This window comes from Mus caroli, unplaced genomic scaffold (genome assembly GCF_978045245.1).
Source record: "Mus caroli unplaced genomic scaffold, Mus_caroli_1 scaffold_10, whole genome shotgun sequence".
Lineage (NCBI taxonomy): Eukaryota > Metazoa > Chordata > Mammalia > Rodentia > Muridae > Mus > Mus caroli.
The window spans coordinates 18,463,788-18,574,283 of record NW_028227265.1 but is presented as its reverse complement, the minus strand read 5'-3'; the positions used below and the strand labels follow the sequence as shown (position 1 = coordinate 18,574,283).

The following is a 110,496-nucleotide window of genomic DNA, read 5'->3' as shown; positions in this document are numbered from 1 at the left end:
ACTCAGAACCTCTGGAAGAACTTAACTGCTGCTCCATCTCTCCAATCCCTTTATTTTAACCTTTTAAAAATGATGAAGGTTTTTGTTTTTTGGGGTTTTTTTTTTTCTATTTTTTGTTTTTTGTTTGGTTTTTCAAGACAGGGTTTCTCTGTGCAGTCCTGGCTGTCCTGGAACTCACTCTGTAGACCAGGCTGGCCTCGAACTCAGAAATCCACCTGCCTCTGCCTCCCAAGTGCTGGGATTAAAAGCATGTGTCACCACCACCACCACCACCCCACCCCCCGCTCAAGAAGGGTTTTTAAAAAGTTATTATTTTAGGGACTGGAGAGATATCTCCACTAGTTAAGAGCACTCACTGCACTTCCAGAGGACCAGGGTTCAATTCCCAGCACACACATGGCAGATCACAACATCCTCACACAGACATAAACCACCAATGCAGGCAACACACCAATGCATATGAAAATAAAAATAAATAATTATGAAAATGACTTTGCTTTTATTATTACCATCAACGCCACCATTTTATGTGCCTGCGTGTTTTGCCTGCATGTGTATTGCACCTCGTGCATTCCAGAAGAGGTTGCCAGCAGGTATTGGATTCCTAGAAGTTAGAATTAAAGACCATTGTGACCACCATGTGGGTGCTGGGAATCAAACCCAAGTCCTCTAGAAGAGCAGCCACCTACTAATCCATCTCTCTACCTGTTTTTTGGTTCTTTGTTTTGTTTTGTTTTTAATTTTTTTAGATAGGATCTTTCTATGTAGCCCAGGCTGGCCCTCATTCAAACTCCTCCTACTTCAGTCTCCAGAGTGCTAGGATTGTACGAACTCACCACCATATCCTTTAGATTTTTTTTTTTCAAAGACAGGGTTTCTCTGTGTAGCCTTGGTTGTCCTGGAACTCACTCCGTAGACCAAGCTGACTTCAAACTCAGAGATTCACCTGCCTCTGCTTCCCCAAGGCTGGGATTAAAGGCGTGTGCCACCATGACCCAATTTCTTCAGATTCTCTTTTCTTTCCCTTCTTCTTTTCTTTTAACATTTGTATTTCTTTCTCCTCAAGAGTTGTGAAGAAGCAGGGGCTGGCTCGCCATTGTTGCTGAGGAGGGAACATAGGCAGCTAGAATTGCATTGACAGGAAACGTCCCTGTTTTTCTCAGGTGGATCCTTCTGGAAGAAACTTCCAACTCTACAGTGGAAAACTTTGCAGCAAAGCTTTGCAAAAGCTGTGCGTGACAGCATCGTCTGCCATAGCCCAGACCTGGAAATCACTTCAGCATCCCTGGTTAGGGTTTTATGTTTGATGGAGGTTTTAATTAGAATATGGTTGATATATTTGCACAGTAATGAACTTCCTTCGTGACCTTCTCTAAGGCTGGATGGGGTAGCACAGGGCTAGAATCCCAGCTCTTGGGTGGTGGGGGGATCGGGAATTCAAAGTTATCCTCCCCTGCATAGCCCAGGTAAAGGTGGGAAAAGAGAACAAACTCAAAAATGCCTCGCTGGCTTTTGGCCTTGCTCTGGCCCAGCACTTCCTCACCATGCTCCCTTTCTTCTCTTTTGGAATGGTAACGTATATTTTGTGCCATTGTATGTTGGAAGTGTGCGATTTGCTCTTTGACTTTGATGTTACAGGGGGTTGTGGTTAAGAGAAGGTCTAGAGGGGCTGGGGAGATGGCTCAGTGGGTAAGAGCTTTGACTGCTCTTCTGAAGGTCTTGATTTCAAATCCCAACAACCACATGGTGGCTCACAACCACCCGTAATGAGATCTAACACCCTCTTCTGGTGTGTCTGAAGTCAGCTACAGTGTGCTTATGTATAATAGTAAATACATAAATCTTTGGGTCGGAATAAGCAGCGACTGAGCGAGTGGGGCCAACCGGGGAGAGCAGGGTTGACCAGAGCGAGTAGAGGTCCTAAAAATTTAATTCCCAACAACCATATGAAGGCTCACAACCATCTATACAGCTACAGTGTACTCACATACATAAAATAAATAAATAAATCTGAGAGAGAGAGGTGGCCTTGACTCTCAGAAAAGATTTGGACTTCAAGCAGTGTTGAGACTGTAAAAGATTACTGGTGGTTTTAAAGTTGGATTTAATGCATCTTGCATTATGATATGGCTACGAGTCTATAGGGCCCAGAAAGTGGAATATGGTGGGCTGAATGGGAATGGCCCCTATAGATTTGATTCATATATGTGAATGCTTAGTCACTAGCTGTTTGGAATGATTAGAAGGATTAGGAGGTGTGGTCTTGTTGGAGGAAGTGTGTCACTGGGGGTGGGCTTAGAGGTTTCAAAAGCCCAAGCCAGGTCTGTTCTTACTCCCTTTGCTTGGAGATCAGAATGTAAAGCTCTCAGCTCCAGGGCCATGCCTGCCTGAGAGCCACCATGCTCCCTGCCATAATGATAGTGAACTAAGCCTCTGAAACAGTCAAGCAAGCTCCCAATTAAATGCTTTCCTTTATCAAAGTTGCCTTTGCACAGCCATAGAACCGTGACTAGAACAGAACACACAGACATGAAATTAAAAATATTTTTGCGTCCTGCATTACGGGAGGTGGAGGCTGAATCAGCAGTTCTAGTGCAGCCATAGTTACAGCCTGGATCTGAGACTCTCCTTCGGAGAGAAGGAAGCAATGTGTCATGGCTTTGCTGGTGTAGCTTAGTACTAGAGCACTTGCTTAGCATGCAAGAGACCCTGGGACCCCAAACATCCCTAAAACATGTAAAGGAGCAAGACTTGCAGTGAACCCATCATGGGGCAGAGCCGGCTATGGGGTACAGATGAGGGTGGACAAGGAGAACATGAGCTTGCCCTATATTTGAGTTCTTACAAGAATGTGCTTTCTGCATTTGCTGTCCTGAACCAAGGAGCCTGGGAGGACACAGAGTCAGTCCCAGCGGGAATGGGGGAGTGTGCTGTAAATTGGCCAGTCCCGTAACTGTGTCTTTCTGTCTCTGTCTGTAAAATGAGTTAACAGTAATTCCCAATGCCTGTGATTTTTATGCAGCTTTGACTCCATAGTAAGCAGTGGTGTTGGCGTCGAGGGAAGATCAGCCATTATTATTGTCAATATATCTTTCTTCTCTCTAAAGCAGGATTTTTGGATTGTTCACTGCTTCAGGTTCTAGGACCGTATCTAGGATGCTGTAAGTGGTTAGAAACCAGGGAAAGAAAGTGTGAAAAGGGGCTGGTGAGATGGCTCAGTGGGTAAGAGCACCCGACTGCTCTTCCAAAGGTCCGGAGTTCAAATCCCAGCAACCACATGGTGGCTCACAACCATCCGTGATGAGATCTGACTCCCTCTTCTGGAATGTCTGAAGACAGCTACAGTGTACTTACATGTAATAAATAAATAAATAAATCTTTAAAAAAAAAAAAGAAAGAAAGAAAGCGTGAAAAGTGTTCCCTGCCCAGCTCTCATGGGAGTCATCCCCTCTCTCCACCTGACCCAAGTCTCCCTCACCCCACCTCCTGTGCCTATGAACCGAGGAAGCCTTATCTCTCACAAGGGATGAGGTTCCTCTTCTTGCTGCTGCTTCAGCAATGCAGATCCTGGGCTCTGCAGTGGCATGAGAAGCAGAGATGCTAGCTGCTGCAGTGTTGGCAGTGGTTCCATGAGACAGAATGTGTCTCCAAAGAGTGCAGGAGCAAAGGCCTTCACTCACATCCTAAGAAGCAGGTGTGGCTGAATGACCTCCATACTGCCAGACCTGCTCTAGTGCAGCAACTCTCCAGCCAGAGAGGCAAAGCCACTCAAGGAAGGCTTCCATAGCTGGAAGCCCATCCCTGGCCAGATGTGAGAGCTCGCTCACACATGGCCTATAATCTTAGCTTTCAGGAGGCAGAAGCAGAGGCTGGAAGATCACCCAAAGTTGAAGCCAGTGTGATCTATACATGTAGAAGAGTAGATGCTGTTTAAAAAGGAAGGATTCCTTGATTTGGGATGGTGGCAGCTCATGGCTGTAATCACAACATTTGAGACACTGGGGTAGGAGGCTATAACAGAGCCTAGGTTGTATTATAAGACCTTACCTCAAAAGCGGGGGTGTGAGCCGGGCATGGTGGCGCACGCCTTTAATCCCAGCACTTGGGAGGCAGAGGCAGGCTTCTGCCAGGAGAAAGAAATACAAATGTTAAAAGAAAAGAAGAAGGGAAAGAAAAGAGAATCTGAAGAAATTGGGTCATGGTGGCACACGCCTTTAATCCCAGCCTTGGGGAAGCAGAGGCAGGTGAATCTCTGAGTTTGAAGTCAGCTTGGTCTACGGAGTGAGTTCCAGGACAACCAAGGCTACACAGAGAAACCCTGTCTTTGAAAAAAAAAATCTAAAGGATATGGTGGTGAGTTCGTACAATCCTAGCACTCTGGAGACTGAAGTAGGAGGAGTTTGTCACTCTGTAGACCAGGCTGGCCTCGAACTCAGAAATCTGCCTGCCTCTGCCTCCCAAGTGCTGGGATTAAAGGTGTGTGCCACCACCGCCCGGTCAACATTTTCTTAATATAGGCTGTGGTAGCACATGCCTGTAATCTCTATGCCTTAGAGAGACCACTGAAAATCAAAGGCCAGTGTGGGTCTACCCAGCGAATTTCAGGTCAGCAGGCACTACACAGCGAGATCCTGCTTAGAAACAGAGCCAGAACTGGAGACTGAGAGCAAGAGAGAGTAAGCAAGCAAGCAAGAGAACATAGACTTTTCTGACAGGCGGCCATGTGGTACGTACGTTCTAGAACCACCTACAAGGGGCTCTCTGAAGCCCCTCTGCCCTGTGCTCAGATTTTCTATATTAGTTCATCCCTAGATGATGGGGTGAGGCAGAGGCCCAGTTTAAATTTTTACTTCTCTCTCTTCTGGCAGTCTTCCTCTTCACTGAGTAGCTGATGATACGCCATGACCCGTTCCATGAGGCCAGCCTGGTCTACAGAGTGAGTTCCAGGACAGCCAAGGCTACACAGAGAAACCCTGTCTCGAAAAACCAAAAACCAAAAAAAAAAAAAAAAATCGGGGGGCAGGGGGGATGAAGAAATTGCTCAGTGGTTAACAGCACTTCCTGCTCTTCTAAGGACTTGAGGTCAGTCCCCAAAATCCACATCTGGCAGTTCAGACTTGCCTATGACTGCAGCTGCAGGGAATCCAGTGCCTTTTCCTGGACTTTGCAGGTACCTACATGTGTGCTCACAAACACATCTACATATAATTAAAAATATATGTGTATATATATATATATATATATATATATATATATATGAGCCGGGCGTGGTGGGACACGCCTTTAATCCCAGCACTTGGGAGGCAGAGGCAGGAGGATTTCTGAGTTCGAGGCCAGCCTGGTCTACAAAGTGAGCTCCAGGACAGCCAGAGCTATACAGAGAAACCCTGTCTCGAAAAACCAAAAAAAAAAAAAAAAAAAAAAAAAATATATATATATATATATATATATATATATATATAAAGCAGAGCTGGAGAGATGGCTCTTCAGAGGACCAAAGTTCAATTCCCAAACCCAAATCATTTGGTCACAATTCCCGCTCCAAGGAATCTGATACCCTCTGCTGGCCTCCTTGGACACCACACACTTGTGACATATGCTCATACCTACCTATGTCCTGGTGTCCTAGCAGAGAGCAGGGAACACACAGGCAGTCATGGTGCTGGAGAAGTAGACGAGAGTTTTACATTCTGGTCTTCAGGTAACAGGTTGAGAGATATACACATAGAGACAGACAGAGAAACAGACACATAGCCTAGCATGGGCTTTTTTTTTTTTTTCCTGAGACAGGGTTTCTCTGTATAGCCCTGGCACTGTAGACCAGGCTGGCCTCGAACTCAGAAATTCACCTGCCTCTGCCTCCCAAGTGCTGGGATGAAAGGCGTGCGCCACCACTGCCTACTTAGCATGGGCTTTTTGAAACCTCAAGGCCCACTCCCAGGGATACACCTCCTTCAGCAAAGCCACACCTCCTGACTCCTCCCAAATAGTCATCAACTGGGGACTAAGAATGCAAATCTATGAACCTATGGGGGCCAATCTCATTCAAACCACCACAACACATATGCATAGATAAAAGTTAAAAATAAGGGGAGCAGGGCAGGGGGAGGATATAGGGAACTTTCGGGATAGCATTTGAAATGTAAATAAAGAAAATATCTAATAAAAAATAAAAATAAAATGCTCTTTATTTTATTTTTTGGGTTTTTGAGACAGGGTTTCTCTGTATAGTCCTGGATGTCCTGGAACTCACTTTGTAGACCAGGCTGGCCTCGAACTCAGAAATCCGCCTGCCTCTGCCTCCAGAGTGCTGGGATTAAAGGCTTGCGCCACCGAGCCCGGCTTATAAAATGCTTTTTAAAGGGAGCAAGGACAGAAGCAGTTGGGTCTAGGGTTGTCTCTGTGGAACAGCTCTTGCCTAGCGTGGACCGGGCCTCAGCTTCTCCAGTACCAATTAAATAAAGAGGGTATGAGAAAGACAAGAAAGCCCTCCCCTCATGATACAGGTCACATTTCCTGCTGGCTGAAGTCAAGAGCTTCAATATGGTTGACAAAATCGGGGCAGAATGCCTACAATGAGAGCAATCCTGAAAGATAGCTTTCAAGACTGCAAGAAAACCAGTGGGGGATGTTGCTGGAGAGATGCTCAGCAGTTAAGAGCCCTGACTGTTCTTGCAGAGGGCCTGGGTCTGATTCCTGGTCCCTGCATAGTGGCTACAACCATCCATAAATCTAGTTCCAAAGCACCTGACATGCACAGCCATAAGGCACATACGTGCTGCACAGACACATATAGGCAAAACACTCAGACATATAAAATAAAAAGAAATGAAAAGAAAAACAAATGGATCTTGACAGCTTAGAGCCAAAATGCAAGTGATTTTTGACTTTTACCTGTACCCCTTTCTAATCTGGAAACCTAAACTGAGCACCTCACAGATCATTTTACTGTTTCTTTAGCAAACAGAGAGTCTTGCTGATTGGCGCCACAGGCCTGTGATCCCAGCATTTAGCAGGTAGAGGCAGAAGGCTCAGGAGATCAGAGCCAGCCTCAGCTACATAGTGAATTTGGGGCTAGCTTGTGCTACACGAAATTCTGTCTCATTTGCTTGTTTGTTTGTTTGTTTGTTTGTTTGTTTGTTTAAGACAGGGTTTCTCTGTGTAGCCTTGGCTGTCCTGGTACTCAACTCTGTAGATCAGGCTGGCCTCAAACTCAAGAGATTTGCCTGTCTCTGCCTCCCGAGTGCTGGAGTAAAGGCATGGGATGCATTGTGAGACTCTGTCTCAAACAAAAACAAAAACACAAAAACAAAACAAGAACAAAAACAAAAAACAAAAGCAGAAGCATCACAATAACAAATAAATAAAATGAGGAATGAGATTGAGGAAGATCCTGGCTATTGACTTCTTACCTCTGCATGTATACCTGGCTGCACATGTGCACACATCACGTTCACTGCACACATGCACAGAAGGAAAGAAGAGGTGGATAGAGTAGTTGATTTATCTGAATCTATGCAAGGACCAGTCTCTAGTGACATCATTGAAAGGATAAGAAAAAGAATCAAAGCTAGGCTTGACGGCTCAAACCAGAAATCCTGAAGCTGGTGACGTACCAGGAGTTCAAGGCCAGCCTAGCTTACGAAGTATTAGGGCAATCAGGGGGCATAGCAGGATCCTGTCTTAAGCTGGGCATGGCAGTGTGTATCTCTAATCCCAGAATTTGGAGGGTAGAGGCAGGATGACCAGTGGTTCAAGATTTGAAGGCCATAGCCCGGCGTGGTGGTACACGCCTTTAATCCCAGCACTTGGGAGGCAGAGGCAGGCAGATTTCTGAGTTCGAGGTCAGCCTGGTCTACAAAGTGAGTTCCAGGACATCCAGGGCTACACAGAGAAACCCTGCCTCAAAAACAACAACAACAAAAACAAACAAAAACAAAAAAAAGGTCAACTTCAAGTACATGACACCCTGAAGCTGGGTCAGAACCCAGCTTTCAGACAGTTTTTTTTAAAAGATTTATTTATTTATTATATGTAAGTACACTGTAGCTGTCTTCAGATACCCCAGAAGAGGGCATCAGACCTCACTCCAGAAGAGGGCATCTGATCTCATTCCAGGTGGTTGTGAGTCACCATGTGGTTGCTGGGATTTGAACTCAGGACCTTCAGAAGAGCAGTCAGTGCTCTTACCCACTGAGCCATCTCTCCAGTCCTCAGACAGTTTTTTTTTTTAAAGAGGGAATTACCCTAGTTTATTTTTCTGTTGCTGTGATAGAACCCCTTGATCAAAAGTAATGGAATTCACTCCGTGGACCAGGCTGGCCTTGAACTCAGAAAACTGCCTGCCTCTGCCTTCCAACTGTTGGGATTAAAGGCGTGCGCCACCACTGCCGGCATGAAAAAAGATTTCTTTGGTTTACACTTCAAGGTTACAATCCTTTGAAGGGACAGGGTAGGAACTGAAGCAGAAGAGAAAGGAATGCCATGTTCTGGCTTGTGCTCTCCGAGTCTACTCAACTAAGTTTTATTTTATTTTATTGGTTTTTTTTTTGGGAGGGAGGGGTGTCAGGGTTTCTCTGTGTAGCCCTGGATGTTCTAGAACTCAACCCGTAGACCAGACTGTCTCAAAATTCAGAGATCTGCCTGCCTCTGCCTCCTGAGTCCTGGAGGACTTAACATCATGCACCACCATGCCCAGATTTAGCCAGAATTCTTACAACCAAGATGCCACCTGCCCAGGGGTGAGACTACCCCACAGTGAGCTGGACCCTCCTATAGTGATGACCAATCAAAATGCCCCACAAAGGGCCACAGGCCAATCTGATGGAGGCAGGTTCTCAGTTGGAGCTTCTCCTCCTTCTGGATGACTAATGTTTGTATAACTAACCAATAAAGGGGTGTGTGCGTGTTTGTGTGCGTGTGCGCATGGTGTGTGTGTGCACGTGCACCTGCACTTATTCATGTTGAGGCCTGAGTGGACATCAGGCATCTTCTTCAATAGTTCTCCACTTCATTTATTGAGGCAGGGTCTCTCTGAGCCAGTGCTGGCTTATTCTGGCTAATCTGGATATCCAGAAAGCCCAGCCCCTGGAATCCTTGTCTCTGGGGTCTGATCAGCTTTTATATGGGTTCTGATCCAAACCCTGGTCCTCAGGTTTTCAGGGAAATTGGTCCCCAACATCTCAGCAAGTAGGTTTCTTTTTTCCCCCTCTAAAGATTTATTTATTATTATACATAAGTACACTGTAGCTGTCTTCAGACACACCAGAAGAGGGCATCAGATCTCAGTACCACGTGGATGCTGGGAGTTGAACTCAGGACCTCTGGAAGAGTAGTCAGCACTCTTACCTGCTGAGCCATTTCGCCAGCCCCTCAGCAAGTAATTTTAAATCAACACATATTTGTACATAATTATTAGGGTTAGTAAAATGATTTGACACATGTATATATTATATAATGATCAAATCAGGATAGGGCCTACCAGTGTAAAGTTCGTGTGAAGTGGAAACTTAAGGGTTCTTTGCAAAGTCGTCTGGATGGCATTTTGCTGCGGCAAACAGGTAAAGGCACATTTAGTTGAACTGGACACAGGTGAAGGACTAAGGCAGGCTCGTGAAGGAACATTTCACTAAAACAGACACATGAGAGAGGATGTTCTGCTAAAACAAGCATGTGAAAGGACCCGTGAGGAACAATTATTTGCCAAGAACACACATGTATTGGCCCACTTTATATTGCGTAGTTGAGCCTTGGACTCAGAAATCCACCTGCTTCTGCCTTCCAAGTGCTGGGATTAAAGGTGTGCACCACCACTACCCAGCTCTTTCCCGAGGTTTTTTAAGTACTTAACCTCAGGCTAACCAAGGCATCTTGGCATTGGTGTTGAAAGGAAGTTCAGGTGTAGCCAGTTTATAGTGAAACAGAAGTGGAGATTTTACTAATGACATTTTATTTTTTATTTTTTTATTTTTTAAAAAATGTTTATTTATTTATTATATGTAAGTACACTGTAGCTATCCCAGATACTCCAGAAGAGGGCATCAGATCTCATTACGAATGGTTGTGAGCCACCATGTGGTTGCTGGGATTCGAACTCAGGACCTTCAGAAGAGCAGTCACTGCTCTATAACCACTGAGCCATCTCTCCAGCCGTAATGACATTTTAATATAGGTTTAAGCACAAGTGTGAAGTCCAAGAGAGGCCCTCAGAGAAAGTCAGCACACCTGAGAGTATGAGGAGGCAGAGAAATAAGACACATCCAAGTGTAGATACAGGCTCCAGGGGAGAGCAAGCGACGAGTTGTCTTAGTATTAGCCATTTGTGCCACTTGGTACCTCTCAAGTTATGTCTCAAAAAGTTGCTAAGAATCTCCACCCTTTTTTTCCTTCCTCTTTTGTGGTAAGTGAGATAAGGTACAGGCTAAAGGCAGAGTAGATGTGGTGGAACTTGGAGACCGGTCCACAGTGTGGCCACACTGCAGGCAGCATTTGGATGAGGTGAGGCCTGATGGATCAAGTGGTTCACACCCGAAATCCTAACACTGTGAGTGTGAAGCAGAGGCGTTGCCCTACATTCAAGCCTTGCCTGGGGGAGGAACTCAAACCTTGTCTCAAAAAGGCAAGGGGACCCAGAAAGCCAAGAAAGCCCACAAAGCTTGAGTTCCGGATATGGTAAAGGTTGCAGCATAGGGTAGGGGTGGGGTGGTTGGAAAATCTCTGGGGCTTGCTGGCCCAGTGTGGCTGGATCAGAGCATTCAAGACTGAGTGAAAAGCTTTGTCTTTTTTTTTTTGGTTTTCCGAGACAGGGTTTCTCTGTGTAGCCCTGGCTGTCCTGGAACTCACTTTGTAGACCAGGCTGGCCTCGAACTCAGAAATCTGCCTGCTTCTGCCTCCTGAGTGCTGGGGTTAAAGGTGTGTGTCACCACCGCCCGGCTGAAAAGCTTTGTTTTAAGAAGTAAGATAGAGGCTTAGGGAGAAATCATTCAGAGGGAAAAGGCAATGACTGTCAACCTGGTGACCTGAGTTCGATTCTCAGGCCCCACATGGTAGAAGGTGGGAACTGAGTCCCATATGTTGTCCTCTGACTTCCAAGTGCATACCATGCACAAGCAAGTAGACACAGAGTACATGTACACACACACACACACACAAATGTAAAAATTAAAACGGAGAGTGACTGGAAGAGACACTCAGCATCCCCCTCTTACACACATGTGGCACACACATATGCACACAATAACTAACCAAAGCGATCATAAATGAATGGAAAGCAAGGACTCAAAGAGATGCTTGTATGCTCGTGTTCATGACAGCATTACTCCCCACAGCCAAGACATGGAAGCAATTCATCCCTGGTGAATGGATAAAGAAGATGTGGTATGTGTCCACAATAGGATATTATTCAGCCTTAAAAATAAAGGAAATGCTGGAATACGTTACAGTATGGATGAACCCTGAGGACGCTATGCTGAGTGAAATAAGCCTTTCACAAAAAGAACCGCAGCAACAGAACACTATGTGTATGGTTCCGCTCAAGTGGGGGAACCACACATTCATTCTCTCCTGATGCAGTCTCCCATTTGCATGTGTCAGATGCAGAGGAACAGAAGGTAGAAGCTGGGCTGTGGCGGAGCACACCTTTAATCCCAGCACTTTGAAGGTGGGAAGCAAGAGGATCTGGGTGAGTTCGAAGCCAGCCTTATCTACAGAACAAGTTCGAGGAGGGCTGGGCCTACATATAAAATCTCTGTCTTGGAAAAAAAAAAAAACACACACACAAAACAACAAAAAAACAAAAGGAAAGAAGAAAGAAAGAAAGGCAGTACAGTGTTGGGGATATAGCTGAGTGCCAAGATCTAGACCAAGGTTCTGTGTTCAACCCTCAGTGCTGGAGTTAAGGGAGGAGGGGACATGGCAGTTGTCAGGGGCTAGGGAGGAGGCAGAGAATCAATGTTTTGTAATATTATGATAAGAATTATAGAGATGGAGGGCAGTGACAATCATACAACAATATAAATAGACTTTATACTGATCACTAAGAAATGGTTATTATGGTTAAGGTGACAAATTCTGTCGTATAATTTATCACAATCAAAAAAGGAAAAGACAGCCGGGCAGTGGTGGCGCACGCCTTTAATCCCAGCACTTGGGAGCCAGAGGCAGGCAGATTTCTGAGTTCGAGGCCAGCCTGGTCTACAAAGTGAGTTCCAGGACAGCCAGGGCTACACAGAGAAACCCTGTCTCAAAAAAACAAAACAAAACAAAACAAAAAAAAAAAAAAAAAAAGGAAAAGGCAGGTGTGTGCAGAGGCAGATATTGAGGTCTTCTTCAAACACTTCAAAGTGATTTTATTTTTAGTCATGCATATGTGTTTGGTGGTGGGAATATATGAGTGTAGGGGTGTTTGGGGAATCCAGAAGAGGGCACTGGATTCTCTGGAATTATAGGCAATTGTGAGAGTGGATCACACTTACAATTCTATTTTGTTTTCCCCTTTAGGGTTTCTCTGTGTAGCACTGGCTGCTAGAACTCACCCTGTAGACCAGGCTGGCCTCGAACTCAGAGATCTGCTTGTCTCTGCCTCCCAAGCCCTGGGAGTTGGGAGTAAAGGCCTGTGCCACCACCATTGCACTTGTTTTTTTTTTTGTTTTTTTTTTTTGTTTTTTTAGGTTTTTCGAGACAGGGTTTATCTGTATAGCCCTGGCTATCCTGGCACTCACTTTGTAGACCAGGCTGGCCTCGAACTCAGAAATCCGCCTGCCTCTGCCTCCCAAGTGCTGGGATTAAAGGCGTGCGCCACCACGCCCGGTTTACCATTGCACTTGTAATCCTAATTTTTGGGAGGTGGAGGCAGAAGATCAGGAGTTTGAGGTAATCCTCAGCAACATAGCCAGTTCCAGCCCCGCCCAGATTCCATGAGAATCTTCTCCAAAAAAGTATTCCCGGGGCTGGTGAGATGCCTCAGCAGTTAAGAGCACTGAGTGCTCTTCCGAAGGTCCTAAGTTCAAATCCCAGCAACCACATGATGTCTCACAACCTCCCGTAATGAGAGCTGATGCCCTCCTCTGGTGTCTCTGAAGACAGCTACAGTGTTCTTACATATAATAATAAATAAAATCTTAAATAAAAAAGTATTCACACAGAACCATTCAATGGCTCAGTGTGTTGCAAGCCTGGCAACCTGAAGTCATTCCACAGAACGCACGTAAAGGTGAGAGTAGGCCGGGCCGTGGTGGCGCACGCCTTTAATCCCAGCACTTGGGAGGCAGAGGCAGGCGGATTTCTGAGTTCGAGGCTAGCCTGGTCTACAAAGTGAGTTCCAGGACAGCCAGGGCTATACAGAGAAACCCTGTCTCGAAAAATCAAAAAAAAAAAAAAAAAAGGTGAGAGTAGAAAAATCAAGTACACAGATGTCTCTTCTGCTCTCCCATCCCCTACTTCACACACACACACACTGCACTCATCTGTCTGTCTAACCATCTATCCATCCACCCATTTATCTATCAATTGATCTACCAGTTCTGAGGCAAGGACTCCCCTGTACAGCTTTGGCTGGCCTTGAACTTATTTTGTAGACCAGAGTGGCCTCAAACTCATAGAGTTCTACCTGCCTCTGCCTCCTGAATTTTGAATAAAGAAACCCACCACCACACTCAGGCTCACATACACATACTGCAAGAAAAGAGGAAGTGTCCTAGTTAGTTCAGTGGTCAACTTGCTACACCTGGGAAGGAGGGGTCTTGGTTAATAAGGGCCTCCACTGGTTGGCATAATGGCATGAGTATGGGGACATTTCCTTTCTTTCTTTCTTTCTTTCTTTTTTTTTTTTTTTTTTTTTTTTTTTGGTTTTTCGAGACAGGGTTTCTCTGTGTAGTCCTGGCTGTCCTGGAACTCACTCTGTAGACCAGGCTGGCCTCGAACTCAGAAATCCGCCTGCCTCTGCCTCCCGAGTGCTGGGATTAAAGGCGTGCGCCACCACGCCCGGCTCTTTCTTTCTTTCTTTCTTTCTTTCTTTCTTTCTTTCTTTCTTTCTTTCTTTCTTTCTTTCTTTCTTTCTTTCTTTCTTCCTTCCTTTTTTTTTTAAATAATTTTTAAGATTTATTTATTTTATGTGTATGAGTACACTGTAGCTGTCTTCAGATATCCCAGAAGAGGGCATCGGATCCCATTACAGATGGTTGTGAGCCACCATGTGGTTGCTGGGAATTGAACTCAGGACCTCTGGAAGAGCAGTCCGTGCTCTTAACCACTGAGTCATCTCTCTAACCCTGGGGACATTTTCTTAATTGTTAATTGATATAAGAGGGTTCAACCTACTATCGGCCATGCAACCCCTGAGCAGGGGTTCTGTGCTCTATAAGAAAGCAGGTTGAGCAAGGTCATAAGCAGTAGAGCTCTATGGCCTCTGCCTCGCTCCTGCCTTGAGAATTTCCATTAGGATGGACTATAAGGTGTAAAATGAAATAAGCCATTTCCTTAAAAAGCCGGGCATGGTGGCGCACGCCTTTAATCCCAGCACTTGGGAGGCAGAGAGAGGTGGATTTCTGGGTTTGAGGCCAGCCTGGTCTACAAAGTGAGTTCCAGGACAGCCAGGGCTACACAGAGAAACCCTGTCTCGGAAAACCAGAAAAAAAAGAAAAAAAAAAAAGGAAATAATCAACAACAAAAAACAAATGATGAGAACATACAGAAAAAAAGAAAGAAAAGAAAACTAACTAAAACAGAAAGTTTTTAAAGAAAAAAAAGCCTGGCCAGGTTTAGTGGCACATGCCTTTAATTCCAAAACTGGGGAGACAGAGTCAGATGGATCTCTGCGAGTTCAAGGCTAGCCTGGTCTACAGAATGAGTTCTAGGACAGCCAGAGCTATATAGTGAGACCCTGTCTCAAAAATAAAAATAAAAAATAATAAAGGTAGGCTGAGACTGCTGGAGAGAAATTTCTCAAGGAAAGAATCCCAAATGGGCCTCGGACACCTAGAATTTACTTAACCCTAGTTGGGAAGTTGTCAGATGATAGGAGCTCTTATTGGAGCCAAATAGGGAGGACACTGGATTCTTCTTCAGTAATCTGCTAACGGAAACGTGGGGCTTGTGAGGATTGTCTTACTTAAAAACAGAGCACATGCCGGGCGGTGGTGGCACACGCCTTTAATCCCAGCACTTGGGAGGCAGAGGCAGGCGGATTTCTGAGTTCGAGGCCAGCCTGGTCTACAAAGTGAGTTCCAGGACAGCCAGGGCTATACAGAGAAACCCTGTCTCGAAAAACCAAACAAAAAAACAAAAAAAAACAAAAAACAGAGCACATGCTGAACACGCACAAGGCTCTCAGTTCAATTCCCAGCATTTTTTTTTTTTTTTTTAAGTAACCGGGCCAGGCGGTGGTGGCGCATGCCTTTAATCCCAGTTCGAGGCCAGCCTGGTCTACAAAGTGAGTTCCAGGACAGTCAGGGTTATACAGAGAAACCCTGTCTCAAAAATCCAAAAAAAAAAAAAGTAACCGGGTGATGGGTGATAAAAGCAAGAAGACACTCAACAGCTGCCAGTGAGAGTTGTTGCCACTGCAAATTACTGCAACGCAGGGACAACAGTTCTGCAAAGAGGTCTTTTTGCGGATGGTTGTGAGCCACCATGTGGTTGCTGGGATTTGAACTCTGGACCTTCGGAAGAGCAGTCGGGTGCTCTTACCCACTGAGCCATCTCACCAACCCTGCAAAGAGGTCTTAGTAGTTAATTTTATGGACAGAGTGAAGTTGAGCTGCATAGGAATAACTTTGTCCCGTCCCATCCACCCAACAACCCTCTCTCCTTATAGCCTGTGATGGAGACACCAGTGTAAACAAAGCAGAAAAAAAAATTCCTGAGTCAGTTTTAGTCAGGTTTCAGTGGTTCTGTTAGTCACTTGGCTGCTTGCCCACAGTGTTGGGAGAACTTACCCTCTGCTGCTGGGTGAATGGGGTGTGTTAGGTTGAAATAGGGGAGGCTAGAGACTGACCTTTCTGACTCAAAGTAGATATTTACCCACTTTTTCAAAAATGCAGTTAGAGGCTAGCTAAAGGGTAAGGATAAGTTTTAGTTAGAAACAAACCCTTGGGATAAGAATTTAGGAAGATGGCTGCCAAGATGGCTCAGCGGTTAAAAGCACTAACTGCTCTTCCAAAGGTCCTGAGTTCAAATCCCAGCCACCACATGGTGGCTCACAACCACCGGTAATGAGATCTGGCACCCTCTTCTGGTGTGTCTGAAGACAGCTACAATGTACTTAGGTATAATAAATCTTTGTGCCTGAGTGAGCGGGGCCAACCGAAGCCAGCAGAACCACATGAAGGCTCACAACCATCTGCACAGCTACAGTGTACTCATATACATAAAACAAACAAATAAATCTCTAAAAAAAAAAAAAGAATTGAGGAAGAGAAGAACCCAGCTTGCATTTGTGCAGCGGTGCTTTAAAAGGAGGGGAAATGCGTAGGTGTCACGCCTGGCTTCTTGGTATCGGTCAGCTGACAACGAAGTTAGAATCTAGCTTCTCATAGAGGCTTGGAGATAGAATGCCTAGGGTTCCTGATGACTGCATCGTAAAGAAGTAGGGTTTTTGTCTGTGAGATTCTCCTGAGCTGTAGTGTTGTGCCAGGAAGCATTCGTGAATCCTGAAAAGACTACCAAGGAGCCAAATCAGATGCAATCGCATTAGGGTCTCTTTGTTTAAGTTTGAGCTCCCCCCCCCCCCCCCCCCCCCCGCTCCCTGTCTCCTACCAACGCTGACACAGTAGGAAAGTGGAGCCCTGAACCTAGTTTCAGGCAAGCATTTTTAGAGGCAAGAAGTGGGTCTCTAGTCTGGTACACATCTGATTGGGGGGCGGGGAGCGGAGAACGACGGGCGGGATTATGGCCTTTAATGCTGGAAGTCAAATCATAAACTTAACTTCTGCTTTCCTCCTGATTGGTGGTTGTTAGAAAGTGAAGTGCCAGGGGGCGGGCTTGTAACCTGGGGGTGCAGATTTGTTGGGGAGTAACCTGGAAACCGGTGCTAGGTACTGGTCTGTTAGTTTACTCGAGTTCAATCTTAGGTCAGGCTCTCTGTGATGGAGTCTGAACCCAAAAGATTGGTCAAACTTCATTGCAGGGTGTGATGGCTCAGTGTCCATGATACCAACTCTCAGGAGGCTAAGGCAAGAGAATCCATCATGGATTCCAGGCAGGCCTGCCTGGCTTACAAAGGGAATTTACGACTACCTTGGGTTACATAATAAGAGAAAGAACGAACACACTTAAAATTCTAGGGTCCCAGAGCTAATGAACCAGAAGTCGTTTGAGTATCATTGGCCAGTTAGAGACATTTGGAGACTGGATGTGTCATCAATTAGGAACTTCCTAATGGTTTTGGAGCTTGGTTTGAAAGTTGAGTTAAGGATTGCCTAACACTGATGTGGATAAATATTTAAAATGTGTGCATGTTACCCTAGAGAATAGGCATCTAAGAGTCAGAAGTCTGAAGTCAAGAGATGCCCTAATGGATAAAGGCTGTAGGGTGCCTACAAGCAAGACAGTTCACAATGTGAGGTGCCCAGTCGCATAGTGGCAAACCCTATTTCCACATCGCTGCTGGTGCCCCTCTTTTCAACAGCCTGGACCTAGCGCTCTCACTGCAGTTGCAGCTTGCTGGGCCAGGGCATGAACCCAGCTGGCTCAGGTCGTGGCTCTTGGCAATAGCAAGTACAAACAGTTCCCTTGAGCTGGGCTTGGCCGCAGTAGATCACAGCCCTGTGTGAAAGGCATCCTCAGCTTACTCGCATCCTTTGATGAACCAGGTACCAAAGCCCGGCTGGGGTACCGCAGAATGCACCTCCCAGGCTTCAGCAGCCCAGAGTCGCATGGCTGTGAAACTGAAGAAGACGCCCCTTAGTGCTGCGCCTTAACCCTCTAAATCCGGATAGAACTACAAAGACCATGAGCCCAGATAAGGGAGTGCATTGCTTTCTGGGAGCAATAGTCCTAAATGCAGAGCTCTGCTGGCGGGTCCTGCCAGGCTGGACTACATATCCCAGCATGCCTGAGCGAGTGGGGGGGGGCAGGAGGGAGGGGAGAGCCCGGGAGGATGTGAATGGGGAGGGGGCACCCGCCCCCTTCCCCCACCCTTCCCTTTAGCTGGGCAGGGGTGGGGGGAGGGGCCGGGCTGAGCTGCAGCCGCGGCGCTCCGGGAGGGCAGGGCCAGGCAAGGGCGGGACTGGCCCGAGGCAGGCGGACTGGAGAGCGGTGAAGCTAACGGGTCCAGGCGCGGGAGGCGGCGGCGGCGGCGGCAGCGGCGGCAGCTCTCTGCACGGGCGGAGGCGGCGGCAGGAGCGGCAAGCATGGCCCGCGCGGCGCCCAGCGCAGACTGAGGTGCGCGGGCGGGATGAGAGAGGGCGGGATGCGGGGCTCCCCGGGCCCCGTGCTGCCCCTACCGTTTTCTGTGCGGGCAGCGGGCTTGGCCCAGATCCAGCGGGTCCAGCCCAGCAACTTCCCTCGGGTCTGGGCGCCGTGTGGGCGGGGGTCCGATTGCCTTGGCCTCGATCGGGATCCCCGTCTTCTGCCTCTGCATATCTAACCGCTCCCAGTCTTTCAGGCGCTCCTGTAACACTCCTTGCTGGCAACCCCCAGCCTCAGCCCTTGAGTTCTCTGTCCTCGTCCACACTTCCACAGCCCAGGTGGTGGTACTTCCAGCCCCAGGGCGCTTGGGAACCTGCTCCATCCGGAATCCCCTGCCCCACTTCTCCTTGTCACAAGCTGTCTGCACCATCCTCACTTCTTTCCTCTACCCTTCGGCCTTTCCCCCACCTGGCACTGACCCCTAGCCACACTCTGTGGCCTAGTTCTCTCTAATAAGACCTGACAGCTTGATCCCCTTCCTACTTTGGAGAAACTGAGGCATGAACCCACCGGAAACTTGGTTATGGTGTGCCCGCCCTCTCTGGATGCCGGCCTGAGCACTGTCCCTTGTCCCTCTTGTTCCTTCCATCCTTTGCCATATAAGACACGTTACTTCCCTCCAGTCATGCCCCTGTGACTGAATCAAACTTCCCAGCCCCATATACAGCTCGAGTGTTCCCTGTTTAGTTCTTCCACTACTTCTGTTGTCCCTGCTTTGCACAGCCCTCCACCTGGAAAGGAGTCTCGGTCCTTTTGCTGCTCGTTCAAGTTAGCCTTTCTGCTTCTCTCTTGCCAACTGCATCCATCTCCTCCCATGTTGCCTCTTGTTTTCCATCTGTGTAGTAAGAAGAATTCAGGGAACCCTGGGGCCCCTGGGAAGTAGTCAGTCATTCCTAGTCAGTAACCCATACTCCTACCCTGTCTACAAATGTCTAGAAACTGTTTGGCCATCCCGCCTCATGCTTGGTGGGCTCAGAAGTCTGGGTTGGAAGGGACCGTTTACCTCTATGAAGATGGTGACATTGAAGGACTCTAGTCATCATTCTAAGCTAATCTGGCTCCTGTTGCTAACTTTGGAGGAGGGTTGCCCCTTCTCGGGGATGGGGTGGGGGATGCCTGCCTGAGCGCTTTGTGGAAGAAGGCACGGTTGCCTGGTTGCCTGTAGGCGGTGATCTCTTGTTTAGTTGTGGTGATTCTGAGTTGGAGAGGGAGGGAGGGTACACAGACTTGCCTGTATAATTCAGTTTTTGTTTGTTTGCTTTCTGTTTTGTCTTCCTTCAGCCGATTTTCCTTTGGGTCACACTTTCTTCCCCTGTCTCCCAGTGGGGAAGGGAGGGAGGGAAACCTGTGAGCCATCCAGGAAGGAGGAGAGTCTCCAGAAGTTTGTAAGGGTCCTGAGTGAGCAGTCTTGATCTGAACCAGATGGTTGTCTGCTTCCACGAGGTCCCTCCCATGCTCCCTGCCCCCCTTGGCTGTGAGTAGGATGCTTTTAACCTTGTAACTTGAGATTGGAGAAGGGAGGCCAGGAGGCCAACTGCGTGAATGTTTATATCCAAATGTGCAAGCTTGCCAGGGGCCTGTGGGAGTGTCGGTGCCCCCAGAGACCACTGCAGAGTTCTGTGGCCTGCTGATAAGCCCTAGTCACTCTGAGAGCCCCAAAAGATAGAACTAGTTTTGAAGAGTCACCCCGAATCAGGCATGGTGGCCACACCTGTTATGCCAGCAGCATTCAGGATAACAAGAGGATTATCATTTCAAGGGACCCTAGGCTATGTAATAAGATCTTGTCACCAAAAGGGGGGTGTCTATGAGATGGATCTTGTCACCAAAAGGGGGGTGTCTATGAGATGTACTCACCAAACAAGACTGGCGACCTGAGTTCAACCCCTGGGACCTGAATAAATTGGAAGGAGAGACTTGACTCCATAAAGGTTGCCCTTTGACCTCAGCACACAGGCCACAGCATGCACAGCTCTGTCTTTCGTGCCCTCATGTGTTTCTGTTTGAGCTCTTCCTTTAAGCCTGGTGTCAGGACAAGGATTACTTACCGCTCTGGTTCAGGGTATGGGGGAAGCAAGGCAGCTTGGTTTTTTCCTTAGGTAGAGTTCTTTTCTCAAAGGCTTGTCTCATTTTTTTTTTTAAGATTTATTTATTTATTATATGTAAGTACACTGTAACTGTTTTCAGACATCCCAGAAGAGGGCGCCAGATCTCATTACGGATGGTTGTGAGCCACCATGTGGTTGCTGGGATTTGAACTCTGGACCTTCGAAAGAGCAGTCGGGTGCTCTTACCCATTGAGCCATCTCACCAGCCCCTTGTCTGATCATGTGGGGGTGGGTGCCAGAAGAGGGTATCACATGCCTAGGAACGGGAGTTTCCGGTGGTTGTAAGGCAACTGATGTGGGTGCTGGGAACTAAAGTTGGTCCTCTGCAAAAGCAGCAGGCGCTCTTAACCACTGAGCCATCTCTCCAGCCCTGAGTTGTTGTTGTTGTTGTTCTTCTTCTTCTCCTTCTCCTCCTCCTCCTCTTCCTCCTCCTCCTCCTCCTTCTTTTTCTCTTCCTCCTCTTCCTCCTACTCCTTCTTCTTAATAGCAAGCAGGAGATAATATAGGAAATTCAGTGTGAGGAAGAGGGTGGGACATGGATTTCTTGGTTATTTTGTAGGATATTTCGTTTGCCTTGTGGTGGTTTTACGTATTTGCATTTTGTTTTGTTTTGAGACAAGGACTTACCTGTGTTTAGGCTGGCTTCAGGTTGGATGTGTGGCTGAAGATGGTCGTGAACATCTGATTCTCTTGCCCCTGCCGCAGGGGTTCTAGGGTCACTGGTGTGCACCCTGATGCCGAGCTGTGCACTTGATCTTGTGGACATTCTTTTTTTTTTTTATTATTATTTATTTATTACATGTAAGTACACTGTAGCTGTCTTCAGACACTCCAGAAGAGGGTGCCAGACCTCGTTACGGATGGTTGTGAGCCACCATGTGGTTGCTGGGATTTGAACTCTGGACCTTCGGAAGAGCAGTCGGGTGCTCTTACCCACTGAGCCATCTCACCAGCCCGTGGACATTCTTTAAATTCATCTTCATTTCTGAAATGCTTTCATCTGCCCAGTCCTTGGCACATAGTAGGTGTTCAGGAAAGTTGAAGCAGAGATTTTGTTGTTGTTTTGTTTGTTTGTTTGTTTTTCTCCAGATAGGGTTTCTCCGTGTAGCCCTGGCTGTCCTAGAACTTGTTCTGTAGACCAGGCTGGCCTCGAACTGGGAGAACCATGTGCTTTTGCCTGGTGGATTAAAGGTGTGAGCCACCACTTTCCAGCTTTGTTTTTATTTTTATTTTTTTAAAAGTAATTAATTGGAGATGTGTGCATGTAGGGTGTGTGTGTGTGTGTGTATGTGTTGATCCATGCGTGGAGGTCAGAGGAGAACTTGCGGGAGTTAGTTTGTCCCTTCTACTACATGAGTTCTGGAAATCATAGTTAGGTGGTCAGGTTTGGTTGCACGCCCCTTTGTCCACCGAGCCTTCTTGCCTGTCTTTGCTTTCATTTCTGAAATGGTATCTTACCATGTAGCCCTGGTTGGCCCTATCGTGTAGTCCGATGCAGCTTGGAACTTTCAGTGATCCTCCTGTATCTATCTCCTGATTGCTGGGGTTACAGGTTTGTACCACTGCGCCTGGCCAAGTAGGGAGGCTCAGGATTAAAGGTCTAGGGTTGGATTCTTTGTGCTTTGCAGATCTTGAAATCACCTGAAGAGTTGGTTAAGACGCATACCTGTTCCATGTTGTCAGGGGTTTTTTGTTTTTTGTTTTTTTTGATTCAGTTGGTCTGAATTTGTATTTCTCATCAGCTCCTCAGGGCTAACATTTTGAAAGACACTATCTTGAGCCATTATAGTTGCGTGGTTAGCTAATCCAGACAGGTGGATTTCCCCACCAAGGCTTGTTATGCCAGCTGTGCCTGTTAGCCTTGTTCTTTCATTCTGAAGCTGCCCAGGGCTAGGTTAAGTGAAGGGCCTGACCTGCAGGACTGGGGTGGAAGGATGTGAAGGGGCTGGGGGGTGAGGTGGGGCTGAGCTGTCAGTCCCACCATAACCACAGTTCCTTTGTTTTTGAAAAGAAGGCCTCATGACCAAACAGGATGTTTAGAAACCAGGACTTGGAAAAGGGTGGCCTCCGTATACAGTAGAGTAGTAACTGAGACAGACCCTCGTCTGTTCCATGTAGATTTTCCAGACTGAGAGGATAAGAGCGTGCCTGCCAGGGAAAGTCCTCTTATGGTTGCACACTGGACATGGTGCCTAGGAATCTGGAGTTTGGCAAATATTTTTAATCTATTTTTTAGGTCAATGAGAAATAGATATATAGGAAAATATATACAGGCAGGGATGGATCCAGGTAGGGTTAGGGAGGGGTGAAAGGACTCCTGATTTTAGCCCGTCTGTAGCGGGCTCACTGCGTGCTTGTTGAGTGTGCTCACTGCAGTAGATGCCTCAGGGTGTAGAGGAATCCTCATGGCAACATTGCAAGGTTGGCATCATTGTCAGCATTTCATATGTGAAATTTAAAGTAAAGCGTCCAGGTTTGGGGAAAGATTGTGATGTGTCAAGAGCTTGCCCTGCAAGCAGAAGGATCTGAGTTAAATTCGTAGCACCTGCATAAAGAAATGTCCAGCATGGCGCTGCGTATCCCAGTGCAGGAGGTATAGAGGCTCACCGGCCGGCCAGACCAGTCTAGTGGGTGAGCTCCAGGCCAATAAGAGACCTGCCTATTTAATCCCAGCACTTGGGAGGCAGAGGCAGGCGGATTTCTGAGTTCGAGGCCAGCCTGGTCTACAAAGTGAGTGCCAGGACAGCCAAGGCTACACAGAGAAACCCTGTCTCGAAAAACCAAAAAAAAAAAAAAAAAAAGAGACCTGTCTAAAAGAGGTGAATGCTCTGCGCATACACATACATTCATATAGACGAATTCATACAAACATAAAAACAGGCAGGGCAGGGCATATCTGCAACCCCAGTGCTTGGGAACTGAAAGTAGGAGGGTCCTGAGTTCATGGTGAGTCTGGGCTATGTTGCAAGACCCCAGTCTGAAGAAACCAAAAATAACAAAATTTAGCAAGAGAAAAGTATTTATTGCAAATTTGTTTTTATTTAATCGTAGTTTTATGTGCCATGGAGACCTAGGTGAACGCTCCATTTTTTGTTTTGTTTTGTTTTGTTTTTCGAGACAGGGTTTCTCTGTGTAGCCCTGGCTGTCCTGGAACTCACTCTGTAGACCAGGCCGGCCTCTGACTCAGAAATCCGCCTGCCTCTGCCTCCTGAGTGCTGGGATTAAAGGCGTGCACCACCACACCGGTGAATGCTCCATTATTATGCTCGGATTGAGGAAGCCTAGTAAACTGTGTAGAAATAAGATTGGACCAATAAACAAGCAAACAAACAAACAAATAAATAGGCTGGCTTGGAGCTCGAGAGATGGTTCGGTGGTTAAGAGCCTTGGTTGTCCTTCTGTAGGACCTATGTTCAATTCCCAACACTCATATGGCAGCTCCCAACTGTCTGTGACACAGGTTCCACTGGATCTGACTCCCTCACACAGACCATACACTAGATGCACATAAAAATAAAACATAAATTATTAAAAAAAAAAACTGGGCTAATGTCTGTTAGCTGCTGCTTAGCCAGTGACAGCATTACTTTTGGGGGATGGGGTGGGGTAGGGGATACACAGCAGAGGGCTTTCTTTATGGATAATGTTCCTGTGTGACAAGGTGGGCCAGAGAGCTACTCTAGGGTTAGGTAGGGGACAAAAAGGGCAAGAAGTAAGAGGAAAGAGCAAGCCAGTAAGAGATGCTGCTTCTGAGAGCTTCACTTCCGAGTATTCCTCTGGTAAGAAAGGGCTCCCCTGCGAGGTGGCAGATGGTTTGGGCCATCCCCTTTAGGGTCTCAGAGGGGATAGAACAGGAGCCAGAAGCTAGTCTCATGAGTGTAGCGTGGTCTCTAGGATACATCTGGGCTGTGCCCAGATTTCCATCCCCGAATTGTTGGGGACAGGTCTGGTGACAGAAGGGGCAGTCCCTCTAAACTGTCTTTTTGTTTTGTTTTGTTTTTGTTTTTTGAGACAGGATTTCTCTGTGTAGCCTTGGCTGTCCTGGCACTCACTTTGTAGACCAGGCTGGCCTCGAACTCAGAAATCTGCCTGCCTCTGCCTCCTGAGTGCTGGGGTTAAAGGCGTGCGCCACCACGCCCGGCTCAGACTGTCTTTTTAGAGAGTGGGTGAAACAGACATTGGAGATGCTATAAGAGACTGAACCAAACCAAAATGTGCCAGGCATGGGCGGGGAGGGGGGGTATGGGGGACTTTTGGGATAGCATTTGAAATGTAAATGAAGAAAATACCAAATTAAAAAAAAAAAAACTGAAAAAAAAAAGTGCCAGGCAAGGACTTGAATTGGTAGGTGGCAAGGGGGTTAGTGTGACAGGTTTCTGAGCCAGCCAAGGGCAGCCTGATAGGCAACCTGGTCTGGCTGGGTCATCAGGGGACAAGGAGAAGGATGATACAGAAAACAAGATAGTGCCCGAGTAAGACGTAGTGAAGGCTGGACTTGGCAGTAGGAACGGAAAAGAGGTGCCTGGGAGGGGCTGTGAAAAGTCAGTATCCTCTTCAAGAAAAATACTCAGACTCCCTGGAGTCTGACATTTTGATGCCTAAGTGATGAAGGTTGGCTCCTTTAGCTGAGGGGGACCACCCGAGAGGACGGTTACCAGGAGGCAATGTGGGCTGTTTTGTAGAAGCCAAGTGTGGCTACCAACAAACAGCAGACCTAGTATCTCCGTCAGTGTTTTACTCCTGATCCCAGGCTGTCTGAGGTTTGGTGCCTCAAGTCGCGCAGGTCCTCCAAAGTAACCTGAGAGCAATGGGGTGGGGGTGGGGGTGGGGGCCTTGTGGCCAGCACTGGAATCTGTCACCTCCTCTCCTTAGCCTAGGAGGGCCTCCTCCTCCCCCTTTGCTCCTCTCAGATTCTGTACCCCCCTCCCTTCCCATCAGCCTTTCTCTCTACCCCGAGTTCCTGCATACCCGAGTCCTTAGCCATTAAAGGGCCTGGCCCATTTCCCTGGGGACTTGTATTTTCTTGCTCTTTTCTCAGAATGCGTGTTAATAAGTCTTTCTTAACTAGTGGGGTTGAATTTGCCAAGTAGTGTTTCTTGAACAAAAGAACTTCAACGTTGTCTGCATCGACAGCATGCGGACTCTTCCTTCCCTGGTGAGCTGTCCCCATGCAGGGCTCACCAGGGACAGCTGCCTGTGTCCCCGGCCAGCCGGTCTCAAGTACTTCTCGTTGCTTATTTATAAATCATTATTGTAATTACAACATATTGTCAATCGAGCGTTCGTGTTGCCATCACAGACCTCATCTAGGGCTCTAGGGCACAGCTGGGCTTTGAGCCACCCTGGATTTCTAGCTAAGCCCCGGGGATGTTCCTTCTGTGGGACTAAGCAGGAGGGCAGGAACAGGGTCCACTCGAGTGGCATGCAGAATATTCCTGAAGATTCCCAGAGCAGAAGGCTATCTTCCTGGAGCAAAATGGTGTGTATCCATCAATTCAGATCTCTGTGATATAGTTCCCTGACTTTTACTACAGAATTGAGAGAGAAGATTGCGGGGAGGGGAGAATCGAAAATGTAGAGGCGGCAGGGGGGGGGAATGTAACTTTTGCTTCTCTTGATATGGCCCCTAAAACTGTTTAAAGATGTATTTTTTTTAATATTTATTTAGTTTATGTATACGAGTACACTGTAGACATACCAGAAGAGGGCATCAAATCCCATTACAGATGGTTGTGAGCCACCATGTGGTTGCTGGTATTTGAACTCAGGACCTCTGGAAGAGCAGTCAGTGCCCTTAACCACTGAGCCATCTCTCCAGCCCAAGATGTATTTTCTTGTTTTTAATTATGTGTCTGCCCGTGGTTGTGTGGCTGTACGTGGGTATGTGCACACAGGTGCCAGTGCCCACAGAGGTCAGTCAGTTCTAAGCTCCCTAATGTGGGTTCTGGAAACGGAACTTGAATCCTGTGTAAAAACCCGAAGGTGTTCTTAACCACTGAGCCGTATCTCCAGCCCGTGGATGCTCACCTTTTATTTGTACGATATCAATATTAATGTTGCACATATCGTTCTGGCCTAGGATATTGAAAAAGCAGCCAGGAGGTGCATTCACACCTTTGATCCCAGCACTTGGGAGTCAGAGGCACGCAAGGTTTTGAGGTCAGCCTGGTCTTCAGTGTGAGCTCCAGGATAGCCAGGGCTACACGGAGAAACCCTGTCTCCAAACAAATACATGAACAAGAAAGATGTTGACAAGCTTAAGGGCGTCCTCAGCCTGGCTTCTTCCTTCAGGTGGCTTGTCATGAGAAAGGTTATTCCTGCTGAGCTGCTGTTGGAGGCTGGTGATCAGCCTCTGTGGTGTTCTTTACCCAGCAGGCTTTGGTTTCTCCTGAGGCATGGTGTATGATGAACTGAGTCCATTTGGCACCCTTTTGTTCGGTTTTGTTTGAGACAGGACCAGTCTCATCTCAACATGTAACCCAGAGCTTTCAAACTCATTGGTTCCCCTGTGTCTGCCCCGTCTGCCGCCGCCATGTCCAGAGACATTTCTTTTCCTTTCCTTCTCTTTTGATTGGGATCAGGATGAGGATATGCCAGAGGCGTACAAAAGGCCGGCCACCTTCTGCTGCGTGGTGAGGGCTGAGGCTATCCTCAGGCAGAGGTCTCTTGGCTTCTGAAAGAGCAGCATTGTGTGGCTCAGGGGACCTGAAGGAGCAGCCCCCCACTGCTGGACCTCTCTTGCGGTGAATCTTTCAGGTGTTGGAGGAGTCCTAGCTCCGAGGAGAGGCCCCAGTCCCTCCTCAGCCTTAGCAGGTCAGCAGCCTTCAGAGGAAGAATATCAGCAACAAATACAAATAGCTAATTGGTCTAGAGGGAACTGCTCTGGCAGGAAAAATCAACAAGTTATTTGTTTCTGTGGTTAAAGGTAATGTGTAGGGGATGTTGCTGGGAGGGAAGAGGGAGAGAGGGGGATTGTGGGAATGAACCAGGCAGGAGAATTGAAGGGGTGAGACGGGGTGGGGGTGGGAGTGACCTCCTTGCTTCTGCCTCCCTAGTAGTCTAGCCCCTCCCCCACAATACCTCCCCACCCTACTCCCTCCTGCCTCTTTCCATAGGGTCCCTTTGCTTTCAAGAGGAACCTTGCAAAAGTAGACCAGTAGAACACTGAGTCTCTTGTCTCTGACCCCCATTCCCACCCATATCACGTTAAAGATGCAGTACCAGCTGTTTGGGGTACCTGGTGACTTGGAGATAAAACGCCAGGGGGAAATTAAAGTTTCCATGAGCCTGTATTGAGTCCTTGGGCTTTGCATAGAAGAGATAGCAGCTGCTCAAGGGGATGTGGTTAAAGAGGCCTGGGAGGTACTTTGCATTCAGCTCTCTTGTTCTTTGAGAAGCCAGGAAGGCCCACTGGGGTTTTCTGTGGTTGGCCATCTCTAGTTTTTCCCTGCCCCAGGGGGCTTGATATTCCTATGAACCTGTTAGCCTCTGGTTTGTTCTTCATTATCACTTAGGGGAATGCCCTGGGTGCCAGGGGTGTGGGGAAAAGATTCTAAAGATATAGTGTGTGTGTGTGTGTGTGTGTGTGTGTGTGTGTGTGTTTGTGTAAGAGCAGCAATGGCTAAGCCATTTCTCCAGTCCCAGACATGATTTTAGACTCAGAAAACTGAAGAGGGTAAGAAAGAACGGTGGACCCTGTTCTAGGGTAAGGAGGTATTTCTCAGACCCCCCTGTGAAATGGGGAGCAGATAGTTTCTGCTAAGGGGAGGTCAGCTCAAGGCCAGCGTTGTAGGCATTTGATGAAGCTATGTCCTCAGCCTCTGAGAAGCAAGACATACTTGTCCATGAAGCCTATGGGGAAACCTCTAGGATGACTGATTAATGTCAAGTGGGATTCCTCATGGCTTACATAGGGGACACCCAGTAGGCTATATTCTGGGGTAGGTGACTCTTCAACCCATACTATAATCTTGGCAACTTTTTTTTACCCCTTCTTTTGGTTTCTCAAGACAGGGTTTCTCTGTGTAGCCCTACCTATCCTGGACCTCGCTCTGTAGAACAGGCTGGCCTCAAACTCAGAGATCCTCCTGCCTCTGCTTCCCAAGTGCGTGTTCCACCACAGGCAACTCTTATCTATCCCTGATCTGTATATCACATCCCTGCCATTCATTTTATGTAGGACAGGGAGGAAAGCCGACTGCAGTCCCTTTGTTACAAACGCCTATCTACCTGGGATAGAATTATTTGGTTCTTGCAAAGAGGAAGCTACTCAATTTTGGGGCAGCAAAACTTTTTTTTAAAGATTTATTTATTATTATATCTAAGTATACTGTAGCTGTCTTCAGACACACCAGGAAAGGGCGTCAAATCTCTTATGGATGGTTGTGAGCCACCAAGTGGTTGCTGGGATTTGAACTCAGGACCTTTGGAAGGACAGTCAGTGCTCTTAACCGCTGAGCCATCTCTCCAGCCCTGCAGCAAAACTTTATACTTCAGGGTTGAGTTTTGTAGGGTGCACACAAAATATAAATACCCTGAACTCCCTACAGTGCTGTGTGGCTCAAGGCAAATCACTGTTCCCTTCTGGAATTCAGAATTGACATGTAAATAAAGATTTCAGGGGGCTACTGAGAAATTCGCTCTCAGGCCATCTGGTCAACCCAACAGAGGCATGCCACATTCTGAGTAGGAAGGTAGAGTGGGAGCCCAGAATGCACTGTGCGGTCCAGAAACGTCTGGGAGTTGGTTCGATCTTTCTCTTTACCTTCATGGCTGCATTAAGCAGCAGACAGGCAGTTCTGGCTTCTGTGGAGAAGATAGACTCCTAAAGCCAGAGGAGCTGCTGCTCTGTTGTGAGTGCCTTACTCCATCCCCAGTCCTTACTGAAGTCTGGGGTTCAGGTAGAAAGGCTCACCCCTCTCTTAGGCTGGCCCTCCATAAGTCTTTTTTTTTTTTTTTTTTTTTTTTTTTTTTTTTTTTTGGTTTTTCGAGACAGGGTTTCTCTGTATAGCCCTGGCTGTCCTGGAACTCACTTTGTAGACCAGGCTTGCCTCGAACTCAGAAATCCGCCTGCCTCTGCCTCCCGAGTGCTGGGATTAAAGGCGTGCGCCACCACGCCCCGCTTCCATAAGTCTTGGAAGCTAATTCTAAATGGTTCTTATTTATTCAAGTTTTCTGTTGTTGTGTTTGGTTTGGTTTATTTGTTTTACAAGACAAGGTTTTCAAGACTGGTGTAGCCCTGGCTGGCCTGGAACTTGCTCTGGAGACGAGGCTGGCCTGAAACTCAGAGATCTGCCTGCCTCTGCCTCCTGAGTGCTGGGATTAAAGACCTGCACCGCCACCAGCACCCGGCTTCTCTCTTCTTCTTTGCACTCAGCTCTGCTCCAGTCAGGTTTTCCTTAAGTCCATGTGGGAGTTGGGAATCACAGATGGATCACAGCAGGTAGACGATCTGCCAGGATTTGAGAACCTGCCTGGCATGGGCATCTCAGAAGAGGAGGAAGGTGTGAGAGGAAGGGCTACGAATATAAAGGTGTAAAGTCCGAACACACATACCCCCCAAAAAAGCATAGAGAAGCACAGCATAAACTTTCTTGGTTCTTTATGCAAAGAGGTGGGACAGATAACTAAAGGCTGTGGCCAGACAGGGCCTCCGTGCCCCACCCCTCCAAGGAGGGGGAGGCAAGCTTTTGTGCTGGACTGGTCACAGAGGATTGTGTCTGCCCGAAAGTGTGGGAGGGCTCATTCGCTGCAGCTTGGCAGCTTGCTTAGGGGTCAGTGTGATAAGGAAGAAACAGCTCGCTTGGTTTTTACAGGCAGACAGCTGCCTGCTCTGGGCAGCCCAACCGTTCCTGACAGTCCATTGTGCGGCTCCTCTGGCTCTTCTGAAATACACAGCCTCTGGCTACAGCCCAGCTGGGTTTCCCTGCCTGGCTGCTAGCTTCCTTTCCCATCTGGGGTCAGCTGAGGTCTTCACTGTGAGGTGACTCAGCCAGTTCTGAGCTTGATCTAGAAGTCTGAAGCCACCCTAGGTGGGAGGTCAGGGCCTTCAGCTTGAATGGCAACTCCCACATCTACCTGCCTCACTTTACATTGTTTAGTGCCTGTCTTGTCTAAATCTGTTATTATTGTTTTATTTAGGTATGATTGGGGGTGGGGAAGGGGTCAGCACTTGTCCCACGGCTTGCATGTGGAAGTTAGAGGATACTAGTGTGGTCAGTTCTCTCCTTCCATCTTTACATGGTTTCAGGGATGGAATTCAGATTGTCAGGCTGGAGCAATAAGTGCCTCTACCCACTGGTTTTGCTTTGATGTTTAAGGTCTCATTCCATAGCTTAGGACCTGGACCCTTCTAATTTTGGACAAGATTGTCCTTAAATGACAATGGCCTGTGTTCTTCTGTCCTCTGTCTCCTAAGTTTGTTTGTTTATTTTGTTTTGTTTCGGTTTTTTTTTTTTTTTTTTTTTTTCTTTTGATTACAGGTGTCTTGGCTTGGCTTGTTTTGGTTTTAAGGTCTCTGCTGTTCAGACCTGAGGACAACTTGCCTTTGGGGATTCCTCCCTCTGCTCTGGAACATTATTAGGAGGTGTGGCTGTTTGTGGGTGGGGTGCGTTTACATTTTAGAGATTACTTGAAATTCCCCGTGGAGGTGAAGTTTGAGAGGATCTCTTTAGTAGATCTGGGATGTCTGTGGTGAGGAATGACAATTGTTTGAATAGAATGGACAGCTGCAGATGTGGAGTGAAGTAGGAAAAGGAGGGAGAGAGGCTTACAGAGTCAAATCAGTTAGACTTTAGATTGGCTAGTCACAGGTGATTCAACATTGCATGGTGAAATGAATGATCGAGCCCCTTTCCCAGAAACTAGGAAGACAGAAAAGGAAAGGGGCCTAGATCATGTGTGAGTTTGTTTGAGGCAGTTGAAGACCAAATAGGGTAGTTTGGGGTGCTATAAAATATATCATTTAAGATGCAGTATCCAGTCAGACATGGTGGTGGATGTATTTAATATCAGCACTCAGGAAACAAAGGCAGGAGGCTCCCGAGTTCGAGGCTAGCCTAATCCACATAGTGGGTTTCAGGCCAGTGAGAGTTATAGTGAAACCCTGTCTCAGAAAGCAAAAGAAACAACAACAACAAAAAAGGCAATATCCAGGAGTTAATGGATGGATGGATGACCCAAAAGTTAGTTAATGAATGTTGGCTCAGGCATTTGGTAGCATTATTTGAAAAACCAGCAATGATTCTTATTGTTTTGGAAAAGACATCCCTCCACATTATAGACTGTATCTAGAATTATATTTCTTTACATTTTTTCCCCTTTTGGTGCTGGAGCTTGAACCCAGGTCCTTATTTATGCATGGGAGGCAAACCTGCTACCAGTGAGCTACATGTCCAGCCAGCCCGAATCATACTCTTTTGTCTTTGACAGCATCATCTGGTTTAGGGTATTATGGTTTGGCTAGATATCAAAGGGCACGGATACTGGGGATGTGACCCAGTGATAAAACCTCCTGCCTTATGTGCTCAGGGTCCTACTTCAGTTCCTAGAAGAAGTGGGGAAGGTGCATTTGGTCTCAGTTCCCAGAAGAGGGGAGGGGACACAAACACATCTTTTCCTGTTGAGTTTTCCCTGTGGTTGGGGCATTCTGGCAGCGGGTACTGCGATCTCAGGCCTCTCTAGAAAGTCACACACACAAGAGCCACCTTTAAGGAGTGCAGGTGTGAGTAGTGGCCCTGGTTGGAAAAGAACTTTGGTCCTAGCCAGAACCAAGATATTACCAGGAATCCCAGAGTGTCAGCTCCCAGACCACTGCTGCTCTTGTGAGCCTCTGAGCTGGACTGACCTATGAAACACATGGTATTGAAGTGTAAGTTCAGGACGTTGTTTTTAGGTAAGATAACAAGTGATACAATTAAGGGGCTTTCTAAAATTGCTTAAGAAATGAAAAATGATTGTGCATGTATATGAGACTGCATCAGTTGGACCTCAATTATAAAAATCTACCTTGCTGCGACTGGAGAGATGGCTCAGTGGTTAAGAGCCCTGGCTGCTCTTCTAGAGATCCTGAATTCAATTCCCAGCAACCACATGGTGGCTCATGACAATTTAAAATGGGATCTGATGCTCTCTTCTGGCACACAGGTATACAGGCAGATAGAGCACTCATATACATTAGATAGATAGATAGATACATACATACATACATACATACATACATAAATACATAGATAAAGGAGTTGGTGATACATGCTTTTGATCTCAGAACTTGGGAGGCAGAGACAGGTAAATCCCTGAGAGTTCCAGGCCAGCCTGGTCTACATAGCGAGTTCCAAGATAGCCAGAGCTACATAATTACATAATAGAGAGACCTTGTCTCAAGCAAAAAAAAAAAAAAAAAAATACCCACCTCACTTACCCAGACTTGATGGCACACAAGTGTAATCCCAGCACTTGGGAGCCAGAGGCAGAGGCATTAGCTGTTCAAGGCCACCTTCAGTCACAGAATCAGTTTGAGACCGATCTGGGATACATGAGACTGTCTCAAGAAGAGAAAGTGCACTTTGATTAAAGGGAAACTGTTGGTTCACATTCCTGATGATTGGCCCCAGCCTCTCAGCAGCCTTCTCGAGCTTGCCAGAGAGAATCCTAAACTGAGACTCATGCTCAGTCCTGGCCTAGCCAAGTACTGGGCTGAGTGCATTTGGTGCTCTACTGGCTGGGCCTGGCTGATTTGCGTGACATCGAGGAATTTGAAGAGCGTTGAGTCTCTAAAGGAAATCTGCTCATTGCTCATTATGAAGACATTGTATATTAAAGTGTCCGGTGTGCATTTGGGTCCATGGAGACCTCATGATAGCTCTGTGACCTAATACATCAGTAACCACTGTAGGTAAATGTCTTGTGTTTGTTACCATTTATTAATTTACCTTTTTAAAAACTGAATGCTAGTGGGTTGGAGAGATGGCTCAGCGGATAAAAGCACCGACTGCTCTTGCAGACGTCATGAGTTCAATTCCCAGCAACCACATGGTGGCTCACAACCATCTGTAATGAGATCTGATGCCCTCTTCTGGGGTATCTGAAGATAGCTACAGTGTATTTATATATAATAAATAAATAGGCTGAGTGAGCGGGGCTGTAGCAGGTTGGAAGAAAAAAAATTGAATGCTAGTGTTAAGCATTGGTAGTGCACACCTTTAATTCCAGCACTTGGAAGGCAGAGGCAGGGGCATCTCTGAGTTCAAAGTCAGCCTGGTCTACAGAGTCAGTTCCAGGCCATCTAGGACTACAAAGAGAAACCCTGACTTCAAACACCAAAACAACAATGACAACAAGAATAATCGAATGCTAGCAAGGACACTTCTGTGATCACAGGACTCGGAAGATGAAGGCTAGAAGATCATGAATTCTAGGCCAGCCTAGACCACATAGGAGTTCAGGTCAGTCTCAACTCTATAGCAATAACCTCTGAAAATAACCAAATGTTAGCAGGGCATGTTAGCACATTCCTGTAGTCTGGGCACTTGGGAGGAGGCAGAGGCAGGAGGATCGAGAGTTAAAAAGCCAGCCAGGGTGGGATTTTGTTGAAAATGAATGGTGGACTTTCTTAAAACAAAGCCCCAAGAAGGTGAAGAACTAAGATAAGAACCAGTGTAGCCCTGGAGGGGTGGCAATTTTTAGGGGAGGAGCCACCTCCCTGTCCTGATGCTCATTCAGCGTCATTATTCCCATGCACTCTACAAGAAGAAGCTAACAGGCCGGTTATAGCAAATGATTCCTTCCTCCTGAGGCGCAGCATAGACTCTGTGGTGGCAGGTGTCACAAAGGAATATGTCTGACATGGGGACCCTTGCTGCTGATGGCTTCAACCAGGTCCCAGGAAATAGGATTTGGCCCAGCTCTGCCTGCATTCTACTCTGAAGCCAGCTCTCTGTCCCAATGCCCCACCCTCTATGTTTATTATTGCAGTATCAGGATGTGGCTGTAGGGATATTGTACTTTCTAGAATTTTCTGGGGATTTCCTACTGGGGACGTTGTGCCCCTCTGGTGTCTTTGAAATAGAACATCCAGGACAGTGGGACAGATTTGAGCAGAGATGATACAAGCGCCCCTTGAGCCTCAGTTCTCTGTTACTTCCAATCAGAGAGATTTTTGAACCAGCTTGCCTCAGCCAGGAAATTCTGAGATCTCAGCAGTGTGCCCTAGGTTTTTAGCTTCAGGCTTGGCAAGAGGAGACCTCAAGCTCAATCTTGAATAGGCTTCTTGCCTTAGCCTGGACCCCAGGCGCAGAAAGAGAACATTCCTGTGAGGGACTTTGGTCTATTTGAGGACACGAAATTTTATATTAATACTGTGCTGGGGGACAGGACCCGGGAACGCCAGAGCAGTTCTCACTAGCTCCTCCATTCTTACACAGTGAGGTAGGCTGTTCTGAGTGTTGTTCTGAATTCCTCGTTCATTATACCCATTTCCCTGGCATGAATCTTTCCTTCTCTCCCAGTGTTGGTTGGCAGCCAGTTCTTTCCACCTGCGCAGCCTGCCAGATCTGCATGTTCATTCTACTTGCCTGCCTCGCTCTGTGCTCAGTGCCTGGCTCAGTCCCTGGTCTCCTTAGGCTTACATGCAGAATCTCTTGCTGGCGGTGCATCGTCCTCTGAAGTTCACAACAGTTACATATTTAATCTTTGATAGGAGTTTGTTAGATTAGCAGAGGGAGGGCAGCCATTGTCGAGCTCACTGCACAGATGAAGGTCCTGAGGCTAAATCGGAAAGGTGTGATTTGCCTAAAGACACACAGCTGTGTAGCAAAGGCAGCCCTGGAGGGCTGGGATGGAGGTCTTTTTTGTTTGTTTGTTTTGCTTCTTTTTGATATGAGGCCTTATGTAGCTTGAGTAGGCTACAAGCTAACTATGTAGCTGAGGAGGACCTTGAACTCCTGACCCTTCTATGTAACTATTGCAGCTGGGTGCTATCACTCTCTGCTAGGTCTTTTGTTTCCTACTGTTGACTATAAAATGTCAGCCCTGGGCTTAGAAGGCTCAGTTGGAAAAGTGCCTGCATGATGACATGAGTTGGGATCCAAGCATCCTGTTTTTATTTTAAAGCCGGGAGTACACAGCACGTATAACGTTAGTCGTGGTGCATGTGTGAGGCAGGTGGATCCTTGCAGCTTGCTGGCTCCCAGTCTTGCCAGTTAGCTGGTATGTGATAGAGTCAGCGAGAGACCCTGTCGTAAAATAAAAGAGAGCAGTAGAGGCAGACACCCACTGTCACCCTTTGGCGTCCTCACACATAATTATTGAGGTGCTCCTGCCTTATGAGGGAAGACAAAGGCCCCCCCCGAAAACACTCAATGGACCCAACTCTGTGATGCTCCCAGGTCACCTGTGTTGGAAGTCCTTGACATAGATGATAAAGCCGTTGTCAGTGAAGCCGTTGTCAGTGGACTGAAGTCTGTGTCCCCAGTCCACACCGGTGTCAGCATTCGTGCCTGTCATTTTGGATGCCATTTTGGCAAGGAGTTCAGAACTTAGGATAGATCCAGGAACATGGGTCATCCTTGAGGGTTGGCAGTGGGGACAGGGAGGACCCCTTTCTTCCTGCAGCCTGGGTTTTTCTCACCTGGAGGTGAGGGTCAGAAATAAGGGGAAGGTCTCCTTTGTGCCTTCTCATAGCAGCGGATGCTGCCACTTTCCACAAGTGGGAAAGTGATATCTTAGCAACCAGGAGCCTCATGGAATGGGTCACGGCATATCATCAGCTACTCAGTGAAGAGGAAGACTGCCAGAAGAGAGAGAAGTAAAAATTTAAACTGGGCCTCTGCCTCACCCCATCATCTAGGGATGAACTAATATAGAAAATCTGAGCACAGGGCAGAGGGGCTTCAGAGAGCCCCTTGTAGGTGGTTCTAGAACGTACGTACCACATGGCCGCCTGTCAGAAAAGTCTATGTTCTCTTGCTTGCTTGCTTACTCTCTCTTGCTCTCAGTCTCCAGTTCTGGCTCTGTTTCTAAGCAGGATCTCGCTGTGTAGTGCCTGCTGACCTGAAATTCGCTGGGTAGACCCACACTGGCCTTTGATTTTCAGTGGTCTCTCTAAGGCATAGAGATTACAGGCATGTGCTACCACACCCTATATTAAGAAAATGTTGACCGGGCGGTGGTGGCACACACCTTTAATCCCAGCACTTGGGAGGCAGAGGCAGGCAGATTTCTGAGTTTGAGGCCAGCCTGGTCTACAGAGTGAGTTCCAGGACAGCCAGAGCTATACAGAGAAACCCTGTCTCAAAAAAACCCAAAAAAAACAACCAAACAAAAAAAAAATGTTGAAGGTCTCTGCTGGCAAAATGGTGACTGAGTAAGGGCCCCAACTTTAGTCTCTCTTTCTCTTTTTTAAAAGCTCTTCACATTTTAATTCTTAGTGCACAAAGACTAGCATGATCTGTTCCACTTGGCAGACAGTCGAATAACCCATTCAAAGTCGCTTGGTCCAACTTAATGACGCCTATGTCCTTTACATACCAATTGGGGCGCTGATGGCACATGTTCAGCCTTATTTGTGGATCAGACCATGGCGGTTAGAGTGAGAACCCTGGCCCGACTTCTGTGGGGGACTCTAGTAGAGCTGCTGGTGACCCATCTTGCCTTCAGATGCCCAACGAGGAAAAAGGCTCTAGTCTCTTCCATTCCTTTCCCTGAGCTGCCTCTACTCCAGAGGGGCATGGATGTAAATCGGGCTGGGGAGGTGGGGGTGGGGTGGGGTGGGGTTAATATTGCTTCTCTTAAAGCATCTGGTCCTAGCCTGAGTGCAGACATCTTTTGAGTTTCTATTAGAATAGCTACCACAGGCTGACCTTTTCAAAAGTCTTTACTAAATATAAAAGGGGAACAAAAGACAGCTAAAGATAGGGTGTTCAGAGAATACTGCAGCCTGGCCCACGGAGTATAAGTTACCAGTCTGTTCCAAGGATTTGGACCCTGTTTTGATTTGTCACTGCCTGGAGACAGCCACCTCTAAGGCCAACGTGCTGGTTGGCTTCACCCTCTGGCCTAGTGACAGTTTGTCTCCTGTCTAGACACCCTCAGTCACCCATACCCTTGCTAACCTTGGCTTCTGCTCTACCTTCCCCTACCTAGCCAGGGCTTGTTTGCTTTGTGTGGGGGAGGTGGGGAGGCGGGGGGCTCCTTCCTTGGTCTGCCAGGAGATTGGCATTTACATGGCTGTGCCTTTTGGCAGTGTCCTCTGCTGAGTAAGCCTTCACTGCTATACTTACTCTTGACACAGTGCTCAAGCCCTGGGTAATCTCACAAGCTGCCAAATGAAAGGGCTGGTGGTTCTTCACCAACCGATGTTGGCAGGAACTGCAGCAGCCTCCCCACCAGGTTCCTTCCTCCCACTGTGCCACAAGAATAGAAACTGATAAGAAGTTGGCTTGGTTGGTAGGTGGGTTGGGTTGGCAGAAGGATTTTTTTTTTTTTTTAGATTTAGAGGGGTGGGGGAAACGTGCTTTGAAGTCATACGGTCTTGATGAAGGAAGTAGATAGGAGCCTGACCACAAAGCTAAATTTCCAGCCTACAGTGCTGTTTCCTGCCTTTGATTGGATGGGGCCCAAGAGCCAGATATGTTTCTAGAGTCCAGACCGTTGCTCAAAGGATACAATACCTTCTACAAGCCAGACTTTCATACAGAGTCACAAGAAACCCAGAGAAACTCTGGCTCAGGGGATGTCAAAACAGGATGCTTTTTCCTTTTTTTTTTTTTTAAACAAGAGGGATTAAATATTGTGTATAGATATACACATTTGTAATCTAGCACTTGGAAGTATGAGGCAGGAGGATCACAAATTTGAGGATACTCAGACTATACCAGCAAAATCCTGAGTCAAAAAGAGGGGAGAAGTTAGCTTGTCAGAGGCAGAATGTTCTTCTTATCCCAAAGCTAGTATTAGAACTCTTCAAAGTGGGGCTTCCCCCCACCCCTCCCTCCTCCCTCCTCCCTCCTCCCACCTCCCTCCTCCCTCCTTTAAGACAGGATCGTACCATGCCCCTTTGGCTGGCTTGGAACACACTATATAGACTAGAATGGTTTTGAACTCCTAGATTTTTTAGCTGTGGAAATTGTTCTGGAGCATTTCGAGAGCATCGGTTCTCCTTCCCTAGATACATATTGCCTGGAGTTGTTGGTATATGAGCCCACTGCCATGTGCCACCAGCCCTGGATGGGTTCCGGCAGGCCTAAGCCTTTTCCAGTACTTGCTTGTAGTATACACCTGTCATACTAGCACATAGGAAATAGAGGCAGGAGAATCAGGAGTTCAGGATTATCTTTGGCTGCATAGTGAATTAGAGGCCAGCCTATGCCATAGATGACTGTTTCAAAAAACAAAACCAGAAGGTGGAGAGATGGCTCAGCAGTTAACCTAGCTGGGCAGCACTTAGGAGGCAGAGGCAGACAGATTTCTGAGTTCGAGACCAGCCTGGTCTACAAAGTGAGTTCCAGGACAGCCAGGGCTATACAGAGAAACCCTGTCTCAAAAAAACAAAAACAAAACAAAACAAACAAACAAAAGATGTCAACTTAACAACTACTTATAACTCCAGGGATATGACAGCCCTCCCTTTGACCTCCTCAGATAGTATCATAAAGTTGCTCTCTCTCTTTCTCTGTCTGTCTGTCTCTCTCTCTCTAATACACACTCACACACACACACACACACACACATATCTTTTTTAAAAAGCCCACCCAAGCCGGGCGTGGTGGCGCATGCCTTTAATCCCAGCACTCAGGAGGCAGAGGCAGGCGGATTTCTGAGTTCGAGGCCACCCTGGTCTACAGAGCGAGTTCCAGGACAGCCAGGGCTACACAGAGAAACCCTGTCTCGAAAAACCAAAAAAAAAAAAAAAAAAAAAAGCCCACCCAAACAAAAAAGATTTAGCAATTTTTTTTTTTTTTTGAGACAGGGTTTCTCTGTGTATCCCTTGGCTGCCCTGGAACTCTCTGTGTAGACCAGGCTGGCCTTGAATTCACAGAGATCCGCCTCCCTCTGCCTCTGCCTCTGCATTCACCTCCATTCCTGATTTAGGAATTCCTTAGTGTTGAAATCCAGGAAGAGCTCTACCTGTCCCACCTACCGTTTTTTATGAATCATCATGGCTGGATTGGGTAATTTAGATGAACAATTGCCTGTGGCCCTACCTGCTGGCTCTTCTTTCCTCGGTTGTACATCCTTGCTGAGAATTGTGGTGTGGTAAGGCCTGTGACCGTCGGATTCCTGACCAGTGGGCACATGGACACATGGCCGGGTAAGCAGCGGAGCGACAATCTGCCCTGCCTGCTTTGATCCCCTTTCTCCCAGAGTGAGTGTTGGGATGTGATCAGGTTTCATTTTCTGTGTGTCTGTCTCTATCTAAAGCGCCTCACCGCATCATCAGTGCCGGCCAACAATCCTCTTGCCTCTAGCTCCTGAGGGATTTGGGGTTTATATCACCACACCTAACTCATTCTTTGACCTTTTAATCTTCCCAAACCAGCAGAAAGAATCTTTGTGGATTTGGGAAGGGAGGGGTTAGGGAACATCGGCCTCACGAGTTTCTACTCTAATGGAGATAAAGCACGGTCCTTCCCTTCAAGGAGAACCGTCACTTGTTCATGAAGGCCTGGCTCTGCGCTCAGTGTTAATGTTCCACAAGTGTTTATGTGTCTGGGAAAAGGCCTGGAAACACATCACCAGCTCCATAAAGAGAGTGAGAACTGGAGCGCCAGTCTTGAAGACGGGTTGTTCCTTGCCCTTCCTGGAGGAAGCCTGGCTAATAAGAGTTAAGGACTCCTCAGAACAGAGCAAACTCCTGCTCTGTTGCTTTGCTCCTGGACCAAGGAAGCTGATATCGTTGCTGTTCGAGAGGAGCCACAAGGCTTGGTGGAGGGAAGAGTGATACGGCTTAACAGGGAAGGACGTGCTAGGGCAGGCTGGCTGCCAGCCTTGGTGTGGAACCAAATAAATACTTCTTGAATGATCTCACACTCCGCTGCTTTCCCCCCATGAGTCAGAGCAGTCCCTGGGAGGTGGGAAAGCATGGGAACGAGGACTGGAGCTTTTCTGTGGCTCTTCACTGGGCTGCGGTCAGTCCTGAAGTGACCAACAGCTGTAGCCCCTAATGCTTCAAACCCCGTCAAAAATGAAAACCAGAAAGTACCCTAGTTTCTTTATCTTTTTTTTTTAAAGGTTTATTTATTTAATGTATGTGAGTACATTGTAACTGTCTTCAGCCACACCAGAAGGGGACATTTGATCCCATTACAGATGGTTGTGAGCCACCATGTGGTTGCTGGGAATTGAACTCAGGACCTCTGGAAGAGCAGTCAGTGCTCTTAACCACTGAGCCATCTCTCCAGCCCTAGTTACTTCATCTTGAAGAGGCTGTAGCCAGGTGTTACTGCTCAATGAAGGTGTTCAGAAAGCTCAGGTGGGCCGGGCGTGGTGTCGCACGCCTTTAATCCCAGCACTTGGGAGGCAGAGGCAGGCGGATTTCTGAGTTCGAGGCCAGCCTGGTCTATAGAGTGAGTTCCAGGACAGCCAGGGCTACACAGAGAAACCCTGTCTCGAAAAACCAAAAAAAAAAAAAAAAAGAAAGAAAGCTCAGGTGGCAGATGAAAACCTCAAGTCTGGGCCACGCAAGCTTCTGTCTGGCTTTTCTTCAGCTAGCATTTCTTCAACTTAATTTCTACTTCTTCTAAAAACCCTTGGATTTCTCTCCTTCAGTCTACAGCCATACTCTGATTGTGTCCTGTCTCATGTGATTTCTCCCCCTCTCCTGCCTTTAAAGTGTCTATGCATCTTCTGGTTCTCCTCACATCTCCTCATGACCTCAAGGGGAACCCTCCTGGCTTTCCTAGAATCCTACTGTTGACTTAATGACTAGAGAGCTACAGGCGTGAGATGGGTCTCGGGGGAACTATGTAGAATCTCTGTGGCGGCTGGGCTAAGAGCTGACAATCTGCCCCACAGGGAGCATATGGCTTCTGTTCTATGTAGGAATAAGGGTCCACCAAGGCATATCTGCCTCTGAGATCTCTGTGTTCCTGGAAGCCCGTACCTATCACCATGGGGTAACAGTGCCTGTGATTGGTCAGAGCAAGACTGCTTCCCCTGGGGGAGATTGTTCTCAGGGTTGGAGAGCTGATTGACCTGGCGTGGGGTCAACTAGTGGGTTATGTGCAGGGCTTCTGCCTCAGGATGCTCTCCAGGGTCGTGGGGATGTAGGCTAGGAATTCCCCACATTGAGTTGAAGCTAGGTGAACTGTGGTCCTCAGTTTGCTCCACCCAGGATGGCAGTTGGTGTACTGGGAGCCTTAGGCTTCTGATATTTTCAGGACATCCTTTGAAAGGATGACAGTCTCACCTTATAGACAAGGGTCTAGATCAGAGAGGTCAAATGGTTACATGGGGGACCAGTGGCAATGTCAGAATGTGGATTCAGATGTTGCTAGGTAGGAAGGCTTTGAGCTTAAGTGGATAGAGGAGCCATCTCTTTTTAATGCCAGCTCCTCAAGAGACTGAGGCAGAAGGACCTGAGTTTGAAGCATTCCTGGGCAACTTAGTCTTAATTGTTGGGGGAAAAAGCTGCTGCCGATAGCTAGATGCTATGGTTAGCATGTGTATCTCCCTACTACCAAGTGATTAAAAACAATTAGAGAAAACTCTTCCTTCTGTATTCTGGGGACACACAAGTGCGAGGCAGAGTGTAATTATCCATTCGTATCTTCCTATTTACAAGAATATTTCAGATGGACCTGCCAGCACACGCCTGTGATCCTGGGATTTCAGGGTTATCCTCAACTACATAGTGAGTTCTAGGCCACCATGAGACTTTGTTTCAACAACTAAAAATGGGGTGTAATTGGGGTGTCCGTAGGTTGATAGAGGACTTGTTTGGCATATATAAAGCCCCAAGTGTCTTAGCCCTCCTTGTAGTCCCAGCACTTGGGAAGGAGAAGCAGGAGGCTGAGCAATTCAGGAGCGTCCTTGGTGACAAAGCTAGTTCGAGGTTAGCCTGAGGTACATGAAAGAAACCCTATCTCCAAATAAGGTTTCAAAACTATTTTTGTAGTCAGTGTTTTTCTGATTCTTGTAGTGTAAGGTTATTTATACAGAGATGATAGACAGTTGGGCAAACATTTACTAATACCTACTCTAATAGTTTTTTTTATCTGTATGGGTATTTTGCCTGTGTGTCTGCCTCTGTATCACATGTGTGCTGTGCTGAGACCACTAGATCCCTGGAACTGGAGTTACGGAGGGTTGTGAACTGGGTGTCGGAAACTGAAATCTAAGTACTCTGGAAGAGCAGCCAGTGCTCTTAACAGCTACCTCTCTCTCTCTCTCTAGCTGCCTTAATGCCTGATCTGTCTAAGACTATACTGGGTCAGACAGTAGGAAGAGATGATGGATTGTAATACAGTTACTATGCCTTTAAGTTAATATATTTAATTTTGAGATGGAGTCTCACTGTAGCCCAGACTGGCCTGAGACTGACTATAGTTCAGGCCATAGATTTTATATTTTAAGTGAGAGAGGTATAACTAACTCTCTCTCTCTCTCTTCTTGTAGTTCTAGTTTAGACTCAATAAATGTGGGCTAGATATCACTTGTGATTCGAATGAGTTCATATCCCAAGAGGGTAAGGTATGATTGGACAAAAGCCTGGTTTTGAGATCTCTGGATGCTGTTTATGATCACGAGTGCGACCTTGGCCTCATGCAAGAGGTGATGGCTAAAGTCTGAAGTGTTGTGTAGGCATGCCACAGGAATGCAGGCTCTCGGCCTGGAAAAGACAGGGTGCGCAGAAAGAAGAAGCACCGAGGCCAGACCCTTCAGAACGCAAGGAGAGACTCCGTAAAAAGCAGAAGGAAAGAGAGAGGTCCGGAGAGACGAGAGACTGTGTTTATAGTTACTTGGAAGTTAAGTGTGGTCAGCAGTAACACACGGAAGTTACCTGAGCAAAGGCAGTGTCTCGGAGCTGGGTGTTGTCGGCACCAGCACCAGTACCTGGCAGCCCTAATGAGCCAGGCTCAGCGTGGCATCCTCTTTAGCCAGTTAAAAGCAGGAAGAGGAGATTTATTCAGTATGGCCGCACTGGGAAGAAGACAAAGAGATCCAGTGACCACTCCTCCCCAAATTTGTCTTGGTTCCCGTTGTTTACATGTGAGTAGAGGGCCAAAGTTAGGATGCACAGCTGTGGAACCCAGTCAAGTTACCCTGCTGTCACTGAGTGGTCTCTCTGCCAGGTAGCCTGACCAGCTGTCAGCATGGCGGGACATCTCTTTCTGGGAGACAGGTTCCTACTCTGGCTAGTGCCAAGCTTGAAGCCTTCCCAGTCTTTCTCCCTGTAGGAGCTTCCTGGGGGGTGGGGGGATAACTCCAACCCCTCGGGGTGTCTTATTTCAATAATTTGATCACCAAAGTAAGGGACACAAGTGTTTCTCCCCTTTTAAAAAAGACTTAGCAGCCGGGCGTGGTGGCGCATGCCTTTAACCCCAGCACTCGGGAAGCAGAGGCAGGCAGATTTCTGAGTTCGAGGCCAGCCTAGGCTACAGAGTGAGTTCCAGGACAGCCACGACTACACAGAGAAACCCTGTCTCGAAAAACCAAAAAAAAAAAAAAAAGACTTAGCTGGGCATGGTAGCACACACATTTAATTCCAGCACTCAGGAGGCAGAGGCAGGTGCAGGCAGATCTCAGTGAATTCGAGGTCCACAAAGTGAATCCAGGACAGCCAGGGCTCTGTTACACAGAGAAAAACCCTGTCTGAAACAAACAAACAGACATACTTTACTTTAAAAATTGTAGGTGTGCCTGGGCGGGGTGTGTGCATGTGCATGTGCCTGTGCGGGAGGGTGCATAATCGGAAGAGAATGTCACATCCCTGGAAGCTGAAGTTACAGTTGATTGTGAGCTACCAGGCATAGAGCATATGAAAAGAAAGTTTTCTTTTCTCCCCTGACTTTTTTTTTCTGCAGCGAAGATACAGGGTACATTTTGATACATTTTGATACATTTTGATACATTTTGATACATCATGACCCTAATTTATGTTTCCATGTTTCTCATCGTCAACTAATTCAAGCCTATGGGTATCCAGGCTCAGGATTGAACTCAGGACATCAGACACACTAAAGTCTTTTGCCACAAGCCACAACCCCGGCCACAACTATAGCTATGTGATCACTATCTAAATCTCAGTCTCCCTCTGTCCCACATCCTCCCTGAATTGCCCAAGACAGCCTCAAATGCCTGGGAACAAGCAGTCCCCTCACTTCAGCCTCCCCCACAGGTGGGACTGTGACACTGCCCTAATGGATGGCACACTAAGTGCCAGTGGAAAAGAATGGCTTTTCACATATATATTTATTTATTGGAGGGAGAGGTCGGGCACGTCACAGTGGCTGTGTAGAGATCAGAGGCCACCTTTTGGGAGTTGATTCTTTCCTTCCACCGTGTAGGTTCTGGTTGTCAGACTTGGCAGCAAACACCTTTACCCACAGTGCCATCTAATCAGCCCAGTGTGTCGATTTTTAACTGTAGGTAGGCATTGGCAGTCTGTTCCTTCCTCGACAGATTCCTCTCTCTCTCTCCTCTCCTCTCCTCTCCTCTCCTCTCCTCTCCTCTCCTCTCCTCTCCTCTCCTCTCCTCTCCTCTCCTCTCCTCTCCTCTCCTCTCCTCTCCTCTCCTCTCCTCTCCTCTCCTCCTCTCCCCTCCCCTCCCCTCCCTTCTCTCTCTCTCTCTCTCTCTCTCTCTCTCGCTTGCTCCCTTTTTGTTTTTTTTTCTGAGACAGGGTTTCCCTGGCTAGAACTCACTCTGTAGACCAGACTGGCCGCCTGTCTCTGCCTCAAGTGCTGGGATTAAAGGTGTGCACCACCACTCCTGCCAAGGGGCAACTTCTCTTCAACTTGCTTTTCCAGGCCCTGAGTTTGTATAGTTGTCCAAGAGTCTGTTTCCAGGCTCAGCCCAGCAGGCCTGTGAGCTTCAGCCCGGTTTTGTCCTCTGTGTTTCTGGTCAGTTCTTACCCATGCAATGCTTAGTGATTGTGGTTGTGAGGGTTTAGGGGTGGGGTTGGGTTGGGTTACTGTTTTTAGAGTTTTATCCTTTTTGTATGACTGCTGTGTTTAGAGTATAGATTTACAGTGCCATCTTGATGGGATGCACTGGAGAGACTGTTCATATCAGGGAACCGGGCCTCCCTGCCAATACCTGTCTCTTGGGAAGGAATATCAAACCATCTCTAACAAGATTGATAGAAGTCTAGCCAACACGCTGGTGGACGCACACTGACACACCCTGGGGCGAGCTGACAAGCACCAGTTAAACACCGCTCTCCTGTTCCCACCCTCCCTTGGTCCAGTTCACAGCAGACAGGGGCAGGACAAATGGGATCTTTCAGAGAAGACCTGAACAAGATAAGAACTCACTGCCAGCCAGGGGAGGCGTCGCACACCTTGAGTCCCTGTACTCCGAAGACAGAGCAGGTTTATCTCTGTGACTTCGAAGCCAGCTTGTCTGCAGAGTGAGTTTCAGGACAGCTAGGGCTATGCAGAGAAACCCTGTTTTGAACTCCCTCCCCCCTCAAAATAAAAACACCTCATGGCCAGGAGGAGCCTCCATACTTCCATGGCACACAATTCCAGCCTTTTACCTGGCCAGTGAGAATGCTTACTGGCGGCCATATGGATGCTCTTGCGGAAAGGCCCGTTTGGCTCTTCTCAAGTCCTTTGGTCATCTATCGAGCCCAGTCTTACTTTGTAATGTTCCCAAGAAGAGCAGCAGATCCCGGTGTGAATGTTCATGTTAGCTCTTGGAGACTGAACAGGAGAGTACTGAGTCCAAAGCCAGCCTGGATACATAGGAAGACCCCGCCCCCACCCTAGATAAATAAAGGCAAGAAGGCAATCCTGCTGTCACCAGCATGCCTGAAAGAGATGCTTGTGGGGAGCTGAAGAGATGCCTCACGATTCAGAGTGTGAGAGCCAGAGCTCAGTTTCCAGGCAGCCCCAAGAGATAGCTCCTTCATTCTTTAAGTTATATTGGTCTACATTTTATACCAGTGCCTTGTTTAAGGGAAAAAAAAGAGAGACTGGCTACGGTTGGCTTTGGTCGGTCTTGCTTCATTTCTTGGGTCTAGGTCTCAGCTTTCTAAACAGGTCAGGATTCTGTTGGCAGGGAAGGAAGGGGGGCACAGTTAATGGGGATTAATGGGTAATCAGTAGTGTGTGCCACAGATGGTCAATACACAACGGGGGTGTGGGTGAGGATGAGGTGGAATGGGAATGAATTTGTGTGGAGGCCAGGGGAGAGCCTCACGGAATGTTCTTCGGGAACCATCTTCTATGTTTTGGAGACAAGGTCTCTCATACACTAAGGCTCTGGATCTGTCTTCCCCAGCACTGGAATTTCAAGTGTTTGCTACTGCGCCAGGGTTTTTTAATATATGGTTTCTGGAACTCAAGCTCAGGGCCTTATCCTTGCATGGGAAAGAACTCACTGATTGAGCTGCCTTCCTATTCAAATTAAATTTATAATTTCAAAGAGAGAGAGAGACAGAGATAGAGAGACACACAGAGAGAGAGAGAGAGAGAGCCAGAGAGAGAGAGAGAGAGAGAGAGAGAGAGCGCCAAAATTGTTAAGTGCATCAACCAGAGAGACGAGGAGTGAAAAAAGACAGGGAATTTAATTATTAAGTTACACCAGGTTTCTGTCATTTTCAAACCCAGGTTTCAATAGGAAAATGCAGGTATGCTAGCAATTTAAGATACTTATTATAAGAAGAGGAATTTAATCTTTAAACCAGAAAGGAAAAAGTGGATAAGGGTAGAGGATAATATGCCCAGTTTACTGAAAACCGAGAAAAGAAGAAAAGAAAAAAACAAAACTAAACTAAAAACAGTAGAGAAAACGCAAAGTAAGATAATAACATATGAACAAATACATGCGGGCAAAACCCTCACACAGACGAAATAAACAGAACAGGTAGAGTGAGATGGGTCAGCAGGTACAAGTGTTTCCTGCCAAATCTGGATGACCTACTTGGATTTCATCTTCAGGACCCACATAGTGGAAGAAGAAATCAAACTCTTCATAAGGTCTCTGATCTTGACACCTGTGTGCTGCAGCACACAGATCCTTAAGTAAATGTAAGTTACAACCAAATGTGGACCAGCAAGATGGCTCAGTGGGTTAAAGCACTTGCCCTTAATCCTATGGATCTGAGTTCGATCCCTAGGACCCACATCTTCTAAAAGAATGGATGCCTAAAAAAGTTGTCCTTGTTTCCTGTGTGTGTTTGCCTGCATGTGTGTCTGTGTGAGCCATATGTGAACTGTGCTGCAGGGAGACCAGAAGAGGACTTCAGATTGTCTGGAACTGGAGTTATAGACAGTTATAAGCCTCCATTAAGATGCTGGGAGTAGAACCTAGGTCCTTTGGAAGAGAAGCCAGTGCTCTTAATGGCTGAGCTATCTCTCTAGCTCCAAGAAAACAAAAACAAAAAAACCTTTTAAAGACCTCTTAAGTAGAAGCCAGAGGACAACTTTGTGGAGTTGATTCTTCCACTTTTCATGGGTTATAGTGATCATTTTTACCATCAAACACTGAACCGTCTTCGGAGGGCTCTGGGTCTCTTACTCAAGATAATGATGGAGTCCCTAGGCTATCTTTGGTCCAAGTTTTGGCTGTTGCCTCACCCGGAAGGCAGGAGTTGGCCCTAACAGTGTGTTGGCAGGCATCGACAGAAAAGAGAGCTTTTGGTGGGATACCCCAGTTGGTAGAAAAAGCCTGTTTGAAAGGTTTATGAAAGAAGCAGTGGTTTTTGTTTTTGTTTTTGTTTTTGTTTTTGTTTTTGTTTTGTTTTTGAGACAGGGTTTCTCTGGGTTCCCTAGCTGTCCTGGAACTCACTCTGTAGACCAGGCTGTCCTTGAATTCAGAAATTCGCCTCCCAAGTGCTGGGATTAAAGGCGTGTGCCACTCTTTTTTTTTTTTTTTTTTTTTTTTTTTTTGTTAATTAGATATTTTCTTCATTTACATTTCAAATGCTATCAGGAAGGTCCCCTATACCCACCCCTCCACCCCACCCCCCTGCTCCCCTCCCCACAGAAGCAGTGGTCTTAAAGGATTCACGTTTGTCTGGCTGACCTGGTCAGCTAGTCCTGGGGTTCTTGATCAGGGATATTAAATAAGAAGCCCGAGATGTGCTTGGGGTTCATAAGGCATCCTGACGGTTCAGCCATAGCCTGTGATTGGCTGTCTTCGGGAGGAAGCTTTAGGATACACAGTCTTAGGCAGTGCGGGAATGGACAGAGGGAGAGAGCTCTGCTCGGCGCCCCCCCCACCCCCCATCCTTCATGCCTTCCTTTGACTTTCCTTTGCCTGCCAAATAGCTGTGCCGATCTGAGGCTCTACCGGCCCACGTTTCATTAGGGTTATTTCCGTGCCTGGTCTCCTGGGATCTGGCCGAGATGGGCTCTGAAGACACTACACTGTAGCCTACGGTACATTCCCCTTCCCAGCATCCTTTGCTGCGTTTACCACTGTGCTGCTGCGAGCCTCCCCTGGGCGTTCATTTTTAATTTGTTCCGTGGGAGCTTCCTCTAGCCGTGGGTTTCCTGACTATAAAAAGCTGGGGCAAGAGAGGAAGCAGGTCCATCCAACTCTTCGAAGCCTGACCTCCTGCCGCAGCCTCCTGGGTGCTACTTTCTCTGAGATTGGTTAGGTCGCATGGAAATGGTTATTATCCCATGGTGCCCTCTCCACTCCAGTCTCGAACCTCTTATAAAGCCACAGCAGTGAAACAGTTGGGCACGGAGGTGCATGCGTACCTCCAGCGTTTGAGGTGCTGAAGCAAGAGGGTTGCTACAAGTTTCAGGCTAGCCAGAGCTGCAGAGTGAGACGCCGTCTCTGGTTGGGAGGTTGGGTACTCCTCCCCGCCCCCAAATGTAATTCACCCATTTGAAGTTTACAGTTAAAACTTCCCCCCTCCCTTGTCTATTTGTATGTGGGATGGGGTGCACACACACTGGTGGAGGTCTGAGAACAACTTGTGGTGGGAAGTTGGTTCTTTTTTTTTTTTTTTTAAGATTTATTTATTTATTATATGTAAGTACACTGTAGCTGTCTTCAGACACTCCAGAAGAGGGCGCCAGATCTCATTACGGATGGTTGTGAGCCACCATGTGGTTGCTGGGATTTGAACTCTGGACCTTCGGAAGAGCAGTCGGGTGCTCTTACCCACTGAGCCATCTCACCAGCCCGGGAAGTTGGTTCTTAAAGTCTGCCGTGTGGTCTGGTCCTTCAACTCCAATGACCAGGCTTGGTATGAGCATCTTTACCTGTTCAGCCATTTTCTGGCCCAGTGTGCTTAATGTCTTGTAGCCCTGTCTGGCCTTGAACTCTTTCACTGTTGGGGTCACAGGTATGAACCACCACACTACCTCCAAAGGAATTTCTAAAACCCGGAAAGCTGTCTAAAATAAAACACTCACCGTATCAGTTGTTACTGTCGAGTGGGAAAGAAGAAGACTGCATCCAAGTCCCCTCCATTCTCCCTGCACCTTCGGAGCTCCTATTCTGAGGAAGCAGGATGTCCCAGACAGCCCATTTTGTGCCCAGCAACAATGAAAGTCATTTGTGAAACACTTAGCTAAACCACCTGTGAAGAGGTGCAGCCGGGTCTGTACTCACGGTTCAGCAGGCATCATGGGCAGAGCATTCTCCTGGATCTTGGATGGTCGATTGAAGCCCATGGCGTAGACTCCTTGGAGAAGCTGTGGTTTCCTAAGGGGAAGGGTAGACACAGAGTGGATTTTAGAGATTACTTTTTTTAGACAGGATCTAGCAGTGACCTCAAACTCAGAGAGATCCTGCCTCCTATAATGCTGGGATAAAAAGTGTACGCCATCACACCTGGCTTCTTTGTTTTTAGTCTTTCTCTGTGTCTGTCTTGTCTGTCTGTCTCTGCGTCTCTCTCTCTCTGTCTGCCTCTGTCTCTCTCTCTCTCTCTCTCTCTCTCTGTCTCTCTCTCTCTCTCTCTGTTTGTTGAGACAGGGTTTCTCTGTATAGCTTTGGGGATGTCCTGGAACTCACTCTGTAGACAAACCTGGCTTCACAGTCAGAGATCCGCCTGCCTCTGCCTCCCAAGTGCTGGGATTAAAGGCCACCACCGCCCAGCGAGGCCCTATCTCTTTATGGAGTCCAGGCTAAATGGATATTGTCCTAGGAGTCCATGGTGGCCTTGAACTCGTGATTCTCCTCTCTTTGCTTTACAAGTTCTGGGACTATAGGCATGAGCCACCACACCTCAAACCCCCATTTCTTACATTTTATATGAGGATATTCATGGACGTTTTGTGGGTGATTGGGTAGCTGTGAAGGAGAGGGGTCTCATTTAGAATACCCAGGATAGCATGAGACATTCGCAACTGGAAATGAGACCAGTTGGGGCCAGCACTGGATGACCTCGGGGTGAGAGTTCGTGTCTGGAGGCTTCTGGTTCCTTCCATTGCTCCCTTTGCTCAGTCTGTCTACTGTCCCAGCTTAAGTCCCCAGGATCGGGGCGGACACTGGGGTTCCAAAGCAGGACCTTATGCCCATATCCACTCTGCTCTTCCTAGACACATTGCTGAACTGGGGCTTTTATCAAGGCAGTCCAATGATATCAGGTGACCTGGCACTGATTTGAGTCCCTAGGAGGCAGTGACATCTCTACCAGCCTCTGCCCAGCACCCACTTTCATGGTCACACAGGAGTTCCTGCAAAAAAACCCAAAACAACAACAACAAAAAACCAACCCTCATTTCTTCAGCTGAAGCTCCTCATTCCTTCAGCCACCAGCCTACAGTCACTGCCCCCCCACCAGCCTACAGTCACTGCCCCCCCACCAGCCTACAGTCACTGCCCCCCCCCACCAGCCTACAGTCACCGCCCCCCCCAGGGCTGCCTGCCCCATGAATGGCTCTGTTCAGATCACAGAGGCTAGAGTGAAGAGACACAATGACTACGGCAGCTCATATAAAGGAACATTTGGTTGGGCCTCTCTTACAGCTTCACAGGTTTAGTCCACTATTGACATGGTGGGAAGCATGGTTGTGAAAGAAGTAAACCGTAAAAACAAAATTTTAGGCCTTTAGGCCCAGGCTTGGGAATGTGGCCTCTGTGGCCCAGTGCTCCGAGGTGTGCTGGTCATAAAACAGATAGCGACATTCCTCCACCCACCTGCTTCCTGGGTTCAATTCAAAGAAAGTCACCCTGACCATTACTGGAACCTGCAATGCAAATGTGCTATTGTTAGGGGCTCTTAGAAACTGTCTTGAGAATTACCAGGTATTCCTTGTGACACTTGTGACTTTGCACTTCCTTGTGACTCTTAACTGGTATTTTTGGTATTTTCCAACAACGCCCTCCCCACCTCCTTGAGTTATGGTTTCTTCCTTTAAATACCCCCTTATCCAGCTACTCGGGGCACCACGGTCCTCTACCCCTGCGTGGTGTATGACGGTGGGCCCGAGAGCGCTCTTGAATAAAAATCCTCTTGCAGTTTGCAGCAAGACCGTTTCTTGTGGGTGATTTTGGGGTGTCGCCTCTCCTGAGTCAGAACGTGGGGGAGGCCTCACGTTGTGGGTCTTTCAGTTGCATGCAGGCAGACTTGGTGCTGGAGAAGCCGAGAGTACGACATCTTGATCTGAAGGCAGCAAGAACTACTTCTACACTGGGAAGAGATTGAGATTTTACACACACACCTCTCAAAGTCTACCTCCACAGTGGCACACTTCTTCTAACAAGACCCTACCTACTCCAACAAATCCACACTTACTAAAAATAATGCCACCTGGGCCAAGCGTTTGAACACATGAGTCTATGAAGGCCATACCTATTTAAGCCACCACAGCCGGGAACAGGACTCTGCAGACTTAAGTTATTTCCTTACACGTTGGGTGTAGATAGGGGAAAAGGGAGACCTTAAAGATATAGTGGGTTGGTTTCCTGTTTTCAGCCTGTTCAGAGTCTTTAATGTGTAATCTGCATAAGGATCTCGGAGGAGCATTTGAAGAAGCTCATTGAAGCCAGTGTTACTGGGGCTCCTTGGAGTCAGTTCCAGGGCCTTGGATGAGGCATGTGAGGGAGGCGTTGGGTTTTGTTGTTGTTGTTTGAGGTTGTCTCCTGTATCCCAGGCTGGCATCCATCTTACTGTCTAGTTGAGAATGACCATGAAGTTCTAATCCTCCTGATTCTTAAGTGTTGGGACTCTAATGTAAAAGTATTTCTTGGGGGCGGGGGGGGGTTCTTACACCCCTTTTGCTCCCAGATAAATGCAGGGCATTTCTATGTCTGCTCTAGCTCATCTTAGCTCCTGAATAAAGACACAGAGACCTGGTATTTTTATTTTTTTTAAAGATTTATTTATTTATTATATGTAAGTACATTATAGCTGTCTTCAGACACTCCAGAAGAGGGCACCAGATCTCGTTACGGATGGTTGTTAGCCACCATGTGGTTGCTGGGATTTGAACTCTGGACCTTCGGAAGAGCAGTCGGGCGCTCTTACCCACTGAGCCATCTCACCAGCCCGAGACCTGGTATTTTAATTAGCAAGCTGCAAGCACTAATAGCTGGGCAGGTTCTGATCTATTCTAACCTGACTAGGCTGCGACTACCCAGACAAATGCCCCATTACTTGCCATTCGGTCTTTCCTTGGTTCACTCTGGTCCGTGTATGTCCTCGTGGCTGCTCTCTCATCATGCAACATGGTGGTTGGTGGTGTTTCCAGTTTCAGGGGTAGTCAATTATCATCATGGTGGGAAGTATAGCTGGGAGCATAGCAGTATGCATGGCACCGGGGTAGTAACTGAGAGTTCTATCATGACCCACAGGCCAAGAGAGAGACCCTGAGCATGGCATGGACTTTTGAAACCTCAAAGTCCATCTCCAGTGACACATGTCTCCACCAAGGCAACTCTTAATCCTTCTGTGATGGTTTGTAGATGCTTGCCCGAGGGAATGGCATTTTAGAAGGGGTGGCCTTGTTGGAGTAGGTGTGTCACTGTGGATGTGGGCTTTAAGACCCACATCCTAGTTGCCTGGAAGCCAGTACTCTGCTAGCAGCCTTCAGATGAAGATGTAGAACTCTCTGCTCTGCTTGCATCATGTCTACCTAGATGCTGCTGTGCTCCCACCTGGGTGATAATGGACTGAATCTCTGAACCTGTAAGCCAGCCCCAATTAAATGTTGTCCTTTATAAGACTTGCTTTGGTCATGGTGTCTGTTCACAGCAGTGAAACCCTAACTAAGACACCTTCTAATCCTTTCAAATTGTGCTACTCCCTGGTGACTAAGCATTCATCTCTATGATGTGTTGGCCATTCTTACTCAAGCTACTGCAATGGCTTTAAACTCAAATGATTCACTTGCCTTTATGTTCCGAGTGCTAGGATTATAGGCATGTACCTGCCTGGCTTGAAGCTTCAAAAAATGGTACTTATTTAATTATTTGTGTATGTATATTTTGGACATCAGAGAAAAACTTAAGGGAGCCAGTTTGTTTTGTTTTGTGAGGCAGGGTTTCTCTTTGTAACAGAGCCCTGACTCTCTTGGAACTTGCTTTGTAGACCAGGCTGGCCTCCGACTCACAAAGATCTACCTTCCTCTGCCTCCTGAGTGCTGGGATTAAAGGTCTAAGCCAACACACCAGGCAAGGGAGTCGGTTCTTTTCTCCTCCTATGTGGGTCCCAGGGATTGAATTTGGGTCAGTAGGTGTGGCAGGAAGAACCTCTTCCTTCTAGGCTATCTCAGCACCTCTGCCGTTCTTTCACTTCCTCTCTGAGCCTTATGCAGCTGCAGTGACTCACAGGTTTCTTCTAGCACTCTGTCTCGTCTCAGGCATTGAACGAGGTCAGGTCTCAAAGCTCACTGCCACTCATAAGGCCATGGCCTTAAGCAGGTACTTTCACATCTATAAGCATCATTTTCCTGATCTAGAATAATGTCTTCCCTATTATATCGTGCTAATATTGGTCCCTGATGGCTCTGGGGTTTAGCTTCACTGAAGAAATTCGAGCCATCACAAACTGAGGGGGCAGGGGGATTGTTCTTTCCTGTTCTCTCTTAAAAGACGTATTTATTTTCATTTTATGCATATGAATGTTTTGTCTGCGTGTATATCTGTATATCGTGTGCATGCCAGGTACCCCAGGAGGCCAGGCTCAGGTAAAGGATTCTCTAGAAATGGAGTTACAGATGACTGTGACTGTGCTGCTGCTGGGAACTGGACCTGGGTTTCCTAGAAAAGCATCCAGTACCGTTCACCACTGAGCCGTTTCTCTAGTTGCTCTTCCCCCCTTTCATTATTGTTTGTGTCTGGGTGATGGGTTGGGGTCACAGGTGGACTCACGATTCTCTCTTTTAAGTGTGTTCTGGGGAATGAGTGAAGGCTGTTCAACTTGTACAAGCAGTTTGCCCACTGAATCATCTTGCTGGCTTTTTGTTTTGTTTTGTTTTTGTTTTTGTTTCTACTTTGAGGCAAAGACTTGGATTTCTTATAGCCTTAGCTGATCTCGGATTCACTGCTGAACAGCCCCCACCCAGCTCCTCAGGACCCTTCTGTTTCCTCCTGGGGTTGCAGGCTTCTGTCCTGACTGCCCCAAGACTTTGTCTGCCGCTGCCACGGCAGAGAATCCTAGAATGTCTGGCTGGAGCCTTCAACAAGGGAGCGGGGGTTTAGGGCTGCCAGACCTGGGGGTCCCATCGGCGCTTACCCTAGCTGGCTGGATTTAAAGCGATGGTTTGGAGATGCCCTGAGCGTGGATTCAAACTCCTTTCCCTCCGGCCAGTGTGGGCTCTCCTCCCCTCTGTGTGCTAGGGACAGCTTGGAGCCTCAGGCTGCTGGGACAGGATAGGACTCTAGGGGTTCATTTTGTCCTTAATACACAGATGAAGGCAACTGCCCAGAGGGCTGGTTGGTGGTTGTTCCGAGAGCAGATACCTCTTCTCCTGTTTTCCCTGTATATGAGCAGGAAGGATTGTTCATGGTTCACTGAACCAATCAGAAACGTTGCCTGTACAGTCCACACTTGAGAGACCAGGGACAAACTTCTGCCAGCTTCCCGTGGGCACTACAAGTACCCTGAGAGCCTTATGTGGAGCATTACTCTCAGACCTTGCGATCCTCCCTAGGCTAATTTCCCCTCAGTTTTGTCCGAAAGTAACTAACTACACATAGCTGGACAAGGCTTCCTAAATGGAGTGTGTTAGCCCTTGCCGTCGGACCCAGGGGAAATTAACTTATTCCTTGTTTATTCTCAGGCTAATTAATGAAGGTGCAGTCCTCTGAGGCTGGGAGTTAGGCAAAATGATGCTATCCGTGGACTGTTTGAGGAGAGAGCCTTTTCTTTTGTCTACGCTTTTGTTGATGGGCATCTCTTTTACTGCTGGCTCTGTCCTCTGAGACCATGGGTGGGGGCTGTGTGTGTGTGTGTGTATGGAAAAGAAAGAGAGCAAGCGAGAGCGAGAGAGAGAGAGAGAGAGAGAGAGAGAGAGAGAGAGAGAGAGAGAGAGAGAGAGAATATGCATGTGTACGTATGTTATGTTCAGGTTCTACTGTCTAACAGCATATTCTTTCTCCTCTCTGAATTTCAGGGTCATGCTGTGGCCGCCCGGCTCCTGACAGGTGAGGAAGAGCCTGCCAGGGGATCACTGCCAGCAGGAGCCAAGGGCAAGACAGCCTCACCCCAGAAGCAGGGGTGGGCAGGGCAGTCGCCCTGCCAAGGCCAACAGTCCCAGGAAGGAGTCTGGAGTCCCAATGAGGGCCACACAAGCTCCCCTGATCCACATGGCTTAGAGTCTGGCACCTTGCTGAGCAGCAGCTGTTCCCAGCTCCAGATGACCCCACAGCGCAGAGTCGGGGACCAGCCCTTCTGACAGCAGGCCAGACATTACGCAGAAGGTCTTGGGTTTTTGCAGCCCTGACGCCCATGGAGATCACTGGTTTTCTTTCTGGCCTTGAGTCAGGCTCTTTTCCCCTGGCTAAGGAGTTGGACCAGGACAGCTTGCAAGTGTGAAGAGGACTCGTGCATGGAATGCAGGCCCCCTGAAGCCCGTGCACCCTCTGCTGTAATCAGGGTTCCAGGGATTCCCCACTGCAGGGGAGCAGGGGCTGCCTTAGCGTCTGCTCATGAGCCACAAGGACCCAGACTGCTCCAGACTGGACCTTTTCAAGCCACCAAAGAGGGGGGTCCCCGGAGCTGGCAGCCAGCACTCACAAGGGACTAGAGGGCTGAGATGGACTGACCTCTGCCTTGACGGGGTGGCAGAAGACGCAGAGTCTTTGTGGCCCAGCTAGTGACTGAGAGAGACCTGAGGAAGTTCTGAGCGAGAGGCTCTGGTGGCTCAGGGACAGGGGAGGGGGGAGGCTATTCCTGCTTTCTCCTTTTGTTGAGGGAAGGTGTGGCAAGAGTCCCCTGTCACACCTCGTGCCCCTATGCCCTTTCTACGTGCTGCCAAAACAAGCAGGCTGCGCCGTGGCTGGCCCCGCAGCGGGCCGGGAAAGGATTGGCCACGGTGACAGCCGCCCCGTGGCCAGCACGATGAAGTGCTCTCTTCGGGTGTGGTTCCTCTCTATGGCATTCCTGCTGGTGTTCATTATGTCCCTGCTCTTCACCTACTCGCACCACAGCATGGCTACCTTGCCCTACCTGGACTCGGGGGCTCTGGGCGGCACACACCGGGTGAAGCTGGTACCAGGCTATTCCGGACTACAGCGCCTCGGCAAGGAGGGACTTTTGGGGAGAAATTGTGCCTGCAGTCGCTGCATGGGTGATGTCAGCACCTCTGAATGGTTTGACAGCCACTTTGACGGCAACATCTCACCAGTCTGGACCAGAGATAACATGAACCTCCCCCCGGATGTCCAGCGGTGGTGGATGGTAAGGACTGTGCCCCACCCCCACCCCCTGCTGATTTCCTTTTACTGCCTGCTTTCCAGAATTGGTCCTCTTTATTTTTGGAGCCGCTGTGACCAGTCCCCTTTTGGACTTAGGCTGTCCGTCTTATGACTCCCAGCACCCTGACAAAGTAGGAAGCCCACCTGATCTGAGCCATACCCCTGGACCACAGACCGCTGACGGGCATGATGGGCTTTGACCTGGGACGAGAGAGAACTACTATTTGTGGGGCTTGTAGGAGTTCCGTGTAGACACCCCGCCCCCAAAATGCTCTGGGCTCAGGGAGGCAGCACAAATGGCCAGAGCGGTCTGAGTAGGGACCGGGAGGCCATGCCATATAGATAGGAGGCCTGCCGAGTAAGTGGCAAGAAGCCACTCCACAGCTGCAGCAAGGGCTGCCCTGCCGGCAAGTGACTCATACTTCTCTCCCAGCAGCATCTTATTTTTCCAAAATTCTTTTTTTTTTTTAAATGATGTTAAAGATTTGTTTATTTATTTTATGTATAGGAGTACACTGTAGCTGTACAGGTGGTTGTGAGCCTTCATGTGGTTGTTGGGAATTGAATTTAGGACCTCTGTTCCCTCCAGTCAACCCCACTCGCTCCGGTCCAAAGATTTATTTATTATTATAAATAAGTACATGGTTGCTGTCTTCAGCAGATGCACCAGAAGAGGGCGTCAGATCTCATTACGGTGGTTGTGAGCCACCATGTGGTTTCAGAGATTTGCACTCAGGACCTTCAGAAGAGCAGTCAGTGCTCTTACTTGCTGAGCCATCTTGCCAGCCCCCAAATTCTTATTATTATTTGGTGTGTGTGTGTGTGTGTACATGTATGATGTAGTGGGGGCTGTGTGGATGCCACAGCGCACATGTGGAGATTATAAGACAACTTTGTGGAGTTGGTAGTTTCTTCCTTTACCTGGGATCCAGGGACTGAACTTAGGTTGCCAGGCTTGTGTAGCGAGGACCGTTTCTCCCCATCCTGCCATCCTCTAGCCTCTTACCAGACCCCGGGATCCTGGATCTGTGAACGTAGTATTTTCATTTTTATTTTAGTATGTGAACGGATATTCTTTGCTGCATGTATTTCTGTGCCCTCAGAGGACAGAGAAGGACGTTGGATCCCCTGGAACTGGAGTTACAGACAATTATTAGCCATCATATGGGTGTTGGGAATTAAACCCGGGATCTCTGGAGAGCAGTCAGTGCTCTTACCGGCTGAACCGTCTCTCCAGCTCCTGTTTGTGCTGTGCAAGTTTCCTGTGTGTGCATACGTGCAGAATTGTGTTTGTGGAAGCCAGATGTTGTGAAGTATCTCAACTTAATCACTGTCCACCTTATTTTGTTATTGTTGTTGTCGTGGGTCTTTTTGTTTGTTTTGTTTTGTTTGTTCTGTTTTTAGGAGACATAGTCTCACTGTGCAGCTCTGACTGTCCTGGAATTCACTCTGTAGACCAGGCTAGTCTTGAACTCACAGAGATCCACCTGCCTCTGCCTTCTGAGAGCTGGGATTAAAGGCATGCGCCACCACACCGGCCATTCCACCTTAATTTCTAAGATAGGGTCTCGAGACTCTGGAGCTTGGTGATTTGGCGATTTGGCTAAGCTGGCCAGCCTGTGAGATTCTGCATACCACTGGCACCAGGTTACATAAATGTTCTTCCCCCCATCTGGCTTTTATATAGGTGTTGGGGATCTGTAACTCAGGCCCTCACTGCATGTATGATAGCTACTTATTGCTGGGCTATCCCAGAAATAATAGATTTTAAGACTGAGCATCCTAATTGGTAAACGTTGGCTCAGAGTAATTATGAGCACTTCAAGAGTCCTTCTTGGCTCTTCACAGTTGCTGGAAAAGATTGCTCTGGCTTGGGAGAGAGCAATGTAAGCCTCAGCCGCTATGGGAGGTGGGGCACAGGATCCTCAGAGGGGCCCATAACAGGTCCACCCCTGGTCTCCGATGTCCCAAGCAAGACCTTTCTGCTTTTCATGTCCTCCACCCTGCCCCCATCATTGCTGGAGCATCACTTCTTAGGTTCTACAGGGCCATCTGGTCGCCTCCTGGGCCAAGAATGGAGCCTGTAGGATGCCTGCTCTCCCTGGCACAAAGAGGCAATTCCTGGTCCTTGTTCCTCCTGCCAGTATAGGAGCAAGATGCCTCTCCTCTTGTTCTTCATGGATGTGAGGATGTCCACATTTATCAAGACAGCTGTCCAGAACCTATGTCTTGGCCCAGACTGTTAGAATCCTCCAAGACCAGTGTCTGTGGAACACGGGTCCAGAGAAGCCCACAGGACCTTCTAGCAGAGTCTTGCCTGCTGTCACTTTCGGCTACAACTTTGTTTTATGGAGAAAGTCAAGGTTCAGAAAGTGCCAGTGTCTGCCTAGTGTTATAGGCTCAGCAGTGGCCTTATTCCTCAGGGATAAGACAGGCCTCTGGTCACAGGAATGGAACTCAGAGCCTGTTTGGGTACCATGTTCCTTAGTCCACACATCTTCCTGTGCCCCACGGCCAACCCGTTTGCTTCAGGGTTGAGAATTCTTGTCTCAGAGGCAGACTTCTGCTCCAGAAAGGTGTCGGGTTCCCTGAGCAGCTCTTGCTTGTCCACAGACCCAGGGGGCTGTGCCTCCGTCTACAGCAATGCTGTTATTGCTGAGTGTCGTCAAGGGCAGGCCTTGGGGTATATAGGCAAGTGCTCCATGCCAGAGTGACTTCTCTCTGCTTGTGGTCCACAGCGTTGCTTTTCTTGCTTTTGTTTTTTGCTTGCTTGTTTTTAAATATTTATTTATCTATTTTATATATATGATGAGTACACTGTCACTCTCTTCAGACACGCCAGAGAGGGCATCGGATCTCATTACGGATGGTTGTGAGCCACCATGTGGTTGCTGGGAATTGAACTCAGGACCTCTGGAAGAGCAATCAGTGCTCTTAACCGCTGAGCCATCTCTCCAGCCCCTGCTCATTTGTTTTTGAGACAGGGTTGCTCTGTGTATCCCTGACTGTCCTGGTACTCACTCTAGCCCTTGAACTCAGAGATTGCCTGCCTCTGTCTCCCAAGCACAGAGATCACTGCCCAGCTTTTTTTTTTTTTTTAATTTTTATTTTTGAGACATCCATAATTTGGCCTGACTCTCCTCCGAATCTTGAGTGCTGAGGTTATCGGTATATACCATTACATTTGGCTTGTTTTTGTTCTTGTTTTGAGACAGGGTCCTATCTAACCCTGACTGGCCTGGAACACACTATGTAGACCAGACCAGCTTTGAACTCACAGAGATCTGCCCGTCTGTGCCTCCTCAGTGCGGAGGCGTGTGCCACTATACCTGACACTGCTCTGTTCCTTTGAGACAGGGTTTCATTATGTCTTCCCCGTGGCCTCAAACTTAGGATTCTCTGGCCTCAGCCTCCTGAGAGCTCTCTGTGGTTTTTTTTTTATTTTATTCCGTTTTGTTTCTCTGTGTCATCCTGGCTGTCCTAGAGCCCGCTCTGGAGAACAGGCAGGCCTGCTTCTTTTTGCTTATGGCATTTCAAAGTCTTAGTTTCAAAGTATTTCAAAGTGTTAGTTGATGGCCCTATATCATGAAACAAGTCTAGCCCAGTGCTTTTAAAAATATTTATACTACCAATATTTAACATTCAGAGGATTTCATGTGAAATCTATATTTTTAGTTTCTCCTGGACGTTTTCCTGCACTTCCCAGAGGTTCAGAGTGGCCATAGACAAGTCCTGCAGGTGGACCCCTGGAAACCCTTGGAAAGATTCCATAAGCGCATTTCTCTGCTTTATGGCCCAGGACCATAAACCCCTCCAGAATGCTTCTAATAGCACTTGGACACCCCACCCCCACCCCGAGCCTCTTTGGAGCATTGGAGAGGCAGCTTCTGTCTGGCAGGGTACTGGGTACTGGTCTCAATAGTGAGACTGACTGAGAGTCAAGACTTGCTACTGTGAAGCGAGAAGTTGTTCCTCAGTGCTCGGGGAAGGGCTTCCCAGACAGCCCTGTGCGAGGATGTCTGTATGGCTCTGACTGGAGGGGAGGCTTGAAGGGGTGAGAGTTTCCCCACGCTCACAGCCATCTCCCTCCCCTGCCCAGATGCTACAACCCCAATTCAAGTCACACAACACCAACGAAGTGCTGGAGAAACTGTTCCAGATCGTGCCTGGCGAGAACCCCTACCGCTTCCGGGACCCCCAACAGTGCCGGCGCTGTGCTGTGGTCGGGAACTCAGGCAACCTTCGGGGCTCTGGCTATGGGCACGAAGTGGACAGCCACAACTTTATCATGAGGTGAGCTCTCACGGATGCAGGCAGGGGGACAGGGAAATGATGCGTGAATTGTCCTTGTGTCTTTGGGTTTTGTTTGTTTGTTTTGTTTAACATTATTTAGTTTTCAGGATAGCCGAGGACAGCGTGTAGTTCCTCCACCACATGGGTCCTATGAACTAAACTCAGATTTTCAGGTTTGGTGGCAAGCTCTTTTATCCACTGAACCATCTGGCCAGTCTTCTCTGATCTTTTCTGCTAGGGTACAAGTACTAACTGCCCAGTGTGCTAAGGGACGCCAGCACCCAGAGGCGTCAGTTAATAGTTCCGGTCTCTCTTCCCAGGGTTTCCAGGTTGGGTGTGCAGTAAGTGTTCACAATACACACTTTGGGAGCTGGAGAGGCGTCTCAGTGGCTAAGAGCACTTGCGGTCCTTGCAGAGGATTTGAACCTGGTTCCCAGCACCCACATGGAAGCTAAAAGTCACCTGACTCCGCTTCCAGGGATCCAACACTTTCTTCTGACATAGTTGTTACAAATCCATATAAAAGGCAAAACCGTTATACATACAAAATACACTGTTCCCCTCTGTGTAGTCTTGGCTGTTCTGAAACTCTGAAGATTAGAGTGGCTTCAAACTCAGAGATTTTGCCTGCCTCTGCCTCCCAAATTAAGGTGTGTGCCACCACTGCCCAACAAAAAAAAGTAAATCTTTTTTTAAAAGTTGCCTGACATGCACGAAACTCTGGGGTCAATCCTGAACAGTGCACACACCAGGGTCAGTGGCATACGCCTACCTGTCTGGTGTTAGAAGAACCTTAATACAGTCAGTCACTGGGGCTGGAGAGTTGACTCAGTGGATAAGAATATATGCTGCTCTCCCAGAGGACTCAAGTTCATTGCCTGTCACATGACTCACAATTGCCAGTAACTCCAGCCCCAGGGGCTCTGACTACTCTGGCTTCCTTGGGTGTCCGTACTCACATGTGCATACCTACACCCATATGTGTGTGTGTGTGTATATATACACATATATAACATATGTAATACATATATATAATATATACATAGTGTATTAATATGTATACATAATTTAAAATACATATAATTTAAAATAATAATAAATATTTAAAGAAAAATTTTACTAGCAGAAAGTATTCCTTTGTTTGTTTGTTTGTTTGTGTGTTTGTTTGTTTTCTCAAGGCAGGGTTTCTCTTTGCAGCCCTGGCTATCCTAGAACTTAACCTGTGGACCAGTCTGGCCTTGAACTCCTGGTGGCAGGAGGTATTCTTATTATTGTCCATTCTACTGCCCTTGAGGTACACTAAATCACTAAATCAACTCCTCTTCTTTTCAAAAGGGTAAGGTGGGTGTGGTGGCACACATTCATGAATTTTAGCTCCTGCAAGCTGAGACTGAAATATCCCAAGTCCAAGGTCAGCCTGAGGCGTCATAGAAAGCTTCTGGCTTAAAAAAAAAAACAATCTCAAAGCAAATCGCGGTGGCACAAGCCTTTAATCCCAGCACTTGGGGGGTGGGGGGGAGGCAGGCAGATCTCTCAAGTTCAAGGCCAGCCTGATCTTCAAAGCCAGACACCCAGGGCTCTGTTACCCAGAGAAACTTTACCTCGAAAAACAAAACAAAACAAAACAAAACAAAAATCTCAAAGCTAGACACAGTATCCCACACCTTAATTCCTAATACTTGGAATGTAGAAATCGGCGAATCTCTTAATTTGAAACCAACCATGGCTACATAGTGATACCCTGTCTCAAAAAACAAAATCAACCCCCCCCCCCAAAGCTCCTGTACCCTGGTGCTGGTGGTATGGAGATTGGTATATCCTGGAAGCTTGCTGGTCATCAAGTTTAGCCAAAATTGTATGTCTTTGTTCAGGAAGAAAAGCTGTCTTAAATAATGAGGTGGGGGTTAGGGAAGTGGCCCAAGAGATAAATGCACTTGTTGAGCAACCCTGACAACCTGAGTTTGGAATCTCAGAGCCCATATAAAAGCCAGATGCTGCAGCACTGGCTTCTTTGATTCCATAGGGAGCTGAGAGGCAGGGCATTCTCCAGAAGTTTGAGCGCCCATTACCCTAGCCACACAGTGGTAAGGAGACCCTGCCTCAGGTAGAGAGGTGAGGACTGACCCCCAGACTCTGTCTTCAGATCTCCACTCACGTCCCGTGGCATATGGGCACCAATACAAAAACAAGCACACACAAAGAAATAAAGGGAAATCAAAAGAAGCTGATTTCCATTGTCAACACATGCAAACACAAATATACACATACACGAATGAATGAATGAATGAATGAGTAAATAAAATACTGAAAATGCCAGGTTTTTGCTAAACATCACCTAGGATGGGCATTGTAGAAAGACCAGATTTCCTGGGAGGCAGAAGGCCTTTGTCGTAGAAACCGTTGCTGTCTCCATAGCAACACCAACATAGCAATTTATCTCTTGAGGCTTTCTGTATTTTTTTTTTTTGCAAGATCTTCCTCGAGATGAGAAACGGTGACAGATGTAGAAATAGAATGCTGAGTTCCCCCCATAACTCCAGAGCCACCTGGATTATTCTCATCTTCCGATTCCCGGGGCTTTAAAGGGAAGGAAGCTGGAAGCCGGTGCAAGAACTGTCTACTGAGAAAAGGTGGTCAAGATTAGGGGTGGAGGCTCCCATTGCTTCCCTTCAGCTCTGGGGCCCTTTGAAAGCCCAAGGAAACTCAGATACCCGAATACCTGCTTCTCTGGCCAACTCTATCATATGGTTCCTTGGTGATGGTTGGGAAACCTCAGGGGTCAAAGCCTGTGGCCCAAAAGCTGTGACTTCTTCTAACATGTGGGTGTCCTAGCTGCGGACACACCCACAGATTCTCCTTTACATGAGGCAGGCTCAAGATACAATGTTTGGAGTGGTCCCTAGAATTGCTGGGCAGAAAAGGTGACCCAGATGGTAGTTGGCTGTCTGTGGTCTATAGAAAGGGCCAGATGGCAGTATTGGTGGCCGCTTGCAGATCTCTCTTGATCAGGAACCAGAAAGGAAACCTTTCACCCCAGAATCAGGGAGAGCAGTGAAATCCAGATCTGTCCTCTCACCTCAAGCTGTCGTCTCCACCTGTAAATTTTCTGATCTCTCTGCTTATGACCCAACTGGAGTTGAGCCTTTCTTGCTTCCTCTAGGCAGCAGATACATCCAGTTCCTGGCATTGTCAGGTGACAGAAGGCACGATGGAAGCATGAGGAAAGGGATGAGGTAGCCAGACACTGTCCCCGAGTAAAGTGTGGTCCACCCTGCCCCGCCTTTCTTTGGCTGCTGGGGGCAGCTGTGAGCAGATAGGTTTCTGGAATGCATGGCTCCATGCCCCAGGGGTCGATGTCATCTTCTGGCCCCTTTCCAGGACTTGGCTTATCTGGAATGAGTCAGAGTCTCCAGAAGAATGCCACGTCCCTCCCTGTTCCTGTGGAGGCTGTGCGACATCATCTGGACTTTATTTTGGATCTTCATTCCCAGCCCCCTGCTGTCTGGGGCCTGAAGCCGGTAGTAGAGGAGTAAAGGAGGCTGAAGGTCCCACCGCTAGGACCAGGGGAATACTTCTTGACTCTGAGTAGACTAGCTAATCAATGGGCCAGCCTGGGGTAACGGTACCCTTTATCTTCCCCCATTACACAAAACAGTGGGTTTCATTCCAATGTTTTCATATGCGCATATAATTAGTTTTGATCGTACTCACCCACCATTGACTTCTCTTCTTCCTCCTCCCAAATAGTCTTCTTTCAAACCTTTTTCCCCCTAAAATTGGATAGTCACAGCTCTTTGATCTTCAGGGCTTGGTCTATCTGTCTCTCGTATTGGGTGGTGGTGGTGCACGCCTTTAATCCCAGCACTCAGGAGGCAGAGGCAGGCAGATCTATGAGTTATAGGCCAGCCTGCTCTACAGAGTGAGCTCTGGGTCAGCCAGGACCACACAGAGAAACCCTGACTCAAAAACAAACAAACAACAACAACGACAACAGATAAAGTTTGCTGCTTAGGTCCTCAGAAGCATAAATCTGGATTCCAGCATCGGTCCAGCCTGGTAACACCAGCTGCATTCTTCCATGTCCTTCGTGCCCTTTCCATCCACAGGCAACTGAGATGTTGGTAGAGGAGCAGGAAGAAAATAGCAGAGGTGCTCTGTGGCATAGGAAGTCTACACTCATTCCTGAGATTGGTGCCAGCCACTCTGATTTGATGTTTGTACAGTTTCATAGAGCTGGCCTGAAAGCTAGGGGGGCGCATGGAGACCGTCCCTCCGTCTTGGATCCCTGTGAAGGAGCAGAGTTTCTGGTCACCCTACTGTGGTAGGAATGCTGCAAGGTGCTCTATCCTCAGAGGACAGAAATGTCCTCTTAAACAGCAGGAAGCAAGACCAACAGGCTCGTGCTTAGAGCCTGTGATGTAAGATGTTTACCAAAATGGGAGGCTTGTCTTGGTGCAGGGGTACATCTCTGTCATCCCAGCACTTGGGAGGCGGAAGCAGGAGGTCAGGAGTTCAAAGCCGACGTTTGGTACACGGCAAATGTAAGGCCAGTCTGGGCTATATGAGATCCTGTCTCAAAGAAAATCGGGGTACCTTCCATCCTTAGGATATTTCACTGAATAGAGCTGGGTTTGTTACCAACATGTAAAACTTACTCCATCCTGGTACCTAAGTGGTGTTCAGTGGATGAATGTACAGATTGTACCCCCAGTTCTCTGATTAATAGAATAGTCTTTATCTTTACTTAGGCAACCATTGCTGAGCCAAAGTGTACATCACTTTATTTCTCTTCTTTTCTTTTCTTTTTTTTCTTTTTTTGAGACAGGTGTTACGCTGTAGCACAGGATGGCCTCAAATGTGTGGCAATCCTCCTGCCTCAGCTTCTTGAAAGCTAGAACTATGGGCATTAGCCGTCATGTCCAACTTCCTTTTTTATTTTTGTTGAGTGCCAAATTATCCTGTAAAACCCACACCCCACGTTTCATGGGAGTTCTCTCTCTCTCTCTCTCTCTCTCTCTCTCTAGGATGAATCAGGCACCGACTGTGGGCTTTGAGAAGGATGTTGGCAGCCGAACAACTCACCATTTCATGTACCCGGAGAGTGCCAAGAACCTGCCTGCCAATGTCAGCTTCGTGCTGGTCCCCTTCAAGGCTCTGGACCTAATGTGGATTGCCAGCGCCCTCTCCACAGGACAGATCCGATTGTGAGCCTCTTTGCTGGCTGAGTAGCACACGGGTGTCAGGAGTTCTATGGGAGGGCTTGTCTCTGAGTTCAAAAGATTCTCTAATTGAATTAGTGCGAAGTAGGAGCTCAAAAAGGAGTTCATTCTGTGTCTCTTCCTATGTGGTGCAGCTCGGGGTACTAGTGGTAAAATCATGATTGCACAGTTTGGACTGGTCTCTCGAGGGGACAGCTCTGGGTTGTGGGGTTTTTTCCTCTGGTAACTGTCTTTGAGATGGCAGTTCTATCACAGCTGGCAACCCTGACAATTCATTTCACTGAGGGTTTGTTGTTGTTCTTTTTTAAGATTTATGTATGTATTGTATGTATATGAGTACTCAGTCTTAATGCAAGCCAGAAGAGGGTATCAGATCCCATTACTGATGGTTGTGAGCCACCGTGTGGTTGCTGGGGATTGAACTCAGGACCTCTGGAAGAGCAGCCAGTGTTCTTAACCACTGAGCCATCTCTCCAACCCTGGTTGCTTTTTCTATTTATTGCTGTTTTTTTTTGTTTTTTGTTTTTTTTTTAATTTCTGAGACAAGCTCTTGATAAGCTGCTGAAACTGGCCTTAAATTTTCTCTGCAGCTGAAGCAGGCCTTGAACTTGTGATCCTCATGTCTCAGCTCCCATACTGGCTGGGATCACAGGTCTGTGTCACAAGGCCTGGCTTACCAAAGGTTTGTCAGGTTTTGTTGGCTTACATTTTAAAAAAATAAGCATTTATGTGGATGTGACTAAGTGGATATATGTGCACCGTATGTGTGCAGGAGCCCAAGGAGGTTGGAAGAGGACATCAGATTCTCAGGTACTGGGGTTTCAGGAGGTTGTGAGCTTCCATGTGAGCGCTGAGAACTAAATCTGATTCCTCTGCAAGAGCAGCAAAGGCTGGTAACCACTGAGCCATCTCCCCAGCTTTGGTTTTTATTTTTTTTATTTTTTTTCTTCGAGACAGGGTTTTTCAGTGCAGCCCTGGCTGTCCTGGAACTCACTCTGTAGACCAGGCTGGCCTTGAACTCAGAAATCTTTCCTGCCTATGCCTCCCGAGTGCTGGGACTAAAGGCGTGTGCCACCACCGCCCGGCTCCCCAGCTTTGTCCATTTAATTAACTAGTTTGTTTAGTGTGTGTGTGTTTCTTGAGTCAGGGTCTTGTGTAGTCAAGACTGGCTTTGAAGTAATTCTCCTGACTTCACCTCTACAATTCTTGGATACAGGGATATGCCACTATACCTACCTACCAAATCTTTTCCTTCCTTCCTTCCTTCCTTCCTTCCTTCCTTCCTTCCTTCCTTCCTTCCTTCCTTCCTTCCTTCCTCCCTCCCTCCCTCCCTCCCTCCCTCCCTCCCTCTCTCTCTCCCTCCCTTCCTCCCTTTCTTCCTTTCTTTCTTTTATTTTTTTGGTTTTTAGAGACTGTTTCTCTGTGTAGCCCTGACAGTCCTGGAACTCACTCTGTAGACCAGGCTGGCCTCAAACTCAGAAATCTTTCCTGCCTATGCCTCCCAAGTGCTGTAATTAAACGCATGTGCCACCACTGCCCCGGCTCTACCTACCAAATCTTAAAAAAAAAAAAACAAATGAACAAAAAAATGTATTTATTTTAGATGTATGACTGTGTGCCCGGTGCCTGAGGAAGTCAGAAGTGGTGTGAACATGTCACTCGAGTTCAGTCCCCCAGAACCCACGTGGTAGGAGGAGAGAATCATTCTTGGAAGTTGTCCTCTGACATGCCCGTTATGACAGTTCTGCATCCCAGCACACAAATAAATAAATGTAATAAAAGCTTTTAAAATGTACAAACCAGTAACATTTTGAAGAATTGAGAATGCTGTACACATGACAGTTAATGTTAGAATGTCTTCGTGTTCTAAAGGTCTTTGATCTACTAATGCCCCAAAAGTTATCTTACCCTATCCCCAGTCTTAAAACAACCACATGGTCTACCCTGAATAACCTTGTACTTTTTTAAAAATTTTACTTATTTTATTTATATGAGTACACTGTAGCTGTCTTCAGACACATCAGAAGAGGGTATCGGATCCCATTACAGATGGTTGTGAGTCACTATGTGGTTGCTGGGAGTTGAACTCAGGACCTCTGGAAGAGCAGTCAGTGCCCTTAACCACTGAGCCATCTCTTCAGCCCCTAACCTTGTACTTTTATATGTGGTTAAATATTATTAAAAGCACTATTTTAATCCTTGCTGATTGATGTATGAAGTTCAATAAGGTTGATGTTCATCCAGAAAGAGCACTGTCACACAAAGAAACTGTATCCATTACACATTACACCATCTCCAGCGGCTCCTACCCACCTGTGTTCCATTGTCTGTCTGATTTTCTGCTCATCCATGACACATCTTCAGTCTTCTATTGAGACTGCATGTGCCCCATCATTGTGGTGAAGGAGCCATGTTTTGTCTTTCTGTTTATAATATAGATACATATGGATTGTTTTCCCTTATTGGTGTAGTCACCATTTTTTTTCTTTAGTCATATGACACTATATATTACTGTATTTGTGGCACTGGGGACCAAACCCAGGGCCTTGAATATATCAGGCACGTACGTATAGACATACACTTTAAAAATAAACCTAAATATATATTTTGTTTTTGTTTTTTGTTTTTTGTTTTTCGAGACAGGGTTTCTCTGTATAGCCCTGGCTGTCCTGGAACTCACTCTGTAGACCAGGCTGGCCTCGAACTCAGAAATTTACCTGCCTCTGCCTCCCAAGTGCTGGGATTAAAGTAAATATATATTTTTTAAGGTGTAAGAAGGCCAAAAGTGGTTTAGCAACGGCTTACTCCTTATGCCTTGCTCAGTCTGCTTTCTTATAGAAGCCAGAGCCACCAGCTCAGGGTTGGCTCCACCTACAATGGACTGGACCCTCCTATCAGTCACTAATTAAGAAAATGCCTCACAGCTAGATCTTATGGAGGCATCTTTTTTTTTTTTTTTAATTTATTATATGTAAGTACATTGTAGCTGTCTTCAGACACTCCAGAAGAGGGCGCCAGATCTCCTTACGGATGGTTGTGAGCCACCATGTGGTTGCTGGGATTTGAACTCTGGACCTTTGGAAGAGCAGTCGGGTGCTCTTACCCATTGAGCCATCTCACCAGCCCTGGAGTCATCTTCTTAATTGAGGTTCTCTCCTCTCAGATGCCGCTAGCTTGCGTCAGGTTGACATAAAAAGTAGGCAGCACACACACATGGCGAGTTTGAGATCAGCTATTCCAAATGCTGAGTTTCCCAACAGAGAGATTAGGGAAGAAAGGGAGAAACTGGAAGTTCCTAGGCTTGACTAGAGTATCCCAATTTTATCCTGAAAGCCACTGAAAGTTTCTATCAAGGCCCTGCAGTGGCGAACATGCAACGGGAATAGGTCAGTCTAGAAATTGTGAGGGTGTCACTATTTGGTCATAAGGAGCAAATGTGTTGCCATCTGTGAGCCATCTGAAAGGTTTTTTTTTTCCTGTCTTCTTGCAGCACCTATGCCCCAGTGAAGTCCTTCCTTCGAGTGGACAAAGAGAAGGTAAGTTCTCTACCCCCTGTCTTTTGACTCTCACCACCATGGAAATTATGCTGGCTTATTCAAGCGATGCCAAGAGAGTGAGTGAGTTTCAGGATGGCCAGAGCTACACAAGAGAAATCCTGTCTTGGGGATGCGGGGGGTGGGGGGAGGGGGCAGGTGCGAGATCTGCATCGGCTGGTATGCCTGACCCCTACAATGAACACAAGAACCTAGGAATAGCCGGGCGTGGTGGCGCACGCCTTTAGTCCCAGCACTCGGGAGGCAGAGGCAGGCAGATTTCTGAGTTCAAGGCCAGCCTGGTCTACAAAGTGAGTTCCAGGACAGCCAGGGCTACACAGAGAAACCCTGTCTCGAAAAACCAAAAAAAAAAAAAAAAAAAAAAAAAAAAAAAAGAACCTAGGAATACCCATGTGCCACATTCCCGAGGAACTGCTAGAAGCTGTTCAGAGCCTGGCCCAAATCTCCACACCTCCAAGCCCTTCGTGTGCCTTTCTCTCCTTGCAGGTCCAGATTTACAACCCAGCCTTCTTCAAGTACATCCACGACAGGTGGACGGAGCACCACGGGCGTTACCCTTCTACAGGAATGCTGGTGCTCTTCTTTGCACTACATGTGTGTGATGAGGTAGGCAGTCGGTGTTGTCTAGAGCAGAATTAGGAGAACCCATAAACAGAGGAAACAGCCCTTTCCCCATCTTAGCTGTGGTTCCCGGGAAGAAGTTTTTGTAAAGAGAAACCATGTTTTTTCATATCTGTTATTCCTATAAACAATATTTTTGCATTTCCCATCTTCATTACCTTTTAAGATTTACTAACAAAACTACTTCATTTAAAAGGCACATTTTAAGCAGGGTCATGGTGGCACCTGTAATCAGATACGGAGAGTTTGAGACAGGAGGAGCGTTTGAGGCCAACCTGGGCTACATAAGACCCAGTCGTGGAAAAGCGAAACACAATGAGAAAGAGACAGAAGTCCCCTCTGAGTCAGTGTCCTTATGTCAGGCCTCCGGCCCCCGACTCCCAATGACCCCTGTGCCACCCTCCTCACAGGTGAACGTGTATGGGTTCGGGGCCGACAGTCGAGGCAACTGGCACCACTACTGGGAGAACAACCGGTACGCGGGCGAGTTCCGGAAGACAGGCGTGCATGACGCCGACTTCGAAGCCCACATCATCGACATGCTGGCCAAGGCCAGCAAGATCGAGGTCTACCGAGGGAACTGAGCGACCCTGAGCGCCTTCAGAACCAGTCACTTCTGGGTCCCGCAAGCGCCGGTTGCAGCCCACCAATCAGACTGCGCCGTCCCCAGCAACCAATCAGTGCTGCAGTTGGGAGGAGCTTCTTTCTTAGCCAATCACGCAACTCAAGGAGAATTTCCGGCGCCGCCGTCTCCACCAATCATGGCCTTGGGAGGCGGCGGGCCTCGACCCCCTCCACTATACCTGCTTTGGATAAGAATTTTGATGCTTTTTAGGAGGCCGGTCTAGTGCTGGGCAGGAGCGCCTTGAACTGCTCATTTCCAGCTTAGGCCGGGTGGGTGAGTGAAGCCCTCCAAAGAAATGTGGTTCCGGTGAGACACTCTCCAGGGCTTTCCGTGGCTCACCAGGTAGTAGGGGGTTGAATTCACCCGGTTGGGTTGATCTCCCTAGGGCCTCACTAGTGTCAGGAATGGGTAGGAAGCTCCACCGGGTCACATGCAAGGTGCTTCTCTCACATGTGCCCTCACTCCTGTCCCCCACCACCTTCTCAGCGTCTGTCCTTAGGTCCTGGGCCTCCTCTCCAGCTCACCTGTTGATTCGGAGACAAAGTGAGACCACCCGGACTCGGCTGCTTTTGCTCTCCCACACGTGGCCCGTGTCTTTAGCCCTAAGGCGCGAGAGAGCAACACGCACGGTTGGACAGTTGGCTGGAAAGGAGATCCCTGAGCATGTACCGTTTTTCTTTCATTGTCACCCCAAAGAGGAGCAGGCAGCCTCTTGCTTGGGGGTAGGATTTGCTTTGGACTCATGCTTTAGTTACTCTCAAGCTGCCAGGGATGGCGATCCAACCAAGATTGCTTGACAATTGTTTGCGGGCCTCGCAGATGGCTTGGAGCTTTGCTGGGGAGGAGCGGATTGGTGGCTGCCCTGCATGCCTCCTCCTGTCCGCACCTTTACCCTGCTTACTCGCCTGTTCTAACCTACTCTCCAGCCCCGGAAGGGCTGCTCAGTCAGGAATCAGGGGTTACAACTGGAAGCTACTTGCATGACTTGGTCACAGCTGAGGTTCACTGGGAGAAAGGGCTTCAGTGAATGTCTCAGGCCCCAGAAAACACGTCCCTGCTGCAGCGTCCACATAAATATTTCCCATTCTTAATGAGTTCATATAACCAAGCGGCCTGGTTGGGGGACAGTCACACATAAGGGAGAGTGTTAAGAGGTCTGGGATGAGGCAACAACCCTAAAAACTAATACATGGAGAACTTCGCTCGAGTCTGTTCCTTCCCAGTTTCAAAAGCACGGGTGGAGGAAAAAAAGGGGAGGGGCGTTTACTGAGCGTGGCTGTAGCAGAACCTCTCAGGGCTCGAACCATCGCACATAGCCACCGTTCCAGTTCTTGCCTGTCTCATCTCTGCTCTCAAGCTGCTGTGGTGAGAAATGGGAAAGCAATGCAATTATGCCAAACAGTATTGAGAAGAGTAATTTATTTTTCTTCCCTTTGTTTTGTTTAAACCATGAATCCCCATTCTAGAAAAGGTAGGTCCCAGAAGCCACTCCTTTTTTTTCTAGAGTTATTTAAACATTCAACTTTTCCTTCCATTTCTTTTCCTGAATTAAAAAGAACAAAGCCCGTAGAGTCACTCATCTGTTCTGAACTGTGCCATCCTAGGTGTTTCTGAGGCGGTAAGGATGTTTGGGAGAACACAATAATTCTGGTATCGTCTTACGGCTGAGGAGTCTAGTTCATGGGCTCTGTTCTCTGAAGTCCGCCCAAAGGACTGAGTATTACGGTTTAAAAAAAAAAATCAACTTATTATGCCAGGCATGGTGGCATGTGCCTTTAATCCTAGTAGTTGAGAGGCTGAGGGGCAGGAAAAGAAGTTAAAGGCTAGCCTGAGCTACATGGTAACTTTCAAACTAACCTGGGCTACATGAGACCCTTTCTTAAGGGAAAAAAAGGAGCAAAAAATAATTCATTGTCCCCTTTTGGATTCCTCTATGAGTAATGACTTGGGAAGAACTTGTTTTCCCTGAAATAGCCTTTTGTAAACACAGGGCTTTATTGCAGGCTTGTGTTGGTTCATCTCAGCACCCATAAAGCAGTGCTTTCCCTGCGACTCTGGTGAGTTGTCTCAGGAGTTCTGACATTTTTCTGCTTAGCCCAATCATGCTGTGCGGCCCACAGCTTGTTGCCAGTACAAAGTGCAATGCAAAGGAAGAGTTCTCTGGGAGAGCTGCTGAGGGCAGATAGTGCCTCTCTGAGTTTTGCCTGTCACTAAGGATAAATGCTTAAACTTCAGTAGGGTAACTGGAAAACAGGGAAATGTTGGGTCTGCATCTTAAACTACTCACTAAAATAGGTTGTATGGATCTCAGAACTAAATTTTTTAAAAAACCCACAGGTGGTAGTACTTCTTGTCTTTTCAAGATAAAGTTTCTCTTTGTAGCCCAGGCTGGTCTGCCTCCCAAGTGCTGGGACTACAGGTGTGCGTCATCACAGTACAGATAGACTACCTTCCCCCACCCCAGCTGTTGTGGTTCATCCCTACAGTCTTACAGAGGCTGAGGAGGTACACTAAACTTGTTTTGATTTTCTGAGAGCAGCTGTCTTGTACCTATGCTCTGTAGACCAGGCTGGTCTCAAATTCCTAGGAGATCCATCAGCTCTGCCTCGTGGGTTCCAGGGTATATGCTATTTAACAAAAAAACTGACAAGACACCAGATACATAAGTTTTGCCCTCTGGTTGTTTAACTCTTCTTTGATTATGGCTTCTGAGACTGGGGCAGGACTGTTCTGTTAAAATAGATAGGAGACCAATGTGGAAGGCAGCATTAGAGTTTTATGTTCATAAAACCTATCAGGACTACACGAGGGTAGCTGGGTAGAAACAGCAATGGTCTGGGATGAGCTGTTTTTACTCCATTCTCAGACCGCAGATTACCTGCCATGTGGCTTTTTAATTTTGCTTTTTTGAGACAGGGTTTCTCTTTGCAGACTAGGCTGGCCTCAAACCCAGAGACCTCTCTGCCTTTGCTCTGAAAGTGCTGGAGTGTGCCATCCCACTACCCATCCCCTCCCTTTTTCTTTTTCTTTGGGATTTATATGTAAGTACACTGTAACTGTCTTCAGACAACACCAGAAGAGAGCATCAGATCTCATTACAGATGGTTGTGAGCCACCGTGTGGTTGCTGAGAATTGAACTCTGGACCTTAGGAAGAGCAGGCACTGCTCTTGCCCAACCGCTGAGCCATCTCAGTAGCCCCCGCCCCCTCCCTTTTAAAGAAACTTTACATGTGTTGGTGTTTTGCCTGCATATGTCAGATACCCTCAAACTGGAGTTACAGTTCTGGGCTGCCATGTGAGTGCTGGGACTTGACCCCAGACCCTCTAGAAGAGCAACTACTGGTCTCAAGCAATGAGCTGTCTCTCCAGCCCTTTCTGCCTTGTTTTTAAGAGATGTGTTCACTTTCAGTGTCACCATTTAGGTGAGTGCGGGTAGTAACTATTGCTCCATCTTGTTTTGTGCCTTCTCACTTTTTTTTTCTTCCTCGAGACAGGGTTTCTCTGTTTAGTCCTGGCTGTCCTGGAACTTACTTTGTAGACGAGGCTGGCCTTGAACTCAGAAATCTGCCTGTCTCTGCCTCCCAAGTGCTAGGATTAAAGGCGTGCCACCACCACCCCTTCTTTGAAACTTCCCCACAGCACTCAAACCTTGCTGTCTTCTGCACTACCCATTCCAGGCAGACCCGGATTTTCAATCTCATACCTGCTCTCCAGTTGTTCACCATCATTCAAGGGCCTACATACACCTCTGGTACTTCTGTGGAACCAAATATTTCAGATCCAAAAGAGTGTAAACATGTTTTGTTTGATCTTTTTCCTATTGTTGTATAGGCTCAATCCCTGAATTCTGGGCTCAGTTGATATCTCGCTGTCCAGGCTCACAGGTGAGCACCAATACAACAAGCATCTAAGATCTAATGAACATAAAAGTGACTCTCTAGAAGGATGGTTTAATTCTGTTTTTGAGCCATGTTCTCTTAATATAACTCCGGATATTCTGGAGACATTCTCGATCTTGTCACCAGAGCTCTGGGATTGAAAGTAACTTACTGGGAGTGGAGTACACATGACTGCCAGGTCCCCACTTCCTCTGAAGTGGAGAAGTACCAGGCAGTTGTGAACGACCTGACATGATGTGGACACTGGGACTCAAAGGTCCTTTATAAGGGCAGCAAATGCTCCTAACTGTTGAGTCTTCTCTCCAGCTCCTAGACTGGCAAAGTTTTAAAAATTGATAATATAAAGGCTGGAGAGATGGCTCAGAGGTTAAAAGCACGGGCTTCTCTGACCCAGAGTCCGGAGTTCAATTCTCAGCAACCACATGGCTTCATAACCATCTGTAATGAGATCTAATGCCCTCTTTTAGCATGCAGGCATACAGCCAGTACAAACACTATACATAATTTTTTTTTAATTTGATGATATAAACCCATTTAATCCCAGCATTTAGGAGGCAGAGGCAGGCAGATTTCCGAGTTCAAAGACAATTAGGGCTACACAGTGAGACCTTATCTCAAACAACAAAAAGAAGGAGGATACTACAGAGTTGGTGAATTGTGACTTCAAATGTTCCAACTCTGACCCAAGAATTCTACCCCCTGTGGTCCAAGACAGGGACTGAGCCAGTCACTGTCACTGTAGGTAACAGAACATGCTATAAACCCTCAACACCTACCTCTGAGGAATTCTGAAACCTGGGCCAGGGTGGCTATACATGAGGGTGACAGCTACTTTCCAGAGGAGATGGGCATACAAGTGAACCAACAGCTTACAAACTAGTGTGAAGTGTTCACACTTGTGGAAGACAGAAGAGACAGAGGGACATGCTGAGTAGGCTGGTAGCTATGGTGCCTCAAGTGCACACAGACATTCGTATACACATTTTTAATGAGCATATATTAGTCTAGTAAGCAGAAAAATACAAATAACAAATCATGATTAGCAAAATTTCTCATAATTACTTTAAAGTTTCTGAGAATGCTGTGATATCACTGATTTATCAAATCTGATTCATACAATGTATGAAGTAACCCATAAATCTGCTAATAGCATAGTTGAGAGTTTTTGCTTGGTCATAACTTCCTTTCTAAGTTGCTACGTGGCATGAAATCCCATGGATTGGAACCAAACAATGGAGCCAGGCACAGACTAGTTGAACAGGAGGAAAGACACCTCCATCTTCAATGGGACTGTCTATGACCCTCGAGTTTGTGATTTGCTGACTTCCATTCTGTCTGCCAATCTGAAGAATAGAGACATAACCAAGGCGTTACACCAGGGGGAGGGAGGTTGAGTGGGGGTAAATGGAGAACAGAGTGTCTCTACTGGTTCTATCAGAGGCAGGTGAACTATAGCAGTGTCTCTCCTGACCTCTCTGAACTGCCTTTTCCTCTCATTTATTCAAGGTTGAGGATTGGTCAAAACACAGGGAGCCAGCCAGTGTACATAAAGGCCTGCAGCCCAAGCATTAGCAACCATATTACCATACAAGAGAAAACTGGCTTTAAAGGGGAATAGTGCCGAGAACTCAGTTCTTTCCTCAAGACAGGGGCTCACTACATAGCTCTGGCTGTCCTAGAACTCATTTAGTAAAGCAGGCTGGCATGTAATTCACGGAGATCCTCCTGTCTCTACCCTCCAAGTGCTGGGACCAAAAGTGTGCACCACCACACCAAGCCAGGGCTATTTTCTAAATTGTAAATTTTCTTAGATTACCCCATACTATTTGCACAAATTTGTCAAGTCCAAACGTAATTCCGAATGAGGTAGGTAGTCTCTACTCAGCCCGTGGTCTCTGAGGGGCCTGTCAAGGCCTATGCCATGAAAGCACTAGACTCCCAGGCAGGGAGTGCTGAGGGTGGCGCCAGCCCATGGAGAAGCGCCTCAGTTGGCTATTTTCTCAATCTCATCCAAATCATCTGTGTCCAATCTTTCTATCTTCTTATCTGAGGGGAGAAAGAAAAGACAGGAAGACCACCATGAACTACCGAGGAAATGCAATAGAAGTCACCCAGGACAGCATGGCAGTCTGCGGAGGCACCTCCCTGAGGGACAGTGATGCTTCCTCTAGGCACAAGCAGGCTTCCTGAGCCTGAGCAGATAGCATCAGGGCTCTGGTCATGGCTACCAACTTCCCAGGAAGTCAGGTTCTCCCAGCCTGGTCCCAGGGCACTGATATTGCAGCCCCTGAGCCCTTGATATGCAGGGACAGAGCTCACCTCAGGGACCATGAAAACTTCCCCTCTCCCACACCCCCTCTGAAAGGGATCCAGGCAGAGCCAACTCGGCACTCACTAAAATGCTCCTGGATCCTGTTGAGGATATTCATGCTGTGCTTGCTGTCCACCATGTTCACTGCCAGACCCCTCTTGCCAAAGCGGCCAGTGCGCCCAATGCGGTGCAAGTAGGTCTCATTGTCTGGGTTCCCATCCTTGTCCACAGGGAGGTCAAAATTGATGACCACAGACACCTGTTCAACATCGATACCTGTACAGAGGGGTTGGGGGAGGCAGGCAGGAGACAGAGGGGCACCATCAGCCACACGTACACACTTGGGCTGAAGACACTGGCTGGAACAGGTCACATCTGGCATGTGGCCACTAAAGCGCACACCACTAAAGAGGGTCTGTAGCTGAGGCCGCAGGACACAAGTCTACAAGACAGGGAGCACCTGGAAACCTTCCCACCAAGGCAGACTGCGGGCTTCCCTTCCACCCAGCCTCTCCTAGGAAGGAATGTCCTTCAAACCCTCCACCCCCACTAGACAAGAACTTTTCTTGCTCACAGGGCCTGGGCCCCCAGCCTGGTGAACGGGGCCAGTCTCTGCTCACCACGGGCACACACGTTGGTGGTCACCAGAACCTTCTCTTTGCCTTCTCGGAAGCGCTCGATCACGGCAGCCCTCTGCTCCACCATCATCTCTCCACTCAGCAGGGCCACCTGGTGGCCCTCTTTTGAGAGCTCTGCTGCCAGCCAGCTAGCTGTTTTGCGGGTCTGGAAAAACAAGCAAACAAATATGTAAGAAATATTAGTACCTAAAGAGACTGTGGATCTAGACTGTAACCAGTTAATCATTAAACAGTAAAATTGCCAACCTGATAGTACAACAGTAAGCAAAAGTGTCACAAGGGAAACAATTTTACAAAATTTTCACTACAACACTACACTGGGGTCTGCTGAAATGGTGCAGTGGGCTCCAACTCACTGTCAAGCTTGCTGACTAGAGTTTGAATCCAGAGACTCACGTGGCGGATGAAGAGAACTGAGTCCTCAGATATCCTGACATACTGTGATATGTCCACACACACAATATGTAAATGTAACAAAAAGAACTTCAATTTCAGGTCTTGGGAAAGTGAGGTAGAAGAGATTTAAGTTGGCTAGTCTGAGCTACACAGTGAGCCATTTACCTCAAAAACAAATCTGAAAGCCAGGCGGTGGTGGTGCACCCCTTTTATCTCAGCACTTGGGAGGCAGAGGCAGGTGGATTTCTGAGTTTGAGGCCAGCCTGGTCTACAAAGTGAGTTCCAGGACAACCAGGGCTACAGAGAAACCCTGTCTCGAAAAAACAAAAAAAACAAAACCAAAAACCACAAACCTGAATGGGTCACAAAAGGAGTTGGGGAAATCAGAGACGTTCTATAATTCTATTACCCCATTAGCTGCATTCATTCTCTGAGATGTCATGAAGAAAAAAAGTCAGACATGCAATGTCTGAGACATGAAGGGATGGTTCTGGGTAGAGGAGTCTTGAGACAGAACTACTGAATGCACAACTTTAAGCTAACATGAGCAATGATGCCTCAGTAGCTCAAAAAATATACTGCAACTTTAATCCCAGCACTCAGGGGTCTGAGAGTGAGGCCAGCCTAGTTTGAAAAGAGCTCCAGGACAGCCAGAGCTCCACAGAGAAACCCTGACTTGAAAAACAACATAAAGAAAACTAACAAAATCCCCCAGCAAATGAAAGCACAGGGGAATGTTTGTACTGACAGAGAGGATGTGTCTCTTGTCTCCTAACACTACTTTCAAGGGCTTCATCCTGGGACAAGAGCCAGCTTGTTCCGTTGCTTCCTTTTTCCTAGGAGTCAGCAGCAGCTTTGTTTAGATTTTCCAGGAACATATCCCTACAAATAGACACCCATCTAGGAATGCTGTGTTAAACTTATATAACCCCTACAACATGACCACTAAAGAAACCATTTTCTCCATTCCTACAAGCTAGTTCCTTGCTACAGAGTATTTGGTCCCTTTGAGTGACAGGCTGAACGATCTAGGGACTGTGCATCTGAGCAGGCCAGGACAGCTACTCACATGGCAGAAGATCATGGCTTGGGCGATGGTGATGGCCCCATACAGGTTGCACAGGGCCTGGAACTTCTCCTCTCTGTTACTGCAGAGCACGTAGTACTGTTTGATGGTGTCCAGAGTCTCCTCCTCGCGCTTCAGCTTGATGATGTTGGGGTCTGGGACCACCTTCTGGGCAAACTTCCACACCGAGTCTTCAAAGGTGGCCGAGAAAAGCAGCATCTGGCAGTTTCTGGGCAGCATCCTGCAAGTGGAGGTCCGGGCACTTTGCAAGACTCCAAGGCAGTAGAGCCAGAGGGAAGGAACACAAGCTCAGCCTCCCCATTCTGGATGGGCTGCAGCCGCAGCAGGCTGAGGTGGGCAGAGAGCATCCTGACCGGGAGGAGCAGACCCAGCATGGCACTGGGGCTGAGTGAGGGACCCAGGCCTCTCTCCCCAACCCATGCTGGGAGCATGGTGACAGCTGCTGTGCAAATGGCCCACCAGACCAATGCAGCTGCACAGAGCAGAGCAAAGAACTCAAAGATGCAAGAGGAGCTCTGGCCAGTTCTTCCTGGCTCTAGTTCCTACCTCTGGATGCGGATGCTCTGGTCTTGGTGGCCCTGAGTCGCTATCATCACATCAGCCTCGTCCAGAACAAACACCTTGATCTTCTTGGGGTCAATGAACTTCAGCTTGGAGCACCAGTCCAGGACGGTCCCGGGGGTGCCAATGACAATCTGCTCACTCACCTTCTGACCTCTCTCCACTGTGGAAAAGATAAGTTTTCTTTACATGTTCCAAAGAGAAAGCCAGCTCTGGAAATAAAAATCTTCTCTATTGTCTCAGAAGTGTCAGAACAAGTCACTTTCAGATTTCACATCATTTGGGGAGCATACACACACACATGGCTGTCCTCTCTGTAGAGCAGGCTGGCCTCAAACTCAGAAATCTGCCTGCCTCTGCCTCCCAAGTGTTGGGAGTAAAGGCGTGTGCCACCACCACCCAGCTATATGTATGTTTTATAAAAAGATTTACTTATTTTATGTATGTGAGTAACACTGTAGCTGTCTTCACACACACCACAAAAGGGAATCAGATCCCATTACAGATGGTTGTGAGCCACCATGTGGTTGCTGGGAGTTGAACCCAGGACCTCTGGAAAAGCAGTCAGTGGTCTTAACCGCTGAGCCATCTCTCTGGCCCCTGTGTGTCTTTTCGTATTATCTACTCTCCCATGCAGTTCACTCAATTCGTCCTAAGCTGGTAACTGAGTCAAGGATCCTGGCAGCCTTTCTGTTCTGCTTTCTGGTCTATGGAGACTCTACTTGTACAGGTAGTTTTCCTAGGATAAATCTCTTTAGTTTACAACACACAAGCCCATGACACACAGTCTCTGAAATTTAAGCTAGGTCAAGTTTAATCTAATTCATGTTCACTTTAACATTCCATTTTAACAAATTAAGCCAGTGGTCAGGCATGAGCCCAAGTTTACAAATTCCATCTCTGTTTAGGCCTCCTCCCTTATACTTACATTTATTGCCTCGAACAGCATAAGCTAGCTTCAATTCTGGGTGAAACTTGCCCATCTGCTCAATCACTTTTCCTGTTTGTAATGCCAGCTCATATGTTGGGGACAGGCACAAACACTAGCAGAGAAATCACAGAAGGCAAGTTTAGTGACAGACAACCGGCCTCCTGAAATAATGCAGGGACCTACTCCTCAAGCAGGACCTGTTGAACAAATGCTGTCAGTAAGGAACCCTGCATCAGTGGAGGCCATAGAAATCACTGCTTAAAGCTGAGGCCTCCATAAGAATCCTCCCCTGTCAAGGCATGGAGCACTAACTGCTTTGAGATAGTCCAAGACTGAGGTGCCAACACAAGTTACACCTCATCACATGGCTCTACTGGGTCTCAGGGCAGGCAAGCAACAGCCCCCAGGCTTCTAACACTCACCTGAGGATATCTGTCCGCTGGTTCCACTCTGCTGAGCATAGCTAGGACAAAGGCAGCTGTTTTCCCAGTACCAGACTGGGACTGTGCAATCAGGTTCTGTGGGCTGCAATGACAAAGAACAGAAATAAAATAACTATTGGAGCAAGGTGTGGTGATCTACACTTTTAATCCCAGCACTTAGAAGGCAGACACAGGCAGATCTAAGTGTGAGAGCAGCCTGGTTTACATACCAAATTCCTGGACAGTCAATTCTACATGGTGAGATTTTGTCTCAAAAAAAAAATCCACTTAAGTTTCTTTTTATTACCTATGTTTCTGCACTGAACAGAAAATAACTTTCACACAGTATTTCATTCGGTAATGTGCCACCAGCTTCATTTCAACCCCTACATTTTAAAAATGCTTTGATTCATTTATGCACGCCTCTATATCTGTGTATAGAATGCCATGTATGTGTGGCTGAGTACACACAGAGACCAGAAGAGGGAATCAGATGTCAGATCTCCTAGAACTTGAGTCACAGGAAGCTGTGGTTCACCTGACAGGGTAATAGGAACCAAAACTGGGTCCTGTGGAAGAGCAGGAAGTGCTTATAACCACTGAGGCATCTCTCCAGCCCCTTTCAAAGATTTACAAATTACGTTTCTGTGCTTTGTGTTTTGGGGAGTGGAGCTATGTGAGTGTGAACGAAGAGGACAGTTTTTAGGAGTTGGTTTTTTCCTTTTACCACATGGTCCCAGGGATCCATCTAACAGGTGTCAATTATTGGAATGTGCATGTACTCTGAGCTACCTCATAGCTCCATTTTATTCTATGTTAGTTTTTTTTTAAAGGTATTATTTAGTATTATTATTTAGATGGGTTCACACCAACAAAATCCTCATTCCAGATTCTGAAATATTCTAATTTTAATGCCCAAAGTATCCCAGAGAGATCAAGACTGCGGAGTAAGATCTAGGCCACCGAAGCCGCAATGGTGTTCTCTGCTGAGCTATCCCATGCCCCTAAGTCCAGCTTTCTGGATATTCTCTCTTCCCACCTACACAGCTGACTTAAGACTCTTATTCAGTTGGCTAATTCTCCTTTCTTTCTTCAAGGTCTTATTATTAGCTCAGGGTGTTGGCCTCAAATTCATGATCCATGACCTTACTTCTACATACTGAGTTTATAACTAGGTCTACTGGGTGTTTTAGAAGGAACCTTTACAATCTACATCACCTGACCTAGTACCATGGTGTTTTGTCATTAGAATAGTTGAAGCCAGGTGTGGTGGTTGCACGCCTTTAATTTTAGTACTCAGGGCAGAAGCAAGTGAATTTCTGTGAGTTCAGGCTGCTCTATAGAGTGAGCTCCAGAACAACCAAAGCTACATAGTGATATTTATTTCAAAAAAACAAAAATCAAAAGCAGACAAACAAGCAAAAATAAAAGTTGAGATTTAAAAATTCTTCTATACAGCCGGGCGTGGTGGCGCACGCCTTTAATCCCAGCACTCGGGAGGCAGAGGCAGGCGGATTTCTGAGTTCGAGGCCAGCCTGGTCTACAAAGTGAGTGCCAGGACAGCCAGGGCTACACAGAGAAACCCTGTCTCGAAAAACCAAAAAAAAAAAAATAAAATAAAAATTCTTCTACAGCTAGGCAGTGGTGGCCCATGCTTTTAATCCCAGCACTTGGGAGGCAGAGGCAGGCGGATTTCTGAGTTCGAGGCCAGCCTGGTCTACAGAGTGAGTTCCAGGACAGCCAGGGCTACACAGAGAAACCCTGTCTCAAAAAAACAACAACAAAAAAAAAAAAAAAGGAAGGAAGAAAAAAAAATTCTACAAAATGCAATATCATTTATCTAGGTTTTAAAAATATGCAAGCTACCCTTCAGAGCATTAGACACCTATGAACACGGTGAAAGTATTTAAAGACACACAGGAGATAACCCATGTCAGGAAGGCATTTGCTTCAGGTGGGGTAGACAGGGGATGGGAAGAGCCTATGGGAGGTTCCACTTGCAACTAGATTAATGTTATATCTTACATGCTGAACAAAGCTAGAGAGATATTCCTGTTATCTCTCTGTATACTTTTTTGTTGTAGAGCTAAAAAATTTCAAAGTATTATTTTTAAAAAATTATTTTATGTGCGTGGATCTTTAGCCTACACATCTGTGAAGCACTTGTATGCCTGGTGCCCTTAGGAGGTTAGAAGAGGGCATCAGATCCTCTAGAACTAGAGTTAGATACACGGTTGTGAACCCATGATGTGGTTACTGGGAATTAAACCTGGGTCTTCTGGCAGAGTGCTCTTAACTGCTGAGGCCATGTGAAGGCCAGGAGTGTTAGTTAACACTCGCCTTTAACCCCTCCACTGGGAGGCAGAGGCAGGCAGATCTCTGAGTTTGAGACTATCCTGGTCTATAGATCAAGTTTAAGAATAGCCAGAACTACACAAGAAACCCTGTCTCAACGTTCCTCTCCCCCAAGAAGTATGTTCAAATCCCTGATTCTCTTTGCACTTTTGAAGCTCTTTTCCTGAGGAAGCAGGATGTCCCAGACAGCCCATTTTGTGCTCAGCAACAATGAAAGTCATTTGTGAAACACTTAGCTACCTGTGAAGAGGTGCAGCCGGGTTTGTACTCACGGTTCAGCAAGCATCATGGGCAGAGCATTCTCCTGGATCTTGGATGGTCGATTGAAGCCCATGGCGTAGACTCCTTGGAGAAGCTGTGGTTTCCTAGGAGGAAGGGTAGAGATAAGATGGTTTTCCAGCAATTAAAATGTCTTTAGAGACTTATCACCTTCCCTAGATATATCTACCTAGGTATGATCTAAAATTCACATTTGGTTATTCTCTATGTATGTGTGTACGTGAGCATGTGCCATGGCGGACAGTTGGAGGTCAGAGGGCAACTTGCACAGGTCAGCGTTCTCCCTTCACTATGAAGGTACTAGGGTTTGAACTCAGGTTATTGGGCTTGGTGGCAAGTGCCTTTACCCAATTAACTACCTCACCACCTCCAAACTATGGTTTGTGTGTTTGGTTTTTGTTTTTTTGAAACAGATTTCTCTGTGTAGCCCTGGCTGTCCTGGAACTCACTCTGTAGACCAGGCTGGCCTCGAACTCAGAAATCCATCTGCCTCTGCCTCCCAAGTGCTGGGATTAAAGGCGTGCGCCACCACTGCCCAACTCAAACTATTTTTTAAGAAGATTTATTTTTATCTATGTGTATGAATTCATATGTGTATGCATAGGGGTGTGTGTGTGTGTATGTGTGTGTTTGCACACACATACGTGCACGCCTACAGAAGACAGGAAAAGAGCCTGGACTCGATGAAGCTGGAGTTACAAGCAGCCATGCACTGCTGGCAGTGGGTGCTGGGAATCAAGCTGCAGTCTAATGCACCAGCAGCGACAGGTTCTAATCCACAGCCATTTCCAGCTCTCACACCACCCAAACCCACCTAAAACCAAAGTCTCATCTTACCCTATTAAATGCTACTCTGAGACTACTACAGTTTCTCAATTAAATGGAAGAATCCACGCTTTCAGCAGGCCCACCTATCTGGTCAGATCTGGATGACAAGTGTTCCATGGATGCAGCAAAAGTGATAAATTCATAAGATGAAATAAGTTATAATAAACACTGCTTTTTTAAAAAAGGATTTATTTTTATGTATACAAGAATACTGTTGTTATCTCCAGACACACCAGAAGAGGGTATCAGATCTAGTTACAGATGGCTGTGAGCCACCATGTGGTTGCTGAGAATTGAACTCAGGACCTCTGGAAGAGCAGTCAGTGCCACCTCTCCAGCCTCCAAATAAACACTGCTTGCTATACTGTTGCAATGTAGAATTTCTTTAAAAAAATGGAATTTTCAGAGGTTTTTTTTTTTTTTTGACTAGTGTCTCAGGTATCCAAGGTTATCCTTAATTCTGATCATCTATATTTTGTGAAACTGTTTTTCTTTCTGAGAGATGAGGTCTCTCTATGAAGCCACGACTGTTCTGAAACTTGGTAGACCTCACACCCTGACTTGGCACACTCCCAAGTGTGCCAGTACACTTCACCCACTATAGGGACTGTACTCAGGGCTTCCTGCATGCGGGGCCAACACTATAGCAACTGAGATGCAGTTCTGGCAACTAGTTTTCAAGTAACTCTATAACAACTATCAATTAATATTACACTTATATAAGTTGCCTACTACCGCTGTATTCACAGAGTGTGTATTCATTATTACTGTGCATAAGTGCATGATGTATCTGTGAGTACAGGTTTCACCTGCTGTGTCCCATGCTCATGTGCAAGTTACAGGACAATTTTCAAGAGTTGTTTTAAGTGGCCTGGAGTGGTGGCGCACGCCTTTAATCCCAGCACTCGGGAGGCAGAGGCAGGCGAATTTCTGAGTTCAAGGCCAGCCTGGTCTACAGAGTGAGTTCCAGGACAGCCAGAGCTACACAGAGAAACCCTGTCTCGAAAAACCAAAAAAAAAAAAAAGTTGTTTTAAGATTGAACTAAGGTTGTCAGCTTGCACAGCAATGGTTTTTACTCAAAGAGCCATCTGTCAGGCCAGGAGGCTTTAAATTTTGTTGTTGTTGTTAAAGGAAAGAGTTGACATAACCCAGTTTGACTTGAACTCACTATGTTGCTGAGGGTCACCTTGCATTCCTGACCACTTTCCCTTTGCCTCTGCCTTGAGTGCTGGGATCGCAGTATTTCCTACTATGCTCAGCTTTCACAGAAAAGCTGATAGCAGGGCATGATGTCTCAAACCTGTAACCACAATACTCAGAAAGCTGTAATAAAAGGATTGCCTTGAGCATACTATCCTGGGCTACAGTGAGTTCCAGGTCAGCCTGAGCTACGGAGTGAGACTTTAAAAGGGGGTTGGGGGAGGGAAGACTAGCAAGATGTCTATGAGTAAAACCATCTGCTACCAAGCCTAATGATCCAAGTCTGATCTGTCAAATGGAATCCAGAGATAGAATAGGGGAACTGACTCCCGCAAGTTATACTCTAGCCTCTGTGCAATTTGTACTCATGCACACATAGAGATATATGCAATAAAAAAGAAAGAAAGACAAAAGGACTAGAGATGGCTCAGTAGTTAAAGATCACTAGCTATAGCTGGGCATGGTGGCGCACGCCTTTAATCCCAGCACTTGGGAGGCAAAGGCAGGTGGATTTCTGAGTTCCAGGCCAGCCTGGTCTACAAAGTGAGTTCCAGGACAGCCAGGACTACACAGAGAATCCCTGTCTTGAAAAAACCAAAAAAAGAAAAGAAAAAAAGTTGGTTAGATTCTCAGCACCCATGTGGCAGCTCATAATTGTTTGTAATTCTATTTCTATTGGAATCTTACTGGCTGCCCTCTTCTGGCCTCTAATGGCCCCAGGCAGGCATACACACACACACAATTAATTTATTCATACAAATACACATAATGTGTGTATATAGGCACAACATATATTGTAAAACATATACAATAAAAATTTCATACTAAATAAGATAAAAATAGTAAATTTTAAAATATTAAATGTTTAAAAGATGAAGGAATCTCAGAAGTAAACTCTTCTGGCATATGTAGGTGCTCATACACAGCTAATTTTCAAAACAACAAAACCCTTTGGTATTCTCAATTGGGTAATAAAGGTAGCCGCTGACGTGCTTGTTAAACAGTCACTACCTAGTCAGTATTCAGCAACCCAAGGAGTTCCACTGGTTCAGTCTTTTGCATGTCAGATCTGTAAGTAAACAACAACCCAGGCTGAGCATGGAGGCGTGTGTCTGCACCCCTAGTGTATGGAAATGGGCAGTGAGATCTGGATCCCCAGCTTGCTCGGCAGCCAGTCTAACCAACAGGTAAGATGTGAGTTCAGTGAGAGGCAGGAAATGGCACAGCAAGATACCCAACATCAATCTCTGCCCAAGTGTGCTCACATACATTTCCATGCACAGCACACAAAACCCAACAGTGATCGAGGTTCCGTCCAACAACTAAATAAGAGAAAACCTACCTACGAGGACAATTCAAGCTCTAACTGGTAGTTTAGCTCTGTAAGTGAAGCAGTTGGCTGGTCAAGGCAAGAGGATCTCTGCAAGTTCAGGCCAGCCATGGCTACATAGCTAAGTTCTTTCAGACAGACACCAATCCATCAGAACTGAACTGACAGTGCAAGTCTTTCCAAGGAAAGGAGTTAGAACTCAATAAGACTCAGGAAACAACTGAGATCATCAAACCTCCCTGATACAGTTGAGACAACTGGCTCCCATTTGTAATCCTAGCACTTAGGAGTCTGAGGCAGGAGGATAACTGTGAGTCTAGACTAACCTACACTACCCAGTCAGTCCTAGTTACCTTATGCTATGTAATAAGACCTTAAGAAGGAGGAGTGGCCAGGCGTGGTGGCGCAAGCCTTTAATCCCAGCACTTGGGAGGCAGAGGCAGGTAGAATTTTGAGTTCGAGGCCAGCCTGGTCTACAGAGTGAGTTCCAGGACAGCCAGGGCTACACAGAGAAACCCTGTCTCGAAAAACAACACTCCCCCCCCAATAAAAAAAAGAAAAAAAGGAGGAGGAGTGGTGTGGAGAGATGGTTTAGTGATGAAGAGCACTGGCTGGTCTTCCAGAGGACCTGAGTTCTGTTCCCAGCATCCACATGGTGGCTCACAGCCATCTGGTACTACAGTTTCAGGAAGTCTCTAATCTCCTCCTGTACCAGGCACACAAATGGTGCACATACATACATGCAGGCAAAAGCACTCATGCAAAAATATCTAAATTAAAAAATATAATTTTGTCAGGCAGTGATGGCACATGCCTTTAATCTCAACACTTGGGAGGCAGAGGCAGGTGGATTTCAGTGAGACTAGCCTGGTCTACAGAGCCAGTTTCAGGACAGTCAGGGCTACACAAAGAAACTTGTCTTAACCGGGCAGTGGTGGCACACGCCTTTAATCCCAGCACTTGGGAGGCAGAGGCAGGTGGATTTCTGAGTTCGAGACCAGCCTGGTCTACAGAGTGTGTTCCAGGACAGCCAGGGCTACACAGAGAAACCCTGTCTCGAAAAATCCAAAAAAAAAGAAAGAAAGAAAAAAAGAAATCTTGTCTTAAAAAACCTAAACCCCAAACCAACCAACTGCCCAACCAAAAAAACCAAAAGGATTGTGATAGGAACATTTGATATGAATGGGGCTGCTGAGACAGCTCAGCTGGTAACGCACTGTCACAGAAGCATGATGGCCTGGGTTTAGATGGCCAGCGCTCACATAAAAGCGTAGTAGTGGTATATGCCTGTAACATCAGGGATAGCAGGACCGTAGTAGAGACAGGAAGATCCCTGGGATATCCAGCTGCATGGATGTGCTCCAGGTTAGAGAAAAATCTGTTTCTCTCTCACACACAGTATTTGCTACAAGCGCTCCATCCATCCTACATTTTCAAGTGGTCAGTATGGCAGTGTTGACTATAGACACAGTGCTATACAGCCCAGTCTCATTTCAAATAATTAAACAAGAAAACTGCTTCTGAGAACTATTGGGTATATTTTATTACTAGGCACTCCCTTCTTTCAGAGCCTGGCCTATCAAAGGTTGCATTGCATTCTCAGTACTGAAGAGCCTAAAGCAACTCCAAGCATGAGGCCACTGCCCCCATTTTACTGCATGTAATTGCCTTACATCTCTTCAGTTACAGTAAAAACCATCTAGCCTGTGTCAGCCCCATAAAGTTGAAATAAGACCAGTGCCTTATTAAAAAAGCCTTGAGCCTGTATAAACATCCTACAATCAGCCGCATTCTGGGACAGGCTGTTACTCAAGGACTAACCCCCAACTAACAAAGTCCTTCTCTATCATCCTCTGAACACCTGCTTGGGGTTTTATGCTTTCACAAGAGCCTGCTCCCTCCCTTCAGGGAAGCAGTTCAGCACCAAACCTGACTGCACCGCTAGCCACCGCTAGAAGTGCTTCCCACAGTGAATAAAGGTGCTTCTGGCTTATTTCGGACTTTGAAGATTCTGTCTTCATTATCTGAGCAACCCCAGACCCCAACAGTACCAGAATCCAGGCTCTTCAGACACTTTCTTTTTTTTTTTTTCTTTTTTTTTTTTCAGACACTTTCTAAAAGCAGATAAAAATGTTTGTAAACCCTGTAGTCTTCCAAAGGGCTTACCTAATTAGACATGTTCCTGACATCCAGAAATCACCTGTCAGCCAATATTTTATTCAAAGTTCTAAGAGTATAAAAGACAAACAAAAAGAAAAGACTTTCAGCTATGTTGAATAAATCTGTAGCATTTCAGTCTCTACTAAGAAAATCAGGTGCACGTGCACACTTGTAGTCCCAGCTACCCATGAGGCTCAGGTGGGAGATCCTTGAGCCCAGGTGTCCAAGGCTAGCAAGGACAACATAGTGAGATCCCACATGCATTCTGTAGCCCAGGCAGATCCTGAACTTCAAGCTGGATAATGGGCCTGCACTACCACCAGACCACTCAGAGACCCAGTGCCTAAGAAAAAGAGAAAACTAAATTGGAAGGAAAAGGGTAATCGGGAGAATTGTAGAAGTCTATCACTGTATACACATGTATATAGCCTCATATGTCTGAGGCTGGCCTCAAACCTGCTGTGTAGCCTAGAATGACCTTGAGGTTTTGACCTCCAGCCTGCAAGATCTCTGAAATGCTGGGATTATAGGCATGCCACCTAATGCCTGTTTTGTGCAGTGCCAAGGGATCAAACACAAGACCTCAGGTCTGCTAAGCAAGCACTCTACCACCACCTGAGCCAGAAACCATGGCCCTCCCACACTCACTGTTTAGTTATGTGGAGTATCACCCACTCAAAGACATAAATATAATTTGTTTTTAAAAATTTAAAGCCAAAATAAAAATCTAGAAGAATCTAAAAAGCTGGAGTTTTGTTTTGTTTTTGGTTGTTTTTGAGATAGGGTCTCTCTATGTAGTCTTGGCTAGAATGAACTCGGAGATCCCCTGCCTCTGCCTACTAAGTGCTGGGATTAAAGGCGTGTGCTACCAGACCAAGTTCTGAGAACTGATTTATTGGGACTGAGGAATAGCTGTTCAAATTGATGACTACTCACAGGCGAAGCTCTTCGAAGGACTTCACTGAGTAGAGCGGGGAGTTTGGGTCCCTCTGCAGGACTTCTACTTGGTTGGTGTTATCCACAAGATTGCTTCTGATCAGCTTGTTGAGTAAAGACTGAGCAGCTCTGTCCTCTGTCAGGAAGAGAGCAGATTTTCTTCATCCACTGGGGACAATTCCCATCTTTGAGGAAATGCTCTTTCCCCATCTCTGCACGATACCTTGTCAAGCATTCCCAGTTGGAGAAGCCACTCCCTGTACATTTTAAGTTACTAGAGACAGGGTCTTACTTGAACTCTCAGCATCCTCCTACTGCAGGGTCTAAGTACTTGGATTCCTATCCCTGCACTGACTAAGCTATTTTGTGTTTTAAGCTTCATTTGCCTTAGCCTCTCCCATAGCTGAGGCCACAAGCACACGATGCTCCCTTTCTCAATCACCTCATTAGTTATCGTGACTCCCTTTTGTGTTTTGTTTTTTGTTTTTCCAGTGATGGGGATAAAGCTCATGGCCTAACACACACTAGACAAGTGTTTTGCCCTTGAGGCACATGTCCAGCCGGACACACACACACACACCTGTTCTGCATATCTGTGTGTGTGTGATGGATGTGTTTAAGATGCACTTACATGTGAAGGTCAGAGATGGAGGTTGTGCACCTTCTTCACCTCCTGTCTGAGACGGCGTCTCAGTGAGCCTGCAGCTGACTAGTTAGACTGGCTGGGCAGAGAGCTGAGGGTCACCCTGCTGCGTCACAGCACTCCTCCCTGTGCCAGGCTTACAGACATGCTGCTGCTCAGCTCAGCTTTCACGGAGGCCCTTTACTGAATGAGCCATTTCCCAGACCTGACACGATACTCTGAAGACATTTTCTCACAGCCTCAGGGACAACACACTCTTCACCTCCCCTCACTCCCCTGTCCCCGTAAGTTAAGAGCGCCTCTAGCTCCACAGGAAGTCTCTGGAAACACACTTCAAAGAATGGTTACCTTTCTCCTCTTCCTCTGTCTTTTCTGCAGTGGTGCTGGTTTTGATAACACCTACACAAGAAAACAACTGTCATCAGAAAGCCAACCACTAAGCCCACCTAAAGGCTGGGACAATGTAAGCACTAAAACCTACTAAAGTGAACAAATATAAGGAGCTGGGAAAGACAACCAGGAGATCAGAAAGAATGAAGCATGAATCCCTGTTTTGATTCATGCCTTATATAAAGAAACCCTGGAAGACAAAAGAAACTTTAGAATAATATTAAAAATTCAGAGCCAGTGACTCTAGCTGCATATGTATCAAAAGATGGCCTAGTCGGCCATCACTGAAAAGAGAGGCAAACTTTATATGCCCCAGTATAGGGGAACGCCAGAGCCAAAAAGTGGGAGTGGGTGGGTAGGGGGGTAGGGGTGAGGGTATGGGGGACTTTTGGGATAGCATTGGAAATGTAAATGAGGAAAATACCTAATTAAAAAAAAAGACAAAAAAAAAAAAAAGACAGTAAAATTGATTTAAAGTTTAAAAAAAAAAAAAAATTCAGAGCCAGGCATGGTACCACAAATCTGTAATCCTGGCCCTTAGGATGCCGAGGCTAGAGAAATGCTGTGCATTCAAGTCCAGCCTCAGTCATAGAGCAAGACCCTGCAAACAAAAACAAATGAATGAATGACCAACCTAAGAGAAATTAAACTAGAGTAAAATGTCACTAGCAGTTCTCACTCCTGTGTCATGGACTGAATCCAGTACTCCTAAAGTCATCTATCCTTGTCCTTGTCACCAGTACCTCAAAGAGGGATCTTATCTGAAAATGGGGTTACTGCAGATACCACTAGTTCCGTGTACCCTAATCCAATGTTACTGGGCCCATATAAAAAGGGGGTGCCCAGGGCTAAGGAGTGACAGAGCACTTGCCTCAAGTGTTTATGGCTGTGAGATAGATCCCCAGCAGTTTCAATCAATCAATCAATCAATCAATCAGTGGAAGAAGGACTGCTATATAGGAGAATGCCATGTGAAGTGATGGCAGAGATCTGGGAAAAATTGTTAAAACTCAAGAAATACCAAAAACTGCCAAGCAAACCACTAGGCGTCAGGGGAGAGATCTGGAATAAGATCTTTCTACAAGCTCCCAGAAGCAACACTTGATCTTCTCCAATCTCCTGAGCCTTGAAGCAATAAGCAGCAGTGGATTGGATGATGTTTTTTGAGAAACAGTCTTACTTTGTAGCTCTAGCTGGTCTCTACCTCTGCCTCTCCTGGGAGCACAGGCCTACGCACCCGGCAGCTATTATGACTAAACAGTAAACCTTTGTGGTGCTTCGTTAGAAGCTAGAGGAGACCAGCAAATGGACACCTTGGCGTGAGAGCACTAGAACAGCGTGGAGGAGGGCCTTGTGCTTTTTTATACTTTGAGTTGTTGATTTTTGCTTGTTTATTTCTGAGATAAGGTTTTGCTATGTCCTAGAGGAGGAGGGATCTAAAAAACCAACACTCCTCCTGACCATTGGAATCACAGATGGGAGCCACAATGCCTGAACCCAGTCATAGTTCAAAAGATTCAAGCACCAAACAGGAGAACAATAGTGATTTTGTTTTTAAGGCATCATTAGCCTTCTAATTTCTAATTCCAGGGCTGACATGTGCCGCATGACTCTAGCATGACAGTCCCACTGCTTGCTGCCATGACGAGGAACCTAGTCTGTAGTTACCAGTGACTCACCATTGGTGTCTGCTTTGACTTTCTCTTCCTTGATCTGCAAACTGCTCATCTGAGTAAGAATAAAAGAAAACAGTAAGCCAAAGACCCAACCAAGGAAGGCAGCGGGATGCCTCGTGAGAGGTTAGCAGACACTACTGCAGAGCTGGCTGGGGAGCTGGTTTGTTCTACTCAATACAGAAGCACCAAGGGCCCGGGCATAACCATCTCATGTTTCCTTCCTCAGCAGCAGAAGCAGAGGAGGTGGGCATGGGTTAATCATGATGCTATGGGGACACAGCAGAAAAAAGCTTCAAACATTTGCTTTTCTTCTAACTTACACTTTTTCTAGAATGTCTCCAAGGTTCTGTTTGCTTGTCTGGGTTTGTGAAACCAGGGTCAAACCCAGGGCACAAAACAAACTGGATAAGTGTGCTGCCACTATGCCATGTCCCAACCTCTTTAACCCCAAACTTAAATAACAGCAAGTTATCTATCCTGCCTACCCAACCAAACACCTGAATGTAAGTTAGTTTAAAATGCATCATAAGCTGAGGGCAGTTAAACAGGCCTTTATCGATAACAGTACTTGAGAGATGGAGGCAGGAAGATCAGAAGTTGAGGATCATGATGAGACTTATGAATTTCACAGTCATAGTCATAGGTATCATAATAACATATAACTAACTGCTCAGAGTGTGGTCTGAAGGTGGGATGACAATCTTGACTGTCAACTTGATGGTACGTACAATGGAAGGCAAACTCCTGAAAGGTTAACCTGAGGTAGGAAGACCTACACTGAAATTTGGGCAGCACCTTTCCCAGTCCAGGACTGAATGAGGACTGAATGAAGAAGCAGCAGCAGCTCTCTCCTTCTGACTTGAGGATACGGCGTGCTTTCCAGCACCATGCCTTCCACCATTACAGACCATGTGCCCTTCTTAAACCGGGAGCCAAAAATACTATTGGGGGGTGGGGGGCACATTCCTATGACAGGGCTCTCTGTATAGCCTTGGATGTTCTAGAACTCACCAGGTAGACCAGGCTGGCCTCAAACTCAGATATCCACCTGCCTCTGCCTCCTCAGTGCTGGACTAAAGGCGTGCGTCACAACTCTTAAACTCTTGTTCTTGTCCTGGATTTGTATCTTGTGTCAACAAAGACAAAAGCAACTACGACAAATGATTTATGTTCCCAGCCCTGGGTCTGTCCCCAAGATCCCTAAGTTAACATCGTGGGTTACTGGTTTAGAGACAGGGTCTTTGTGCATAGATCTGGCTGTCCTTGAACTCAAGAGATCACCTGCTTCAGCTTCCCAAGTGCTGAAATTAAAAGTGTGAACCAACACACCTGTACTGGTGTGCTGGTACTCTTCCTAGAGTCACTGTACTGATCTCAGACTTGCTGTACTTTGACAGTGGTATTGTTCCCCACCCCCACCTGCCCTCTCTGACTGACCTACTGTAAGTCTTTGAGAAATGGAGATGCACACTCTCATGTGTACTACTGACTTTCCTATTGCTGTGACGAAACAGCATAACCAGGACAACTTACAGAAGACTTCACTTGGGCTTGTGGTTCTAGAGTTATTCTAGGGATAAGAGTCCACGATGGAGAGCAAAGGCATGGCGACTGGGACCAGACGCTGAAGGCTTGAATCTTTAACTGTATCGAAATAAGGCAATTTCTGTTCACAAAGTCTGCCTCCAGGGACATACTTCCTCCAACAAAGCCAAAGCTCCTAAGACTCCCCAAACAGCAGCACCAACCGGGGACCAAGTGTTAAAATGTCTAAGTCTATGGGGAACATCTCATCTAAACCTCCACAACAGTAAGAGAGTTTAGGAACCAGGTTTTCTAGAGAAAAAGCAGGTGAGCACAATTTCTCCTTTAATGGGAGAGAGGTCATGAGAAAGCAGGCAGACCTGGGGAGGCATCACACAGCAGAACTTATCATTGGTTGGTTAGTCCTCATTTATACACATGGATCAGCAGAAATATACAACTGGAATGGTCTGAACATTTAAGATCATCTGGAGTTTCCTAATTCAACCACATTAATTAAAGTAGCCTCCAGAAGGCCTGATGAAAGAAAAAAAAAAAAACAAACAAACCAAGTCCATTAAACCATGATTGGTTACAAATGTGTTAACACACAGCTCTCTCTTGACTGGCTAGCCAAAGAATATCAAAAAGCAAGAATTTGTTAGCGTTTACTAAGCTGCTGGGAAGAAATGCTGGTAGACAAGCATGCCTGTCTTGAGAGTGAAGAGTAACCCATAGCTAGGAACAGCCAACCAATAAACAGCCTGGCATCCTTTGTTCTGGATTCACTGGCCACGCACAGACCCTGATGATTAATCCTGCCTCTCTGGACAGGAAATGTTCACAACTCTATGTGGTGAACGGCATGTGCACGCTGGGGTGATGGTGGTGAGGCTTATCTCAAGGAGGTTACAACAGCTTCCTGATAAGCAGAATGGTTAGAACAAATCAAGGATGTTTAAGTAGTTCTGGTGACAGTCCTCTCATAATGAGATTAGGGGCATACATTTTTTTTAAACCCCTGTAGTGCTAGGGTTTCCAACCCCGGACCTTATTCAGGCTAGGCAAGGGTGATTTACAAAACTAACTCCCCAGTTTTTGGCAGTACATTTTTAAAAGCCAAAAATATGGTGGTCCTCTCCTGCGATTCCAGCTAAGACAGGAAGATTACTGGATTCCAGGGGTTTGAAGCCAGTCTGGACATCAAAGTGAGATCCTCTTCTCAAAACATGTAATTATATATCCTCTTCTCAAAACATGTAATTACACCAGGCATGGTGGCACACGCCTGTAGTCCCAGCACTCAGGAGGCAGAGGCAGGTGAGTCTCTGAGTCTACAGAGCAAATTCCAAGATACCCAGGGCTACACACAGAATTAAATTGAAGAAAAAAAAAATTCAGTCACTATGTCTTAGGAATAATCACTAGATTTGAAACTTCAGATGGGGCTCATAAGATGGCCTGACAAACTGGAGGAAGAGAACCTGCCCTCACAAGTTACCTCCTGACCTCCACACGTGAATGCAGCACATCCATGTTCAAAATACGAGGATATACACAAAGCAAATCCAAATAACTTTTAAAAACAAAGAATAAGGAGAGCTTCTTAAGAAAATCGACTGCTCATTCTTCAGCTGAATTGGTTTAAGAGTTAAGAGAGCTCGCTGCTGTTGCGGAGGGGCCAGGGTTGGGTTCTTAGCGCCACATGGTGGCTCACAACAGTTTGTAATTCCCAGTTCCAGGGGGATCTAAAACCCTCTTCTAACATATGTAGGCTCAAGTGTGGTGCATAGATACGAACAGGCAAAACACCCATACACACACATAGAAAACATAAGATATTAAAAGAAAGTATTTGAGGCGACCCCGAGGTAAATAGTGAAGCCAGTTGGGCTGTGTCAAAAACACAGGCAGCAAAGCTGTAACTCATACACTTAAGAGGAGGAGGAGATAGGGATGCAGGAGCTCTCAAGGCCAGACTCAGCTAATTAGCAAGTCAGAGGCCAACCTGGGCTACACCGTCTCGAACCCACCAACGCACCCCTCCAAAAACACACAAACAATCTAACAAAAACTATACGTCACTTAAAATAGCAACTAGACAGTTTGCCTTTGTTGCTAAGTGAAGCATTAACACAAACAAAACCCGTTATTCTGGCGAGCTACAAACTTAACCGCTTGGCAGTTAAGCATGAATGTGGGGCTGTTAGGTGAAAGGCAGCATAAACTCACTCAAAAACTATCCCTCAACAACGAAAAAAAAAGAGAATTTTATGTTGCCATTTCTTGTAAGAGGTCAAGAGAAGGGCCAGTTTGGGGCCTCACACACTTAATGAAGAGTGTCACCGCGGGAGCAACTTTTCAGTCCAAACTCGGATAAGAAGCTTGCTGCGGGTTTTCTTCGCTGTCGGAGCAAATCCGCCGCGCTAAGTGATCGCCCACAGCAAACTCCAGCGGGCGCGGGCCGGCCCGGCTCCGAGATCCCCGTGCTGGAAACCACGTCCGCCTCAGTCCCCTAATCCCCGCCAGGCCACTGACCGACTTGACAGCGGCTTCCTGCTCGTCCACCGCCAGCGCCCAGGAGTCGGTGGCCATGGTTCCGAGGCGAGCCGACCTGCAGAGATGCTCCGCGCCCCGCCAACACCAGCGCCGAACGCCAGCCCGCGCCAAGTGCCACTCACACGGAGCGGAAAAAGACCCGCGCGGAGTTGACGTCAGTTCCTGCCCCTCGCGTCCGTCTTCCACCCGCGCTCCGCCCCCAGGAAGATAAGCGTGCGGAGCTTAGCACTTTAAGGTCCTGCGTCGCTTATCTCTGAATTTGAGGCCGGCCTCATCTACTGAGAGAGTTCCAGGACCGCCAGGGCCACACAGAGAAACCCTGTCTCGAAATGCTAAAAAGAGGACGGGAAAAAAAAAAAAAAAAAAAAATTCCATCTCGCCAGGTGCGATCTGATTGAGTTAACGTCCTAGAGCTCTGCAGAGAGTTACTTAGTACTCGCCCCATCGCTTCATTTCATAACTAAAATACTTCCCCATTTTTTGGTTTTGAAACAAGGTGTCTTGTTTTAAAACAAGGCTACCTTGAACTCGGTTTCCTCCTTAATAATCTCCAACACCTAGATTACAAGGGATCGAACGCTCTCAAGAGAGATGGCTCAGCGGTTAAGAGCACTGACTGTTCTTCCGAAGGTCCTGAGTTCAAATCCCAGCAACCACATGGTGGCTTACAACCATCCATAATGACATCTGACACCCTCTACTGGTGTGTCTGAAGACAGCTACAGTGTAGTTACATATAAATAATAAATATTAAAAAAAGAAGAAGAAGAACGCTCTCTAGTGGCCTATGCGGTCGCAGACACACATGCGGATACACACAACTAAGAATGAAATGATCTAAGCATAGGTGGCACAGGCCTTTAATCTCAGAACTTGGTGGCCAGAGCAAATTCCAGAACAACTAGGGTTACACAGAGGAAACCCTGTCTCAAAAAACAAACGATTTTTGCCTGGAATTGCCAAATTCTTGGAAACAGAGTTAGACCTAGTCTCCTTAACTGCCAATTTGAAGCTTGTCATGGAATCAACCTAGCCTTCTCACACCCAGCTGGCTTGCTTCCTTTCCTAACCTTTTCTTCCTTCCTTCCTTCCTTCCTTCCTTCCTTCCTTCCTTCCTTCCTCCTTCCTTCCTTCCTTCTGGCCTGGAACTCTCAATGTAGAACAGGATAGTGTTGAACTTTCAGAAATTCTGCTACTTCTGCCTCCCGAGTGTTGGGATTACGGGCATGTACCACGACTCCTGCATTTAATGAATTTAAAAAATTCTTTCATACCACCTGCATCCACTGTGAGGTTGATTTCTGGAGGTGTCGGCTGAAAGCCCAAGTGGAACAATGAATCGACTCAGCTATTGTTGGAAACAACCCTGGGTAATACCTTACCTTCTGCCAGAACATTCGTTTCCAGCCCACAGCTAGCCTGCACACCTCAAAGGGAGTACACCCACAATGACTCCTTTTTCCACACCAGAGGCTAAAGAGAAGGCACTTTCTGATAGTTCCCACCAAACAGCCTGCACTTAGACAAGTTCTGACTCAGCTGTACATGACCACATGACCTAACATCTACACTCCATTTTAGCCAGGAGGCCTAGAAGTGTTGCTAAGTTAACATTTTCAGAAACCCCTCATTCTGAACTGAGCATGGTCAAATATGCCTTTAATCCCAGCACTCGAGAGACAGGTAAGCAAATCTCTAAGTTTGAGGCCAGCCTGGGCTACAGGGTGAATTTCAGGACAGCCAGGGCTACACAGAGAAACCCTGTCTACAAAGCAAAACAAGTAACAAACAAAACCCCCATTATACACAATTTATTTTAATCATTTAGTTCTCTGCAACACTTATGTCATCTCTATTTCCCAGTTCACAAAACTCATGGTCCAGAAGTTAATTCTAACATCAATAAACCTAAACAAGGCTGGGGAGATGGCTCAGTGGTTAGGAGCACTGACTGCTCTTCCAGTGGTTCTGAGTTCAATTCCCAGCAACCACATGATGGCTCACAACCATCTGTAATGGGATGGGATGCCCTCTTCTGATGTGTCTGAAGACAGCTACCCTGTACTCATTTACATAAAACAATTCTTTAAAAAAAATAGGCCTAACCAACTTGCAAATCTGGCCTCTGATTTTAGGGCAACTCAGTTCTACAGCACAAACCCAAAACCTGGGAGAGGAAGTGGCTGGCTTTCTTCACCCCAACCAACTCAGTAAGTATGCATCTTAGAACATTGTTGGCATCTGACTAGCCAAAGCCTAATGAGCCAACCAATTACTGGAGGCCAATGGCCTTTTCTGGACACTGCTCCTGGGCCTACAACTGCTGCTGCATCACCTGCTGGGTGGACGGAACTGTCACCTTTTCCTCATCTGTGAGGCATTTTGTTTTCATCACAGAGTCCCAGATTCACCATTGGATACTCTATCCATGGTGTCTCTCCACCGCTGGATTACCCTGCAGTCTATCTACGCTGGGGCACAATAGCTGGTGCTCGAGTCAGGGAGGGAGCAAATCAGTAAGTGAATTTTCTGCTTCTTTACACTGCAGATGCCCCTACATGCCGTAAGCAACAGGATGGCAAGGGACAACGAGATGGTATAAAGATTCAGAAAATAAAGGAGGGATTATATCAGGTACTAGAATAACTGTGTAGCTTTTCAAATGATTATATAAAGGAAGCTGGGCACAGTGGCACCACCTTTAATCCCACAATTGAGAGGCAGAGGCAGACAGATCTCTATGAATTTGAGGCCAGCCTGGTCTACATAGTTACTTCCAGGCCAGTAAAGGCTACAATCAATCAATAAACAAACAAATAAATAAAAGTATAAAGGGTGGAGATGTAGCTGAGTCATCACAGAGCACTTGCCCAGCCTAAGGGATGCCGGAGTTTGATTCCCAGCAGAAAGTTAACTGTATGAGAAAATGATTGTGAAGCATTTTCTCAAGGTTAAACGTTTGAAGACACATTAACACAGAACAGTTCTTTGCAACCCTGCTGTTGCAATCTCAGAGTTCAGTAGTAAAGACATACTTGCCTGGAGTACAAGGGAGAACATACACTAAAGCAGCAGTTCTGGGGGCTGGAGAGATGGCTCAGCAGTCTACTCTTCCAGAGTTCTTAGTTCAGTTCCTAGCGGTTGCTCACAACCATCTATACTGGGATCTATCTGATGCCCTCTTCCGGCATGCAGGTTTACATACAGATAGCACACTCATATACATAAATCTTTAAAAATAAATAAATAAAAGCAGTTCTAAAATGGCATGAGACAAATATGTTAAGAGTGTGGGGGCCTGGAACCAAAGTCTAGGCCTCTGACTATGGGGGAGTTGAAGGGCAATTCACATAGCCTCTCTGTGCTTGTTTCTCTATCCATGAAACAAGGATCATAACACATTTGCTGTGAAGAGAGGATGTGTTCATTTATGGTAGGCCACCTAAGTCTGCCTACTGAAAACTAGGATTAAAGCCATGCATTGGCACATCTGACATGCCACTGTTTTGAGACTTGTGACACAGCAGGGGACTTGGTATTTTATCGGGTTGGGGCAGGGAGCAAGATCCACGCTGAATCCCAGGTTTCTAACTCGAGCATAGGCAACTGTCATGGCATTTTGTGAGGTCAAGCTGGAGGAGAGACTCAAGAGCAGGACTCAGGGTTTGGGTTGGCGGTGTTTGCTGGGCTCCGTGTTGTTGATAACACAACTAGAAACCACCCCAGCTACAAGCCTATCCCAAAATTCAACAATCAGGTGTTGGGATAGATTTGGGGGTTTTCTAGCAAACAGACCCATAGGATTGAACAAAGTTGCCTGTGGCAGAGAAGAGGAATTGCCCAAGAAGGCATGAGGAGGTGAATAAAAGCGTCAAGGAGCCTGAGGTGTGGTCAGATGTGCCAGTGGCAAACGTTTGAGTGGCACTAGTTCCTTCAGGAAGTACTGCTAATACTGCTGAGAAATCAAATATGAGTAGAAACCTCCACCATTCCGGGGATCCAATGTCCCCTGCTGGCCTCCACAGACACCGTGTGTGGTGCTTTGAATAAGCTTTGGCCCCATAGACCCATGTTTGAATACTTGGCCTTAGGGAGCAGTTCTGTCAGGAGGTGTGCCACTGTGTAGGAGGCTTTGAGGCCTCCTGTGCTCAGGCTCCACCCAGTGCAGATGAGACCCTCCTCCTGGATGCCTGCAGAAGACAGCTTTCTACTGGCTACCTTCAGATCAAGATGCAGAACTGTCATCTCCTCCAGCACTGTGTCTGCCTGGATGCTGCCATGCTTCACACCATGATGATAATGGACTGAACCCCTGAAACTATGAGCCAGCCCCAATTAAATGAGTTACTTTGGTTAATTGTTTCTTCACAGCAATGGAAACTCAAAGACACTGGACAAAGTTAATGCAGACAAAATACCCATACACATTTTAAAAAATATATTTATTTAAAAAGACGAGCAAGTCTTAAAAAATAAAATCTGTGTGTGACTATGCACCATTGCCCCACTAATGAGGTCTAAGGACAACTCCCTGAGGCTAGCTAGTTTTCTCCTACCTTTAGGAACTGGACCTGCAATAACCAGTCATCTCACTAGCCACATCTTGGTAATTTCTACGCATACTTAGCAGCTACTGCTGTCAGATAGCAAAATGAACTAAACACATACACACATACAAAACCCAAACCAAAACAAACAAACAAACAAACAAACAAACAAGCAGGCTTAATTGGCCACGTGACTTGACATGTTCCTTCCACAGTAAAGGAGAGGCGTGCCCTCAGGGAATCGTACAATAACTTACACTCAGTAGGCTGTTCTTAAGTTGAAGAATTGGAATGGCAAAAACACACTGAGCAACAGCAGTCTTGTAGGGAAAGCTATTTCTTACCTTGGCAAAAGCTAGCCGCTCAAAAAGCCAAAGATCTGCTCTCTCACCCTCGTCTCTCTGTCCATTCACTGGAGCTAAGGCAGAGGGGAGACATGGTTCATTTGGACAGCAGGCATGTCAGGCAGCGCGGTAAAGCTGGGCCTAATCTTTTCATTTTACACAGTCCAGACCTCTGTAGCCCTACCAGTACTCTAAAGGTTCAACCATCAGCCCTGCAAGTGTTAAGATTACAGCTGTGTGCCACCACACCTTCCTCCACCTTCCAGCCATTCCCCACTTCATGACTGAAACTACGACAAGAACAGCCACTCCCCTGCCCCATCAGACTCTAAAGCCAAGACAGTCTGGAGGCCAAGAAAAGCATGGGTCTGCATCTTCACACTAGGGTTCCAAGCTGTTCTGGGAAAGCCCTATCTCAGCTAAGGGTAAGAAAAGCAGTGTATGTGCTTCAGCATACGTTTCTTGGGTTAATTTCGTGCACCAGGGTCCTTTATAGAAGACACCATAACAGTCACACAACAAAGCACAGGATATTTACTCTCAAGCACAGAAGCAAAGCCATGTAAACTTGCAATGAGTTTCAATGAGTCTAGTGTCTCTAAAAGAGGATCAAGAGAAACTTGAGAGTCCATGAAGCCTTCAGCATTACCTCGAGTGGTGTGGGCAGAGGAGGCAGGCAGTCCAGTTCCCTCCTCCAACAACAGAAAGCCAATTTTGCTGCACTGATTTCAGAATTCCTCATCCTGCTGCTAATGCTCTAACGTTGATGTCTCCCTCCAGGCCTGCAGGCCCACCCGTCCTCAGACTACTCAGCCCTGGCTATTCCGTCACAGCAGGACACTGGACTGTGAAACAGTCAAAATTTAGTTGCCAGGTCATAGTGGCTCCTGCTTAGAATCCTAGCACTCAGGAGGCTGAGGTAGAATTGCTTTGATTTCCAGGCCAGTCTGTGTTAAACAGTGAGACCCTACACCAAGCACAATAAAAACAGCAGCAGCAGCAGCAGCATTTTATCCTGTGAACCAACTTTCCCACACAGGGCCACCTTAGCTGTGTTCCCAGCGTATCTCTTTCACCCTTGTCATCTTGACTAACACAGCTAAGGCTGGCCTGTTTCTAAGTAACCCAGGCTGGCTTTGAACTAAGCAATACTGTCTCAGCCTCCTGAGTGCTGCAATTGTAAGAAAGGACCACTGTACCCAATACATTTTATTCTTTTCCTTTCTGAGACAGGGCTTGCTGTAGGCCAGGCTAGCCTCAACTTCTCTTTGTACCTGAGGATGAGTCCTTTCCTTGCAAATCCTGTCATGAGCCTGCTTCCTCACACACAAACCCCACTCCTTTATTCAACATTCTCTGGCCTCTGGAACTCTTATACCAGTCTCGGACACTGATTCTGTAAGAAATAGGAAAGATCTATCTCCAGGTGGAATGCCCTGACCCAGCCTCTTATTGCCTAGGTTAGCTTTGAACTCCTGAACTTCCTGCTTTCATATCACAAATGCCAAGATTATAGGCATGAACTACCATGTTGAGATTGTTTTTTGTTTTGTTTTGTTTTATTTGTTTGTTTTTTGAAACAGGACCTATGTAGCCTGGGCTGACTTTAAACTCAAATCCCTCCGGCCTCAGCTTTGCTAACGCTGGGGTTACAGGTATGGACTATCGCTCTTGCTAATGCAGAGACTACAGGTATGAACTATCACCCTTGCTAATGCAGGGACTGACTGGTATATACCATCACTCCTGGAGGATGCACCCACAGACTGACCTTACATGCAGTGACCAAAATCATCCTGTTTTACTAAAGTGGGATGGTGTGTGTATTTGTGTGTGTGTGTGCGTATGCATGTGTGTTTGTGAATGCCTGGCAAGTGAGCAGGATCCTGGGTCTATGGAGATGCCCTCGTTGCTCACGTTCGAACAGTACCACCTGACTTGGACTAATACTAGCTGAAGGTGGTATTAACTTTACTTAATATATCACCAACCACAAGATACTACTTGCTTCTTATAAGCATTACTGTCTTAGTAACATGAACAGTTCATAATTAACACCAGCAAAAACTGTATCGTGCAGGGTGTGGTAGTGCACACCTTTAATCCCAGCACTCAGGAGTTGGAGGCAGGTGGATCTTGGAGTTCAAAGACAGCCTGGTCTACGATAGAGCAAATTCCAGGACAGCGGGGGATACACAAAGAAACCCTGTCTCAAAAAACAAAAACCCCAAATCCCTAAAAGACTCAACAACTTATCAGACCTTATGCATGCATATAACCAATAAACGATACTCAGAACAAAAATACCTCAGTCTGGCATGACAGTACACACCTATAAGTCTAGCACCCAGGAAACTGAGGCAGAAACTTAAGTTTGAGGTCAAGGAATAAAATTCCAATATAAATCTGTTTGTGGATAATGAGCATCACAAAACTTTTCATTACACAAAAATGTGTCTTTCCCTGAGCTTCTCCCTTCTTTCTTTCCCTGAGCTCCTTCGTCCAAGAGCTCAGTTTCTCACTTCATAGATACATAACAGTCAAATCCCTGGGATCAAGGCTCTGTAAGCTCAATACATTCTTAAGGCTCCAGACAGTGCTAACCTGCCCCTGGGGGATAGATGGTGGCAGGAGTGAGTGTGGGCTTTGAAGGAGTATGGGCCACATGACACTAGTGACATGCCAGAGCCATCCACAATGTAGGACTCACCTTTTTAAAAGGTGGGAAATCTTTTGGGAGTCTTCCTAAGAAGTTTTTAAACCTTAAACTAATGTATATAACTTCACAGACACCATGAAACCCATCCAGTATTCTCCGAGGTGCAGGACACTAGGTTAGGAGCGTCGATCTACACTCCCACCAGAAGTCACTGGAGAGGCTGCTGCTCGCCTTGCCCAGTCTCCTCCTCAGACTCAGGGAAGAGTCGCACACTTCTCTAACTACAGTCCTTGTTTTCACTTATTTCAAGTTTGGTCCACAGTATTTTGGGAGAAAAAGTTTATTCTTTCCTTTTAAGACTCCTAAAATAGATCAAAGTTGGCCAGGAGCCCACAGAGAATTCTATTCAAATACCCACTGGAGAGTGGAGAACAGGCACCTGTTGGTTTCTCTGTGGCATTGAACCACCACCACGTGGTAGCCATGGCACTCTCCTTTCCCAGGGAACGGAGCTGGCCTTAAGATATGGGAACACAGGTCTATACTTCTCACCACAACATTCCTCCATCATGGCTGGAAATAATAGTTCAGAGTAATGTGCTTAGGCAGCAGAACGCAAGGCTCCGGGTGTGAGTCCCAGCACAACACAAACATGCAACAAAACTAACAAAACAAGCCCTAGAGAGAAGAATCACCCCATGTCCAAGTCAAAGAACTGAAGAGGATGCTTCTCAATCCTTCCAAGTTGCTGTCACTCTGTAGTATCTATGGCCTAGCCAGTGTGAGAAATTCTCTTTTTATTGTGTGCTTTTACTGTTCTAATGATGCATACTAAGGGAGAAAGCAGCAAGTACTTGTGGATTACTCATTGTGGACAGACAAACGGCTGTGGTCCGTCCTGTCCCACATCACACTCACTGTGAACACAGACCATCAGAATCCCTTTAGAGCCATGTTGCCCAGTGTCTGCAGTCACTCCCCAGCTCTGACAGGACTAATCTTTCAGGAACTGCAAACAAAGCAGGGATTTTTGGCAACTGCTGACCATGCCTAGCCTGCTCTGATCAAGGCTGCCTGCGCATCAGAGACTTTAAGCTACAGTACTCAGTCAGATCCCAAACCTCGGTACCCTGCTCTTTGCCGGGGACTACTAACATCCAAGTGATGTTACAGATGTAAAAACTACGGCTCAAGTACCCATAATCCAGGTGTTACCGTAAGCCAGAGGCACCACTAATCCTCCAGGACAACTTCTCCACAGGTCTTGCTGAAGTATGAGCCAAGAACTCACCAATAACTAGATTTGCCCATGTTCCTGAGCCACAAAGCTTAAGGAGAGGCCCCAAAGGCATTTTGGTCCAACATGGCAAATCTTTTCCTGGAAAGAATGTCAGCAGGGGTCTGGTAACACCCAGCTTAGCCATTACACACCAACCAAGTCCTAACCAGCAGTCCACAGGCCAACTCCAGTACCTCATGCCATCCTCCTGACACAAGACTGGCTTATATCCTTCTCCTCCCTGAGAACTCTGCCTCTACGTGCTCTCTGTTCTGTGCTGTCACTTCCACAAGGCTGGCCTGCAAACTCCAAGTCACAAACAGCTAAGGTTTGTCATGAGGGATCCTAGGCATATTATCTAGATCAGTGTGATGGGAAAATACTGTCAAAAAAAAAAAAAGATGGGACTTGAAAAGGTAAATTTCTGTGTATTCATGCCTAATCTTCCAAAGTTGTGTAAACAAATTTCTACCATCCCTCATCATTTGCACAAATTTCTGTCAAGTCCAAACGTAATTCCGAATGAGGTAGGTAGTCTCTACTCAGCCCGTGGTCTCTGAGGGGCCTGTCAAGGCCTATGCCATGAAAGCACTAGACTCCCAGGCAGGGAGCGCTGAGGGTGGCGCCAGCCCATGGAGAAGCGCCTCAGTTGGCTATTTTCTCAATCTCATCCAAATCATCTGTGTCCAATCTTTCTATCTTCTTATCTGAGGGGAGAAAGAAAAGACAGGAAGACCACCATGAACTACCGAGGAAATGCAATAGAAGTCACCCAGGACAGCATGGCAGTCTGCGGAGGCACCTCCCTGAGGGACAGTGATGCTTCCTCTAGGCACAAGCAGGCTTCCTGAGCCTGAGCAGATAGCATCAGGGCTCTGGTCATGGCTACCAACTTCCCAGGAAGTCAGGTTCTCCCAGTCTGGTCCCGGGCACTGATATTGCAGCCCCTGAGCCCTTGATATGCAGGGACAGAGCTCACCTCAGGGACCATGAAAACTTCCCCTCTCCCACACCCCCTCTGAAAGGGATCCAGGCAGAGCCAACTCGGCACTCACTAAAATGCTCCTGGATCCTGTTGAGGATATTCATGCTGTGCTTGCTGTCCACCATGTTCACTGCCAGACCCCTCTTGCCAAAGCGGCCAGTGCGCCCAATGCGGTGCAAGTAGGTCTCATTGTCTGGGTTCCCATCCTTGTCCACAGGGAGGTCAAAATTGATGACCACAGACACCTGTTCAACATCGATACCTGTACAGAGGGGTTGGGGGAGGCAGGCAGGAGACAGAGGGGCACCATCAGCCACACGTACCCACTTGGGCTGAAGACACTGGCTGGAACAGGTCACATCTGGCATGTGGCCACTAAAGCACACACCACTAAAGAGGGTCTGTAGCTGAGGCCGCAGGACACAAGTCTACCAGACAGGGAGCACCTGGAAACCTTCCCACCAAGGCAGACTGCGGGCTTCCCTTCCACCCAGCCTCTCCTAGGAAGGAATGTCCTTCAAACCCTCCACCCCCACTAGACAAGAACTTTTCTTGCTCACAGGGCCTGGGCCCCCAGCCTGGTGAACGGGGCCAGTCTCTGCTCACCACGGGCACACACGTTGGTGGTCACCAGAACCTTCTCTTTGCCTTCTCGGAAGCGTTCGATCACGGCAGCCCTCTGCTCCACCATCATCTCTCCACTCAGCAGGGCCACCTGGTGGCCCTCTTTTGAGAGCTCTGCTGCCAGCCAGCTAGCTGTTTTGCGGGTCTGGAGTGAAAAGAATTGTTTTTAATGAAGAGACCTGTAAAACAAAAACAAAAACAGAAACAGAAACAAAAATATCCACAAAAAGGTGATTGTTGCCATCAGGAGATGTGAAGACTCTTAATGAATTCAGCAGGCTGTCCAGGATTAAAATTCCTCACATGGGGGTCGGGGCTGGGGTGGAACATCAAGAGGGTGGGCAGAACTGGAGTAAACCAGTCTCCTGGATGTGACAAGACCACCGTACTCATGAACTCAGAGCAGTTGTATCTGCCTGAACAAGATCTTTACAAGATCAAGCCAGCCAGCATCCTGGAATGTAGGAGGCATGTTTACAAGAGCCACCTTCCCTAGCTGAGGAGCTATTAAGAACTGACAGCTGATGAAGCGGGAGGGCGAGTGTTTCCTCAGGGGTGTGGTCCTGTAAGCGACCAGACAGCACGGTTGGTGCTACACCTGTGATGTACAAGCAGCACTAAGTGGACTCAGTGGATCCTAAGGAGGATGAGACATAAAATTGTAAGGGAGTCCTGGGGAGGGAGTCAGGGAAAGATCTTGATGGGGTGTCGTGGGACAAAAATAGGATCCAAATACACCATATATATGAACTTCTCAAAAAATAAAAACATTTAAAAATATTTGCCCTGGGCTGGAGAGATGTTTCAGGGATTAAGAACACATAGTGCTCTTGCAGATGACCTGAGCCCCGTTCCCAGCACCCCCATCAGGCAGCTAACAACTCCATGTAACTGCAGCTTGAAGGATCTGATGCCTCTAACCTGCAAGCACCTGTACACATAAGCACATATACATACCACAAAACAAAAAGAAAATTTAAAAACTCCTTTAAATGTTTTCTCACATGGAATTTCATTATATTATTCATTTGGATGAATTGCTTAACCAATGTTTCTCTTTCATGTAAGACCAACTATCTTCATTTCTAAAAATCTTTAATGTTTAAAAATAGTGGGGAGCCGGGCGTGGTGGCGCACGCCTTTAATCCCAGCACTTGGGAGGCAGAGGCAGGCGGATTTCTGAGTTCGAGGCCAGCCTGGTCTACAAAGTGAGTTCCAGGACAGCCAGGGCTACACAGAGAAACCCTGTCTCGAAAAACCAAAAAAAAAAATAAAAAATAAATAAATAAATAAAAATAGTGGGGGCTGAAGGGCTGGAGAGATGGCTCAGTGGTTGAGAGCACTGGCTGCTCTTCCAGAGGTCCTGAGCTCAATTCCCAGCAACCACATGGTGGCTCACATGCATTTGTAACATGATCTGATGCCCTCTTCTGGAATGCAGGTATATATACAGAGTAGTCACATAAAACAAGTTTTAAAAATGTTTTTAAAAGTGTAGCATGAGACAACTACAGTGTGCTTACATATAATAAATAAATCAACCTTTAAAAAACAACAATGTAGCATGTCTGGAAAAGGGCCTATTCATACATCCTGACAACCTGAGCCCGGATCCCTGGAGCTCATAGAAGAGCCTGGAGCACGTGTTTACAGGCTAGTGAGCTTGAGGGACACAGTGCAGCAGCAAACAGCAGGAAAGACCCTGCCCCAGAGACAAAGTACAAGACGAAGACCCTATCCTATGGGACGCTGCTCTCACTACCTCACAGTGCTGTTCCTGTGCATGCACAGACATACTATTTATTTATTAGACAAGGTCTCCCTGTGTATCCACAGCTGGCCTTGAACTCACACATCTGCCTGCCTCTGCCTCCCGCTGTGATTAACGGTGTACAACAACATGCCTGGCCATATTTCTTATTTTCTTAAATTAATTATTTTAAAGATTTATTTATTATTATGTGTGAGTACACTGTAGCTATCTTCGGATACACACCAGAAGATGGCATCACATCTCATTACAGATGGTTGTGAACTACCAAGTGGTGGCTGGGAATTGAACTCAGGACCTCTGGCAGAGCAGTCAGTGCTCTTAACCACTGAGCCATCTCTCCAGCCCTTAAAT

The 110,496-nt window shown here is 47.0% G+C and overlaps 3 protein-coding genes across 6 annotated transcripts in view; 1 reads left to right on the top strand and 2 right to left on the bottom strand.

Moving 5' to 3' along the window:
- Nucleotides 1-18,148: 18,148 nt before the first annotated feature.
- St3gal2 (ST3 beta-galactoside alpha-2,3-sialyltransferase 2) lies at nt 18,149-75,924 on the top strand. 2 transcript variants are annotated; one of them, XR_015048597.1, is made up of 8 exons: nt 18,149-18,378; nt 56,192-57,477; nt 61,594-61,787; nt 66,812-66,991; nt 70,497-70,542; nt 71,047-71,166; nt 71,592-72,148; nt 75,639-75,924. XR_015048597.1 is itself a non-coding variant. In XM_085843575.1 (7 exons), exons 2-7 carry the CDS (start codon nt 57,139-57,141, stop codon nt 71,763-71,765), a joined length of 1,053 nt encoding a protein of 350 aa, XP_085699701.1. In that variant the 5' UTR covers nt 18,149-18,378; nt 56,192-57,138; the 3' UTR covers nt 71,766-73,013. The 2 variants fall into 2 exon arrangements, 1 of the variants encoding a protein (XP_085699701.1); XM_085843575.1 differs by lacking the exon at nt 75,639-75,924 and having other exon boundaries at nt 71,592-73,013.
- Nucleotides 75,925-76,676: 752 nt separating this feature from the next.
- Nucleotides 76,677-98,061, bottom strand: Ddx19a (DEAD-box helicase 19A). The gene is made up of 12 exons (XM_021169953.2): nt 97,913-98,061; nt 93,854-93,902; nt 92,133-92,183; nt 91,142-91,277; nt 84,680-84,772; nt 82,053-82,155; nt 81,628-81,742; nt 80,685-80,862; nt 80,121-80,358; nt 78,638-78,800; nt 78,102-78,293; nt 76,677-77,752 (listed from the first exon to the last, which is right to left on the bottom strand). The coding sequence occupies exons 1-12, from the start codon at nt 97,967-97,969 to the stop codon at nt 77,691-77,693; spliced, it is 1,437 nt and encodes a 478-aa protein (XP_021025612.1). The 5' UTR covers nt 97,970-98,061; the 3' UTR covers nt 76,677-77,690.
- A 4,295-nt stretch (nt 98,062-102,356) lies between these two features.
- Nucleotides 102,357-110,496, bottom strand: part of Ddx19b (DEAD-box helicase 19B) — a 30,148-nt gene continuing 22,008 nt past the window's right edge. For all 3 annotated transcript variants that reach the window (XM_021169712.2, XM_021169713.3, XM_085843574.1), the window contains 3 exons: nt 108,354-108,516; nt 107,818-108,009; nt 102,357-107,469 (listed from right to left, as the gene is read on the bottom strand). In XM_021169712.2, the coding sequence (XP_021025371.1) occupies nt 107,408-107,469; nt 107,818-108,009; nt 108,354-108,516 (417 nt within the window). In that variant the 3' untranslated portion in view covers nt 102,357-107,407. The remainder of the gene's footprint in view (nt 107,470-107,817; nt 108,010-108,353; nt 108,517-110,496) is intronic.

Excerpts from the sequence above, each read along its gene's own strand:
- St3gal2 (XM_085843575.1), top strand. The coding sequence starts at position 57,139 with ATGAAGTGCTCTCTTCGGGTGTGGTTCCTCTCTATGGCATTCCTGCTG. Across the intron at positions 57,478-61,593 it reads ATGTCCAGCGGTGGTGGATG|ATGCTACAACCCCAATTCAA; the intron begins GTAAGGACTGTG and ends TCCCCTGCCCAG. Across the intron at positions 61,788-66,811 it reads AGCCACAACTTTATCATGAG|GATGAATCAGGCACCGACTG; the intron begins GTGAGCTCTCAC and ends CTCTCTCTCTAG.
- Ddx19a (XM_021169953.2), bottom strand. The coding sequence starts at position 97,969 with ATGGCCACCGACTCCTGGGCGCTGGCGGTGGACGAGCAGGAAGCCGCT. Across the intron at positions 92,184-93,853 it reads AGTCAAAGCAGACACCAATG|GTGTTATCAAAACCAGCACC; the intron begins GTGAGTCACTGG and ends TTTCTTGTGTAG. Across the intron at positions 91,278-92,132 it reads GACAGAGGAAGAGGAGAAAG|AGGACAGAGCTGCTCAGTCT; the intron begins GTAACCATTCTT and ends TCTTCCTGACAG.